Source organism: Tachyglossus aculeatus, chromosome 4, assembly GCF_015852505.1.
Source record: "Tachyglossus aculeatus isolate mTacAcu1 chromosome 4, mTacAcu1.pri, whole genome shotgun sequence".
Classification (NCBI taxonomy): Eukaryota; Metazoa; Chordata; class Mammalia; order Monotremata; family Tachyglossidae; genus Tachyglossus; species Tachyglossus aculeatus.
In genome coordinates this window covers 95,818,985-95,940,880 of record NC_052069.1, presented here as the reverse complement: position 1 = coordinate 95,940,880, position 121,896 = coordinate 95,818,985, and the positions used below count along the sequence as shown (strand labels likewise).

At 42.7% G+C, this 121,896-nt stretch overlaps 1 protein-coding gene and 1 non-coding gene across 2 annotated transcripts; one reads left to right on the top strand and one right to left on the bottom strand.

Moving 5' to 3' along the window:
* Positions 1–295: 295 nt before the first annotated feature.
* CNGB3 (cyclic nucleotide gated channel subunit beta 3) lies at positions 296–90,468 on the bottom strand. Its single transcript, XM_038745647.1, has 16 exons — positions 90,464–90,468; positions 79,866–80,020; positions 76,968–77,132; positions 74,021–74,229; positions 60,525–60,575; positions 57,999–58,085; positions 49,601–49,665; positions 48,441–48,563; positions 42,265–42,406; positions 38,444–38,603; positions 35,589–35,686; positions 23,596–23,679; positions 19,358–19,476; positions 5,587–5,733; positions 3,546–3,720; positions 296–553 (listed from the first exon to the last, which is right to left on the bottom strand). The coding sequence occupies exons 1-16, from the start codon at positions 90,466–90,468 to the stop codon at positions 311–313; spliced, it is 2,028 nt and encodes a 675-aa protein (XP_038601575.1). The 3' UTR covers positions 296–310.
* A 10,248-nt stretch (positions 90,469–100,716) lies between these two features.
* On the top strand, positions 100,717–100,854 carry LOC119927459. Its single transcript, XR_005450460.1, has one exon. It is a non-coding gene; the product is annotated as a small nucleolar RNA SNORA7 (small nucleolar RNA).
* The last annotated feature ends 21,042 nt before the right edge of the window (positions 100,855–121,896 follow it).

Here is a 121,896-nt window from a genome sequence, read left to right as displayed (position 1 = left end):
TCCATATTCATGGCCACAAAACAGCACTAAAACTCAAGAGAGAAGCCCAAGAGGAAACTATGTGCTAGAAACATGACAGAGGGGCAAGAGTAAGCCAAAACCCAACCAGGTAACAGGAAAGAAAGAAGCAAAGCAAAGAGGAAAATGATCATCTCTTCCTAACCCCTGAGGAAAACGCCACCTTCAAATCAAACTCCACAAATTGTGTTCTAGTGAATTAATGGTGATTTCTCAGGAGTAGATGCAATGCCCTTTGACTAACCGAATAATCTGGGGACAGTGCAACACTCCAACCCACAACATCAAGCACCTATTGCTTTGGCTTTTCTTTGACTTGAACAGTAAGTACCTCTCCTTCTCCTGCATTAGGGGAAGGGGTCATGGTAATGATTAGTGATTGATTGGTAGTTCCCCTGGGTAAGACTGCCTTGGATGGTGGCTGAGGGGATGGGTTTCCCTTTTTTGGGCTTGGTTGACATTTATGACTATCCAGTGGCTTCTCTTCAGGCTCTCTTCCTTTCTCCTCTTCTCCTTCAGGGTTTTCTGGCATTTTCTGGAAGAAGAAATTTAGACTTAAATCCAAGCCAAGAGTCAACTCCCTTCAGGTAGCATATATAAAAGAGTTCACAGGAGAAGCAGCATGGCTCAGTGGAAAGACCGTGGGCTTGGGGGTCAGAGGCCTTGGGTTCTAATTCTGTCTCTGCCACTTGCCTGCTATCTGATCTTCGGCAAGTCACTTAAATTCTCTGTGCCTCAGTTTCTTAAAATGGGGATTCAATCCCTATTCTCCCTCCTACTTAGATTGTGAGCCCTATGTGAGACAGGGACAGTGTCCAACCTGATTATTTTGTATCTACTCCAGCTCTTAGAATAGTGCTTAATGTATAGTAAGCACTTAGTAAATATCATAATTATACATTATGGCTGAGATCCTGAACCTCTGGATCAGTATAAATAGGACATGTTGTCTTTTGTGTTTTTGGAAAGTCAAAGTGGCACAGAGGAAACAGCACTGGATAGGAATCAGGAGACCTAGATCCCAGGTCTGTCACTGCCCTGCTGTGTGACTTTGGACAAGTCACAACCTCTCTGGGCCTCAGTTTCCTCATCTATAAAGTGAGGATAATTCTTATCTTCCTTTTTTAAAAAAACAGTAATGACATTTTTTTAAGTGCGTGTGATGTGTCAAGATTTTTCTAAACACCATGGTACATACAAGTCATTCCAAATGGGGCTCAGTCTAAGGATTGAATCTCCCTTTTATAGTTGAGGAAACTGAGGCACAAAGAATCAATCAATCAATGGTATATTTTGAGCACTATGTAGAGAGTACTGTGCTAAGCTCTTGGGAGAGTACAATACAACATGTTCCCTGTCCATAATGAGCTTATAGACTAGAGGATGAGTTTATAGTCTAGAGGAATTAAGTGACTTGTCAAAGGTCACACAGCAGGCAAGTGGCAGAGCCAGCATTAGAAGCCAAGTCCTCTGATTCCCAGGTCTGTGCTCTTTCCACTAGGCCATGCTTCTTCCCTATCTTATAGAGATATCGGGAGGATAAAGTAAGATAAGTGTTGAAAGTATCTGGAAAAATAGCAGCATTTTACTAGTTCAAAGTAAAATAATAGTAGTAGTATTGTTCTAATAAGAGTGCTTTTGTGTCAAGAAATGAGTAAGATTTGGGATTTGCAAAATAATAAGGAACCCTGGGGCTTCTAAGTTTTTGTCTGGGAAAGTCCTCATCTTACGTTCCTAAAATTAATCCAATATGATTTTCAATTTGTGAATCTAAGGTAAGTGAAAGATTCCTATCACTTAGCATTGAATTAATGTCTTTTTCTAGTCCTGGCCCCAGGTGGTTGGATCTGTGGATGCCACCCTCCAGCCTGGTTAAAGAGAAGATGAGGTTTGGGCTATATGACCCCCTGCTTTCCTGTCAGCCACCCAACTAATTGACTCCCCGAGCAAAGTGGGATTTTTATTTACTCACAGGGTCCTAGGCAAGGTTGAGCCCACCCATGCCTGCTGTAGAATCAAGAGGAAAAAGGGAATTTCCAATTTCCAAGATGGAGCACAGAGAAAAGAAAGGAACCTAGTAAACCAGGGATCTTGAGCTTTTATTGCATTTTCCCAAGTGTTTAATACAGTGTATTGCACTGTACATTCTCAGATACCATTATAACTACTATTATTATGGAAGTCACTTCAGCCCCAGTAGGAGCAGATAAACTGTCAGAAGCTGAGACAATTTTTAATGGTATTTGTTAAGCTCTTACTGTGTATCAAACATTATAATAAATGTGGGGCAGATACAAGTTAATCAGGTTGGATACAGTCCCTGTCCCAAATGGGCTTCAAAGTCTAAATAGGTGGGAGAACAGGTATTGCATCTCTGTTTTTCAGTTGACAAAACTGAGGCTCAGAGAAATTAAGTGACTTGCCCAAGATCACAGAGCAGACAAGTGACGAAGCTGGATTTAGAACCCATATCTTCTGGCTCCCAGGCTTTATCTACTAGGCCAATGTTGCTTCCCAAAGAGCAGGAGACAATAGTTCCTTTTCTTGCATGGTTTCCTTGTATTCATTCAGTCATATTTACTGAGCGCTTTCTGTGGGCAAAGCACTATATACTAAGTGCATATCACTCTAGGGTAGCAAGCAACAATGCTAGGGCATTCCCTTAACTTTAGTAATGTTTTTCCCTGCATCTCTAGGCATTTTTTTCATACTCTTTCACTTTTTCTTGTCTGTTCTTTATTTTAGTGTATGTCTCCCCAGCTACAGTGTACATTCCTTGAGGATAGGGATCACGCCTACCAATTCTTTTGTATTCTCCCACACACTTTAGAATAATCCTCTTCTGAGTTGACACTCAATATTATTAATTTGATCAATCCATCAGTGGTATTTATTGAGTGCTCACTGTGTACGTGGGAGAGTACAATGCAACAGAGTTGGTAGATATGTTCCCTGCCCGCAACGAGCTTCCAGTATGGAGATAACTCCCCTCAACCCTCCACAAATACTGCAAAGTAGATAGGGTAAGTTTTGCTCTTTGAAGATTTACTGAGACTGCAGCATGGCTTACTGAGAAGCAGCATGGTTTAGTGGATACAGCATGAGCCTGAGAGTCAGTAGGACCTGGGTTCTAATCCCTGCTCCCCCAACGCGTCTGCTGTGTGACCTTGGGCAAGTTACTTCACTTCTCTGGGCCTCAGTTACCTCATCTGTAAACTGGGGATTAAGAGTGTGAACCCTATGTGGGACAGGGACTGTGTCCAACCTGATTAAACTTGTATCTACCCCAACGCTTAGAATGGTGCTTGGCACATAGTAAGCGCTTAACAAGTACCATAATTATTATTATTAGTGGAGATGGGTCCCAACCCATCTGTGGCCTGCCAATTTACAGTGTGCCTAAATGAGCCTTAGTCAGGGTCCAGTTCATGTGCCGGAATCGGAACTTGAAGCTCTGGAACTGGAAGCTAGTGCCAGACTCTGTTTCAGCAGGCTGAACCAGAATGGTTCATTTCCTCCTTCGTTACCTGAGCTACTTGTTCCCGTTTCAGTTTGAGCAACCTTGCAAGGCCAGCTTTTCCCGAACCACCCAGCAGAGCTTTGAACATCTTGGGTGTCTCTTCTTTTGGTGGGAAGAGAAGAGCCAGTCCTTTTATTGGTGGAGGCTCATTTGCAGGCTTGGCCTTCTCTTTGAGGAGGACCCTGTGGGAAAGAGAACATGGAAGCCATTTAAGACACTTGATGAGACCTCTGGGGAGAATCCTGAAGGCAAGTTTAAATTCAGCTCAAAGAACTCAAACTTTGTTGCTTCTGCTCTGGACTGCAAGCTCCTTGTGGTCAGGGAATGTATTTAGCAATTCTGTCATGTGGTACTCTCCAAAGCATGGCCCTGGGAGGCAGATGACCAGAGTTCTAATCTTGGCTCTTTTACATACTTCCTGCGTGACCTTGGGCAAGTCACTTAACTTCTCTGTGCCTCAATTTCCTGAACTGTAAAATGGGGATTCAATACCTGTTCCCTCTACTACTTCAAACTTTGAACTCCATTCATTCATTCAATCGTATTTATTGAACGCTTTCAGACCTAATTTACTTGTACTTACCCCAGACCTTAGAACAGTTTTTGACATGTAATAAGTGCTTAACAAGTACTCTAAAACAAACAAATTCTTAGTGCAGTGCTCTGCACACAGAAAGCACTCAACCAATACCATTGATTGATTGATGCATTCTGTGTCACCTTTCCCAAGCCCCTGGCTCGGTCTTGTTTACATACATGTGTGCATTCCCACACCACTCCTATGATGGGGGATGGGCCCAACCAGTCCTCCCAAAGTCCTCCCGGGCTCTGGGAAGACAGCTCTGATCCTGCAGGATTTCTCTTTCCATTGCTTAATGTTCTGCAGGACCACAGGAGAACCTAAGCAACTAAAATGGTCAGTTGCATAGATTGGGGGAGAAGAATTAGGACTGTCCGTGGCTGCCCATTGGGCCGAGTCCCTGGATGGATGGACCACACTCATTCAGCAAACACCAGGCCCAGTTTACCCACTGGGGCCTCCATTCTATGTGGTTCCTACCTGAGAGGGATCTCAGTGGCCCCTGCTCAATGTGCTGCTCAGCCTAGGCTCTGTGGCAGCCATCAGTACATCAGCCCAGGATGGGCTGGTTCACCCAGAGTCGGTGCCATCATGCTGCCACCTTGGCCACTTCTCCACTGAGGCACTGGGCAGAAGCTACTGAGGAAGAGGTGGGTGTACAGGTAAGTTCTGCCGCTCTCTACTTCTCTTCCGTTTTGCCCCTCTCCCATAATTCCTTTTACTTTGCTCTCCTCTTACCTTTCTCTCTTTTCCCTTTCCCCCTTCAACTTTTCCATTCCTCCCCATTACCTTCTCACCCCGTCTTCCTTTCCTGTCTGCTCCGCGCACTCCACCACACACACACAGTTTGGCCTTGTCCTCCTCCTACCACCATGCCTCTTCCACATAAGGTAACCAGATTTCTGGGTTTTACTTAATAACAACAACAAAACCTTTACCGTATACCTAATTCTCAAACCTGGTAGCTCTCCAGCCTGTTTCTCAGTGGGTTCTACAAGAGTGGAATTCACAAGTTGGCGGGACCTGTGTGGTTATTGGCATTAGAATTCTTAGCTCAATTCCCCTCTTCCTTTTTTAATGATATTTGTTAAGTACTTCCTATGAGTCAAGCACTGTAAGTGCTAGGGTATATACAAGTTAGGCTGGAGGCAGTTCTGTCCCACATGGGGTACACAGCTTAAGCAGGAAGGAGAACAAGTATTGAATCCCCACTTGCAGGTGAGGAAACTGAGGCACAGAGAAGTGAAAGCACTTGCTCAAGGTCACAAAGCAGGCAAGTGGTGGAGCCAGGAGTAGAACCAAGGTCCTCTGGCTCCCAGGTCCATGCTCTTTCCACTAGGCCACACTGTTTCCCTCTCTTCAAGGAGGAGATTAATGTGAAATGCTGGCATTCACTGATTCCTAAAAGGGCAATTCTACAGTTATTTACAAGCCCAAATCCCAACACTCTTTGTCTAAATGGACATACTTTGCTTTCTTCATCAGGAGCTTTTCAGAGTCTGGGTAGTGCACCAGGATTTCATTGAGAGTCTTTTTGTCAAGAATAAAGAGATTGGCAAACCCATGTGCCACAACATTGGCTGTTCGACGGTTTCCTCCCCCAGAGGCTAGAAGGCTGCAAGACAAGAAAAAGGTTTACACCTGGAAGGTTCAGCCTTCTCATTCTGCTGTTATTACCTGTGGGAGAAGAAGTTTGCATATTGGAACATTACGGGAGACAGGCCAGTGATTCAAGACAATTGGTAGCCCTAGCCAGATCCGGCACACCATCAGTGAATAGGGTTTTAATAACATCAACTGTGTTCATAGCACAGTATTAGGCACTCAAGGAGCTAGGGAAACAGTATGCCCTAATGGAAAGAGCTCAGGCCTGGGAGTTAGAGGACGTGGGATCTAATCCCAATTCTGACACTTGTCTGCTGTGTGACCTTGGACAAGTTACTTCACTTTTCTGTGCCTCGGTTACCTCATCTGTAAAATGGGGATTAAGACTGTGAGCCCCATATGAGACATGTACTGTGTCCAAGCTGGTTAGCTTGCATCTACCCCAGAGCTTAATATAGTGCCTGGCACATAGTAAATGCTTAACAAAGATCACTAACAAAAAAAAAAAAGACAACTAAGGAAAGTAATGGAGGCAGATACTACAATGGTTTGAAGACAGAGGCAAAAAAGAAAAGGAGATTTTACATTCATTCATTCATTCAATTGTATTTACTGAGCACTTACTGTGTACAGAGCACTGTACTAAGCGCTTGGGAAGTACAATTCAGCAATAGAGACAATCCAATCCCTGCCCACACACACGTGCACTAGGCTTAAGTAATCGAGTATGTAAAATATGGTCCAGAAGTACTGCAAAAGGGAAGATACAACCTGAGCAGAGGAGAGATTAATTGGGGACTGGTTTTTGGAGGAGACATGATTTCAGAAGGGCTTTAGATGACAGGGAGAGCAGTGTAGTCTGTCAGATTTAAGTCCAAGCAGGGGGCAAAGGAGCAAACAGGTGATTGGCAGTGGAGAATAGAATGAGGCTTTGTGAACAGGTGTTCTTGAAAGGGATGATGAGGGCAAAGTGGGATGTGTTTAGAGAAGAGAGGGGAAAGGTAGGAAGGAGAGTTCCTTCAATCCTATGGTCAGGAATTTCTGCTTTTTCTATGGCATTTGTTAAGAACTTTCTAAGTGCCAGACACTCTACTATGCACTGGGGTAGATGCAAGATAACCAGCTTGGACACAGTCCATGTTCCACATGGGGCTCACAGTCTTAATCTCCATTTTACAGATGAGGTAAGTGAGGCACCTCTCCTGTGAATCAACACCTTGTTGTAGCAGGAGAGTTTGCGTATGATGATAAGGCTTACAACTACGCCATATAGGGCTATCCATAATGGAAAGGCCTAAGCTGAAGCGTCAGGCAAAGTTGATTCACCTGGTCTGGGGAGCAGTGGCATTGGAAAGAGTCAAAGGTGAATCATCAAATGATCAAAACAATGATCAAAGACAACAGCATAGTCTTAAGTTTTTACTTCACAGAAGAAGGCAATGGTAAACCATTTTCATAACCAAGAAAACTAAGGAGATACATACCAGAATGACCCTATGACAGAAGATGTGACATTCTGAAGAGGGTGTGTCAGTGGAGTTGCTACGGGTTGGAAACGCCTCAGTGGCATTTGAAGAAAAAACTGAGACACACAAAGTGAAGTTACTTGTCCAAGGTCACACAGCAGACAAGTGGCAGAGTTGGGATAAAGAATCCAGGCCCTTTGCCTACCAGGTCGATACTCTTTCCACTAGGCCATGCAGGTTCTCTGCTAGATGTGGAGAGAATTAAGCAACCGCTGGAGGTTTTGGTGAGCAGGAAGCCATGTACACTCGGCTCATGGCTTCTCAACCCTCTCTGAGAAGCAGTTGGCCTCAGGTGGTGGATCCCCCTTTCAGGGCATAATTTGGGGGAGTGGAAGGGCTTTATGAGCAGAACTCTTTATTGGATTTTGGATGGTTAAAACTCCCACCCACACTAAGTCCATGAAACATTGATTCCAGGGGTCTGGTATTGCCAATTGAAGATCCCTTTGGCTCGGCAGCTTGGGTGATTGCCTGGTTCACTCATGCCTAAACCAGGCTCCAACTTAGGGGAGGGAAACACTGGAGGTGTTCTTAATGTTTGAGACAGCCACACCTCTGGGTTTCCCAGAGCTTATCTCAGAAGTCAGGATGTTTTTTCTCTAGAATTCTCTGGAATTGCCGTTCCTTCTCTGATGATTGAGTCTTCCGTATTTCCCTAAGTGTTCAAAATTTATTGGAGTAATTCTAGGAGGAATTTTCTAGACAGAAACTGCAATTTAGGGAGTAGAGCTTTTGTTTCTGTTTATTCGTTTTATTTTCTCCCATAAAACGTTTTCGTGGTCATTTATGCTTCTTTCAGAAAACCTAGAGGAGGTTTGAACTCTGATAGCCAGCCTTTTGGTTTAAACCATAATTGTCTTCCCCTGACCACTGCAATGTTATCAACTAATCTTTCCTGATTGAGGATGGACCTATTATTGTCAACCTAAACATGGCTGCTTGCTTACCTACCTCCAGACTCTCTAATTCTCATAGGACCTCTCAGCTGTGACAAGTGACTGGCTCCTTATGAACTTGAAAATAAAGGGCTAGTACTTACCGCTGTTTTTTTAAAATTAGCATTTCAGTTCCTTTTAAAATTTTTATGGTATTTAATTTTTTTTCTGAGTATCAGTGTAAATGGAAAACGCAAGCAATCCTGCTACAACTTAACTAACCAAAGAGAAAGCTTGTTTCCTAATGATACCATCCTAATGATACCATTTCCTGGTGAGTTTTAAAGCACCTTATGGAGATTATTGTCTTGCTACACAAAATTTCTGGAAGGTAGATAGATAACAAGAAGTCTGGTATTCCCTTTCTTTACACAAGGACACTGAGGACCTGCCTCAAGCTAATCCCTGAGTCAGGGGCAGAGCCAAAAATTTGGCTCCCCATGGGTTTTATTCTCATCTCTCTACTAGTGACAATGTTTGAGATCTAGGCAGTCTGATAAACCCTTAAAGTGCCATTCCATCTGTTGAGAGGTTCATTTGACTTCTATTAGCCAGAGAGCTTTGAAGTTTGTTTTTAAAGTGACCTCTTCAATGTTACCCATCTCTTTCTCTCCTCTGGCCATAATGCTCTTTGATACATGCAGAAAAAAGAATAAACCATCACCAGTCATGGCTGTCTCCACGTCTAGAGGAATGCCCTTGAGATCTACCCAAGGATGGGGACATGGGTTGGAAGATGGGAAAGAGGTCAGATCCACAAATCTCTACATCCTAGGTAGGTATCCCAGCAGCTTCAGCTTCTTACCTCTTTCTGTTAGACATGTTTTTCTTTCTTTCCTGGTCTCCTTTCATTTACACTGGCCTCTCCAGTTTTGCTCTAAAGCTACATGTCTACCTGGCTTCTTTCCTGTATTTGCCTGTAGCTTTGGCTTTGGCTTCCAAATCTACAACCCCCAAGTGCTCATCCAGGGTGCTGTAAGGGCCAGGCTAAGCAGTGAAAGTAGATTTCCAGCTGCTACAGCCTCCTAGAGGTAGATGTGCTTCTGCAAGGTGCAAGAACTGGGAAGCAGCGTGGACTAGTGGGTAGAGCATGGGCCTGAGAGTCAGAAGGACCTGGGTACTAATCCCGGCTCTGCCACTTGTCTGCTGTGCTCTGTACACAGTAAGCGCTCAATAAATATGATTGAATGAATGAATGCTGTGTGACCGTGGGCAAGTCACTTCTCATCTCTGTGCCTCAGTTACCTCATCTGTAAAATGGGGATTAAGACTGTGAGCCCGATATGGGACATGGACTGTGTCCAGCCTCATTAATGTGAATCAACCCCAGAGCTTTAGAACAGTGCATTGTACTCGGTAAGTGTTTAACAAATACCATTTAAAAAAAAACAAAAAAACTCTGGCCAAGGTAAACTTTCCACAACTTTGGTTCATCTTGGACCTCATAAACCTTCTTTCAGCTTCATTCTCTGTGCCCAACCAGTGGGCCCTTCAGGGCCTCCTTCTCATCTATCCACCATGAGACTTCCCCAAGGAACTGGTCCTCAAGATTCTCTCTTATATTTGCCCACCACCTAGTTTCCCACTTCAACAACTCTCCAAAGGCAACTGAGGAGACAGCAAATTAGAGCAAATCATGACACACTTCAAGTGATGCAGGTTTGAGATATTATTTTCTCTAGAGATAATTGGTGCTCTTCCTTGCCATTAAACTATGAGACTGATGAGGATGTGAGTCCACTTCTTCTTGGCTGGACAAAAACTTGATTTCCATCTGGTGAGTTACCCTAGAGACTGTGAAAAGAGCAAGAAGGCAGACAATCATCAGGGTGATCTAACCCACCCAATGGCCACTGACAAGGAGAGCCTCTAACCTTTCTCCAAAGAATTCTATGATGGTAATTTTATTCATTCCTAAAATGAAAGAAGCATACCCTGAAATTCAATTTAATCATGTTTTATTGAGTGCTTACTGTGTGCAAAGCACTATACTAAGTGCTGAAATATTCCTGAAATCCTTTAACTTTCAACCATCTTTATACATCAGTGGAAAAACGCTACCCAATTCGACAGGATGCGTATGTGTTCCTGAAACCTCTTGAACTCAACAGGATTATTCAGGAAGGCTATGAAGAGTAAACAAAAGATCAATTCAAAATCACCTCATGTGACCCTGAACTGTACAGACAAAGCTCTTGTCTGGTCTATTTTCTGTTTACCATGCTGTCTCCATCATGTCCTTATAGTGGCTGCCTGCCTTTTTGTTTGTTTGCTTGTTTGCTTTTTTGTTTTTTGTTTTTCACAAAATCCCCATGCTGACCCCTCTCAGAAGAAAAATCTTTTGCCCCTTCATGGTCACAATCAAAGAGCTACAGAATATAATTTCCATCCGTGCCCTCGCCTCTTTTAGGGTGATATCAGAGTTCCTTCATGGCAGGAGACCATCTGATTATCTGTTGGGAACTTTTGTATGAAATTTTATGTGGAAGCCTTTTGAGACACCAATTGTTGGTCATTTAATTTGTTTGAGAATCTCTAGAGCTTCTTCATTCTAGGGTGATCTGGTTGTGTCTTTGGCGGAAGCAACATGGCTTAGCGGATAGAGACCAGGAGTCAGAAGGACCTGGGTTTTAACCCCGCTCTGCTACTTGTCTGCTGTGTAATCTTGGGCAAGTCACTTCATTTCTCTTTGCCTCAGTTACCATATCTGTAAAATAGGGATTAAGACCGTGAGACCCATGTGGGACAGGGACTGTAACTAATTAGTCTGTCTCTAACCTAGTGCTTAAAACAGTACTTAGCACATAGCACTGAACAAATAGCAGTATTATTATTCTTATTAAATGCATTCCACTGACCCTAGCCCTGGCTGGACGACAGTCACAAGCCCTGTGCCATTCAGTTTCTGGAATGGCAATATCCATATAGTTTGCTTGTCCTTTTTTTTTTTCACAATTGTCCTGGTCATAATTCTTGCTCCACTGTCTGCTACAGTCACTGTTGTAGAGGCCCCTGTTTTTAACCCAGCCCTTGTTTTGGGCGTTTGTTCTTTTTTGTTCCCCAAAAGTCAGGAAGCATGAGGGTCTTTCTTCATCCCAGAGTAATGAAGTTCCTACTAAAGACTACACTGAAAGCTCCTTGTGGGCAGGCAATGGACCCTCTCTATACTGTAAGATCACTGTGGGCAGGGAATATGTCTGCTTACTGTTATATTGTACTCTCCCAAGCTCTTGGGATAGTGCTCTACACACAGTAAGTGCTCAATAAATACAATCGACTGATTGATCTACCAACTCTGTTGTACTCTCCCAAACATTTAGTAAAGTGCTCTGCACACAGTAATCACTCAATAAATACCATTGATTGATTGAATGATTAAAGAAGGATAGGTACAAGGTGGTCTCACTATAGTCTTTCTCCTTGTTCAACCACAGGTGGGTTAAACCCTCAGGATTTCATAGCTCCCTATTATACATCTTCTCTTTGACTTCACTGAAAATGGTGCTGGATCCATTGAGGTTCTGCTCAGTTTAAGCCCTGAAAACTCAACCAAGCCCTGGGCCTTTTACCAGTAGGCATAAATGGACAGCAAGACTGAAGTTGGTGGGTTTTCACAGTGCTCTGTGACATTCACTTTTTATCTGAATATGAGTCTCGGGTGTGTGTAGAGATTTGAGACCACGATAATAATCCCAAAATAGCACATTTAAATGTCAGGCTATTTTGAGTTTTCTCCAGCTTCAACTAAACCTGCCTACAGGTCACAAGATCTGAAGAACTTGACAAACTTTTGAAAGGAAGTAATAGTCTGCCTACCAGAAGCAGAAGAGAAGCAGCGTGGCTCAGTGGAAAGAGCCTGGGCTTGGGAGTCAGAAGTCATGGGTTCTAATACCGGCTCCGCCACTTATCAGCTGTGTGACTTTGGGCAAGTCACTTAACTTCTCTGTGCCTCAGTTACCTCATCTGTAAAATGGGGATTAAGACTGTGAACCCCATGTGGGACAACCTGATTATGTTGTATCTCCCCCAGCACTTAGAACAGTGCTTGGCACATAGTAAGCACTTATCAAATACCACAATTATTATTATTATTAGCTTCCATCCAGATCATCAAAAATAGCACCATTTCCAATTAAGAGCCCTTCTGTATGAGTTAACCTCAATACCTTGGGTCTGCACTAAATTCATTCAATCGTATTTATTGAGTGCTTTCTGTGTGCAAAGCACTATACTAAATGCTTGAGCGCTGTACTAAGCTGTCTGGATACCTTAGTTATCAGGTTCTGGTGAGAGAAAGAGAGCTCATGTCTTTCTGAACCTGGATGATTAGTTATCAAGAACCAATTACAGCAAGGAGTGCAACACTGTACCTACTTCACCTGCTTTTTGAATCTTTGCAGTGGAGATCCTCATCTCCCCCTTTCATGGAAACTGGAATGGAAAGGTTCATTCTGCCTAGAGATCCCTGAGGAAGGGGGAAGGGTGGGTCTGAATCTCCTTGGCACACCAGCCTTGAAGTTCTTAATTGTAATTTTAATGATAATTTTAAAAATTGTGGTATTTGTGAAGGGTTTACAATGTGCCAAGCACTGTACTAAGCACTAGGGTAGATTCAAGATAGGCTCAGAGACTGCGTGGGGAGGGAAAACAGGTAATTAATCCCCACTTTAAGGATGAGGAGACTGAAGCATGCTGAAGTAAAGTGACATGCAGAAGGTCACATGGCAAGCAAATGGGAGAGCTGGGATTATGATGATGATGATGATGACAGTATTTGTGAAACACTCACTATGTATCAAGCACTGGGGTAGGCACAAGCTAATCAGGTTGGACACAGTCCCTGTCCCACATGGGGCTTACAGCCTCCCCATTTTACAGATGAGGTAACTGAGGCACAAAGAAGTGAAGTGATTTGCCCAAGGTCACACAGCAGACAAGTGGCAGAGTCAGGATTGGAACCCAGGTCCTCCTGACTCCCAGGCCTGTGCTCTATCCACTAAGCCATTCTCTGGCCTCCAGGCCCTTGGTTTTTGCAGTTGGACTTCCTCCAGTACCAGAGGACATACCAAATTGAGAAGCTGATAGGATCCCATACTGTCAGCAAACGAAGTTACAGCTCCAAGCCCTTGTTTGTCACCCATTTAGTCAGTATTTAAATGTCTGCTTGATAGACGCATAGACCTCTTCCCTTCCTGGTGACCTGACATAACGCACAGCGTCTTCTCTTTGACCTCACTGAAAATGCTGCTGGATCCATTGAGGTTCTGTCCAATTTAAGACCTGAAACCTCAATCAAGCCCTGGGCCTTTCACCAGTAGGCATAAATGGACAGCAAGACTGAAGTTGGTGGGTTTTCACAGTGCTCTGTGACATTCACTTTTTATCTGAGTCTGAGTCTTGGGTGTGTGTGGGGATATGAGACCATGAGAATAATCCCAAAATAGCACATTTAAATGTCAGGCTATTTTGAGTTTTCTCCAGCTTCAACTAAACCTGCCTACAGGTCACAAGATCTGAAGAACTTGACAAACTTTTGAAAGGAAGTAATAGTCTGCCTGCCAGATGGATTTTACCCAAACTTTCAAGAGCAGTTTAAAATAGCCTTTTTCTCTTGTCCACAAAATGCTTTTCCAGCACTTTCTCCCAGTAAGAGAGTTCTGTCTATCTCATCCAACAGAAAGATGCTCCCAATGTGCCTACCTTATGATGCTGCTCAAAGACAAGGAGGAGCAGTGACTTTTTCTAATTGTGGACTGACTTTGGACAATGTTGGTCCAGCGGGCCAAGCCCTAGACTCTATTTTTGAAGCTTTATCGAGGATGAAGCATGACCTAGTGGATAGAGCACGGGCCTGGGAGCCAGAAAGACCTGGGTTTTAATATTGCCTCCGCCACTTGTCTGTTGTGTGACCTTGGGTAAGTCACTTCACTTTGCCGCAGCTACCTCATCAATTAAAATGGGGATTAAGACTAAGTCCCAAGTGGAACAAGGCCTGTGTTCAGCCTGATTTGCATGTATCAACCCCAGAGTTTAGTACAGGGCCTGGCACATATTAAGCACTTAACAAATATCACAATTATTATTATTATTACCATTATTATTGTTATCCCTCCTACTTACACTGTGAGCCTCAGTGTGGGACAGGGACTGTATCTAACCTGATTACCTTGTATTTACCTTAGTGCTTAGCACAGTGCTTGGTACATAGTAGGCACTTAACAAATATTATTATTATTATTAGATTTTTTTTGCGGGGGGGGGGGGTCTATTCCCAACTCCAACTGAAACTTGTTGGTGTCATATTAGACAAGACTCAAAGCTAGTTATTCCCTGCAGCTGCTGTCCCTAATTGCTGACCTTCAGGTTGGGCATGGAGAGTGTGCTCAGAAGGGCTGGAAGAAGGGGAGAACAGAATCAATCAATGGTATTAAACACTTACTGACTGCAGAGCACTGTACTAAGTGCTTGGGAGAGTACCACACAATAGAGTTGGTAGATACATTCCTTCCCCACAATGAGCTTAATGTCTAGAGGGGAAGACAGACATTAGTATAAATAAATAATTTATAAAATAGAGGTTTCCTTATAAATTATTTACATGGAATGGAGGGAGAGGGCTAATGGTATGATTTCTCAGCTCTACGCAGACTAGTGGACAATCTCCATCTGAATGGCACTAATTTAGAGCAATAAATTGGTGTTTGGGAGGTAAGGGATGATGTTTGGGTATAAAGAGACATTTCTCTACTAAGATCCAAAGCTCTCAGATTTCCATCACCCAGGAGTTGACTTGTTTTACAGTAGATGGAAGTCCAGCTGTTCTCTACTACATACATCGAGAAATTAAGCTTCATTTTTTTTTTCCAGTCAGACACAAATTGCCTAATGGGGTTAAAATTTAATGGGATAGGGGCCAGTTCCTCCCACCACAGGTTGTCTTTGAGTTGCCTGGGACCCAGATCAACAGTATTGGAAAGCTCTGTCGCCTGTGACTTCTTACAAACCTCCCTCAGAAGAGTCAGAACAAAAGCTTTTCTACCTGGAGTGGCTTTTGAGGGCATTATAGGTCAAGTTCTACTCTGCTTCTCCACTCCTCATAGATGTTGTGGTGGTCATAAACTGATAAAGCAATGTGTGAAAGCCAAATTCTGGATAGGTTTTGTAATGGACTGAAAGAAAGAAGCTCTGGAATGATCCTCATGTATATCTTTTCATCATCCTCTTCCTCTTAATAATAATAATAAGAAGAAGATATTTAAAGATTCCTTATGAGCCAAACACTGGATTAAGCACAGGGGTAGATTCATGATAATTAGATTAGATACAGTCCCTGTCTCACAGGTGGTTCACAGTCTAAGGGGGAGGGAGAGCAGGTTAAAATTTAAGCTCCATTTTACAGAAGTGACATGCCCAAGGTCACATAACAGGCACATCTCTGAGTCATGATTAGAATGTAGGTCTCCTGAATCTGAGTTGTGTGCTCTTTCCCTTAGGACACAGTGATCGCAGTTTTACCCGGTAAAGCGAATGATTAGAGATCTTGGGTCTGAAACAATCTCAACCGATTCTCAAACTTTAAATGGGTAAGAAGCCTGGCTCACTGGCTTGGAGCCAGGCATAGAATGCCGGCTGCCTAGTGGACCACTTTTGGTAAGCAGAAACGGTGCTGTGGGATGAACTGCAGGACGATAGGAGAGCAACCTCTATCTTGATTTCTTGTCACCCAACTAGACTGCTGCCCTGGTCTCCAAATAGTCCATTGCTCTGTTGCTTTGCTTAAGACTATGCTTCACCATGCCTTTAATAATTTTTTTTTCTGCTCTCCTGGGTTGTGTGTGCCCCCTCCAGTTTCAATTTGGGTATCCTGCTGTCATCCATCCTCAATCAATCAATTAATGGTATTTATTGAGCACTTACTATGTGCAGAGCACTGTACTAAATGCTTGGGAGAGCACAATACAATGGAGTTGGCAGACCTCTTCCCTGCCCACAGTAAGCTTATTAGTCTAGAAATTACAGTTGTCCCAATGTTCTCCCCAGTAGAGAAGTGGGACAGTGCTGAGGCATAAGGCTCCATGTCAAATAGAAGGTTTACAAGCCTATTGTAGTAATCTTAACAATACTACTACTAATAATAATGGCATTTGTTAAGCGCTATGTACCAAGCACTGTTCTAAGTACTGGGGTAGATATAAGGTAATCAGGTTGTTTTACATGGGGCTCAAAGTCTTAATCCCAATTTTACAGATGAGGTAACCGAGCCACAGAAAAGTTAAGTGACTTGCCCAAGGGCACACATGAGACAAGTGGTGGAGCTGGGATTAGATCCCACGTCCTCTGACTCCCAAGCCTGCGTTCTTTTCACTATGCCATGCTGTTTCTCAGTGTGCGACACTTTACAAGGGAGTGAGAGCTGTACCTACTTCAGAAGAGTCACATAAGCAGTTTCACTAGCTCATTTGTTCTCATGGTTTCAATACCACCACCATGAGAAACAGCATGGTGTAGTAGATAGAGCATGAGCCTGGGAGTCAGAAGGTCATGGGTTCTAATCCCAGCTGAGCAATTTGTCTTCTGTGTGACCTTGGGCAACTCACTTCACTTCTCTGTACCTTAGTTACCTCATCTGTAAAATGGGGATTAAAACTGTGAGCCCCATGTGGGACATGGCTTGGGTCCAACCTGCTAAGCTTGTATCTACCCCAGCATGTAGTAGAGTTCCTGACACATCTTAAATGCTTAAAAACCAGCGCTTAGAACAATGGCTGGTACATAGTACGTGTGCAGTGTGGTTTAGTGGAAAGTGCACGGGCTTGGGAGTCAGAAGTCACGGGTCTAATCCCAGCTGTCTCATTTGCCAGTTGTATGACTGTGGGCAAGGCTATTAACTTTCCTGTGCCTCAGTTACCTCATCTGTTAAATGGGGATTAAGACTGTGAGCCCCATGTGGGACTACCTGATTACCTTGTAATAATAATAATAATAATGATTATGGTATTTGTTAAGCGCTTACTATGTGTCATGCACTGTTCTAAGTGCAGGAGTAGATACAAGGTAATCAGGTTGTCCCACATGGGGCTCACAGTCTTAATCCCCATTTTACAGATGAGGTAACTGAGGCACAGAGAAGTTAAGTGACTTGCCCAAAGTCACACAGCTGACAAGTGGCAGAGTGGGGATCAGAACCCACGATCTCTGACTCCCAAGACCATGCTCTTTCTGCTAAGCCATGCTGCTTCTCATAGTAACAATAATTGTAGTAGTTAAGTGCTTTTTATGTGTCAGGCACTGTACCAAGTGCTGGGGTGGATGCAAGCAAATCGGTTTGGACACATTAAGCCCCATTTTACAGATGAGGGACCTGAGGAACAGATAAGTTAAGTGACTTCCCCAAAGTCACCCAGCAGAAGAGTGGTGGAGTCAGAATTAGAACCCATGACCTTCTGGCTCCCAGGCCTGTGCTCTATTCACTACGCCATGCGGCTTCTATCTACCCCGGCATTTAGAATAGTGCTTGGCACATAGTAAGTGCTTAACAAATACCATCATTATTTCAGTGCTTAGAACAGTGCTTGGCACACAGTAAGCACTTAGCAAATACCATCATTATTATTAACAAATAGCATTATAATTATCATTATTATTTTTAATAATAATAATAAAATACCATTTAAAAATCTCCTTTTCCTGAGGACTTGGCTAATCCCACCCTGTTAAAGGTAAACATAAGCCCCCTACATATTTCCTTGCACACTGGGTCACTACTGCTTATCCTTAAAAATTGGGGAATGTGTATTTAAAATATAATAACAATAATAACCATGGTATTTGGTAAGCACTTACTGTGTGTCAGCCACTGTACTAAGCACTGGGTAGATAAAAGCAAATCGGGTTGTACCTAGTCCCTGTCCCATGTGAGGCTCAGTCTCAATCCCCATTTTATAGATGAGGTAACTGAGGCACAGAGACATGAAGTGGCTTGCCCAAGGTCACACAGCAGACAAGTGGCAGAGCAGGGATTAGAACCCATGACCTTCTGACTCCCAGCCCCGGGCTCTATCCACTATGCCATGCATAAAATAAATATCTTGCCGCAGAAGTGGCACCCCTGGATAATCATCTGAGTTCAATCGGTCCTCGCACCTGAATATTTCACAGCAACTACACAGATTCTGACCCAGATCTATCTATTGGTCGTGAAAAAGCAAATGAAGACTACATCCACAATCATAATAAAATGAAGGTTTGAGGAAGTAATCTGGGCAATTTGGGTCCTAAATCACTTTGCCTGAATTAGCTAGAAAATGGCCTCAGTTCTTGACTCAGCTTTGGTCATTGCAACCTGATGCCCACAGGAGAAATTAGTGTTGCAAACTGCGGGTCAAAAACCAGGTTTCCTCCCAGCAGCGCCTGGATTTGCTTCCCAAGACTAGTAATTCTTGGGAGGATATCAGCTGTGATGACAACAATAACTTGGATTTATAGAGGTCTTTTCTCCCAGAAGTTCCAAGCACTTTGCCAATGTGCTTCCATTCATTTTCACTGCCTTCTGGAGAGACAGGCATGTAATGCCTTATGGCTATTGTTAGGTTGTAAAATCTGGCAAGGATCTATCCACTAATCTGTCTCAAGTGCTTAGTATTGTGCTCTGCACACAATAGGTGCTCAGTAATTACTACTGAGTGATCATTAACAAAATCATGAAAGGTTTGGAGTAGATGCTTTTGTGTTTGGACCTAATGAAATGGGGAATGGGGCAAGGAGAAAGCACTAAGACAATACGTGGTGGGTCAGGATAAGCAAGATGAATGCAGACTTTGTTCTACATTAAGTGTTTGTGGACCCAGTGATTTGCTTATGGTATTTGTAAAGCTCTTACTATGTGCCAGCCACTGTACTAAGCCCTGGGGTAGATACAAGATACAAGGGTTGGACATGGTCATTTCCTATATAGGGCTCAAAGTCTTAATCCCCATTTTACAGAGAAGGGACCCGAGGCACAGAGAAATTAAGTGACTTGCCCAAGATCACCCAGCAGACAAGTGACAGAGCCGGGATTAGAACCCAGTCTTCTGATTCCTGGACCCAAACTCCTTCCACTAGGCCACACAGCTTCTCTGTGATTGTTACTAAAAACGATTTGAGTCTTGAGTCCTTGAGTCTTGGAAAATACCTGATCTCCCCAAAGACGGCCCCAGCCTTCAGAGTAACCAGAACTTTTGTGCTGTCTGGACCTCCAAGAACTTGAACTTCTCCTTGTTTGATGATATACATCTCTTTGCCAATCTCTCCCTGGAAGCAAACACGAAGAAGAAAATGGTAAACCATTCATTCTGTGTTCCAGGTAATATAAAGCACATTATCTGCACAGATTGAAGCTAGCTGACTTTATCATTTCAATAATATCTTGCTTAATGGCTCCATTGGAAGATGTGTTCGGGTTAAGAGGGGAGACAGTAAAGTGGGAGCCTCAGCTTTGGCAGGACTGATACTAATTGGTTAGAAACTTCGACTGCATTTTCAGAAGCTTCAGGTACCCAATCCACATTCTTGCTGCATCTACACAGCACTTACATACATATTTTCATTACATATTATATTATTTATAGTAATGTTTGTCTCCCCCCACAATACTCTAAGCTCCTAAGTGGGCAGGGAATGTGCCTACCTACTCTGTTGCATTGTAATCTCCCAAGCACTTAGTACAGTGCTCTGCCCATAAAAAGCTCTCAACAAATACCATTGAATGAATGAATGAGTCTGGTAGATATTATGATCAAGAAAATCTTATTGATGAATCCATCATAATAAACAAGTTATCTTAAATATACTAATAACTAATATTTGAAAAGCACTTACTGTTTGCCAATCAATCAATCATATTTATTGAGCACTTACTGTGTGCAGAGCACTGTACTAAGCACTTAGGAAGTACAAGTTGGCAACATATAGAGACGGTCCCTACCCAACAGTGGGCTCACAGTCTAGAAGGGGGAGACAGAGAACAAAACAAAACATATTAACAAAATAAAATAAATAGAATAGATATGTACAAGTAAAATAAATAGAGTAATAAATACGTACAAACATATATACAGGTGCTGTGGGGAAGGGAAGGAGGTAAGGCAGGGGGGAGAGGAAGGAAGGGGCTCAGTCTGGGAAGGCCTCCTGGAGGAGGTGAGCTCTCAGTAGGGCCCTGAAGAGAGGAAGAGAGCTAGCTTGGCAGATGTGCAGAGGGAGGGCATTCTAGGCCAGGGGGAGGACGTGGGCTGGGGGTTGATGGCGGGACAGGCGAGAGCGAGGCACGGTGAGGAGATTAGCAGCAGAGGAGCGGAGGGTGCGGGCTGGGCTGTAGAAGGAGAGAAGGGAGGTGAGGTAGGAGGGGTGAGGTGATGGAGAGCCTTGAAGCCGAGGGTGAGGAGTTTCTGCCTGATGCATAGGTTGATTGGTAGCCACTGGAGATTTTTGAGGAGGGTAGTAACATGCCCAGAGCATTTCTGGACAAAGACAATCCAGGCAGCGGAGTGAAGTATGGATTGAAGTGGGGAGAGACAAGAGGATGGGAGATCGGAGAGGAGGCTGATACAGTAGTCCACATGGGATAGGATGAGAGCTTGAATGAGCAGGGTAGCGGTTTGGATGGAGAGGAAAGGGCAGATCTTGGCAATGTTGCGGAGCTGAGACCGGCAAGTTTTGGTGACGGCTTGGATGTGCACTGTACTAAATTCTGGGGTAGATTAGAGAAACAGCGTGGCTTAGTGGAAAGAGCAAGGGCTTGGAAGTCAGAGGTCATGGGTTCAAAACCGACTGCCGCTTGTCAGCTGTGTGACTTTGGGCAAGTCACTTAACTTCTCTGTGCTTCAGTTACCTCATCTGTAAAATGGGGATTAAGACTGTGAGCCTCACGTGGGACCACCTGATCACCTTGTATCCTCCCCAGCACTTAGAATGCTGCTTTACCCATAGTAAGCGCTTAACAAATGTCATCTTTATTATACAAGAGCCTCACATGGGGCTCACAATATAGATAGGAGGGAGAACAGTCATTGAATCCCCATTTTACAGATGAGGGAACTGAGGCATAGAAAAGTTAAGTGACTAGCCCAAGGTCACACAGCAGGCGAGTGGTAAAGCAGGGATTAGACCCAGATCCTCTGACTTTCAAACCTGTGCTCTTTCCACCAGGCCATGCTGCTTCTTGACAGGCAATCCTTGAACCACTTGTGTTTTTAATTGAATTACAAGAAAATCCAATATAGTTGAGGCAAATGAAATGATTTGGCTGCAACCCTGGAGGTAGTGAAAGGTGAGCACAGAGTCTCAATTAGTGGTGTAGAACCGTCCCAGATAGTTGGAGGGACTTAGAATTCATTACTGCGGGTGCAAAAAGTACATCTTCGGGACACCAATGTAATTCTATCTTTCAAGCATTTTCTAATAATCATTATCATCATTTTCAAGATTATGATGGCTCAGTGGAAAGAGCCTGGGCTTGGGAGTCAGAGGTCATGGGTTCTAATCCCGGCTCAGCTACTTGTCAGCTGTGTGACTTTGGGCAAGTCACTTAACTTCTCTGGGTCTCAGTTACCTCATCTGTAAAATGGGAATTAAGAGTGTGAGCCTCATGTGGGACAACCTGATTACCTTGTATCCACCCAGCACTTAGAACAGTGCTTGGCACATAGTAAGTGCTTAACAACTGTCATTATTATTATTATTGTTGTTACTATTCTGCCACTATTTCTGAACTATTGCAAAGAAAATTTATGCTATGCTGTCATCGTGGGCAGGGAATGTACCAATCTGTTGTATTCTCCCAAGTGCTTAGTACAGTGCTCTGCACACAGTATGTGCTCAATAGATACCATTAATGATGATGATGATGATCCACTTTGCCATCAAATAAAGTCAACATAGCATGGAGTAAAGTGAGCACAGAATGAATCAGATAGAATCCAGTCCAATCAAGTCAATTTCAGGGGAACTTGGCATGTGGTCAGTTTCTAGGAGGTAGTGGGTTAGGTCAATTCAATATCTTCCACAAGTGTAAAGTGAAGAGGAGGATTGTAACTACCACTTGGCTAATTCATGTTAATAAAAATAAAAATTTTTTAAAAAAAGCCAAGGCAGAAGCACTGGGGAAAAGGTTAAATGATAAGACTGCCTAAATTCTTCAGTTCTCTTCGCTATCAATTGTATTTATTCCCAAGCACTTAGTACAATGCTCTGCACACAGTAGGCGCTCAGTAACTACGATTGAATGAATGGAGTGCTTACTGCATGCTGAGCACTATACTAAGCACTTGGGAGAGTACAAAAAAACAGAGTCGGTAGACACATTCCCTGCCCATAATGACTAGTGAAGGGCTGAGCTGTGGAGAGAGTTGACAGTTATGCAGTAGACCCAAATCAGCAGAAAAAATATCCTATGATTCAGGACAAAAAAGAACCTGAGTTTCCCCTCACTCTCTGGGTGATGAAGTTAAATGTGGTTGGTGGGCCAGGCTCATCTAGGAAGCAAGACTCAGTCCACTAAAGGTCTGACAAGCTACATTCCTTAATGTTCTGGGCAGTGAGGGAGAGGTTGACACTAGAACAGGGTCCACAACTGACAGAAAGTCACCACAACTCCAAAGAGAAACCCACAGTAGCCAATAGGTCATTTGACAGGCCAAAAATTGTAAACTGTTGGCTATCGGGTTTGTTTCAGAAAGTGGGTGTCTTGGAGTCTTTTCTCCTGCTGATCAGTTCAGAATATCCTTAGCCATTAGGAAACTGGCAACTGAAAGTTGTGGAGTTTATCCTGGAGAGACTGTCAGAAAATTCCCCAGCTTTTAGAGAGGTTAAGCAGATATTGTACCCTAAAGCAATGGGCACTGGTATACTTAAGCAGTTTTCTGGGTCATACTTTAGATTTTTAATTAAAATTCTTATTTGCCCTCAGCCTGATTTCTTTTAGCCTCAGATTGATTTATTAAAAACTATGATCCTGCAGGCCTGTTTTAATTAGCATAGCTTCTTTAATTTGCAATTTTGCACCTTTACATATGAAATTGGAATTCTTGGCCCAAGTTTATTAATATACTATAAGTATGTGAAGAAGGGAACCTATACTTGAAACATATTCTCCTTTTTACGTTTAAATTTTAAAATAACGATGTGTGCCAGTAGAGCACTTGCATGTCTAAAAAGGAGTTTCAGATTCTCAAACCATCATTTTTTACCAATAATGAAATTCTTCTATTTTGAAATCTGTGATCGTTATTATTGCATAATCAGTCACAATTATTTTTATACTCTGTACTTCACCCAGTATGAGTTTTGTTTAAAATATTCTCTTGACCCCTGTCTGAACCTCTCATCTAAAATATTCAATGATCTTGAAACAGGAACATAAAATAGTTCGCTCACCTTTTTGCACACAAAATCACCAGGTAAATACACAATGGATTTCATCCTCAGCAACATGTCATAAACCATCTGTGTATCACAACCCTGTTAATAAAGAAAAAGAGTGTGGGAAATCCCTGTCAGAAAGAACAGAAAACAGAACAGACTGCATCATGCTATGGAAATAAGTAGCCTTATCCAAGACTTATACTCAAAGACACAATGTTGGCACTCCGGAGCCATAAAGTTAAATCTAGTTCATTGTAGCCTAACAGCAATAATCTAAAAAATCAATTATCTTCAGTTAGTGAGTTTTACCACCATGAAAACTTCTCTGCTGAAGTTGCTTTGTTTATGCATATGATCAGTGAATCCAGGGATAGTGGATGATAGGGATCATCTGAATGACTGAAATCCAATGATAAGCCAGAAGTTACCTCTTAGCCTTCGGGTTCCATTCCTTTCCTTTCTAAACTTTCTAATCAAACTGCCAGATCCTCTCATCTACCTATCGCCTTCCATTCTGTGTGCAACCTGAAAACTTGGTTGAGAATTCCTTTGGGCCAAAAAATCAAGAATATGAAAATCCCCAGATGATAACTAAGCATTATTATTTTGCACTTATAAATTTATTAGTTTCATATCCATTGTGCAAAGACTGAAACCAACATGCTGAAACAGACTGAAACCATTCAATCAATCAATGGCATGTACAATAGTTACTGCATGCAGAACACTGTATTAAGTGGAAGAGTACAATGCAATACAGTTGCTAGACAGGATTCCACAGTGAGTTTACAGCCTAGATGGGAAGACAGAGAAGCAGTGTGGCCTTGTGGATAGAGCACAGGCCTGAAAGTCAGAAGGACGTGGGCTGTAACCCTGGCTCTGCCACTTGTCTCCTGTGTGACCTTGAGCAAATCAATCAATCAATCAATTGTATTTATTGAGCGCTTACTGTGTGCAAATCACACTTCTCTGGGCCTTATTTACCTCATCTATAAAATTGGACTGACTGTGAGCCCCATGTGGGACATGGACTATGTCCAACCTGAGTAACCTGTATCTATTCTTCTTCTTCTTCTTCTCATTATGGTATTTTTTAAGTGCTTACTATGTGCCAAGCACTGTTCTAAGTGCTGGAGTAGGTAAAAGGTAATCAGGTTGTTCCACGTGGGGCTCACAGCCTTAATTCCCATTTTACAGATGCGGTAACTGAGGCACAGAGAAGATAAGTGGCTTGCCCAAGGTCACACAGCAGACAAGTGGCAGAGCCACTGTCCTCTGACTCCCAAGCCCAGGCTCTTTCCACTAAGCCACTCTGCTTCTCATCTACCCCAGGACTTAGTACAGTGCCTGGCAAGTATCAAGTGCTTAAATACTATTAAAAAAAAGACAGCCATTAAAATCAATTACAGATGGGGAAATGGGAGAGAATAGGATATGTACATAAGTGCTGTAGGGCTGAGGGTAGGATGAATATCAAGTGCTTGGAGGGTGGGGTGAATATCTAAGGTTTAGTGATAAAGAGCCAAGTGCCTATGCATTTCGTGGCCATCTAAACTACTACCACTTAATCCAAGCATTTATCCTATTCTGCTGTAATTACTGTAACAGCCTCTCCCTACTTCAGGACCATACTTCACTCTGCTGCCTGGATCATTTTTCTACAGAAATGTTCAGTCCATATTTCCCCACTCCTCAAGAGCCCATCCACCTCTGCATCAAACAGAAACTCCTTATCATCCCTTAAGCATTCAGTCACCTTGCCCCCTCCTATCTTACCTCACTGCTCTCCGACTACAAGCCAGCCTGCACACTTTGCTCCTCTAATGCCAACCTACTCCCTGTACCTCGAGCTCGTCTATCTCTTCTCTGACCACTCGGCCACATCCTACCCTTGGCTTGGACCTCCCTCCCTCTTCATATCTGACAGTCACGCTCCCTACCTCCACAGTCTACCAACTCTATTCTATTGTACTCTATCAAGTGCTTACTAAGTGCTCTGCACAAAATCAGCACTTACTAAATATGATTGGTTGACAAGACAACACAGAAAGGAAGATGAGCGGAGGGCTTGTTTTCTGATAAGATGCCATGAGAGAAGTCACGAGGATCAGCACCTGGCATGGGAGCCTTGTTGGCTGTTGGGGGTGACTGGATGGATCACTGCAACTCCTCAGTGCCAGCTTGCCAGGGCTGCAGCATCCTGCGACTATAATGGGTGCTGAGACTGGCAGTCTCTTGGGTCCTGCCCACAGGAGGCGGCTGCTGTACAGGTCAAAGTCGGGGGGAGATGAGCTCTGGGATGAAGAAAGTTTCTCCTCTCCTCTTTTAATGGGTCTCTCCTCTCCGTTAGGTGCCCATCCATAGGCAACTTCCCGCTAGATTGTAAACTCCCTGAGTGTGGGGTTCATGCCTTCCTTCTCTACAGAACTCTCTCAACTGCTTAGTACAGTACTCTGTGTACAGTAAGCACTCAGTAAATGCCACTGATTGATTCCTGCCTGGACACAGCACAGAAGAATCAACCATTAGGATTTCCCAGCAATAACATGCCGCAGGTGGCCAGAGTAGCAGGAAGGTGACAACTCTAGATTGTAACATCATTGTGGGCAGGTGGTGTTCTGTTTTATTGTTATAGTGTACTCTCCCAAGTGCTTAGTACAGTGCTCTGAACATGGTAAGCACTCAATATGAATGACTGAAAGAATGACTAGACTGAATAGACTAGAATAGAGTAGCAGTGTGGCTCAGTGGAAAGAGCATGGGCTTTGGAGTCAGTGGTCATGGGTTCAAATCCCAGCTCTGCCACTTGTCACTGTGTGACTTTGGGAAAGTCACTTAACTTCTCTGTGCCTCAGTTACCTCATCTGTAAAATGGGGATTAAGACTGTGAGCCCCACGTGGGACAATCTGATCACCCTGTAACCTCACCAGCGCTTAGAACAGTGCTTTGCCCATAGCAAGCACTTAATAAATGCCATTATTATTATTAAACTGTGAGCTCATTGTGGGCAGGGAATGTGTTTGTTGTTGTATTCATTCATTCAACATATTTATTGAGCGCTTACTGTGTGTGCAAAGTACTGTACTAAGCCCTTGGTAGAGCACAATACAACAACAAACAGACATATTCCTGCCCACAGTGAGCTCCCTTTCGCAAGGGCTTAGTACAGTGCTTTGGACACAGTAAACGCTCAATAAATATAATCTAATGAATGAATGACTAACTCTAGCACCTTAGCCAGATTCTTGCAGAACGTGAACTCTGAAGCCTTCTGGGAAGCCAGGCTTACTCAGACGGGAACCTGCATTAGCTCCCCTCTAGGCATGCCGTGATCATTTTGCCACACCACGATTTGGATTCAGCTAATGTCCAAGCCTAGATCCAGATGCAGGAGGCGATTAAGCCAATATAAAACCTAAAATGCTTTGAATTCACAGTGCTATATGACAAATGAGACTCTAAGATAGTAAACTGTAACCTTAAAGATGGGAATCAATCAATGGTATATGTTGAGTGCTTATGTTTTTCTCCTGTTAATAGCTCCACTGTGGGTTGTTTGCTGTTTAGTATCACAGAATTAATGCTGGTAGGAAAAGTTAAAGAGTGCTCCTTAGATGCTAGTAAATATAGCAGTGCTGTAATCAACAATAGGAAATACCACACAAGGACTTGGAGACTTAGAGATTAGTGATAGTTTTGGGCTTGTATAAACCTCAAAAAGAAGTTCGCTTTTCCTCTAAATGCAATGTCTGTTGGAATGGTGATGCTCAGTAATTAGAAGTAGAAAAGATTCCCTTTGATAATGAGCTTTCCAAATTCTAAATTATCATAAATTGTCGGCCTAATCCTCCCTTCCAGCTTTGTAAGAGTGGAAGCAGCTCTCCCTCCGGGCTCTTTCCAAATTCTGAAAGCCTATCAAGTTTTGGAGAATTACTCATTTGAGGAAGCAGACAAAATCAATCCTATTCAGACTCAGGACTGCTTTACCAGAACCAGAGAGATCAAGAACAACATCATTCTCAAGATTTTCTCCAGTTCTACTCTTCCCTGCCTTTTCCCCATCTATTTAATCAATGGTATTTAGCCTGGTGTGGGCAGGGATTGTCTCTCTTTATTGCTGAATTGTACTTTCCAAGTGCTTAGTACAGTGCTCTGCACAAAGTAAGCACTCAATAAACATGACTGAATGAATGAACAGTTACTATGTGCAGAACACTGTATTAAATGCTTAGGAGAGTACAAAACAATAGACTTAGCAGACACGATCCTTGCCCATAATGAGTTTACAGTGTAGAGCGGGAGACAGACATTAATATGAATAAATAATTTATAATATGTATTTTAAAGATATGTACATAAGTATTGTGGGGTTAGGGGTGGGGTGAATGTCAAATGTCTAAAGGTCACAGATGGATGTAAATAGACCCCTGGCCATCCTGCTCACATCAGCTCTCTCCCTGCTCCTAATCTTCACTCCTCTCTTGCTACAACCTAGCCTGCACACTTCACTTGTCTAATTGAGAAGCAGCGTGGCTCAGTGGAAAGAGCACGGTCTTGGGAGTCAGAGGTCATGGGTTCGAATTTCGGCTCTGCCACTTGTCAGCTATGTGACTTTGGGCAAGTCATTTCACTTCTCTGGGCCTCAGTTCCCTCATCTGTAAAATGGGGATTAAGACTGTGAGCCCCACAAGGGACAACCTATTAATCTGTATATACCCCAGCGCTTAGAACAGTGCTTGGCATATAGTAAGCACTTAACAAATACCATCGTTATTATTATTACTATTAATACCAACCTACTCACTGGGCCTCACTCTCATGTCTCTCTCTCCCTTGATCACTTATCCATGTTCTCCCTCTGGCCCGGCACTCCCTCCCACTTGGGGAAGGTGCGGGGCCTAGTGGATAGAGCATAGACCTGGGAGTCAGAAGGACCTGGGTTCTAATCCTGAGCTCTGCCGCTTGTCGGCTCTGTGACCTTGTGCAAGTCACTTCGCTTCTCTGTGCCTCAATCACCTCATGTAAAATGGGATTAAGACTGTGAGCCCTACGTAGAACAGGGAATGTGTCCAACCTGATTGTGTGTATCCACCGCACAGCTTAGTACAGTGCCCAGCACACAGGAAGTATTAAAAAATACCACAATTGTTATTTTTTTAATTTATTATTCAGATCTGACAGACCACCTCTCTCCCCATCTTCAAAGCCCAACTAAAAGTACATTTCCTCCAGGAAGCTTTTCCATAACTAATTTCTCACCTCCCCATCCTATTTTCCCTCCTAACTTGAGTCCATACATACTAAGCACCTAACTACTCAACCCACCCCCTATTCTCATAGTATTTGTGTATTTATCTTTATACTCAATTGTTTCTCTGACCTATAATAATAATAATAATGATGGTATTTGTTAAGCGCTTACTATGTGCAAAGCACTGTTCTAAGGACTGGGGGAATACAAGGTGATCAGGTTGTCCCACCTGGGGCTCACAATCTTAATCCCCATTTTACAGATGAGGGAACTGAGGCCCAGAGAAGTTAAGTGACTTGCCCAAAGTCACACAACAGACATGTGGGGGAGCCGGGATTAGAACCCATGACCTCTGACTCCCAAACCCGGGCTCTTTCCACTGAGCCACGCTGCTTCTCTAAAATGTACAACTATATGATTATAGCTATAATAACTATACATTATAACTATAATTATAATAGAATTATAATTCTATAATTTACAACTATAATTTATTTCAGTGTCCCCCTTGCTACTTACTCTACTTATTCTATTGTTCTAAGTGCTTAGTACAGTGCTCTGAATGCAATAAGTACTCCACAGAAGCAGCATGGCCTAACGGAAAGAGCACAGGCCTAGGAAGCAAACGACCTAGGTTCTAATACCAGCTCCACCACTTGTCTGTTGAATGACTTTGGAAAGTCACTTAACTTCTCAGTGCCTTAGTTACCTCATCTGTAAAATGGAGATTAAGCCTCTGAGCCTTACATGGGACAGGGACTGTGCCCAACCTGGTTGTTTTGTATCTGGCCCAGCATTTGATACAGTGCATGGAACATAGTAAACACTTAACAAATACCATTAAAAATAGATATAATTGATTGCTAAGGAAAAATATCTCTACAGGTAGGAATTGGGTCTACTAACTTTATTGTACTCTCCTAAGTGATCTGAACAGAGTGAGTGCTCAATTTATGCTACTGGTTGAATTGGGAGGCGTGGGTCAGGTGAGGAGAGAAGATCATTTTTTTCTCCATTCCCTTGGAAAACTATTGATGGGGACATAGGATCTGCCCTCTCCTTATTCCAGTCCAGTTTGACCTTTTGTTAGGGGAGAGGGAAAGGGGAAACTCTGTTTTATTGTACTCCCCCAAGCACTTAGTACAGTGCCCTGCACACAGTAAGTGCTCAATAAATACCTCTGATTAACGAGAAAATGGAAAGAACTAGGACTCATATTATTAAGGATATCATAGTGACAAGTGAATCCAAAATAGCACTTCATTGCTTAGTTTGCATATGCAAATACTGATTTCATCAGAAAAAAAAATTACAGATCACCTACTTATATGAATGGTTGTGTTCCACTCTCACAACTGTATTTAATAGCCACCTAGTCAGAGAGTCAGGACTGGCATGATTAGGTCAGAAGGTCAACAGTGAATTATCTACTTCAATCTCTGTCCTTCAGAAAGGGACACATTTAATGAGTCTGTTGCTTTCCTTAAGTAAGATATATCTTGGAAATTTACTACAATATTTTCAGTTTTCAGTGAATAAGTGATAAACCCAGCCTTCCAGGACACAACTCGTCTCTGTAAGTGTCAGCAGTATCTCAAGAGAAATCTCTTCTCTCAGAATCCAACCCCTCCTTCTGGACATCCAACCCCATCCCTTCACGCCTCATCGAAGCACTTACCCCCTTCCCATCTTCCCTCCCTGACCACAATCTTCCATTGTTCAGTCTCCAATGGCTTTTCACCCCACTGCCTTCACACAAGCTCATGGCACACCTATCCTAAAAAAAAACCTTCCCTTGAGGCCCCAACCCCCAAATTATCACCCCATCTCCCTCCGACCATTCCTCTCCAAACTCCTTAACTGAGTTGTTTACACCCACTGTCTCCAGTTCCTCCCCTCCAATTCTCTCCTTGACCCCCTCAAATCAGGCTTCTGCCCCCTTAACACAACAGAAACCTCCCTCTCAAAGTTCACAAATGATTTTCTTCTTGCCAAATCCAACAGCCTCTATTCCATCCTAATCCTCCTCGACCTCTTGGTTTCCTTTAAAACCGTGTACCACCCCCTTCTCCTGGAAATATTATTCAACCTTGGCTTCACTGACACTGTTCTCTCCTGCTTCTCCTATCTCTCTGGCCTCTCATTCCCAGTTTCTTTCATGGGATCCTCCTTTTCCTTTCACTCCCTAACTGCGGGAGTCCCTCAGGGTTCAGTTCTTGGTCCCCTTCTATTCTCCATTTATACCCATTCCCTTGGAAAACTTATTTGCTCTCATTCATTCATTCAATTGTATTTATTAAGCACTTACTGTGTGCAGAGCACTGTACTAAGCGCTTGGGAAAGAACAATACAACAATAAACAGTGACAATGACAATCCCTGCCCACAACGAGCTCACAGTCTAGAATACGGGAGACAGACATCAATACAAATAAACAAAATTACAGATATATACATAAGTGCTGTGGGGCTGGGAGGAGTGTGAAGAGCAAAGGGAGCAAGTTAGGGTGACACAGAAGGGAGTGGGAGATGGGGAAAAGTGGAGCTTAGTGTGGGAAGGCCTCTTGGAAGAGATGTGCCTTCAATAAGGCTTTGAAGGTGAGGAGAGTAATTATCTATTGGATATGAAGAGGGGGGGCATTCCAGGCTGGAGGCAGGATGTGGATGAGAGGTCGGCAGTGAAATAGATGAGATTGACGTACAGTGAATAGGTTGGCACTAGAGGAGTGAAGCTTGTGGTCTGGGTTGTAGTAACAGAGCAGCAAAGTAAGGTAGGAGGGGGCAAGGTGTTGGAGAGCTTTAAAGCTGACGGTAAGGAGCGCTGTTCAGTGTGCAGGTGGATGAGCAACCATTGGAGGTTCTTGAGGAGCAGAGAAACATTGACTGAATGTTTCTGTAGAAAAATGATCCAGGCAGCAGAGTGAAGTATGTCCTAGAGTTGAGAGAGACAGAACACTGGGAGGTCAGCGAGGAGGCTGATACGGTAATCAAGGCGGGGTAGGAGAAGTGATTGGATAAACATGGTAGCAGTTCGGCTGGAGAAGACAGGGTGGATTTTAGCGATGCTGTGAATTTAACATGTTCAAAGCAGAATTTCTTATCTTCCCACCCAAACCCTATCTTCCCCCTGACTTTCCCATCACTACAGACAGCATCACCATCCTTTCTGTCTCAAAGGCCTGTAACCTTGGCGTTATTATCTCTCATTTGACTCCCAAATTTAATGTCACTAAATACCGTTGGTTCAATCTTCACAACATTACTAAAATCCACCCTTTCCTATGCATCCAAACTTCTACGACATTAATCCAAGCACTTATCCTAAAAATTGCCTGATTATTGTATCAGCCTCCTCACTGACCTCTGTCTCCTGTCTCTCCCCACTCCAGTCCACTTGATGTTGTGAACTTAACGTGAATTTAACATGTACAAAACAGAACTCCTTATATTTCCACCAAAACCCTGTCCTCCCCTTGACTTTCCTGTCACTGTAGACAGCACCACCATCCTTCCTGTCTCATGAGCCTGCAACCTTGGCATTATCCACAATTCATCTCTCATTCGATTCACAAATTCAATCTATCACTAAATCCTGTCAGTTCAATATTAACAACATTGCTAAAATCTACCTCTTTGTCTCCATCCTAACTGCTACCACATTAATCCAAACATTTATCCTATCCTGCCTTGGCTACTGTTTCAGCCTCCTTGTTGACTTCCCTGCCTCCTGACTTTCCCCAGTCCAATCCAATCCATACTTCACTCTGCTGCCTGGATCATTTTTCTACAAAAATGTTCAGGCCATGTTTTGCCACTCGTCAAGAACCTCCAGTGTTTGCCTATCCACCTTTGCATTAAACAGAAACTCCTTGTTATCAGCTTCAAAGCACTCAATCACTTCCCTCCAACTTTTACTGCACTGCTCTCCTTCTACAACCCAGACCATTAATTCATTTGTATTTATTGAGCACTTACTGTGTGCAGAGCGCTGCACTAAGCTCTTGGGAAGTACAAGTTGGCAACATATAGAGATGGTCCCTACCCAACAACAGGCTCACAGTCTAGAAAGGTTCACAGTCTAGACCATATACTTCACTCTTCTAATGTTAACCTATTCACTGTACTTCTATCTTGCTGCCGACCTTTCATCCATGTTCTGTCTCTGGCCTGGAATGCCCTCCCTCTTCATATCCAACAGACAGTTACTCTACCCATCTTCAAAGTCTTATGGAAGGCACATCTCCTTCAAGCTGCCTTCCCCGACTAGGCCCTCATTTTCTCTCTCTTTTTTTTTTTTTAATGGTGTTTGTTAAACAGTTACTATGTTCCAGGCACTGTATTTAGTGCTGGGGGTAGATACATGCTAATCACTTGTCCCACATTTTACAGCTGAGGTAACTGAAACACAGAGAAGTGAAGTGACTTGCCCACAGTCACACAGCAGACATGTGACAGAGCTGGAATTAGAACCCAGGTCCTTCTAACTCCCAGGTCTGTGTTCTATTCACTAGACTCTTCTCCCACTCCCTCTGTGTCACCCTTGCACTTGAATTTGTTCACTTTATTCACCCCTCCTTCAGCCTCAAAGCACTTATGTATATATCTGTAATTCATTTATATTAATGTCTGTTTCCCCATCTAGACTGTAAACTCACTGTGGGTAGGGAACATGTCTACTGACTCTATCATTCATTCATTCAATTGCATTTATTGAGTGCTTACTGTGTGCAGAGCACTGTACTAAGTGCTTGGGAAGTACAAATCGGCAACATATAGAGACGGTCCCTACCCAACAACAGGTTCACAGTCTACATTCATTCATTCATTCAATCATATTTATTGAGCGCTTACTGTGTGCAGAGCACTATATTAAGCGCTTGGGAAGTACAAGTTGGCAACATATAGAGACGGTACCTACCCAACAACGGGCTCACAGTCTAGAAAGGACTACGTGCTTAGTACAGTGCTCTGCATACAGTAAGCACTCAACAAATACAGATGATTGATGGTCAAACGCAAGTAACAACACAGCAGCAGTGTGAGAAGCAATGGGGCCTAGCGGATAAAGCAAGGGTTTTGGAGCCAGAGGACTTAGGTTCTATTCCCACCTCCATCACTTCATATCCCCAGATGGCCACTTCAACATTTGGGTCATCTAAACACTAGGGTATCCAGATCACTTACTCATGTCTTTATATTCAATTTCTTCCTCATACCTGTAATTTATTGTGGTGTCGGTCACCCCTGCTAGATTGAAAAATATATGAAGGTAGGTTATCTCTATTAATTCTATTGTACTCTCCCTAGCACTTACTACAGTACTCTGCATACAGCAAGCTCTCCATAAATTATTTTAATTGATCTAAATGTCTGTCCCTCCTTACTAAGACTGTGAGGCCTTTTGTGACATAGGAACCAGGTGTAAAATCATTTATTTTGTAACCACTACAACTCCTCCTTCTATGTGGAGCCCCCTTCCCCTTCATATCCCTCTAGACCATAAGCTCATCATGGGCAGGGAATGTGTCTATCAATGCCGTTATTTTGTACTCTCCCAAGCGCTTAGGACAGTGCCCTGCACGCAGTAAGTGCTCAATAAATACGATCGATTGATTGAAATAGCAGGAACTCAGTAAATATGATTATTTCTGTTCTTCATTCTGGTTAGCCACCGCTGTGACTTAGATTTAGCCACCAGATGGCCAGCTAACTCCGCTTACATTTTCCCGGTTGGGTTTTGAAATTTTAGCCTCAGAAGTTGAAAAGCGTGATTCCTCATATTGGGTGAAATATAGTTTTGTAGAACACACTTCAAATCCTATCCAATTTAAAATCCTAAGTCAAAACAAACCCTCAGAAAGGTCATGTAAAACATTCTTAATCCTTTCATACCAGTCCAAGGATTTGGAACAGAGCTTTAAAAATGTAATGTCAGTAGGAAGCACAGTCATTTTCTTATTTCTCAGGCAGTGTCTCTACACCATGAGTATAGAAATCTGTCCCATCATGAGTCTGGGCTGCTTTCTTTGCCTGTGCAATGCACTTCAGTGCATCAGGGGTTGGGAGATGAGAAGGGCATGGGGGGGAACAATGATATTAAACCTGTGTTAAATTGGGGTGTAGCTGCCCCATTAAGAGAGCAGCTACATTAGAATCAAAGAGGAAAGGCACCTTGGGTCTGCCCAATATCAGAGTTTTCACTTAAAGTTGTGGATTAGATATATGTAGGAGATGTATAGCCTATCTTTCAATAGCACACTGGATAACCTAGTGTTAGCACTCATTTGCTAAAATATGCACCTAGAATAAATACTGGGAGGTTTTATTCCCCAGAACATCACAAATTGGTCTCGAGAGTATGCTAGAAACACAGAGGTTGAAGGCAAGCTAGACTTAACTGAAGATTTAAGTAGATTTGCCTCACTAATATCCAGCAGGAGAAACAGAAATTCACAACATATATTTGAAAAAGGAAACAAGCAATAGGATGTTAGTTAACTAATGCAAGGCTAGTGAGAAGAACAATGCTCTTTCTAGTCTCTAATTGGTACAGAGGCTAGAAACTAGCCATCTTTTCTCAAGATGGCTGTCCAATTTTATTGATTTTCACCCCTCACAGAAACTCCTGACCTTATTTTGTTGTGAACATAATTTAACATAGTGTGAATTCTCTTAGGGCTGCTAAGGCAGTAACCAGATTTCACCAACTATATAGAAAGGATGCATCCCGCCTGCCTCTTCTGAAAACACTTGCTTTAAACAAGTCGATGTTATTGACGATGGCGAAGTTCACATCAATGGCGATGGCTAGTTGCATCTTGGTAGGTAGCTGTTCCAGTAACTCAGATTCATCTTCAAAAGGAAGAAAGGGAGCTAATTAATACTAAGGATCACAGGAAAATAAAATAAGGGATCTGAACATTTAGAAAAATCTTTTTCTAAAAATTAAAGAATACTGCCTTCTTTTCTACAAATATATTCATTTCTGTAACCAAATCCATAAATACTAATTAGATCAACCCTATTCAATGGTAGGGTCAGAGGAAGGGGACAAAAAGGTTGTAATGACCCCAAACTTCTCTTCCCATAGTGTGATTGAATGAGATAGTAGATACAAAGAAGCAATACACACAAAGATTTGCCTCATAAAACATGTCAAATGTAATCTAAGGGAAGATTTGGTTGTTAGGAAACAGAACAAGTAAGAGTTGAGCATTTAAGGGATAGACCATGCAATTTTAGTCAGCATCCATATTAAATCCAAAGAACAAAAAAATTAAGTCCTATTACATACTACTGTTCTTTTGCTAAGACTTTATCCCCAGCTAAAGTTCTACAGTCTCTGGACCCCACATATCCAATCCATCAACAAATCCTGCCAGTTTCACCTTCACTACATTGCCAAGATCCGCCCTTTCCTCTCCATCCAAACCACTACCACATTAGTATAATCACTCATTCTGTCTTGACTAGATTACTGTGTCAGCCTCCTTTCTGCCCGCCCAACCTCCTGCCTCTCCCCACTTCAGTCCATATTTTGCTCTTCTGCCTGGATTATCTTTCTACAGAATCTCCAGAGGTTGCCTATGAACCTCCATATCAAACAAAAACTCCTCACTATTGCCTTTAAAACTCTCCTTCACCTTGCCCCATGTTACCTCACCTCCCTTCTCTCCTTCTACATCCCAGCCTGCACTGTCTGCTCATCTGGTGCTAACCTTCTCACTATACCTTGATCTTGCCTCTCCCGCCATCGACCCCAGCCCACATCCTACTTCTGGCCTGGAACGCCCTCCGTCCTCAAATCTGCCAAACAATCACTCTTCCCCCTTCAAAGCCCTACTAAAGTCTCTCCTCCTCCAAGGGGCCTTCCCAGACTAAGTTCCCCTTTTCCTCAGCTCCCCCTCCCTTCCCAAGTCACTTTACTCTCTCCCTTTGCTCTTCCCCCTTCTCCCTACCCCACGGCATTTATGTATATATGCATATATCTATAATTCTCTTTATTTGTATTGATGCCTGTTTATTTGTTTTGATATGTATAGATCTATAATTCTATTTATTTATATTGATGCCAGTTTACTTGTTTTGTTGTCTGTCTTCCCCGTTCTAGACTGTAAACCCAGTGTGGGTAGGGATTTCCTCTGTTTATTGCTGAATTGTACTTTCCAAGCGTTTAGTACAGTGCTCTGCATTCAGTAAGCATTCAATAAATATGACTGACAATGAATGAATGATTTTAGGAAGGTTTACTAAGGCCATCTGGGTGTGGGATTGGCCAGCTCTCTGGTACTTTGACTGTGAGCCCCGTATGGGGGAGGGATTGTATCCAACCTGATTATCTTGTGTCTACCTCAGTGCTTAGAATAATAATTATGGCATTTGTTGAGTTCTTACTATGTGCCAGGCACCATGCTGGAGCAGATACCAGAAAATCAGGTTGGACATAGTCCCCGTCCCATTTGGGGTCACAGTCTCAATCACCATTTTACAGATGACATAACTGAGGCAAAGAGAAGTGAAATGATTTGCCCAAGGTCACATAACAGACAAGTGGCAGAGCCAGGATTAGAACCCATGACCTTCTGACTCCCAGGCCTGTGTTCTAATCCACTATGCCACGCTGCTTCCCACAAAAGTGCTTAACACATAGAAGAGTTTAACAAATATAATAATAATAATGATTAACTGAATCTTCTTTCTGGTCCCAATCTCAGAACCAAATCCTAATCCAATTATGGTTCAGTCTCCAGGTATGCTATTCAAGTTGAAGAAGCCCCCTGTGGCCATCTTGGATAGTGGAAAGAACACAGGACCAGAAATCAGGAAACCTGGGTTCTAATCCCAGCTCCACACTTGCCTGCTTTGTGATCTTGAGCAAATCACTTAACTTCTCAGTGTTTCAGTTTCTTCATCTGTAAAATGGAGATTAAATACCCGCTCCCCTTCCCCCTTATACTGCGAATTCCTGTCCCATCTAGGTCAGGGACTGTGTCTGACCTGATTATTGTGTCTCTGTCAGCACTTAGTACAGTGTTTAGCACTTGGTAATGCTAAGCAAATATCAAAATTATTATCGCTTCACTTCTCTGTGCTTTGGTTTCCTCATGCACATAATGGGGACTAAATACCTGTCTTCCCTCCTTTTTAGACTGTGAGCCCTAAGTGGGAGGGGTACCATGTCTGATATGATTGTATTACCTCTTCCCCAACAATTAGCACATTGTTTGACACATGGCAAGAATTAATTACGCATCACCTATTATCATTACGATGACAACACTTGTCCATCAGTCCTCCCTTGGCCAAGAAATCTATGGCTCATGGTGCCTCCTTGGCCTCACAAAAGCATTGTCTCAGCTCTGGGCTATTGTTGATCTTGCCAAACAAGCTAAATATTTAGAGAAAATTCCTTCATATGGACTTGGCTTTTCTATTTAATAAATGCATAGAATTAAAGACCTTATAAATGCTGGAACTGGTTGGTTTACAGACTACTTTCTCTCAAACAAAAATAACGCCTTTCACCAACCCAGAAGAAAAGCTTTTGTGCTTCTTGGCTATCCAAAGAGAATGTTTTCAGAATGAGTAATTTCTGTTAGCTATACCTACCCAGCATTCTTTGAGAGTCCCATGTATATTCATACCACGTCCGAACCCGATTTTGCACAATCCTGGGAATTGAATGTGTGTTCATATAAGCGACAGTGTCATCCATGCAAGCACGAAAGTAGTTCTGACCAGCAGTAGCGGCTCCAATTACATCTCGCATCTGTAAATACAAATATCACCATTAGCTTCTTTTCATTCATTCATTCATTCAATCATATTTATTGAGCACTTACTGTGTGCAGAGCACTGTACTAAGCGCTTGGGAAGTACAAGTTGGCAATATATAGAGATGACTCCTACCCAACAGTGGGCTCACAGTCTAGAAGGGGGAGACAGAGAACAAAACAGAACATATTAACAAAATAAAATAAGTAGAATAAATATATACAAGTAAAATAAATAAATAGAGTAATAAATACGTACAAACATATATACATATATACAGGTGCTGTGGGGAAGGGAAGGAGGTAAGGCGGGGGGGATGGAGAGGGGGAGCCGGAATTCTCTTTGGGCAGGATTCAATCATTTATCAATTCTTTTGGTTTTCAAATCTAATCATGAATTTGGCCAGAGTTGGTAGCCAGCCCAACTAAATCAAAACAGAGTTGTCTCACAGTGGAGAAAGCAACTCTACTTTGAGTGTCTTGCTTAGTTGGACTGGTCAGATTCAATATATGATTGGAAAACACAAAAAATTTTGCATCATCCAGTTGGACAGTTTCTAAAGGTGAAATGCACTGGATCATTGTTGATTCTCCATTTCTTTGCACTGCATAGAAGGCTAATATCTCCCTTTACCTACAGTGTCCCTTCCAAAGTTGAGATGGGGCAAATGTCAGGAAGTCTTTACTGGTCTTGTGGAACCCTGGCACATCATTGCCCGGGTGGTGGCAACCTTAACTGATCACTGGTTGGCAGAAGATTTGGTGAGCGAGTGGACTGTGGTTATTCTTGGGATTTTCATTAAATTTCAAGTGGCTTCTCAGGGATTTTCCCTGTTAAACACCATCTCCAGAGAAAACCCACAGGGAATTTCAAGTAGAAACTTGAAATTGACCCCAAACTCCGAGGAGGCCTTATCTCCATCTCTCCTGGATAAGCAGCTACACCTAGTTGTTTCATACTTAAAAGTCTGTCAGGATTTTCACCAGAAGGTGTTTCTAACACAATCATAAAAATGTACTCAAAGAGACAGTTGCTCAGTAAGAGCCCTCATGGTCAGGCTCAGACCCAGAAATTGACAGATCTTATGACTTTTTTTTTAACTGCATTTGTTCAAGTTTCTTGATTTAGATGCAAAATATTTCACCTTGATACTCACTATATCCCTGTGAGGAAGGGTATATGTCATGACAGATGTATGTCTAAAACGTAAAGAGGTAAACAACCTAAATCATCTATGGAGACTTTGCTGTAGTCTGGCATTTACTCCTGCCTTCAGGATATTTCTACTTGGATGTCCCTTAACATGTCCAAAACAGAACTTCTCATTTTTCCACCTTAACCCTGATCTCTCTGTTTTGTTTTGTTGTCTGTCTCCCCTTTCTAGACTGTGAGTCCGTTGTTGGGTAGGGACCATCTCTATATGTTACCGACCTGTACTTCCCAAGCGCTTAGTCCAGTGCTGTGCACACAGTAAGCACTCAATAAATACGTTTGAATGAATGTTATTGAGCGCTTACTGTGTGCACAATGAATGAATGAATGAATGAATCTCTCCATGACTTTCCCATTACTGTGTACATCACCACCATCTTCCCTTTCTCACAAACTTGTAAGCTTGGCATTATCCTTGACTCATCCCTCTCATTCAACTCTCATATTCAATCTGTCACCAAATCCTTTTGGTTCTACCTACACAGCATTGCTAAAATCCACCCTTTCCTCTGTAGCCAAACTGCTACTATGCTGCTCCATGCACTTGTCACATCCCTTCTTGACTACTGCATCGGTCTTCTTGTTGAACCTTCCTGCTTCCTATCTCCCCCAATCTCTAGGTCATAGTTCATTCTGCTGCCTGGATCATTTTTCTAAAAGAAGTTCAGATTTGTCTCCCCATTCTTCAGGAACCTCCAGTGGTTGCCCTTTCACCTTTGCATCAAACAGAAACTCTTTACCATTGGTTTTAATCTCTCAAATATCTTTGCCCCTCCTATCTTAATCAATCAATCAATGTTATATATTGAGTGCTTACTATATTCAGAGTAATGTACTAAGCACTTGGGAGAGTACATTACAACAGAATTGGGAGACACATTCCCTGCCCACAATAAGCTCACAATATAAACAGTCTACGGTCTTCTACCTTAATTCACTAATTTCCTATTACAACCAGCCCATTCATTTAGGTCCTCTAACACTGACCTACTCAATGTACTTCAATCCCATCAATCTCACTGCTGACCCCTTGCCCAAGTCCTCCTTCTGGCCTGGAACTCCCTCCCCATTCATATCCTACAGATCACCACTCTCCCCAGCTCTAGACCTTCCCCGATTAAGCCCTCTTTTCTCTGACTTCCTCTCCCTTCCATTTATCTATGCACTTGAATCTTTATCCTTTGGGTACTAGGTATTCATCCCATTCTTGGCCTCACAGCACTCGTGCACACATTCATAATTTACTTATTTATATCAATGTCTGTTTTCCCCTCTGGGCTATAAGCTCACGGGCAGGGAATATATCTACCAATTCTGTTGCACTGTACTCTCCCAAATGCTTAGTACAGAGTTCTGAAAACAGTAAGCACTCAATAAATGCCATTGGTTAATTGATTGATTGAAGACCACACAGCAAGTCAGGAGCTGTGCCTGCTTAGGTATATTGTACTCTCCCAAGCGCTTAGTATAGTGCTTTGCCCACAGTAAGCACTCAATAAATACAATTGAATGAATGAATGAATGAATGACAAGGATGTTTTGTGAAGGTACAGCTTTGGTTAAAAAAAAAAAGCTCTTTGGGGTCTGAATCTTCCTGGGCAAATTTAAGATGAAGTGGTTCTAACACTAGCTAGGATTGTGCCATACTGACAAGATTAATATTTCAGAGTCATGTATCACTAATCCCGTCTCTTAGGTTGCTCCGGGAACTCAGACCTCAGCACATCTGTCTGGATGACAGATAGCATTTCAAACTTTTCCAACTTCCCCTGCCTTACCAACCAGGTCTTTGCTTCACTTTATCTCTGCCCAGAGGAGCTGGAAGGTGGGGAGGGGGTGAAGGGGAAGAGTGCAGAGAGTCAAAAGGCTGGTGGGATGGGGTGGAGGAGGGGAGATGGCAGAGATAACAGATGACTACAGAGAAACCAAGCCAATGAAGAATCACACTTGAGCATGTTTGATCTAGGGAAAAGAAAAAGCTGTCTCCACAAATTACTAATACTTCTAGTCCTGCCTGCAATGCTGAAATGGGACAAAGAGTATGCATAACCAATCTCTTCATTGTTATCTGACAAAGAATCAGGGCTGGTAGTATTCTGGCAAAAAATTTTTTCAACCTATTAGGTTTGTTCAGGGGAGACATGTAACCCCAAATTCTATTTTAGGGCTTCAAACATGAGAACCTGCTGCCTCTCCAGGAGGTGCTGGTGAATACTAATAAGTTCTATTTGTTAAGCAAGAATTTTTAACAATACTTAAGAATTTTAAATAAAACAAGAATTTCCAGGCATTTCCTGTAGCTGAAAGTTTGGATTGAACAGGAAATCCATGAAATTCTAATTTCAAAGCAGAGAAGAACTACAGAGATTTGGATTTTCTTACCTACAGTTTAGGTTTTTTAAAGTGAATGCACCCCATATCCGGTGATTCTTTTCTCAATTTACCTGACCGATTAAACTGGAGAAGACGAAGACCCCGGAGAAAAAATTTAAGAGCTGAAAGATAATCTCAAACATAGTCTGTGGTTCGGGAAGGCCTCCAATGGTAATTAATGTTCGAACTGCCCAGTAGTAACATCTCAGATACCTGTGAATAGATGTCACATGGCAGATGGAGTCATTTGTGGACTTGGTACAAGAATAGCAAAACAAACGTATTCATTATTTAGGACAAGAGGGATATCATGAAAATGAAAAATGATTCATGTTTGTTCATAATATCACTACTGTCATCTTTATCAAAGTTATTGATGGAGTGCTTTCATTGTGTAGAACACTGGGCTAAGCTCTTTGGATACTGAGGTAGAATTATGGGACATTGTGACATCAAGGAACTCATAATCTAGGGGGAAAAGAAAACATAGAAACAATTAACAACTCAACATGGCAATTATAATTATCAGCCATAAAGCAAGTATAAGAAATAAATAATGTCTGTCTAGGTCTCTCTCCCACTGATCCCCACCTCCATGGTTCAGAATATTTATGTCAACAGCCTAAAAATGCCTGGATCTGTACCCTTTGGGCACTTGGTATCCACCCTACCCTCAGCCCCACAGGAATTATGTCTAGATCCGTAATTTATTTATTTATAATAATGTTTTTCTCCCTCTCTAGACTGTAAGCTCATTGTGGGCAGGGAGCATGTCTACCAACTCTGTTGTGTTGTACTCTACCAAGCACTTATAGTACAGTGCTCTGCACCCAATAAGTGTTCAATACATACCACTGATAGATGGATTGATTGATGAATGTACGTATCCTTCTGTTGGTAGATTCTAGTTCTGCAAATATTTCAATCCCTATGGTACTGTGACTAAAAGAGGACTGAAGGGAAGCAGCAGTGGGGTCTAGTGGGTAGAGCATGGGGCTGTGAGACAGAAGGACCTGGGTTCTAATCCTGGCTCCACCACTTGTCTGCTGTGTGACCTCAGGGAAGTCACTTAGTTTCTCTGGACCTCAGTTTCCTTATCTGCAAAATGAGGATTGAGATTGTGAGCTCCATGTGGAACATGGACTTTGTCCAACCTGATTACTTTGTATCTACCCCAACACAGAACAGTGCTTGGCACATAGTAAGTGCTTAACAAATACCATAAAAATTCAGCAGTGGAAAGAGTATGGACCTGGGAGTCGGAGGACCTGAGTTCTAATCTTGGCTCCACCACTTTCTGTGTGACCTCGAGCAAGACACTTAACTACTTCGTGCCTCAGTTCCCTCATCTGCAAAATGGAGGTTCAATACCTGGGCTCCCTCTTATTTAGGCTATGAGTCCCTTGTAGGACCTCATTATTGTGTATCTACCCCAGGGCTTAGTACAGTGCTAGGCATATAGCAGGCACTTATCAAATACCACAATTATTGTTGAAGGAGATGCCTGAAGCCTGTTCCAGTAATGCCCTCTCCTTCCTGGGGAGTACACAGCACAGAATTCTAGAGGACTGTGATTCCCAGAATCCTTTGGAAAATGGGAGCTTTTTCAGAGGAAATGGATTTGGTCATCCAGATGTCATTTCACACAGGATGCTATAGTAGACACAGGACATGACATCCTTTTACCTAATTTTGCATATTCTGATATTCTCCAAACAGCTAGGAGAAACTTATAGCATATATTCTCAGGTTTCCTGAGTTGTTCTAATTAATCTGAAATACTCCAAGCTCTATTATAGTGTGGGAGTTAAGGAAGACTCACATTATAGTATTCTCTGTATCTGACACTGTGTGCTTGAATGATGCCATTTCTTCTGACAACACTGTGCTCAGACAAATGCACACTATCAGAATAATTCTGCTGCCAAATTCTAGTCAAAACGCCTATTGAAAACACATGTTCTGGCAGAAGTATTTATTCCCTGCTGCACCTGTAAAGCTGGTTGTGAGAAAAGCTAGCTGAGTATGACATAAGAGATCTAGAGAAGATACAGAAAAGGGTTAAGAAAATTTCCAAGGGGGTGGGGAACCTTCTGTAAGAGGGTAGTTGAAAGTTTAGGACTCTTTAGTGTGGAAGGACAAAGGTAGAGAGAAGCTATGATTGGTGCTGTCTTCACTCTCCATCCCCCAGTGTGCTCCCTTCATTTTATCTTAAATAACTTTCTAACTGAGCCTTGCCCTCAACTGGCCTGTCCCCATCTCTTTTCTCAAACTGTTGGGGTTTTTTTAACCTGGAACTCTCTCTTTCCCCAAATCTGACAGATCAAAGCCCTCCCAAAAAAATCCCACTTCACCAATAAGCCTTTCCCAATGAATTCCCAACACTCCAAGTTGCACGTTGGGTAGGGACTGTCTCTATATGTTGCCAACTTGTACTTCCCAAGTGCTCAGTACAGTGCTCTGCGCACAGTAAGCGCTCAATAAATACTATTGATTGATCAACCCACTTGCCATCTTTTGCATTTATGCCCTGATGGTATTTATTAAGCACTTACTATGTGCCAGGCACTGTACTAAGCACTGGGGTGGATATAAGCAAATAGGGCTGGACATGGTCCCACATGGGGCTCACAGTCTCAATCTTCATTTTACAGAAAAGGGAACTGAGGCACAGAGAAGTGAAGTGACTTAACCAAGATCACCCAGCAGACAAGTGGCAAAGCTGGGCATACACACAGTCAATTGGGCATTGAATTATCCTGATTTCTCTATTTAAAAGTAGTTTTGTGGATGTCTCCCCATTATAGCAAAAACTCTGTGTGGGCAGAGATTAAGTTTCTTCTTTTTGTTGTACATTCCCAAACTCTTAGTATAATGCATTGCACCCAATGGACACTCAATAAAAGCTACTACTACTTCTATTACAACTACTACTTTTACTATTACTACAACTCCTCCTCTTCCTCCTCCTTATGCCATCACTACTGTTGAAATTACTACTACTTCTACTACTACATCCACAAAGTTATGAAGGGTGTGGAAAGCAGGAGCATGAAATAGTTGTTTCCCAAGTCTCACACCAATGTGAAAGACACTCACTGAATTTTAGATAGTGGTTCAAAACAAACCAAAGGAAACATGTTTTTTTTTTCCACCCAGTAGGTGACAAACATAAGGAATTCATGACCACAAGTGCTTGTGAAGGCTGACATTATCAGTGGATTCAAGAAGGGTTGGTTGAAAAGTCTACCGGAACTTTTCCAGTAACTGGAAGAGCCAGTTAAGGATGTTAGAGGGAAAAAGTTAGACATGTTAGAATTGAGAAGAGTTTTGATAGTTTCTTGATTGGTAGGACACCAAAAAGTTAGAAGGAAAAGGGTAGGAGTGCTAGCCTGGATATCCAGAATCATGACTGTTGGGGGATCAACTCCTGGGGAGCACTGGGTGGGGGGTGATTTTTTAAAATGGCATTTGTTAAGCACATACTTTGTGCCAGGCACTGTACTAAGCACTAGGGTAGACATAAGCTAATCAGGTTGGTCGCAGCCCTGTCCCACATAGGGGTCACAGTCTTAATCCCAGTTTTACAGATGAGGTAACTGAGGCCCAGAGAAGTGAGGTGACTTGCCCAAGGTCACAGAGCAGACAAGTAGGGAAGCTGGGATCAGAACCCAGGTCCTCTGACTCCTAGGCCCATGCTCTATCCACTAGGACATGATGCTTCTCTACCTCTTTGCTTGTCTACTTTGTGCAGAGCACTGTTCTAAGCCCTTGAGAGAGTACAGTGATGTTAGTAGAGATGTTCTCCTAAAGCTTAAAGTCTAGCAGGGGAGGTAGGCACTAAAGTAAATTCCAGCTAGGAGAAAGTAATGATGTATGAAAGAAATGTACAGAAGTGCAGTAGGAGGGTGAGAATACTTAAGAACTGAGGCTATAATTTATTCATGCATTCACTCAATTGTATTTATTGAGTGCTTATTATGTGCAGAGCACTGTACTAAGTGCTTGGGAGATCATAATATGAGAAGAAGCAGACACATTAAACAGATATATTCCCTGCCCACAAGGAGCTTACAGTCTAGAGGGGGAGATGGACAATATAAATAAATAAAATACAGATATGTACATATGTGCTATGAGGCTGGGAGGTGGGGGATGAATAAAGGGAGCCAGTCAGGGTGCTGCAGAAGAGAGTGGGAGAAGAGGAAAGGAAGGCTTAGTCAGAGAAAGCCTCTTGGAGGAGATGTGCCTTCAATAAGGCTTTGAAGCGGGGAGAGTAATTGTCTGTTGGATTTGAGCAGGGAGGGCATTCCAGGTCAGAGGGAGGCTGAGGGTGAGGGGTCGATGACAAGATAGACAAGATTAAGGTACTGTGAGAAGGTTAGCATTAGAGCAGCAAGTGTGAGGGCTGGGTTGTAATAGGAGAGTAGTGAGGTGATGTAGGAGGGAGCAAGGTGATTGCATGTTTTAAAGACAATTGTGAGGAGTTTTTGTTTGATTCAGAGGTGGATGGCAACCACTGGAGTTTCTTGAGGAGTGGGGAAACATGTCCTGAACGTTTTTGCCAAAAAATGATCCAGGAAGCAGAGTGAAGTATTTATTGGAGAAAGGAGGCTGGGAGGTCAACAAGAAGGCTGATACAGTAATCAAGTCGGGATAGGATAACCGCATCTGTAAAATGGGGATGAAAACTGTGAGCCCCCTGTGGGACAACCTGATCACCCTGTAACCTCCCCAGCGCTTAGAACTGTGCTTTGCACATAGTAAGTGCTTAATAAATGCCATTATTATTATTATTATTATTATTATAGGATAAGTGATTGTATTAACATGGTAGCAGCTTGGATGGAGAGAAAAGGGCGGATTTTAGCTATGTTGTGAAGGTGGAAACATCAGGATTTAGTGATGAACTAAATGAACTATAACTGAACTATAAATAATCATGGCCTAGTGGGAAGAGTGTGGCACTGGGATTCAGAGGACCTGAGTTCTAACCCCCCTCAACCACTTATCTACTCTGTAATCTTGGGCAGTCACCTAACTTCTCTGTGCCTCTATTCCCTCATCTGTAAAATGCAGATTAAGACTGTGAGCCTCATGTAGCACATGGACTATGTCCACCCTGATTATCTTGTATCTACCCCAGCACTTAGTACAGTGGCTGATGCCTAGTGAGCACTTAAATACTATTAAAAGAATTATGTTATCTCCAAATTGTGTAATTCAAGCATGTATTCTAGCAGGCCTGAGTGCAGACCTCAGCCATTCCAGACAGGACCATCTATGTGTTTATTCATTCAGTCGTATTTATTGAATGCTTATTGTGTGCAAGGCACTGTACTAAGCTCTTATGAGAATAGAGTATAACAATAAACAGGGACATTCCCTGACCACAACTAATTTACAGCTGTCTACATATTCCAGCCAAGCTGGTGGAAGGGGCTAAGACCCTTCCTTTGGCTGGGAACTGTGTCTGCTCTTAGCCTTCCTCTGTGCTATTAGTGAAAGGCGAGGAAAATCCAGAATGGCATCTTCTTGGCCTAAGGTTCTTATGGGAATCACGTGGAATCACAGCATGGGGAAGAATACTTCCTCAAATAGCAAGCAAGCACTGCTTAATGTTGTCCGGTGATTACCTTCTTTCATCACTGGATAATTACCATTCTCCCTGCAATTGCCGGGCTCAGCGCATGTCAATGCTTGCACTTAACTCGATAATTGCCATCCTCTCTGCAGCTACTGGACTGCCCAGGATACTGCATGTCAATACTTGCACTTCCCCTTCGGAGATCTGCCTTGAAATAGACTTGCTGTGGTCCTTCACTGGAGTGGAAAGCAAGCAGAGCCTTTTGAAAGTCTGCTACCCTTATGCTTCAATAAGGTAAAAAATCTCTCTTCAACAATCCAGTGGCATCCTACTAGAGACTACTTAGGCCCTGTTCTTCTTCACAGATCTTTTCCAGTGAGCCTCTAAGCCTTGAGCAAACAGGCCTAATTGGCAAGCTTAATTTATGACCCTTGTTCCTTTCTAAATGTTTAATTAAGTCAGTGGTTATAGCTGAGTCATAAACCCATAAAACTGAGAGTAGTGAGCTAATTACTCATGCACCTGCCTTCCAAATAATTAGCATCATTCATTACTAACTATCAGCAGTAGAGCTGCTAAAAGTTAGCTATCCAAACAGTAGTAAAAAGGAAGAGAAGCTGAGAAAACCAATTAAGGCCAGTCTCTGAAATATAGACTTACCTGTTCCCTTCACCACTATACACCCACTTGGAACTGCCAATACCTACATAGTCTGAAGCCCAGTAATAGATACACGCATTAATGTGCAGAGTGAACAGAAGGTATCCGGTCGTCCGAATGACTCTGTGAAGAACCACAATTTCCACAATTTCAGTACTTGTGTTAGAATTGAAAACTTGCATATCTGGTATTTTTTTCTCCAGTGGGGTTTTCAGTGGAGCTCCTTTCTTTGGTGCCACTGCCTATTTCCTGGCTTTAAACTTTTTTCAGACTGACACTCCTCCTGCTTGCAGATGGCAGGAGTCACCTCCTTGAAAGGCTTGATCTTTAGAGTCGCTGCTATTTCATGGATGGGTGGACAGAGCGCATACCTGAGAGTCAGGAGACCTGGGTTCTAATCCCAGCTCTGCGGCTTACCTGCTGTGTGACCTTGAGGAAGTAACAACTTCTCTGTGCCTCAGTTTCCTCACCTGTAAAATGGGGATTCGATTCCTGTCCTTCCTCTCCCTTAGGCTATGAGCCCCTTATAAGACAGGGACTGTATCCAATCGAATTATTTTCTGTCTCCCTCAGTGCTTAGTACCATGGTTAGCACACAATAAGTGCTGAACACACACCATTATTATTCTCTGTCTCAGAAATCATGATTGTTGACCTGGAGACCTGAGAAAAAGTGGTAGGGTACTTGTGGGTGCTCAGGTACTATTCAGTGTGACTGGAGACCCCTTTTGTTGTGCGCAGGAAATGTCTACAACTCAGTTGCACTGTACTCTCCCAAGAGCTTACTACATGCTTTGCACTCAGTAGTGCTCCATAAATACTGTTGATGTTTCAAGACCCATTCAAATCTGGGACAGAATATATTTGAGGTTATGGTTGTCATGAGGTGGTAGAGCCACCAGGATAATCTTGCAAAAGGGTTCTCTTTGTATCAGCAGGTGAGATCAGTTAACTCTTCAGAACGCAACACAGTCCCCAGATGGGACATTTTTTGACTTACATTTCATTTAAAAATGAATAAGCCCATGAAGGAAAGTGAGGCAAACCCAGTGTCATTGCATCCATCCCTCCAACATCTTTTTGCTTGTCTTGGGGAGACTGACAGATAGGGTGGACCACTCTATTCTTTTCCCAAGAATCTCAGTTACACTATATTTTACCTGTAGATATATGCTTTATCCATTATGGCATCCAGGCGATCGTTGAATTCAAAAAATGTGTTGTACTGAACAGAAAGGAAACAAAAAGAAATCCAATCATGAACTAGTTATATATACAGGTCCTTATATTTAAAATGGAATTTGCTTTTCTTGTTATATGCTTCAAAAATGATGGATTTTTCATTTTTTCATTTTTTATTAGCATGTCTTCTTAAACGTTTGGTTCAAATGTTCGACATGATTATGTTCCAAAGCGGTTTTCTTCCAGCACTACCTGCGACCTGACTCCTGAATCCTAAAACTTCTCTCCATCTGATTTCTACCCTGTGGCTAGAAATATGAAATGATGCTAGAAAATAAGAATGAATAAACACACCCTTCAAGGTTCCCTGATTATATAGAGCTACGCAAGTGGCTTGAAATTGTACCAACAGCTAGGTACCCGAAATTTCTTGCCAGTCAGCTGTGGAGAAGCAGCATGGCCTAGTGGCAAGAGCACAGGCTTGGGAGTCAGAGGAAGTGGGTTCTAATCTCTGCTCTGCCGCTTTTCTGCTGTGAAACCTTGGGCAAGTCACTTAACCTCTCTGGCTTCAGTTCCCTCATCTGTAAAATGGGGATTAAGACGGTGAGCCCCGTCTGGGACAGGGGTCTGCCATATGGGGTAGGAACTATGTATGACCTGATTATCTGGTATACACCCCAGCACTTAGTACAGTGCTTGGCATACATAGAAAATGCTTAACAAATATCACAATTATTATTATATGTATTGTTAATATTATTATCCAAAGTTGCTTTCTGTGACATTTTTTTTGGCATTTGTTAAGTGCTTACTCCATACCGGGCGCTCTACTAAGCACTACGGTAGATAGAAGTTGATCAGGTTGGACACAATCCATTTCCCACAAGGGGCTCATTTTCTTAATTCTCATTTTCCAGATGAGGTAACTGAGGCACAGAGACGTGAAGTGACTTGCTCAAGGTCACAGAGTAGAGAAGTGGCATATCTGGGACTAGAACCCTGGTCTTTCTGACTTCCAGACCTCTGCTCTATCCACTAGACCATGGAGCTTCTCAGAATTGTCCAGGGCTGGGTTTTAACCTGAGTCCATTTTATGAAATGATTTTAACTTTGTCTTTAACAGGTAAAATATAAGAGATGGAGAGAAATCGAGAAAGAGGGAGGGAGAAAGAAAAGAGAACAGAACAGAACTAGGGAACAAATCACTGGGAGTGGCCTACTATCCACTCCAACACTTAGTTATATTGCCTGGCACATAGTAAGCACTTAACAAATACCATTATTATTATTATTATTATTATTGTTATTATTATTATTATTGTTAGGGGCAATGGCAGGAGCAGCTCTTGCTGGTTACAGTCTGTTTCTTGCTGGGTTCCCTGATGATCTGAGAACCTGGGGAACCTATTCATTTATTCATTGTCATTTACTGAGAGCTTATGTGTGCAAAGCACTGTACTAAGCACTTGAGAGAGTACAATATAACAATAAACAGACACATTCCCTGCTCACAATGAGCTTACAATCTAGAGGGTAGCAAGAAACAGTGCAGAAGCAGCAGCCAGAGTAAGAGGGGCCAGAAACTACCCCTGCTCCTTCAAACCACCATTAGCTCCATAGAGTTTGAACTACACTCAGCAAGGAGGGGCCCTGCAGCCCTGAAACATGAGCTCTGGAAACCGGTGAGGACAGTGGCACCAGGAAGAGCTGTTTCTCTTCACCCCTGCTCCTGCTGCTTCAGGCCCTTGGGTCTCTGTGAGAGTCAAAGGGGGAGTAAGTGTGCTGAGTGCAACCCTGAAATCACAGCAGTTGCTTTCCTAACAAAAGAGAAAAAAATATGATGATGGTATTTGTTAAGCGCTTACTATGTGCGAAGCACTTTTCTTGTGCCAGGCATTGTTCTAAGTTCTATGGTGGATACAAGCAAGTAGGGTTGGCCATAGTCCCTGTTCCATATGAGGCCCACAGTCTCAATCCTCATTTTAGAGATGAGGTAACTGAGGCCCAGAGAACTGAAATGATTTCCCCAAGGTCATGCAGCAGACAAATGGAGGAGCTGGGATTAGAATGCATGATTTTATGACACCCAGACCTGTGTTCTATCCTCTAGGCTATGCTGCAGGAATGGGAAGCAGCAGGAGGAAACAACCAGTTCAGTAGATTTATGAACAATCAGCATGCAGACCCTGTGGAGAGACGGGGTTGCCCTCTCCTTCTTCCCACCCCCAGTGAGAGGTTACAGTTGCAAGGAGAGCAAGGGCCACCACAAGCAGCCCAGGGTAGGCATGATGCGGGCTGATTGGGGCCATCTCCCCCAGCTTTCCCGCCCCCATTTTCAGGTGGACATCCCCACCCAACCCATCAGCTCGAGAATGTTATTTCTGGATCTACAGCTATGCTAATGTACCATCTGCCCATTCATTCAATAAGTTCAGCAAGGAGGTGGGGGTATTGTTCACCTGCTTTAAAGAATTTCTGATGAATCAACATCCATGCTTCTGGCCTCTCTAAGGATGAGCAAGCAGGGCCATGAGTGGATGGCCCTGAGGAAGCTCAGGGAAGTAGAGGGGATTTGGGAGACATGAAGGGATGCAGGGAGTCAGGGAGAACCCTAAAAACCTGGGCTTCCCACTGAGCCTATCTCTGTCTCCTGCCCCAAGGACCCCTGGATGACTCTCTTCCGGACCACTCTTCTCTCTTTCCCATCCCCATTGATCGTTGCAGTCCTTGATCATTAACATAGAGTCTCTAGACTAGCTCTAATGATTCTGTTTTGGTTTGGTTTAGGAGACTTTAGGCAAATAATAATGATTTTTGTCTTTACAACATCTCTCTCCTTTGGGTGTGTTTCTATGCACAGCGACAATCTGATGTGTGCTGAGAGAATGTTTGTACCTAGGGGTTTCTCAGTAAATATTAATCGATTATGAGGGCAACAGCCAATAATGGAAACCTCCATGGGTTTATGTTGGGGGAGTGACTCAGAAACCTTGATCAAAGATCTATTCTCTTGTGGGGAAAACACCCATGATTGAGATTTAGAATGTTAAAATTATTGTGATGGGGAACATGTCTACCAACTCTGTTGTATTGTGCTCTCCTAAGTGCTTAGTATAAGGGCTCTGCACACAGTAAACACTCAATAAATACCATTGATTGACTGATTGATTGATCCTATTGGATAGGAGATCTGGGAGCACTCTCAAGACAGTCTTTTCCAACAGTATTATTTGGATTTTGTTTTTGAAATAGCTCAAATAACTGGTGACCAACTTAAAATATTTCCTGTACCACATTTTCCGATTGTTTAAAAATAATCAAACCTTCAACAAAAACAACAGCAAAAACAACAGGAAATATAAAGCAGACAAAAATGGCATGATTTTAATTCTATGGATGTGATGAGAATGCCTCTGAAAATAACTCGAAGCAGCATGGTTTAATGGCAAGAGCCTGGCCTGGGAGTCATAGGTCATGAGTTCTAATACCACCTCTGCCACTTGTCAGCTGTGTGACTTTGGGCAAGCCACTTAATTTCTCTGTGCCTCAGTTACTTCATCTGTAAAACTGGGGATTAAGATGATGAGCCCCATGTTGGACAACCTGATAACCTTGCATTTACCCCAGTGCTTAGAACAGTGCTTGGCACATATTAAGTGGCTTAACAAATACCATCATCATCATCATGATTTTGATGTGGAGAAAAAAGGAAAAAAATTTCAATTCATAGAAAAAGGTGATTGAAATTTGGGGTACTTTAGGATGCATGTTTAAAGAAGGGTTTTTGAACCTTAACTCCCACTTCTGTTATTTGGCAATGAGTGACTGTTTTCTGAGCCTCTGCAGTCCTCAATTTCCTTTAGGATAATAATAATAATATTGTAATTAATATTAATAATAATGGCATTTGTTAAGTGCTTACCATGTTCCAGACACTGTACTATACACTGGGGCGGATACAAGCAAATCGGGTTGGACAAAGTCCCTGTCCTACTCAATCTCACAATCTCAATCCCCATTTTACAGATGAGGTAAATGAGGCCCAGAGAGGTGAAGTAATTTGCCCAAGGTCACAAAGCAGACAAGTGGCTGTTAGGAATTCTTAGCCTAGATTACTCCATTATTCTCAAGGACTTAGCCTAAGTGACTCCATTTTGACCAAGGACTACATCTTATCAGTATTGAGCAAGAAGTTCCTGTAAACAAGACAGTTTATCAGGAGTTCCTGCTCAAGCAAACCGAGTAAACAAATAAACAGGACATTGCTGTTAAACTGTTACATTCCCTGTGAGTCTGATTGTTTGAAGCTGAAATAAAGGCTGCAGTGGGAGATGGGATGGGGCTGTTCATACCCCACTGGCAGGAACGGGTGGACAGCCACTTTCCTGCCTTTCTGCTCTGGTGACTTGTCCCTTTCGAGTCCTTCTTCCTTTGACCCTACCAGGGTATTGCAATACCCCTGCTCACAACTCTGTCCTCTGTCCTCCGACTAGTCACTCATACCCCACTGGGGTGAACGAACTGGGTTGGACAAAGTCCCTGTCCTACTCAATCTCACAATCTCAATCCCCATTTTACAGATGAGGTAATTGAGGCCCAGAGAGGTGAAGTGACTTGCCCAAGGTCACACAGCAGAGAAGTGGCGAAGACGGGATTAAAACTCATGACCTTCTGACTCCCAGGCCCGTGCTCTATCCACTATACCATGCTCCTTCTCCTAACCCGGCACTTAGAGGGAGGTTCCCTAAAATGGTACCCTTGGCTGTGACAAAATGACCATGCACTTTTGGATTTGGGATTGCTCTAGGCCCTGCACATTATGGAATAAATGGTGACTTGCATCACAGATTTGCAACCCATTCTGTCCTGTCCCTCCTTCTAGCTTTCTCCCAGAGCTTCACATTATAGTTCACTGGGCCCCAGTTACCCTGATATTACACATCCAGATGAGGTGGATCCCAGGAACTGTTGTTTTGGGGCTGCCTGGGGAGAGAGGAAGGGGAGAGTCTCCTCAAGCCCATCATGCATCTCTAGTATTTATGTTCCTATCTATACTCATCCTCTGCACTTAACTATACGCATTTCTTCAATTAGACATTCAATTTTTTTGACTGATGATAATAATAATTATAATTATGGTATTTGTTAAGCACTCACTCTGTGCCAGGCACTGTACTAAGTGCTGGGGTAGATACAAGCAAATTGGATTGGACACAGTCCCTGTCCCACATGGGGCTCCCACTCTTGATCCCCATTTTACAGATGAGGTAACTGAGGTACAGAAAAGTGAAGTGACTTGTCCAAAGTCACACAGCAGACAAGTGGCAGAGCCAGAATTTAAACTCATAATTTTCTGACTCTCATGCCCTTCTCCAACTACTACGCTATTTTTCTCACCCCATGAGAGAATAGATTGCTTTTGCACAGGGAATGTGCCACTGCTTGTTTTGTACTTTTCATTCATTCATTCAATCGTATTTATTGAGCGCTTACTGTGTGCAGAGTACTGTACTAAGTGCTTGGAAAGTACAATTCGGCAACAGATAGAGACAATCCTTACCCAACAACGGGCTCACAGTCTAGAAGGGGGTGACAGCCAAATATCGAAACAAGTAGACAGGCATCAATAGCATCAAAATAAATAGAATTATGGATATATGCACCTCATTAATAAAATAAATAGAATAATAAATATGAAAATATATACACAAGTGCTGTGAGGCAGGGGGGTAGAGCAGAAGGAGGAAGGAGGGGCGATGGGGAGGGGAGGAGGAGCAGAGGAAAATGGGCACTCAGGCTGGAAAGCCCTTCTGGAGGAGGTGAGCTTTCAGTAAGGCTTTCAAGGGGGGAAGTGAGCTAGTTTGGCAGTTGAGAGGAGGGAGGATATTCCAGGCCAGAGGTAGGATGTGGGCCAGGGGTCAAAGGCGGGACAGGTGAGAACAAGGCACAGTGAGGAGGTTAGCAACAGAGGAGCGGAGTGTGTGGACTGGGCTGTAGAAGGAGAGAAGGGAGGTGAGGTAGGAGGGGTCAAGGTGATGGAGAGCTTTGAAGCCAATAGTGAGGAGTTTTTGCTTCATGCTAGGTGACCGCTGGAGATTTTTGAGGAGGGGAGTGACATGCCCAGAGCGCTTCTGTAGAAAGATAATCTGGGCAGCATAGTGAAGTATAGACTGAAGCAGGGAGAGACAGCAGGTTGGGAGATCAGAAAGGATGCTGATGCAGTAATTCAGTTGGGATATGATGAGTGATTGTACTAACAAGGTAGAGGTTTGGATGGAGAGAAAAGGGCAGATCTTGGCAATGTTGTGAAGGTGAAACCGGTAGGTTTTGGTGGGTTTTGGTGATGGATTGGATGTGTGGGGTGAATGAGAGAGCAGAGTCAAGGATGACACCAAGGTTGTGGGCTTGTGAGACAAGGGTGGTAGTGCTGTCCCCAGTGATGGGAAAGTCAGGAAGAGGACAGGGCTTGGGAAGGAAGATAAAGGAGCTCAATCTAAGACATGTCGAGTTTTAGGTGCAGGTGGACGTCCAGGTGGAGATATCCTGAAGGCAGGAGGAGATATGAGCCTGGAGGGAGGGAGAGAAAACAGGAGAGGAGATGTAGATTTGGGTATCATCCACATAGAGATGATAGTAGAAGCCTTGGGAGTGAATGAGTTCACCAAGGGAGTGAGTTTAGATGGAGAGCAGAAGGGGACCAAGAACTGACACTTGAGGGACCCCTACAGTTAGGGGATGGGAGGAGGAGGAGCCCGCGAAGGAGATTGAGAATGAAAGGCCAGAGAGACAAGAGGAGAACCAAGAGAGGACAGAGTCCATGTAGCCAAGGTTGGACAATGTGCTGAGGAGAAGAGGATGGTCGACAGTGGCAAAGGTAGCTGAGAGGTTGAGGAGGAATAGGACAGAGTAGGAGCCATTGGATTTGGTGAGAAGGATGTCATTGGTGACCTCTGAGAAGGCAGTTTAGGTCCCAAGTGTTTCATAGGGTTGTACTGCACCAAGAAGGCACTCAATAAATACTACCACTGCTGCTACTACTACTACTAGGACTACTACTGTTAAATAGGACTTCACCTGACTTATGAAGTAAACTTTAAGCCTTAACATCCAACCAACCCATAGCTATCTAATGCCTCAGTTTTCTTAGAACAGCATAAGAAGGCAGTGATGCCTAGTGGAAAGAGAACTGGATTTGTAATCAGGAGACTTGGGTTTTTTTTTTGTTTTTTGTTTTTAAATGGCATTTGTTAAGTGCTGGGGTAGGTACAAGATTGTCAGGATGGACACAGTCCCTGTCCTGCATTGGGCTAACAGTCTAAATCCCCATTTTCCAGATGAGGTAACTGAGGTACAGAGAAGTGAAGTGACTTGTCCAAGGCAGACAAGTGGAGGAGCTGGGATTAGAACCCAGGCCCTTCTGACTCCCAGTGCTCTATCCACTAAGTCTGCTGTTTGACTTTGGGCAAGTGACAGAACCTCAGAACCTCTGGGCCTCAGTTTTCTCACCTGTAAAATGGTGATAGGATAGATTGTGAGCTCTGTGTGGGACAGGGACTGGGTCTGATCTGAAAATCTTGTGCCTCACCCAGCCTTTAGAAAATAGGAAGTGCTTAGTAAATGCCACAAATATTTATTTATTATTTTTCCATGGCCCTTGGATTTGGGAATGTGGTGAGGAAGGTCCCTGAGCTGGCAGCATTGATTGGTAGGAATGCCATACAAACTCACTCAAGCCACAGCTCCCTCCCCTGAATCCTGATTGATGGGCACTTTGGAGTTTCTCAGTGCCCCTAGGCAGCTTTTCAATGTTTCACAACCTCCCAGGGATGGCAGGAGGGTTAATGAGCTCATTTTTGCACCAAACCTTGGCTTCATCAGGAAAAAGGTGCTAACAATGATCCAAAGTCGTGTGGCTACAGCCACTGTTTCCTTTTAAGGGGTCTCTGTAGGATTATCAGTTAATGAAATTATTTATTTCTTGGGGCCTTCTCTGGAAGGCATTTTACAGGCAAATGCAAAAGGAATTGATCTTTTCTTTAAACAGGCCAGTAGGCGAGGACAAACATAAGCAATTATGCCTTAAAAAGGGTCAAATATTAATGACTGTAGTTGGACATTCGGAAAGCACTCTAACCTGTAATACTAAAATTGCCCATCCAAAATGAAGAATAAACACCATGGGCAGAAATGTAATCACATCAGTGGAACCAAGGTAGTTTTTCTATGACTTTTTCTTGACTTTCATGGAGAGCTGGAGGTAGGTGAGAATTTTTAGAACAGCGAGTTGAATTAGAATGTCTAATTAGATCTCTACGGTGTTCCAAAATATTTTCTTGTAGGGAAGCAGAAATAACAATGAACCATTGGCTGCCTTACCTTTAATAGCCTATTTGCTCTAAACATTGGGTTAAATCCAAAGAAGAGGTAAAGAACATCGAATGGTATTACTGATGCCAGATCAAGCTGTTGGAAGAACACAGTTTGGTTGGTAAAACAGTTCATTAACATGGATTCGCGTGCTTTTGTGTTTGTAAGTGAATTTAATATTCACTGGGCAGTTATCTACTGCCTAAAGATTCTTCCTCCCAACATCTCTCAGTACAATGTTTTGAGTCACTGACAAGTTGCATTATCACTATGAAAACAAGAACCCCTCTTTGTATCATGTCCTGCTCACACAAACATTTTGTGCATCAAAAACTGAGGGATTTTCTACTTTTTAGGCCCTAAATTCAATGGGAATTGGCTCACCAAAAGACTATGGGGTTGAATCGTCATAGGTCCTTAACTTATGGCATAACATGTATTGACAACACATTTTATCAGTACAGGCATGCCCCAGGCTACAGTTACTCCTTGATTCTTAAGACATATAGCCACAGACATTATGGTTTAATGCCTTAACCCAGGCTAAAGCCTCCCCTCAAATCTCACAACCTGGAGATATGGCCATTATTGTTCTACACCTCCAAAATCCAATGCATTATTGCTAGAAGTCAAAGCAGATGATGAAATGATGGTCTTCCCACTGCCAGCTAAACTTCATAAAAAATGATTGAAGAAGATAAGATAGAAAGAAAGGAGTTGAAAGGTATGAAGAAGTGATCAGAAAGAGTTGGTCCGCTTTAAGACTGTGAGCCCACTGTTGGGTAGGGACTGTCTCTATGTGATGCCAATTTGTACTTCCCAAGCGCTTAGTACAGTGCTCTGCACATAGTAAGCGCTCAATAAATACGATTGATTGATTGATTGATTGATTTAAGGCATGTTGTGAAGACAATAAGAAGGCTGTTGTTTAATATTACTTGGATAAATTTTTCCCTAAAGTTGCAGCCTCCTGTAAAGATTCCTAATAATAACTGCTCCTTCAGTTGAAGTTGTGGTGTTTTGCTCTGGATTATTTTAACAAAGACCAAATGGCAGCTTATTAATGAATTATGTAACAGTATATAGAACATAAAGGAATGCCATATTATTTTTACAGAGGTTTTGGAACATATTCCGAAGCTACAACATGTAATGGGAAAAGCATGCTTCACAATAAAGCTGTTCAAAATTCAGCCACATTTCCAAGGAATACTTCATGGCTGTATCTTGGGGTACACTTGGTATTTTCAAAATATTGGCTAGCAAAAATAAAATCCATTTTGAAGTCCCTGAGGGACCCCCTCAGGCCCACGAGGCCCTGATATTTTAGTTTTGGGTTATATTTTCATTTCACAGTCAGCTTTCATTCAATCAATCAATGTATTGCTTTTATTGAGCAGTTATTGTGTGCAGAGCATTGTACTAAGTGCTGGGGAGAATGCGATATAACAGATTTGGTAGACACATTCACTGCCCACACGGAATTTATTTGGGCATTGATTGTCCAATTTGAAGATTACACAGATTTATTTCTTAATGACTTTTTAAAATGAATTTAAACTAGAGCTGTTAGGATGACAATCATCTCTGAATGAAGAGTGTATACACATTTAGCAATATTTTCAGTAGAGAGATGTGAAAATTTGGACTAGATCTCTGGTCAACTCATCATTACTGACATAGAGTCATTTATTTTTGAAGATGAAGCCACTGCTGGGGACATTAATTAATATGGGTGTGACTCATTGATACAGGATTAACAATCTCTACTCTTCTAGGCTGGGTGAACTTGTGAGGAGAATGAATGACAAAAAAAATACCCAAGCAGCAGCCATATTCTGGACTGAAACATGGACCATGCAATCCAGTTGGGTGGAATAAATTACTTATAGGTATAGTGAAACATAATCTCAAACATACCGAGATAGCAGTGGATAATTAGGAGATCAATGTAGCAGGCAGGCTTATGTAGGGGGCAGCAATCAGGAAAGAGGGTACTTTCCACCGCCAAAGACTTTTTAGAAGTTGGGATTCCAAGAAGCAAGCTTGAAAACAGTTGAGATCTGAATGGGACCAGCCGCTTTAGTGTGGTAAAGATTTGTTTTTATGTGCAGTCTTCAGTCACATTTACATGCAAGGATTGGATCTCACTGTTTTCAGCTCTGGAAACAACTGGTTGAAATAACGCCTCTATATGTTGCCGACTTGTACTTCCCAAGTGCTTAGTACAGTGCTCTGCACACAGTAAGTGCTCAATTAATATGACTGAATGAATGAAAAAGCCACCCTTTTTTTGACTGCAGTCCATGAGACTGGTCTGTGCCCCTCAGTCATTTCTCAACATTCAGCTGTGTTGCTGCATTAATCCCTAACTCATTTTCATTAAACCAATCTTGGTGGCATCCACTTATTGAGTTCCTAGCCTTGTTGACTCTGTGAACAGACAGCATCCTGGAGAAATGCCTATTCATCATTCACCCTGGAAAGGGTAATAAACTACTCAGGTGAGTAATTTGGGAATAACATGCATGTTACCTGAAATTTTACTGAACTTCGATAATGTTTCTTCATTTCCTCTGAATCTGTCTAAAAATGATTAGAATAAGTCTGAGAATTAAATAAGAACAAACGGCATTTTTACTATGTTAGATGCCCCATAAATTACTGGGGAGCAGCAGTGTCAGTGGTGGTAGTTTTGGAAAAGCTTTTGGTGGGAGCTGCTGCGAATAATAGTAATAATAATAATTGTGGTACTTTTTAAGTGCTTACTATGTGCCAGGTACTGTTCTAAGCACTGGAGTAAATACAAGCAAATCAGGTTGGACACAGTCCCTGTCCCAAATGGGACTCACAATACTAATCCCCATTTTACAGATGAAGTAACTGAGGCACAGAGACATTAAGTGACATGCCTAAGGTCACACAGCAGACATGTGGCAGAACTGGGATTAAAACCTGGATTCTTCTGACTCCCAGGACCGTGCTGTATTCATTAAGCAATACTGCTTCTCTGACAGCTGCTGTGAATCTGACAGCAGCTACAGAAGGGACAACCAGAGGTTAGGAGAGGAAAGCCCAGGAAAACCTGGGAGAAGAGAGGCAGGAACATTCATGAAAGACTTGGCTAAGGGAGCCCCACACCCCCAGAGGATTACCAGGCCCCCTGCAGAGCTGGGGTGACACTCAACTTTTCTTCCCACCACTAGTTATCTCCTAGTCTTGTTGGCTGCTACTCAAATGTTGCTGCACAATGGTTGTTGACTGGTCAGAAGTTCCCGATGCATGTGCGGGAGTTTCAAATAGCTAATTGCCATCACTAAGGTGATAGTCGAGCTAAAGAGTCTAGAAGTAGATGATCACAGGATTGCCTCATTTTTAAATAGTGCTATTGAAATGACAAATTCTAACACTTTGCTAAATCAGGTGCTGATTTTTCTTTGGACTCAGTGCTCTGTGAGGGCAGGGCAGAGATGGCTTCATATATCCTGTGTGGGTTCTAGTACGTGGTCGATCAATTTTTTCACAGGAAGAAAATAATAGCCAAAATACAATGAGTGTTTTGGAGGTTAATTATTTTTGGGTGGGTAGCTTATACTTTCTGGCTGCTCCTTCTCAATCTTTTTGCAGGCTCCTCTGAGTCCCTCAAGGCTTAACTCTGCCCCACCACCTCACTTCTATTCTCCATCTATGCCCACTCCATTGGACGACTCATCCCCTCCCGTGGCTTCAACTACCATCTCTATGTGGATGATTCCCAGATCTACCTCTTCGGCCCGGACCTCTCTCCTTCACTGCAATCTCACATTTCCTCCTGCCTTCAGGGCACCTTTACTTGGATATCCCACCAATAACTCTAACTCACCTTGTCCAAAAGAGAATTCCTCATTTTCCTTGTCATTCTTGTCCTCCCTCTGTCTTTCCCATCACTATCTCTCAAGCCCATAACCTTGACATTACCCTAGACTTATCTCCTTCATTCAATCCACATATTAAATCTGTCACCAAATCCTGTCAGTTCTATCTTTACAACATCACTAAAATCTATCCTTTCCTCTCCATCCATACTGCTACTATGTGGATCCAAGCACTTATTACATCCTGCATTGACTACTGAATCAGCCTCCTTACTAGCCTCACTGGTTTCTGTCTCTTCCTATTCAAGTCCTTACCCCTCTAGACTATACGCTCACTATGGGCAGGGAACGTACCTGCTAATTCTGTTGTACTCTCCCATATGCTTAATACAGTGTTCTGCACAGAGTGAGTGCTCGATATATAAGATTGATTGATTCTCTCTACTCCTCGGATCATTTTTCTAAAAAAAGGTGAAGTCCACATCTTCCCATTCCTTAATAACTTCCAGTGATTGCCCATCCATCTCCACATCAAACAGAAATTCCTTATCATTGCCCTTAAAGCATTCAACCAGCTTCTCAATCTCACTGCTGACCCCTTTCCCAGGTAATAATAATGGTCTTGCCTTGTCTTATGCCATCTAGTCATCTCTCACCCATAGCAAGGCCATGGACACATCTCTCCAAGAATGCCCCACCTCCATCAGCAATTGTTCTGGTAGTGTGTCCATAGAGTTTCATTGGTTAAAATATGTAAGTGGTTTACCATTGCCTCCTTCCACGCAGTAACTTGAGTCTTTGCCCTCGACTCTCTCCCATGACACTGCTACCCAGCACAGGCGAGTTTTGACTTGTAGACTGTCTTCCACTTACTAGCCAATAGACAAGTTAGGAATGGAATGGGTGTGCCTCTGCTTGACTCTCCCTACCATAGTTGAGGCTGGTAGAGTACTGGAAACTCTCCAGGTGCAACCCTGAGAGGGGAATGATAATGATGCTTGCTATAATACAACACATAACATATAACCTAACATATATAATAATATTGTACTTTGTACCAAGCACTTTGTACAGTGCTCTGCACGCAGTAAGTACTCAATAAATGGCATCGATTGGTTGGTTGATTGATGAATAATACCCCTCAGGACCAGTGATGGTACACAAGAGAGATATTCACTTCCAGGAGAATGATTAGAGAGGGCATTTACCAGGCAGCCGCATAGGTAGGAAAAGAACTTGCCCAGCCTCAGTCTCCCCATTGGAAGAGACACTCATGTTAGCAGAGACCTGTATAGGGAGCACTATGGCTCTGGAACAAGGGCCAGGGATCCAGAGTACTGACAGAAAAACACTCTAGCTTCAGCCATACTCAAGTGGCTACTTGCTGTACTGGATGCTGTTTCAGTTCTGCCCCTTGAGAAACGTTTCTTCTCTAAATGGGTCATTCTTTTCCTGATGCTTAGCTGTTAACAGTTATGCACAATACTTATTTTTCAATCATGTTCCTACTTCCACCTTTTGTTTCAATCATTGAACTTCTGCAAAATGGGGAGTATGATGTCCATACGTAACACTGCTGAGAGTGCAGCAAAGTGTAACAGCATCATATTGAACAGCAAGGGATAGGGCAAATTTTTGCCTGCCTCAGAATGGCCAAATTTCTGAAGCTGTTCTTGGTATCCTCCTATCCAAAAGAGTCAGTGCATCACAAAATTGGCTGAATTGAGAATGTTTCTGTTTATTGTTGAATTGTCCTATTTCAAGCACTTAGTACAGTACTCTGCATACAGTAAGTGCTCAATAAATACAAGTGAATGAACTGATGGTCAGGGAGAAACCTGTGAAGTGGAAACATCTGGTGAAGAAGCACAATTCTCCCAATGGCCTATGTTTGGTAGTCCTGGGATACACCTCTCAAGGCATCAGAATGGGAGGAAACTCATTTGTGTTGATTTGAAGAGAAACAATGCATCTGTTTCTCTACTTTTGGAAGGAGGAGGGAAGTTGGATTATGCAGGATTGCATAAAGACATAGGAGGATCACACAGATGACTGCTATTGTTTAGAATACAACTGATGTATGCATTCCATGTACCTGCATTGACGAGACCTGCCTCATGTGAAGAATATAATTTTCTGTCAAGTAACTAGAAGTCAAAATTCTTCTTAATTGCTATTCTGGTGTCTTGAAGGATTTACAGCAGCTCAACAGAGCATCTAACACACTCCATGCATGGAGAGAATCTAACTCAGAAAGTCTTACAAAGTAATTATTCAAGGTCAGTGAAATAGCAATATATCGTTTGTATAACTTATTTTAAAAGTTATGGAGACAAATGTATGCCAGTGTTTCAGAAATGTGTTTCTTGACCCCAGTAGTCTATAGAGGACAGATCAGATAAAAAAGCTAAAGTAAAATGAAAATATAATTTGCACTCATTTGGAAAACAAAATAAATTCACCACCATTAATCATACAATGAACTGCTTATCAGATGTGCAGTGAACTGCTGTTTGTTTAAAGATGACACTACTCAAGGTGAGATTTTTTTTTTCCTGTGTGTGGGAGTGGCTGAAAAAGACCAATGTACACCTTCCATCTTTTGCTCACAAAAAAAATCTTCCTTTGTGGTGCTGATCCATTGGCTACTTGCTGTGTCAGATGTTGTTTCGATTCTGCCTCTTTCTAAAAGTTTCTTCTCTAAATGTGTCGCTTTCCCTGATGGTTAGCTGGTAACAATTATGTACAATACTTATTTTTCAAATATCTTCCGCCTTCCATCTTTTGTTCCAATTATTGGGCAAGCTAGACTTCCACTAACAGATGTTTGGCTCAAGTAAAGGTGGTAGTCTGTGAGATGTCCACCCAGTGGAGACTGATATGTCTTGGGCAAAGTGTATATTGTGACAGGGAAGCAATGTGGCCTAGTGGAAAAAGCACGGGCCTAGGAATAAGAGGCAGGTCCTAATCCTCACTCTATCATTGTCTGCTGTGTGACCTTGGGCAAGTCACTTAACTTCCCCATGTCTCAGTTTCCTCATCCATAAAATGGGACTTCAATGCCAGTTCTACCCTCTTCTTAGATTGTAAGCCCCAGGTGGGACAGGGACAGTGTCCAAACTGATTACTTTGCTTCCAAGATCATGGAAAATATAGTCGAGGTTGAGAAAATAACAGAACTAACTGCTTAAAATTTAGCAATCTGAATAGAATGACTGTGGCAATCAAAAATACAGGTGAATTCAAACCCGAGAGAGAAAACAGCAGTGCTCTATTGGTCCCCAAAGCAGGGCCTGTGATGGAAGCATAAAGTCATTATCATCAAGTCATAAACCTCTGTCTGCTTGATGTCTCATCGACTTTAACCCAAATATATTGTACTCACTCAGGCATTTAGTACAGTACTCTGCACAAAGAAAGCATTCAGTAAATACCACTGATAGATTGAATCTCAAAACTGCTGAAGGACACAGGTTTGTCTTCCAGAGTGCATAGACATAACTATCGAAATCTCAGATTGGGCCCAAGCCTTCCTACCACAAAATAATTACCTTTTAGAAGACAAAAATACTTATTTGAAAGCAAATAAGCTATTACATTGTTTCTGAGCACCAAAAATAAGCAGTGCATGCATTCATAGTCTCGGATAGGGCCTTTTAAATAGACCCAATCAAGTGTGCTTTTTTTAGGTTTATATTTATTTGTTGGACTCCATTGTGTGCCAAGGCATTGAAATTGAGAATAAAAGTCCCTTTTTACTGATTTTGTCATTTTCCATTTGTCAGCAATTGATTTCCCCTCCCCCCAGCATGGGTATCTAATGGAGGTTGAAATTAACATTCTTTTTTTGTTTACCTCTTATTTGCGTACCATCATCACCATTCATCAATATGCCAATGGAGCTCTTGGGATAGTATTGGCAAGTTAATTAATGCTCTTGAACCAGAGAAAGAGCATTTCAAATAGATTCTACCTCAACGATGGCTCTTGTATTTTAGAATTTCCCCAGGAGATATTTCAAGCCTAAAGGACATTGCCTAGCACATGAAAACTTCAGAAAGAGAAAATGGACACCTCCAATTCCTGATGCTAGTCCCATAAAAAAAAAAAAAAAGGATGTGAGTCTTTTTTTTCTGGGAGAGATAGCTCAGTCCCAGTGTTTAACATTCAAACACTTGGTCAGTTAGTCAATCGTATTTATGGAGCACTTACTATGTGCAGAGCACTGTACTAAAAGCTTGGAATAGTGCAATAAAAAAGTAAACAGATACATTCTCTGTGCACAGCGAACAAGCAGGGGCGTAAACGGATACATTCTCTGCACACAGTGAACAAGCAGGGGCTTCCGATGGTGTCCTACTCTGCTCAGAATCTTGAACTGGCTACCCTAATAGTTAAGATATCTGTTAAGAGCTTAAGTACTAAGAGCTGGGGTAGATACAAGATAACCAGATCCCACATGAGGCTCATAGTCCAAGTAGGAGAGAGCTGGTACTGAATCCCCATTTTGCAGATGAGGGAGCTGAGGCCCAAGGTCACACAATAGACAAGTGGCAGAGCAGGATTAGAACCCGGGTCCTCTGATTCCCAGGCCCATGCTCTTTCCACCGGGCCACACTGCTTTTCTACCCTAGCAGTCCAGAATCTTAGTGCCCCTTCCATGGATAGCCTACTGACGAATAATTGATTTTAGGCTATTTTTATTTTGCTCACCTAACTAAACTGCACTCTTTTTTGAAGTTTAATTTTTGGATTTTCCAAGTACTGTTGGTGGAAATGCAGGTACCAGTCAGCCATTTCATAACTCTGACCTTTTTTCACCTCAGCAACATTATTTCTCCTCCTTCATCAACTCCCATGCCCATTCCCCCCTGCCAATTATTCAAGGCCTTTAACATTCTCCTTAAATTCCTAGTGCACTCACCTCCATCCCCTCTTGCCCCTGATGACTTTGTCAATTTCTTTGTTAGCAAAACTGAAACCCTTAGGTACCAGCTCCTCAAAGGTGCCACAACATCTTTTCAACGCTCTCTCACTCTTGTTCCCTCTGCTTGGGCTTCTGACCCCATTTCTTTTCACCTCCTAGAAACACTTGCTCTCATCCTTCCTCTTTCCTTAACCATCACCTTCAAAAGCTCACTTATCTGATAGCACCCTTCCACTGATTTTAAACATGCCCACATTTTCCCCATACTATGAAATGCCTTGCCTTGAGCCCACTGCCTATAATAATAATAATAATAATAATAATAATAATTATGGAATTTGTTAAGTGCTTACTATGTGCCAAGCACTGTTCTAAGCGTTGGGGAGGTTACAAAGTGATCAGGTTGTCCCACGTGGGGGCTCAGTCTTAATCCCCATTTTGCAGATGAGGTAACTGAGGCACAGAGAAGTTAAGTGACTTTCCCAAAGTCACAGCTGACAATTGGCGGAGCTGGGATTTGAACACATGACCTCTGATTCCAAAGCCCGGGCTCTTTCCACTGAGCCTCGCTGTATATATGTTTGTACAGGTTTATTACTCTATTTATTTTACTTGTACATGTTTACTATTCTATTTATTTTGTTAATGATGTGCATCTAGCTTTATTTCTATTTTGATGACTTGACACCCATCCACATGTTTTGTTTTGTTGTCTGTCTCCCCGTTCTAGACTGTGAGCCCGTTGTTGGGTAGGGATTATCTCTATATGTTGCCAACTTGTACTTCCCAAGCGCTTAGTACAGTGCTGTGCACACAGTAAGCGCTCAATAAATATGATTGAATGAATGAATGAATGTTCTAAGTGCTGGGGTAGATACAAGGTAATCAGGTTGTCCCACGTAGGGCTCACGGTCTTAATCCCCATTTTACAGATGAGGTAACTGAGGCCCAGAGAAGTGAAGTGACTTGCCCAAAGTCACACAGCAGACAAGTGGCAGAGCTGGGAGTAGAATGCTCAGATCGTGTTTTCCCATTCCTCAAGAACCTTCAGTAGTTGCCCATCCACTTCCTCATCAACAAAAACTCCTCACCATTGGCTTTAAAGCACTGAATCACCTTTCCCCTTCTTACCTTACCTTTCTACTCTCCTACTACAACAAAGCCCATTCATTTTACTCCTCTAATGCCAACTTTCTCACTGTATCTTGATTTCATCTATTTTGCTGCTGACCCCTCGCCCACATCCTGCCTCTGGTCTGGATTGCCCTCCCTCCTCAAATCTGACAGGCAATTACTCTCCCGACCTTCAAAGCCTTATTGAAGGCACATCTCCTCCTAGAGGCCCTCCCTGATTAAGCCTTCCTTTCCTATTTTCCCACTCCCTTCTGCCCTGACTTGTTCCCTTTATTTATCCCTGCCTTGGCCCCACAGTACATATGTACATATTTGTAATTAGTTTATTTCTATTGATGTTTGTCTCTTCCTCTGGACTGTAAGCTCATTATGGGCAGGAAAAGTGTCTGTTATACTGTTATAGTGTACTCTCCCAAACTATTAATACAAGAGTTTGCACACAGTAAGGACTCAATAAATATGATTGAATGAATGAATGAACAAATGAATTTCCCTACTCCCACGGTACTCAAAAATCTCCAGTGGCTACCAGTCAACCTACGCATCAGGCAAAAACTCCTCACTCTCGGCTTCAAGGCTCTCCATCATCTCACCCCCTCCTACCTCAGCTCCCTTCTTTCCTTCTACAGCCCAGCCCGCACCCTCTGCTCCTCTGCCACTAACCTCCTCACTGCGCCTCGTTCTCACCTGTCCTGCTGTCGACCCCCAGCCCACATCCTCCCCATGGCCTGGAATGGCCTCCCTCTGCACATCTGCCAAGCTAGCTCTCTTCCTCCCTTCAAAGCCCTACTGAGAGCTCACCTCCTCCAGGAGGCCTTCCCAGACTGAGCCACCTCCTTCCTCTCCCCCTCCCCATCCCCCCCGCCCTACCTCCTTCCCCTCCCCAGAGCACCTGTATATGTGTTTGTACAGATTTATTACTCTATTTTACTTGTACGTATTTACTATTCTATTTTATTTTGTTAATATGTTTTGTTTTGTTGTCTGTCTCCCCCTTCTAGACTGTGAGCCTGTTGTTGGGTAGTGACCGTCTCTATATGTTGCCAACTTGTACTTCCCAAGCACTTAGTACAGTGCTCTGCACACAGTAAGTGCTCAATAAATACGATTGAATGAATGAATGAATGAATATTTGTTTATTAATTCTTTTAATCAATCTAGATGTAAATATTGCATTTCCTTTGGCCAGCAAAGAATCTCCAGACAGATGGCTTGGTAGCACCTCAAGCTGAATAAGTCAAAAACTCTACTCACTACCCTCTTGCCCCAAATTACTCTTCTCCACTTTATCACAATCAGCAACATCACCAATCTTCCAGTTTTTGAAGCCTGCAACCTCAGCATTATCCTTCATCCCTTGTTCTTACTTTCAGTCTGCTGCTAAGTGCTGTTGATTTTGTCCCCTCAACATTTCCCCTGTCTGCCACCCTGGGTCAAGAACTCATCATATCCCAGATTGACTACTGTAACAGACTCCTCACTGACTTCCCTGCCTCCAGCCTCTCCCCTCTCCAGTCCATCTTCACTCTGCTGCTTGAATTCACTTTCTAAAACATCTCTCCATGCCTCAAACACCTGCCATTCATCTTCATATTAAACATAAACCTCTGTCCATTGGCTTTAAGGCACTTTATCAGCATTCTCCCGCTTACCAATCCACACCTTTTTACTAAACCCAACTCGCACTCTCCATTTTTGCAAAATCCACTTTCCCACAGTGCCTCACCTTCACACTCCTGACCCCACTCTCAGATCAAACCCTTCCTCCTGCTTTGAACTTCCTTCCCCTCTGTGGCCTAGTGGATAGAGCATGGGCCTGAGAATCAAAAGGACCTGAGTTCCAATCCCAGCTCTGCCACTTGTCTGCTGTGAGGCCTTGGGCAAATCACTTAGCTTTTCTGTGCCTCAGTTACCTTATCTGTAAAATGGGGATTAAGACTGTGAGCCCCATGTGGGACAGGGACTGTGTCCAACCCAATTTGCTTGTATCCACTGCAGCACTTAGTACTCTGCCTGCCACATAGTAAGCATTTAACAAATGCTACAATTATTCTTACTATTATTTATACCTGCCAGACCTCAACTCTCCTTTACAGTCCTTCTGAAATCCTACCTCTACCAAGAAGTTTCCCACAATTGATTTTACTTCCCCCCAGAAGTCATCATCATCATCATCATCATCAATAGTATTTATTTAGTGCTTACTGTGTGCAGAGCAACATACTTAGCACTTTGGAGAGTACAATACAACAGACTTGGTAGACATGTTCCCTGCCCTCATGAGCTTACAGTCTAGAGGGGGAGAGTGACATTAATATACATATATCCTCCCTATCATCTCAGCAGTTTTGCAGTGCCTCAAGACTTTAGCACTTACAACTTCTTCTCATGCCACCGCATATACTGATTCACAAATCTGGTTGAGCAGCTCTTCCTTGTATCTGGAAATTATTTTATTATCTCCACTGTTAGATTGTAAGCTTCTTGTGGGCAGGGATTTTGTCTTCTTCCTCTATTAAATTCTCCCAAGCGATTTGTAAAATACTCTACAAAGGGTAATAATAATAATAATGATAATAATAATGGCATTTATTAAGCAAAGCACCGTTCTAAGCACTGGGGCGGTTACAAGGTGATCAGGTAGTCCCACGGGGGTCTCACAGTCTTAATCCCCATTTTACAGATGAGGTAACAGGCCCAGAGAAGTGAATTGACTTGCCCAAAGTCACACAGCAGACAAGTGGCAGAGCCAGAATTAGAACCCATGACCTCTGATTCCCCAGCCCGGGCTCTTGCCACTGAGCCACGCTGCTTGGGTACACACAATAAAATCTACTAAGTGATTGATATTTAACAATCTTGGTTTCAAATGAAAGTCTTGTTAGATCCTACACATTGTCAGTGTACAGAACTGAGCACATAGACCAGGACTTGAAAATAATTTAAAATGAAATTTAGGGACATGATGTGTACTGTAGTACACATAAGGACTTTGGAGAAGAGAATAGGGCTCAGTGGCTCTTTCCTGTCTTTCTGAAAAAGGTCAAATATAAACAGTTGACACATACAAATTCCCTTGTGATGGAAGACTGGAAAGCTGAACTAGAACAGGAAAATAAATAGAGAATGCATGAAAAGCAAACCTAGATGTATCAACTCATCAGGGCTTGATGACATTCAACCTGAGAGGTCTAAGGAATGGTTAAATGTGATTAGGGCTCGGTTAGTCATTCCTTATGAGAAATCAAGGGTGCAAGAAAGTCTCTGAAATTCAAAAAGTGAAAATGTTGTTTACATTTTTAAAAAGGCAAAAAAAGTTAGGCCTCAGAAATGACTGAATCATCACTTTAAAAATATCTGTAAAGACATTAGGGCAAGTCACCAACCAAAATAAAGAAATAAACAATAAACCAAAAGATAATTGGAAGTCACCAACTGGGTTTGTGAAAAGCAAACTGTGCCAGTCCAACATAATTTTATTCTGTCATAGGGTTGGGTAATGGACAGAGGGATTCATGCTGTTGAAAAGGAGAGTGGCCTAGTGAAAGGCATACAAGAGTAAGGAGACCTGAGTTGTAATCCTGGCTCTCTGCCATTTGCTCACTATTTGACCATGTGGGCAAGTTACTTAACTTTTCCGTACCTGTCTTCTCATCTGAGTAATAGAGATTAAAAACCTGTCGTCCCTCTCCCTTAGACTGTGAGCCTCATTTGGGACAGAGTCTGTATTGGATCTGATGGTCTTTACCCAAATGCTTGATGCCTAGTAATTACTTAACAAATAGTCTAATTATTATTATTATTATTATAATCATTATTATATTTTTCATTTTGCAATGTAGGGACAAGAATGAAAGACAGGTACTCGAGTGGGAACAGGGAAAGGGCAAAACACAAGCACACATGGAGAGGAGGGAGAAATGCAGACCCACTCAGAGGCAGGGGCCTCAGGAACACAAGAACAGAGTGAGGTGAGGAGGGGATCCACGCTGACAGGAAGGAGAACCACAGATGCAGATGGGGAATGGCAGGGAAACTGAGAAAGGGATCAGACCCAGAAAGGGCCCTACAGAGGCTGGAGCCGATGAACTTGTTCACTGCTCAGGCTGTGGACAGGAGTGGGCTTCGGCCTGCTGCACCCTGGATCCCTGTTGGTTCTACTGCCCAGCTAGGCCCTAGCTTGCTGTGAGGTGATAAGGAGCCTGGCTGCAGACTAGTAGCCAGGCTCCCTGACTTGATCAAAAAGCTGTTGGGGCAAAGTCAATGGGTTCATCTCAATGTGGCTACAGTTATTGGGGCTTGTGATGGTGCTCCATCACTGTTCCTCCCTGGGGTCAATTCCCTGGCTTTGGAAACAAATGGAAAGCAGTAGACTGTTAGCTCATTTTGGGCCAGGACATTATTTGTTATATTATTGTATTGCACTCTCCCAAGCACTTAGTTCAGTGCTCTGCACACTATAATTGCTCAATAAATATGATTGATTGACTGACTGATAGACATTCAGCACTTTGCAGTACATGACAGGTTGAGGTTACCAACAAGGTGGTCTGAGATTGCAATGAGTTTTAAACTAAGTATTAAAAAAAATTAGTGTACATGCAGTGTGGGGTAAGAATGGCCAATCAATCAATAGTATTTGATACAAAACATAGTATCAACTCATTAATGCTATTATTAATTGTATTATTATTATTAATAATGACAATAACAATAATAACAGTATTGGTTAAACACTTCCTATGTCCCAAACACTGCACTTAGTGCTGGAGTAGACACAGGATAATCAGGTTGGGTACAGTACCTGTCCTGCATGGAGTTCACAATCTACATAGGAGGGAGAACACATTGAATCCTCATTTTACAGATGAGGAAACTGAGGCACAGAGAAGTTAAGTAACTTGCCCAAGTTCACACTGATTCTGTATGCAGAGCACTTTACTAAGCACTTGGGAGAGTAATAATAATAATAATAATAATAATAATAATAATAATAATAATAATAATAGTATTTGTTAAGCACTTACTATGTGCCGAGCACTGTTCTAAGTGCTGGGGTAGATACAAGGTGGTCAGGTTGTCCCACGTTGGGCTCACGGTCTTAATCCCCATTTTACAGATGAGATAACTGAGGCCCAGAGAAGTGAAGTTACTTGCCCAAGGTCAAACAGCAAACAAGTGGTGGAACTGGGATTAGAACCCATAACCTTCTGACTCCCAGTCCCATGCTGTATCCACTTGGCCATGCCACTTCTAACTATATAGTTGGTAGACATAATTTCTGCCCTGAAAGAGTTTACAGTCTAGTGAGGAGTTTATAGTCTAGTGAGGAGCTTCCAATCTTGCTAAGCACTTGGGAGAATACAGTAGAGTTAGTAGAAGTGATCTTTGTCCTAGATGAGCACAAGTATAGTAGAAAGAGAGCCAGACATGCAGTACTGTTATGTAGAGAGCTAAAGTGCCAAGGTTTTTGGGCACAATAGATGGTTGAAAGTTTCTCTGCAAGACTGTTTTCCAGTATTTACTTTTATTCTGCACTAGCCCTAACCATTCCACATCATTTAGATCTGATGCTAAAGTGGCAGAAAGTAAAAACCTGGAAGGAAAATGGAGAGAAATGCTAAGAGGCCTTTGCTTCTCCAACCTATAAATCTGGTAACAGAGAGTGTTGGGTGAATCTTCATGAGGTTAAACCACAAATCTGCATTTATCAGGGGCTGTATCCAACCCAGTTTGCTTGTATCCACCCCAGTGCTTAGTACAGAGCCTGGCACAAAGTAAGCGCTTAACAAATACTATTATTATTATTATTATTATCATAATCATCTTTTCTGACCTCCCAAACCTAAAATCTCCAGCCACCACTGGAGGTTTCAAGAAAAAGGTTTCAAGCTTTTACAGGTAGAACACCTGGGTAAAGGTGACTGATTACCTAGAGAATCTGCTACATTTTCATACAGTGTTGGGTCTTTGAGAGACTAGAGAACCTGAAACGAAGCACACAACTGCTGATTCCCTGAGATGACAGTTAATCCCACCCAAACTCTTAGCTATAACTCCACTAATTCCCACCTTTCATACTGCAGCAATTCTATTTCCCACCATGCCTTACTCACGATTATGTCTCCTCCTCTTATGAACTGCACTCTGGGTTGGAATATCAGCATATCACAAAGGTATATGATATCACAGATGATGTCTATTACAAGCCAATAAGTAAAGTTTTCTGGAGTTTGGTAGGGAAAGACAAAACGCAGAGGAATAAACCAGCAGTTCCAGTTATAGGCAAGAGTCACGAACAGAAGCCAAAGTACAAATGAATGGTCTGGAAAAGAAGGAAAACGATATAAAGTGAGCATCCTTTGAAAGTCACAAAAGAGGCAAGTGGTGGAACTGGGATTAGAACCCAGTCCCTCTGGTAAAAAAAAAAGTCATAATTATTATTATGGTACTTGATAAGTGCTTACTATGTGTCAAGAACTGTTCTAAGAGCTGGGGTATATACCAATTAATCATGTTAGATACAGTCCCTGTCCCACATGGGGTTCACACTCTTAACCCCATTTTACAGATGAGGTAACTGAACCCCAGAGAAGTGAAGTGACTTGCCCAAGGTCACAAAGCAGTCATGTAGCAGAGTTGGGATTAGAACCCATGACCTTCTGACTCCCAGGCCCGTGCCCTATCCACTAAGCCACGTGGCTCAGTGGAAAGAGCACGGGCTTGGGAGTCAGAAGTCGTGGGTTCTAATCCCGACTCCGCTACTTGTCTGCTGTGTGACCTTGGGCAAGTCACTTAACTTCTCTGTGCCTCAGTTACTTCATCTGTAAAATGGGGATTAAGACTGTGAGCCCCACGTGGGACAACCTGATTACCTTGTATCTATCCCAGCACTTAGAACAGTGCTTGGCACATATTAAGTGCTTAACAAATAACCACCATTATTATTATTATCCACTTGGTCATGTTGCTTTACTACTTTGGGCAGGGAGACCTCCAGTCTAACCCTTGCCTTATCCCTGCTACCCATAACGAGGGTCCATTTTGGTCCTGGTGAGAGGGGGAGATGCCAACAGGAAAACAGCAGAGGAGCCTCTGTGTTTCTCATGGCCCCTCTAATACCCAGCCAGAATTTCGGAGGGGTTGAATTAGTGCCTTTCAAAGCCCGAAGGAGAAAAGAGAGGCCCCTATGATGTTTTACATTTTTTTTACAAGTTGTTTTGTGGAAGTAGAGCCAGTCACAAAAGTGAGAACAATAAAGGAGGGAGCGATTTTAGGTTGGAATCAAATTGCCATTGTATTATCAAATAGGTTGATATATTAATTTTGTTTGGAAAGCAGGAGCTGGGAACACTCTTCCCAGGCTGTGCATTTTCTTCTTTCCCCCAGAGGACCATGGCAGCAGCGTGTGAGAGGCAGTGTGGGATTGAAGTCTCCAGCATTTTGGGATAGCCATACTATAATCAATCAATAGGATTTACTGACCACCTATTGAACAGTGCTCAGCACTTAGAACAGGGCTCTGCACATAGTAAGTGCTTAACAAATGCCATCATTATTATTATTATTGTTATTATTGAGTGCCTGGGACTGTACTAAGCATTTGGGACAGTATAACAGAATAATCAGATATGAACCCTGCCCTCAAGGATCTTACAGTCTGGTGGATCTAGGTCCACTATAGGTCTATAGGCTTCAGCATGCTATGGGGCCCAAATCCCACTGTGGTCAGGGATTGTCTCTGTTGCTGAATTGTACTTTCCAACGGCTTAGTACAGTGCTGTGCACACAGTAAATGCTTAATAAATATGACTGAATGAATGAACACAAACTGAACATGCTCCAGTCCAGAGATGGTAGCCCACACTTTTAAACTGAACAAAAGTACTTGGGAGTCAATGCAAAACAGTTTGACCAATTGAGCTGAGACAGTCTCATTTCTGGGAATCTATAGGCTTTTATATAATTGTTCAAGACAGCTTACATATATACATAATTTCCAAGCTAAAGTGGAGCATACTACAACCCCCCCCGCCCCCCCCCAAAAAAACCCACGAAAACCAGACAAAACAACAACTGGATATTCCTTTTCAAGTGCTAGTACCTAAAACTGCAACAGGTTTGTTCAGAAAGGTGGGCCATTTCCTCTGAAAACTTAAGCACTGCTTCACAGATAGTGGAAAACTGTGAGTCAGGGGAAGAAACAAAATACAATTGAATGAACAGAGTGGCCTAGTGGAGGGAGAATGGTCTTAAGAGTCAGAAGGACCTGGGTTCTAATCCCAGATCTGCCAATTGCTTGCTGTGAGACCTTGAGCAAGTTACTTCACTTCTCTTTGCCTCACTTTCCTCAATTGTAAAGTGAGGATCCCTGTTCTCCCTCCTTAGACTGTACCCCTCCTTGCTTCTTTCCTCTACAAACCAGCCCACATACTTTGCTCCTGACCTTCTCACTGTGCCTTCATCTCTCCTGTCTCGCCACCAACCCCTAGCCCATGTCCTGCCTCTGGCCTGGAACACCCTCCCTCCTCATATCCACCAGACCATTACTCTCCCCTCCTTCAAAGCCTTTTTGAAGGCACATCTCCTCCAAGAGACCTTCCCAAACTAAGTTCCACTTTTCCTCATTGACCACTCCCTTCCGCATCACCCTGACTTGCTCCATTTGCTATTTGCCCCTCCTAGTCCCCCAACACTTATGTACATCTGTAATTTTATTTATTCATATTGATGTCTATCTCCCCCCATATAGACTGTGAGCTCGTTGTGGGCAGGGAATGTGACTGTTTATTGTTTTATTGTACTCACCCAAGTGCTTAGTACAGTGCTCTGCAAACAGTAAGCACTCAATAAATGACTGAATGAATGAATGAATGAACTGTGAGTCCTGTGCAGGATAGGGACTGTGTCCGACCTAATTAACTTGTACCTACCCCGGCTCTTAGAACAGTGTTTGACCCATAGTAAGTGCTTAACAAATACTATTAAAAAAGTTTGATGGCCATTAGGTGGACATAATTTGGTCACTCTACGGTAAGCTGATGTTGGGCTGACTCATTTTACCTGTGTATGCGTCGATAGACCTTGGTAGTTTTATTTGCTTCAGGTATACTTTCAATAAGGCCTTCTGGAATTTACAGCAGAGCATTCCACAGTAGTTCTCTTCTTCTGGTTTCACTGCATCTTCTTTCTCCCCCTCAGCTGGTGGAGGTGGAGCTGCAGGCTTTGCTTCCGGGGCTACAAAAGAGGAGAATTTCCAGTGATTATTATTGAGCCTGTATTTTCTATGATTTTAAGTGTGTTGCATATGTTCTTGCATCCCAAACCCAATCTTTCTTCCTAAACCCATTCCTCTTCCTAACTTTCCCATCTCCATTGATTACACCATCCAATCCCAGAAGCCCACAACCTTGGTGTCATCCTTGACTCCTGTCTTCCAATATGCACATTCACTTTACAACCAAACGAGCAGGATTTGATTTTTCAGATTGATTCCTTGTTCTCCACCTGGCTATCATGCTGACACAAACCAGTCATGATTTCATCAGTTTCTTTGCCGATATTCATGGTAACCTCTGTCTTTCCTCTCATTACCATCGCTTTCTGCTCCTGGCATGTTCCATGCACATGGCTCCCACACACACCCAGAGCATGAAATCTCCATAAAACTCCAGGGAGATTAGTGGCTGCAGGTGGGCGGAACTCTGAGGAGCCTGAAATTCTGCAGTTCTAGCTATAGCTCCCTATGGATTTTGTTTTCATTTTGTCCATTTGTCTGTGTTGTGTTTTAATGATTCACCATTCCTGTGTCCTGATTCATACTTATAGATTGTGAGCCCGCTTAGGGACAAGAACAGTGTCTAGTTTCCACTTGCGTATTCTTTCCTTAGTGCTTAGTATAGTGCTTTGCACATAGTAAGCTTTAATAAATAGTATAACCACTACTCCAGTCTTCTGCATAGATCATTTTCACTACTCAAATCCCTCCCCTGGCTCTGTCCCAACAAATGAAGGAAAAACTTCTTACATTTGACTTCGTGCAATAAATACAATTCCTACTATTTCAAACAGAGTGCAATGTCTGATATACACCTTGCCATTGATGAGAAGCAGAATTTAGAAGTGGAAATGGCCTTCTTTCAGGTATTTTTTTCATGGTATTTGTTAAGTGCTTTCTGTGTGCCAGGCACTGACCTAAGTGCCAGAATAGATACAAGCTAATCAGTTTGCACACATTCCCTTTCCCACACTGGGCTTCTGGACCCTTCCCCCCCCCCACCCCCGACTCACCCCCTGCCTCCATCCCCTCCCCACAACACTTTTTATATTTGTACAGATTTATTACTCTATTTATCTTACTTGCACATATTTACTACTCTATTTTGTTAATGATGTGCATATAGCTGTAATTCTATTTATTCTGATGGTTTTGACATGTGTCTACATGTTTTGTTTTGTTGTCTGTCGCTCCCTTCTAGACTGCGAGCCCGTTGTTGGGTAGGGACCATCTCTATATGTTGCCTACTTGTACTTCCCAAGTGCTTAGTACGGTGCTCTGCACACAGTAAGCGCTCAGTAAATACGATTGAATGAATCCCATTTTACAGATGAAGTAACTGAGGCACAGAGAAGATAAGGGACTTGCCCAAGGTCACACAGCAGAGGAGTGGTGGAGCTGGGATTAGAACCCTGGTTCTTCTGACTCCCAGGCCTATGCTCTATCCACTAAGTCACATTTCTTCTATTTGAAACCACTGTGCTGTTACTAGCTCAGTGTTGAGAAAGTACATTCATTCAGTCATATTTATTGAGTGCTTGCTGTGTGCAGAGCACTGTACTAAGCACTTCATACATATTCTCTAGATTGGTCCCTGGAGAAAAGGGCAGAGCTCACACTGATGGTCTATCCCAGGAATGCAATCCTGGATTTACACTTAGAGCAAAGTTGAACAATTAAGACATTGGAGTACGTGAATTTTACCAGCTTTAGCTTTACCAGCTTTAGGTGGTTCAAGAGATAAAGAAGACTGATACTTCAGATTTTATTTTTAATATTTTCAGCCAAATACTGGATTTCCTCAGATGTGATGAGCAGTTTTCAAGTAATCCATTTTGTATTGAACACATTTAAGTGCCTCAGCCTGGGACTAATGGGTTATGAATTCAGAATCTGAAGTAGACATATAAACAAATCTTGTCTGGCCCTTCTCTCTAAAACTATGTTGGTTCCCCGGTAATTCAATCAATCAATGGCTTGTATTGAGCATTTACTGAGTGAAGAGCACTGTACTAAGTGCTTGGGAAAGTACAATAGAACAGAGTTGTTAGACATGATCCCTGTCCACAGGGAACTTACAGTTTAGAGGGGGAGGCAGACATTAATCAATTCATTGTATTTATTGAGCGTTTTCTGTACAATACAAAACAACAGAATTGGTAGGCATTCCCTGCCCGTAATGACCTTAACAGCTTTCTTTTCTTAAAAGGTTTTTACTAAGCACTTACTATGTGATAGGCACAGTACTAAGCTCTGGGATAAATACAAGATAATCAGGTTGGACACAGTTCCTCTTCCACATATAAGTACAATGTAATAGAGTTAATAATTAATAATTGTGGTATTTGTTAAGTGTTTACTATGTACCAGGCACTGCACTAAGTGCTGGAGTGGACACAAGCAAATTAGATTGGACATAGTCCCTGTCCCATGTGGGGCTCACAATCTCAATTCTCGTTTTACAGAAGAGGTGACTGAGGCTGAGAGAAGTGAAGTGACTTGCCTAAGGTCACACAGCAGACAAGTGGCAGAGCCAGGATTAGAACCCATGAACCCTTTGCCTGATCTACTAAGCAGAGTTGCTTCCTAGAGTTGATAGATGTGCAAGGAGCCTAGCGTCTACAAGAGGTCAAATACCCTGCTTAGTTAATCCCTTTTTCTTTGCTCTCGACCCAATGACATACCAGCTTTAGGGCTAGCTTCCGGAGAGAATAAATCACCCTCAATCAAATTTTTCTTGTAGTACGCAGTTCTCTGCCGCAGCCTTTTGACGAGATCATGGATCTGGGCCTCTGTATATTCACTGATCTGGGAGAATTGAGGTAATTCACTTTCCTGGCTGGGTAAAGGAAACACAATGTGAAACGTATTCAGGGACACACAGTATAGGCAAGAAGACCTCTGCTGGAGTTGGAAAATTCACTTCTCTGCGACTGAACAGATTACTGAAGCTTATGTAACCAGATTTCTCCTGATCCAAGGTGGAATAGTTGGAGTGGGAGGGGGGATTTCCAGATGGCAGGACCAGAAGGAGAGAAATAGGGATAAAAAGAGATGGTAAGAGAGAGAGGAAGAGACTGGCAGAGGAAGGCCTGTCGGGGGAAAAAAAACACAGAGAGGAAAGGAGAAAAGGGAAAAAAGGAGAAATGGAAAGGGACAAAAGAGAGGGATAGGGTAAATAATGAAAGGAGAAGACAAGAGAAAGGGAAAAAGGAAAGAAACGGGAAAATAATAATAGTAATAATAATCTCTCAACTGTAAGTTCTATGTGGGCAGAGAATATATCTACCAACTCTATTATACTACCTTTTCTAAGCACTTAGTACAGTGCTCTGCATGTAGTAAGCACTCAATAAATACCACAGATTGATTTATAAATAATAACAATAATAACATTAATAGTGCTGGAAATTATTAAGCATTTACTTCATGTCAAGCACTAGGGGAAATACAAGATAAACAGATTGGGCACAGTCCCTGCCCCACATTAGGGTTTAAGAGGAAGGGAGAACAGACACTTTATCCCCAATTTGTGGATGAGAAAATTGAGGCACAGAAAAGTTCTGACTTGCTCAAGTTTACACAGCAGGAAAGTGGGGAAAGAAGAATTAGAACCCAGATCTCTGGAGTTCGAGTCCCTTGTTCCTTCCCTTAGGCCATGCTTCTCGTGGAAGGGAATGTTTCAGTTTGTTATTCTATGCTTCCCACCTTCCTAGTACAGTGCACCACACCAAGTGGAAACTGAAAAAAATGCTACTAGTGTTGCCTAGTGGATAGAGCAAGGGCCTTGGAGTCAGAAGGACCTGCATTCGAATCCTAGCTCTGCCACTTGTCTGCTTTTGACCTTGACCAAGTCACTTCACTTATCAGTGGCTTAACTGTAAAATGGGGGTTACGACTGTGAGACAGAGATTGTGTCCAACCCAATTCACATCTATCCACCCCGGTGCTTAGTACAGTGCCTGGCACATAGTAAGCACTTAACAAATACCATGATTACTATGATCATTTCTGAAAGGAAGAGGAAAGCAGGGGAAATAAGAGGGGGAAACTAACTAATTGCCTTTGTTACTTCCAGTACCGGGGGAAGAAATACTATCTCCAGGAATAGCAGCTTTGGTGAACTGACTCAGTTCAGCTATGGCCACTGCTACTTCTTCCCTACTTCTGCTTGGATGGCAGTGGGGTTTACCTGAACTGGCCAATCCCACCTTGTTCTACCCACTCATCCCTCCTGATGACACATTAGCTTTAAGGCACTTCATCAATACTCTTCCTCCTCAATAATAATAATAAAAACAATAATGGTATTTGTTAAGCGCCTACTATGTGCCAAGCACTACTGGGGTAGATAACAATGTAATCAAGCTGTCCCATGTGGGACTCACAGTCTTAATCCCCTTTTTACAGATAAGGTAACTGAGATACAGAGAAGTTAACTGACTTGGCCAAGGTCTCATAGACTGTGAGCCAGTTGTTGGGTAGGGACTGTCTCTATATGTTGCCAACTTGTACTTCCCAAGTGCTTAGTACAGTGCTCTGCACACAGTAAGTGCTCAATAAATACGATTGAATGAATGAATGAATGACAAGTGCTGGAGCCGGAATTAGAATCCCTGACCTCTGAATCTGAAGCCCATGCTCTTGCCACTAGGCATTGCTGCTTCTCTAAATTTCTTAATAATAATTATGGAACTTATGCGTCATGTGCACTGTGCTAATTGCTGGGGTAGATACCAGATAATCAATTAATTAATCTTATTTATTGAGTACAAACTGCGTGCAGAGCACTGTACTAAGAGCTTGGGTAGTAAGCGCTCAATAAATACGATTGATTGATTGATTGATTGATTGAGAGTACAATACAATGGAGTTTTTTTATGATATTAAGTACTTACTGTGTGCCAGGCACTGCTTTAAGCACTGGGATAGATTCAAGCTAATAAATTTGGACACAGTCCACGTCCCACTTGGGATATGCAGAGAAGCAGCATGGCTCAGTGGAAAGAGCATGGGCTTTGGAGTCATTGGTCATGGGTTCAAATCCTGACTCCACCAATTGTCAGCTGTGTGACTTTGGGCAAGTCACTTAACTTCTCTGTGCCTCATTTAGTTCCCTCATCTGTAAAATGGGGATTAAGACTGTGAGCCCCATGTGGGACAACCTGATCACCTTGTATCCCCCCAGTGCCTAGAACAGTGCTCTGCACATAGTAAGCGCTTAACAAATACCATCATTATTATCATTTTTCAGTCTTAATCCCCATTCTGCAGATTGAGGTAATTGAGGCACAGAGAAGTGAAGTGACTTGTTCAAGGTCAGACAGCAGACCTGGCCGAGTTGGAATTAGAACCCAGGTCCTTCTGACCACCCAGGCCTGTGTTCTATCCATTAAGCCACATTGCTTCCCTAGACTTGGTAGACATATTGCCTGGCCACAAGAAGCTTACAGTCTAGAGAGGGAGCCAGACATTTATTTAAATGGCATTTTTTAAGTGCTTACCATGTGCCAGGCACAATACTAAGCACTGGTTATGTACAAGATCAGGTTTTTGATTTTTAAAAATGGCATTTATTAAGCACTTACTATGTGCCAGGCACTGTTCTAAGCACTGGGATAGACAGATACAAGGTAATTGTTCCTGTCCTATATGGGTCTCACTTTCTTAATTTTAATTTTACAAATGAGGTAACTGAGGCACAGAGAAGTTAAATGATTTGCCCAAAGTCACACAACAGATAAGTGAAGGAGCCAGAATTAGAATCCAGGTCCTCTGACTCCGAAGACCATGGTCTTTTCACTAAACCATGCTGCTTCCCACGCTTCTTATGTACAAAAGTGATGTGAGGCTGAGGGTCTGGTGAACAAAGGATAAAAATCCAAGTGCAAAGGCAATGGAGAAGAGAGAGGGAGTAGGAGAAATGATGGTTTAGTTGAGGAAGGCATCTTGGAAGAAATGCAATTTTAATAAGACTTTTAAGGTGGAGAGAGTGTTGGTCTGGTATATATGGAGGGGAAGGGAGTTCCCGGCCAGAGACAGGATGTTGGTGAGGGACTGGCAGCAGATGGAAAAGACTGAGGTACAAGTGAGTAGATAGGCATTGGAAGAGTGAAGTGCGCATTTCAGTTGTTGAAGGAAATCATTGTGGTAAGGTAGGAAAGGGCAAGGAGATTGCTTTAAAGTTAGTGGTAAAGAGTTTCTGTTTGATGTGGGGGTGTATAGACAACCACTGGAGGTTCTGGAGGAGTGGAGAAACATGGACTAAATGGTTTTATAGGAAAATGATCTGGGACTGAGGAGGCAGGGGAAGTCAGCAAGGAGGACGATGCAGTAATCAAGGCCTGGATAGGATAAATTTTTAGATTAACACGGTAGCAGTTTGGATGGAGAGGAAAGTGTGTCTTTTGCCTGATGTTGTGAAGGCAGAACCGACAGGATTTGGTGACAGATTGAATATGTGCGTTGAATGAGAGAGATGAATCTATGAAATGATTTGGGGCTTATGTGTTAGGGAGGATGGTGGTGAAGTCTACAGTGTTGGGAAAGTCATGGGGAGGATAGGGTTTCGGTGGGAAGATGAGGAATTCTGCTTTGGACATTTTAACTTGAGGTGTCAGCAAGTCACCCACATAGAGATGTCCTGAAGGCAGGAGGAGATTGTGAGACTGCCGAGAATGAGAGAGATCATAGTTGGAGATGTAGATTTGAGAATCATCCACATAGAGGTGGTAGTTGAAATGGAAGCATATGGATTCTCCAAGGCAGTGGGTGCGGATGGAGAATAGAAAGGGACCAAGAACTGATGCCCACATCTTTTTTAAAAATGTACGGTCTTTGTTAAGTGCTTAATAAGTCTGAGACACTAAAATAAATGCTGGGGTAGATACAAGCTAATCAGGTTGGATGCAGTCCATGTCTCACAAGGGACTCACAGTTCCCATTTTGCAGATGAAGTAACTGAGGCACAGAGAAGTTAAGTGACTTGCCCAAGGTCACATAGCAGGCAAATGACAGAGCTAGGATTAGAACCCAGGTCCTTCTGACTTCCAGGGTCATGCTCTATTCACTAGGCAACACTGCTTCTTGCAGAAGGTTAATCTAAATTAGGTGGTGGCAGGCAGAAGAAGAGTCTGCAAAGGATACTGGGAATGAGAGGCTGGAGAAATAGGAGGAGAACTAGGAGAGGACTGTGTCAGTGAAGCTAAAGTGGATAATGTTTCCAGGAGAAGGGAGTGGTCTATAGTATCTAAGGAAGCTGAGAGGTTGAGGAGGATTAGGATTAGGCAAAGGTGATTGCATTTGGCAAGAAGGAGATCAATGGCAACTTTTCAGAGGGCATTGTTTAGTGGAGTGAAGGGGGAAGAAGCCAGATTGGAGAGAGTCAAGGGAGAGGAATTGGAGGCCGTGGGTGTAAACAAAGAGCAGAGGAATGGTAGGAGCAAGATAGGATGAAAACTGGAAGGTGTTGTGTGGTTAGGGGTGGGTTTTTTGGGAATAGGGGAGACATGAGCATTTTTGAAAATAATGGGGAAGAAGTCATTGGAGAGTGAACCATTGAAGATGGTGGTCAGGGAGAGAAGAGAGGGAACAAGAGCTTTGATAAGGTGTGAAGAGATAGAGTCAGAGGCATGGGAGGAGAGAAGGATTTTGAGAGGAGGTTTTGAGATATTGCTGAGAAAGATGGGAGAGTCAAAGAAAGGGCAGGAGGAGAGAGGGACCAGAGAGAAGCAGGGGAGACAGAACTAAATCTGAGTGGTAGGGAGGGCAGGGATAGTATTTACACTTTATAATCAGGAAACTGAGGCCCAGAGAGATTAAGTGCTTCAGATCTCACAGCAGGCCAGTGAATGAGCTGAGATTAGCCCTCAGCTCTCCTGACCCCCAGTCCTGCACTTGAATAATGCCTCTCAGCTTACTCTCCATTCTTTCTAACCTCACCTTCTTACTGGGCTTCACTGCTGAACAAAATAAAGCACTATGGTTTAAGGTACACTTTTCAAATCCATTTTTGACTTTTTGGAGTCTGAAATATTTTTCCTAACTTATTTTTCCATATTTTCATTTCTGGTTTCTGAAAAAAGTTATACTAAAAATAATTGAATAACATCAATATGCACTTGGAGGAAAAATGATTTCTGCAAGGAATATGGTCACGGAATATCAACAGCCAGCTTCTGTAGAGAGATAACAAGACTGTTACAGAGAGTAAGTATTTCTGCTCTAGAATAGAGTAACTAGAATTCCTCTTGACTTGGATGTAGTGTGGCCTAGTAAAAAGAACACAGGCCTAGGAGTCAGAGGACCTGACTTCTAATCCCAGCTCCACCACTTACCTTCTGTGTGACCTTGGACAAGCCACTTAACTTCTCTGTGCCTTTGTTTTCTCATCTACAAAATGGGGATTCAATATCAGTTCTCCCTCCTAATTAGATTGTGAGCTCCATATGGGACTGGTTAACTTGTATCTACTCCAGTGCTAAGTACAGTGCTTGGCACATAGTAAATACTTAACAAATACCACAATTATTCTTATTATTCTTATCTTAATTATTAATACAAACAGTCTGCCCAGTACTAAGAGTAGTGGAAAGGTAGCAGTTTCTCAGCCTGTTAAGCCCACGTTTAGGTAATTTGGCACAGGACAATGGAGCTGAGATCATCAGGTATGGCTTCCTCACCACCTAAATTCCTTTGAAAATGGCCAATAGAACTGATCTGACTTTCTGGGAGAATCTCTTCATCTCGTAAGCCACTAGTGCCAGAACAATGCTCGCCCAAATGATAAGGGACTAGAAAAGACTTACTACAATACTTGCATGGATAAAATTGGACAAGTAATTCTCACTCAAAGGCACTCACACTTACAGAGATCAGAAGCAGTGTAGTCTAATAGATAGAGCACAGTCATGGAGTCAGAAAGACATAGGTTCTAATCCTTGTTCCATCATTTGTCCACTGTGTGACCTTGGACAAGTCACTTATCTTCTCTGTGCCTCAGGTACCTCATCTGTAAAAGGGGTATTAAGACCATGAGCCCCATGTGGGACATGGACTGTGTCCAACCTGATAAGACTGTATCTACCCCAGTGCTTAGTACAGTGCCTGGCAGTCTTCTAGGCTGTGAGCCCACTGTTGGGTAGGGACCGTCTCTATATGTTGCCAACTTGTACTTCCCAAGCGCTTAGTACAGTGCTCTGCACACAGTAAGCGCTCATTAAATATGATTGAATGAATGAATGAAGTGTTTAACAAGTACTATTTTTTTTAAAAGATGCAATCTCATTGCCAGTAGTTCTGTCTTTGAACTGAAAGGCAACTCTACTTCCTTTCCAATGAGGCTCAACAAGAAGTGTTCAACCTTCACGACAATGCTAAAATCCACCCATTCGTCTCCATCCAAATTACTACCATGCTAATCCAAGCATTTATCCTATTTCGCCTTGACTACTGTATCAGCCTCCTTGCTGACCTCCTTGACTCCTGTCTCTCCCCACTTCAGTCCATACTTCATCATCATCAATCGTATTTATTGAGCGCTTACTATGTGCAGAACACTGTACTAAGCGCTTGGGAAGTACAAATTGGCAACATATAGAGACAGTCCCTACCCAACAGTGGGCTCACAGTCTAAAAGGGGGAGACAGAGAACAAAACCAAACATACTAACAAAATAAAATAAATAGGATAGATATGTACAAGTAAAATAAATAAATAAATAAATAAATAAATAGAGTAATAAATATGTACAAACATATATCATATATACAGGTGCTGTAGGGAAGGGAAGGAGGTAAGAAGGGGGGGATGGAGAGGGGGACGAGGGGGAGAGGAAGGAAGAGGCTCAGTCTGGGAAGGCCTCCTGGAGGAGGTGAGCTCTCAGCAGGGCCTTGAAGGGAGGAAGAGAGCTAGCTTGGCGGATGGGCAGAGGGCATTCCAGGCCCGGGGTATGACGTGGGCTGGGGGTCAATGGCGGGACAGGCGAGAACGAGGTACGGTGAGGAGATTAGCGGCGGAGGAGCGGAGGGTACGGGCTGGGCTGTAGAAGGAGAGAAGGGAGGTGAGGTAGGAGGGGGCGAGGTGATGGAGAGCCTTGAAGCCCAGGGTGAGGAGTTTCTGCCTGATGCGCAGATTGATTGGTAGCCACTGGAGATTTTTGAGGAGGGGAGTAACATGCCCAGAGCGTTTCTGGACAAAGATAATCCGGGCAGCAGCATGAAGTATGGATTGAAGTGGAGAGAGACACGAGGATGGGAGATCAGAGAGAAGGCTGGTGCAGTAGTCTAGACGGGATAGGATGAGAGCTTGAATGAGCAGGGTAGCGGTATGGATGGAGAGGAAAGGGCGGATCTTGGCGGATCTTCACTCTACTGCCTGGATCATTTTTCTACAAAAATGTTCAGTCCCTGTTTCCCCACTCCTCAAGAACCACGGGAGCCCTCCCCTCTGAGTTAAGTATACACTTGACTGCTTACTCCTTAAGCACGTTGATATTTATTCATTCATTCATTCAATCATTTATTGCTTACTGTGTGCAAAGCACTGTATAAGTGCTTAGGAAAGTACAATATAACTGACACATTCTTGCAGGAAAGTACAATTTAACTGACACATTCTTGCCCACAACGAGCTCACAATCTAGAGGGGGAGACAACATTAATATAAATGATAGCTAAATAAACAAATAATTACAGAAATATACAGATATATACATATGTGCTGTGGGGATGGGAGGGAGGATGAATGAAGGAGCAAACAAGAGCAGCACAGAACAGAGTGGGAGAGAGGAGAGGAGGACTTAGGGAAGGCTTCTTGGAGGAGATATGCCTTCATTAAGTTTTTGAAGTCGGGGAGAGAAATTATCTCTCTTACATGAGGAGAGAGGGGGTCAGGCCAGAGGAAGGATGTAGGCAAGAGGTTGGCAGAGAGATAGACGAGATCGAGGTACAGTGAGAAGGTTAGCATTAGAGGAATTAATTATGTGGGCTGGGTTGTAGTAGGAGAGTAATAATGATAATAATAATTTTGGTACTTGTTAAGTACTTACTATGTACCAGGCACTGTACTAAACGCTGGGGTGGATACAAGCAAATATGGTTGGACACAGTTATTGTCCCATGTAGGGCTCCCAGTATCAATCCCTGTTTTACAGGTGAGGTAACTGAGGCCCAGAGAAGTGAAGTGATTTGCCCAAGGTCACACAGCAGACAAGTGGCAGAGCCAGAATTAGAATCTATGATCTTCTGACTTCCAGGCCCCTGCTCTATCCATTATGCCATGCTGCTTAAGAGTAGTGAGGTGAGGTAGGAGGGGCCAAGATGATTAAGTGTGGGGAAGATATGGACTGAACGGTTTTTCAGAAAAAATGATCTGGGCAGCAGAGTGAAGTATGGACTGGAGAAGGAAGAAACAGGAGGCAGGGATGCAGATGCGTTTTTAGGTAAATCTGAAGAAGCAATCTACACATAAGATTGTATTTGAAGTCTGAGACTTATTCACGAAAGGGATAACACTCTCTTCACCCCACTCCATCCTACAGGTAAATTGCTCAAGCTGTGAAAAAATATTTTGATCTTGATAGTACTGTTGTACCATATAGCTGCCTATTTAGTTCTCTGAAACAGTAGTGATTGTTGACATAAACACACAAGCATGCATAGAGCTGGGACATTTCTGTAGCATAAACTTTCCAGCTGACTTTTAGGGATTACCTGGAGCTAATTACGGTTTTATAAGAGCCTGGATCTAGGTCAACTCTGCTGCTGCCACTACAAAGCCATTTTCAGTGCCTCACTCTTGATTCTGCCAACTCCAGCCTTTTGCTTATGTCCTTCCTCCAGCCCAGAACTCCCCTCCCTTTCAAATCTTTCAGATCTCAGCTCTCCCCATCTCCAAAATCCTCTTGAAAACTCACCACCTCCAGGAGGCATTCCTAGATTGATTTATTTCACTTCCAGGTGGGTTTTCCCTACAGCTGCATATATTCATTTACGCACAGCATTCCCTTTTTTCATTCATAGAGAAGCAGCATGGCTCAGTGGAAAGAGCATGGTCTTGGGAGTCAGAGGTCATGGGTTCTAATTCCGCTCTGCCACTTGTCAGCTGTGTGACTTTGGGCAAGTCACTTAACTTCTTTGTGCCTCAGTTTCCTCATCTGTAAAATGGGGATTAAGACTGTGAACCCCACGTGGGACAACCTTGATTACCTTGTATTTCCCCCCCCCCCAAGTGCTTAGAACAGTGCTTGGCACATAGTAAGCACTTAACAAATACCAACATTATTGTTATTATTATTCATTTCATTCATGATCTTCTTATTTTTAGCTGTATCCTCATTTTCCCTCCAGTTTCCATTTTTTGTTAACAATTTATGCCTACCTGTCTCCCCCATTTGACTGTAAGTTCCTTGAAGGCATGGACAATGTTTTCTTCTTTTATTCTCTCCCAAATTCCTAGTATCAACCAATCAATTGTGTTTATTGAGTGCTTACTGTGTTCAACAGTATACTGGTCTTCATGCAATAGGTGCTCAATAAACACTATTAACTATTAATTGAGAAGCAGTGTGGCCTAATGGAAAGAACACAGGTCTGGGAGTTAGAAAGGCCTGGGTTCTAATCCCAGCTCTGCCACTTATTTTTCTAGTAGGTGACCTTGGGCAACTCACTTAACTTCCCTGTGCCTCAGTTACCTCATCTGTAAAATGGGGATTAAGACTGTGAGCCCTATGTGGGACAAGGACTGTGTCCAAACCAATTATCTTGTATCTACCCCAGCACTTAGTACAGTGCCTGGAACATAATTAACACTTTTAAAAAGCCTAAAAAAAATAATTTTTTGTACACCCCCAGTTCTGGGATCCTGGCTTCCTAGTTCCATTAGGAAAGCCTACATTGTCCAGCAGTTGTCTTCTTGAGATTCCCATGTGCTCTCTAAGAGGCTGGTAGCCGGGGAATCAGAGGCAGAAAGTGCAGAGAAGGGGCCAGGAATGGATATCTTTCTGTAATCCTGGACCCTCTCCTTGAACTCAGATCAGCATTAAGGAGGTTGCCAAGGACAAGGTTATGCTGCTTCCAGCACTCCTCCAATGAAACGTTTGCCCTGGTTGCACATTCACGGTAAAATGCATGGAAATTAAAATGCCTTAAGGGAGGAACCAATGACTAATCAAGCCAATGAATCTCCCGACTGGAAAACGAGTGGAGCTCAACAGTCTCCCAAGGTCAGTAGAGTTTTTGTTTTCATTTTTCAGCATGAGATTCCACAGTGCAATCTGCCTTACTTCATCGTGTTCAAACCATCTGGGAATGAGGTTTTTCAAGGCCTAGAGGGCACCTTGGGATTCCTAAACCCTTTATGCATCTTGAGATGCAGCCTCTTCTTCCTTTTAACAGAATGGGATTTCAATTCAGACAGAGCCCCACTAATCCATGACAACTCAGAAATGGCAACAGTGACTGAATCAGCATCCGATGGCAAATTCTGCCAGTACGTGCTAAACCTGGAAAGTCTGTGACAGATTTTGTGAGAAGCAGTGTGGTCTAGTGGAAAGAGCATGGGACTGGGAGACAGAGGACCTGTCTTCTAATCCCGGCTCGGCCACGTCTGCTGTGTGACCTTGGGCAAGTTACTTGACTTGGAGCCTCAGTGACCTCATCTGTAAAATGGGGATTAAGATTGTGAGCCCCACGTGGATCACGGGCTGTTCAACCTATTAGCTTGTATCTACCCCAGTGCTTATTACAAGTGCCTGACACATAGTAAGTGCTTTACAAGTACCATTTTAAAAAAAAGGTTGGATCAGGTTCAACTCAGGTTTAAGGGAATTGATTGAAGGAAACAGAACTGATTCACTACAATCAAGTCTTCTCTCCTTCCTCCATTTCCCCATTCCCTCCTATCTCTGCACCTCCTCTCACCTCTCCTGGAAGGTTGGATAATTTCCAATCTACAGGGTTGTGTGGGGTCATGGAGTTATAGAACTAACTATGCAATCCCACGCAGTCCCAGTGAATTGGATGAACCCAGTTTTCAGAATGCAGGCGATTCAGCTGAGGAGAGCCTGTTATTCTATAGTGTGGAGCTCATTTCCTGCTTCATTAATGGCATCTCACTGCCAAAGAGGAACATTGAATATAGATTGATGGCACTCCATGCTATTATCCCTAGTCTAGACAGTAGAATGAATTCTAGTATTAACATAATGATTAATAACTTAATAGCTAGTTAAATGTTTCTAATTAAACAAATAGCAATAATATTAAGGCTCTTGAGTATCAGTTTGTTGCTTGTGTGGAACCATTCATCATAATTAGGGTTTCTTTTTATTTATTTCATTCACCAGAGAGCTATGAAGAAAGGGTGACTCTACTACTAGCATCTGACATCAAAAGTACTCCTCTAAGCAGGGGACAAGTCATTTTTTTTTCTTCTCTTACTTTTTTGAACCTAAGAAAGAAAAAAATAAAGAGGAAAGATTTGGAAACCACCAAACAAGAATTTACTAACCTCCATCATCAGCCTATTTGTCAGGCAAGGAAACTGGTGTTTCTAGAAATTCCAATTCCTAGCTAATCATCTGGGTTATATTAGATCCCTTCTGTTAAGTTCAAAGGTTTGTCCCAGTAGCTTCTTTGACAATCCTCTTAATCACTCAATCCCAACAGGTGGTGAATCCTCTAATCTTCTTTCCCTCCTTCCCTAAGGAGATAGGCGCTCAGAGATAATCACATGGTGTTCAGATATATTTGTATCTGATTTTTTTTAAAAAATTTAGTTTTGATTGCTAATTTTAAAGCATGAGCCACATTAAGGAGAGTGGGAAGAACCTTCCAAGTACCCAAATTTGCTTAATTTCCTGCCTTAATAATTTTAAGAGATATAATTGCAGTGAATTTTTGCTGCAAGTTAGACTAAAACATTTCTAAAACTAATTATCATTGAACAACCACAATATCCTAGGAGAAACAACATTTCATAAGATTGTCTCATTCAATTTATTCATACAGCAGGTACCACTATGCCATGCGGTTTTCTTACTTGGAGCAATTAACTTTGCTCTGTCTAGGGCACCTTCACAATTTAGCTCAGGAATTATTAAAGCATGCTGCCTGTTATTTTCAAACACTTAAAAACCTCCAGTGGCTTACTTATACACGTGGTAATTTATGACTAGGGCATTTCCAGGAATGAATATTCTCAACCAATTGTGTTAAAAATAATAACTTTCAGAGAGAAAAAAAATCTGCTAAAAGAAAACAGATTTTTTTAAGAGTTTATGCAGTTTTTCTCCTGTTTATTTTCGATATTCACAAGACCACCTTAGAGGGTCAGTCCTACAAATACAAATTCCAATTACTGTTAGAAATAAGGGTCAGGGAGAATATTTGCAATTTTGAGGTAACTCAAATTTCCAGATTTAGGAATTTCAAATGATTCCTAACTGCCTCTACCAGTACTTTCCAGGAACTAGACGAGATTTATGAAATAATAATAATAATAATGACATTTGTTAAGTGCTTACTATGTACAAAGCACTGTTCTAAGTGCTGGGGTGGGGCGGGGGGGAATACAAGGTGATCAGGTTGTCCCATGTGGGGCTCAAAGTCTTAATCCCCATTTTGCAGATGAGGTAACTGAGGCTCAGAAAAGTTAAGTGACTTGCCCAAGGTCACACAGCAGACTTGTAGTGGAGCCGGGATTAGAACCCGTGAACTCTGACCCCCAAGCCCGTGCTCTTTCCACTGAGCCACACTGCTTCTCAAAAGATCACCAAAATGCCCCAAGGATGAACAATTAGAGGGAGAAGCAACCATAGGCTGCATGAGAGTTCCCTACAGCAATAGAACTTATTGAGCACCCACTGGGTGTCATGCACTGAATTAAACTCTCAAAGAAGTGACATGTTCCTGCTCACAAGGACTATGTGGAGGAACAATCTAGAACAGGAAAAAAGGCACAAGACTGTTTTCCCACAGAGGACTCCCTGAGAATAAAGAAACACTAAAAAATAGGAAAAGAGGACCTTTCACAATTTCTTAATGGTTAATTGAATAAGGTTAATTTCTTCAATCCTGTACCTATGTTTTTTGAATGTTAGCTCTAGGGACAATTTGATCTCAAATGAGTGATCACTAGATCATTACATTAATTAGACTGTGAGCTCCATGTGGGATAGGGACCATGTCCAAACCATTTAATTTTGCATCATCTACCCCAGACCTTAGTGCAGTTCTCAGCATATAATAAGCATTTAAAATGCTACAGTTACTTTTATTATTCATAAATTTTAACTTCAGTCTCATCTGCTTAGCTTTCTATCTTCACTGGCCAAGGAGAACTCCCAATTTTGTTTAGGTAGAGGATGATGGAAAGGCCTGACTTCTGTGACACAAAACTCTTGAAATTAGAGGTGTTACAGATACAGATAAGAAGCAGCGTGGTTCAGTGGAAAGAGCACAGGCTTTGGAGTCGGAGTTCATGGGTTTAAATCCTGGCTCTGCCAATTGCCAGCTGTGTGACTTTGGGCAAGTCACTTAACTTCTCTGTGCCTCAGTTACCTCATCTGTAAAATGGGGATTAGGATTGTGAGCCCCTCGTGGGACAACCTGATCACCTTGTAACCTCCCCAATGCTTAGAACAGTGCTTTGCAATCAATCAATCAATCAATAGATTTATTGAGCACTTACTGTGTGCAGAGCACTGTACTAAGCACTTGGGAAGTACAAGTTGGCAACATAACATAACTTTGCACATAGTAAGCACTTAATAAATGCCATTATTATTATTATAATTAAAGCACATGGACTTACTTCCTCATCAATGTCTTCCTTACAGGTATACTGACTTTATTTTAGGACTTGGTTGAGAAAACTGGAGGTATACACTTTTTTTGCTTGTTTCTACATTGACTTGATGTGGAGACACATCAATCAATCAATTAATCAATCATTTATTGAGCACTTACAGTGTGCAGGGAACTGTACTAAGCACTGGGAGAGTACAATATAATAGAGCTGATAGGCTTAAGTCAATGTGGAAACCAGCAAAAAAATGTATACCTCCAGTTTTCTCAATCAAGTCATTAAATAAAGTCAATATAGCTGTAAGGAAGACATTGATAAGGAAGTAAGTCCATGTGCTTTAATTATCTCATAATAAGCTTACAGTCTAGAGGATCACATTAAGCAAACGGGTATTTCTGCATGAGGCTGTATTCCAGGCAGTTTGTCAGGACCCTGGGCACAGCCAAAAGAAGTCTGTTTATCACAAATGATTCAGAGAGAGAAAGTCTCCTTGCTGTGAAATGTTTACTGCACCAGCAGCACCTCGGGACCCCAAAGAACTCAGGCAGGAGTGAGGCTTTTGGAAACCTGTATCAGGACATGAAAATCAAGTTAAGGAAGCAGGGTGCCTATGTAGGAGAAATCTGGGATCCTGAAGTTATTGACATGGGTAGATCAGCATGGCACACTGCACTGAAGAAAGGAGGGGCTCTTTTTGAGCAGATGTTTCATAAAGATCAAGAGACAAGGAGGCAAAAGCAAAAATAGCCCTGGGCTCTGCCAACATCAAACGGGACAGGCAATTTTGAGTGCACAATGTGGCTGGGTCTCTGGGTCCCACATTGACTTTTCAGTCACACATGCACTCATAGGTGAATTTTCCCATCAGTGGCATTTTCTCTGAGTGGGAAGAAAACTACTGAATCTAGTTGTAGGCATCTGTGCCATGTGTATCAAACATTGTACTCGAACAGTTTTCCTTTATGTTTAGCCAGAAATTAATTTCTCTTCCTATTTTATATCCTATTATTTCCTATTCAGTACTACACGAGGCGATGCTCTTTTGCAACTGCAAGTACTTTATATATTTGTTTCGTTTGAGGGCACACTTAATCAAATATCAGTTCTGACATCGCCTTGATTACAGCTTCTCTTCTCTGACAATGCTCCAGTTGGCCAAAGACATTTTGGTTACGGTGCACTACCAGCCTGCAGTACTGTTTGTAGGCAGCAGAGGGCACTGTTGGCATGAGCAGTCGTCTATCACTCTAAAAGCAAACTGAGCCCCTGGGAAATTGTAGTAAGTTCTCCTCAGAGTTCATTATTTGTTATGATTGTTCTGACTGCCACTAATAACCACCTTTCCTTTTCAACTGGGTGACTCTATTAGTGATTCTCCTTAGCCTTCAGTCACATGACGGAAGCTCAGAACAAAACGGAAGATTGGTAATTTCACTAGAAGCAAACAGGATGCGATGACAATCACCTTTCATAATTAAAACCCCCCTCAGATTTACAATGCCTCCTACTTTTCTAGGGGATGAATTATCTACCTCTCCAAGAGAGGATGAGGAGGAAAGTCAGTAGGTCAGTAATTCAGTCGGTCATTCAAATGTATTATGTGCTTACTGTGCGCAGAGCACTGTACAACAATAAACGGACATATTCCCGGCAAACAGCAAGCTTACAATTTAGAGGGGGAGACAGACATTAATATAAATAAATAAATTACAGATATGTACATAAGTGCTCTGGGCCTGGAAGGGGGGACTGAATAGAGGGAGCAAGTCATGGCAACACATAAGGGTGTGGGAGAAGAGGAATGGAGGGCTTAGTCAGGGAAGGCTTCTTGGAGGAGATTTTCCTTCAATAAGGCTTTGGGCGGGGGGAGAGTAATATTCTATCCTACTTAGGAAAGAAATCTGAATTTTCCCAGCACTTTGCTAGTTGGACTTGATTTTATCAGGGAGGGCTGGCTGACTGAGGAAATGGAGGCCCCTAAGATTACTCCTAAATTTGAAAGTGGGCTCAGAGGTTAAGATGATGCTGGGGCTGGAACAAACAGGCATGGGACAGATCGATCCACTCTTTCCTCCTGGTCCCTCAAACCCTCCTCTCTTGTTGAGATCTGGAGAGTTGTAACCACTCTCGGCTCACTTCATACTCTCAGGAACTGCCTTCTAAACTCCCAGATCCTCCTGAAGCCAGCTGCTCTGGGACTTTTCTGTTGATCAAGGGACAATGTGGAGAAATGCTGGCAATCCTGGAGGTCCTCAGGGAGACCACCAATCAATCAATCAGTGGCATTTACTGAGCATTATTTCATACAGTGCACTGTACTGTTTGGAAGCAGCCTGGGAGTCAGAAGGACCTAGGTTATAGTCAGTGCCCCCTTTTCCTCTCCCCCTCCCAATTCCCCCCACCCTACCTCCTTCCCCTCCCCACAGCACCTGTATATATGTTTGTACAGATTTATTACTCTATTTTACTTGTACATATTTACTATTCTATTAATTTTGTTGATGATGTGCATATAGCTATAATTCTATTTGTTCTGATGATTTTGACACCTGTCTACATGCTTTGTTTTGTTATCTGTCTCCCCCTTCTAGACTGTCAGCCCGTTGTTAGGTAGGAACCGTCTCTATATGTTGCCAACTTGTACTTCCCAAGCGCTCAGTACAGTGCTCTGCACACAGTAAGCGCTCAATAAATATGATTGAATGAATGAATGAATAGTCCTGGCTCTGCCACTTACTTGCTGTGTGCCCTTGGGAAAGTCACTTCATGTTTTTGTTGTCTGTTACCTCGTCTGTAAAATGGGGATTAAGACTGTGAGCCCAATGTGGGACATGGACTGTGTCCAACCTGATTAACTTGTATCTAGGCCAGTGGTTAGAATGGTGCCTGGCAAATAGTAAGCACTTAATTACTCTACTTCATTCATTCAATCTTATTTATTGTACACTTACTGTGTGCAAAACACTATACTAAGCGGTTGGGAAACAAAAGCCGTGCAATAGTGTTGGTTACATGCAAAAAGCTCAAGATGATCAGCTTGTCCCACATGGAGCTCACAATCTTAATCCACATTTTACAGATGAGGTAACTGAGGCACAGAGAAATTAAGTGACTTGCCCAAAGTCACAGAGCTGACAAGTGGCAGAGCCGGGATTAGAACCTATGACCTCTGACTCCCAAGCTTGTGCTCTTTCCACTGAGCCATGCTGCTGTAAGCATGGATGTTTGTATAGCAACATTGATATCAGTAGACCACAGTGGTTTTTAATGATTGGGAGTACCCTTAGCTTTGAAATTATTGCAACTTGCAAAATATAAAATGACTAAAAACATGCACAGACACACACTCATACACATAACCTTCTCTTCCACACACACCCAATATGCCCCACCACTCCTATCCAGTGGTCTAATCAACTTCCTCAGCCCAATCTGAAGGTTACCAACCCTTTGGGTTCTAATCTCATCTTTGCCACTTGTCTGCTGTGTGACCTTGGGCAAGTCACTTCACTTCTCTGTGCCTCAGTTACATCATCTGTAAAAATGGGGATTAAATCTTCTTCCGTACGCATCGGACTGTGAGCCTTAGGTGATTACCTTGTATCTACTCCAGCATTCAGTACAGTGCCTAGCACATAGTAAGCATTTAACAAATACCGTTAAAAAGAAAGCAACCAAACAAAGAAAAAATGGTGTCAATGGAGGCCTCTTCTCACCCCTTGGAGCTGTAGGCATAAGTTACTCCTGCCCTTTGCCTAGTGATTCGGTGGACATTTTTTTCCTCCCCTAATCACTAAGATGTTCTTTTGCCCAGGCTGGCCGATGGCAGTGGAATCTGGAAGACACTTATCCTTCCTGAAGGGTTGGTAACCTTCAGTTTGGGCTGAGGAAGTTGATTAGACCACTGGATAGGAGTGGCGGGGCATATGGGGTGTGTGTGAAAGAGACGGTTGTGTGTATGAGTGTGTGTCTGTGCATGTTTAAAGAAGTCATTTTATATTTTGCAAGTTGCAATAATTTCACAGCTAAGGGTACTCCCAATTATTAAAAACCACTGTGGTCTACTGATATCAATGTTGCTATACAAACATCCATGCTTACAGCAGCATGGCTCAGTGGAAAGAGCACAAGCTTGGGAGTCAGAGGTCATGGGTTCTAATCCCGGCTCTGCCACTTGTCAGTTCTGTGACTTTGGGCAAGCCACTTAATTTCTCTGTACCTGTTACCTCATCTGTAAAATGTGGATTAAGATTGTGAGCTCCATGTGGGACAACCTGATCATCTTGAATCCCACCCAGCGCTTAGAACAGTACTTCCCACATAGAAAACTCTTAACAAATACTATCATTATTATTATTATCCCCACCCATATACATTTGTCCACTTACATATCCTAGCTCTGCCACTTATTTGTTATGTCACCTTGGGCAAGTCACTGTGCCTCAGTTGTACTTCCCAAGTGCTTAGTACAGTGCTCTGCACACAGTAAGCGCTCAATAAATATGACTGAATGACTGAATGAATGAATCTGTCAAATGGGGATTGAGACTATGAGACCCATATTGGATAGGGTCTGTGTCCAACTCAATTTGCTTGTTTCCACCATGGTGCCTGGCACATAGCACTTGACAAATATTATTATTATCTGATGACTTCTATGTCCTAAACTGGTACTTTGATTCTTTTTTCAGTTTGATTCTTTTTTCATTTCAGGCATCCCATAAAAAGTAGAGATTTGGGATTTTCTTTTCAAAGCCATTCCAGAACTGCACCCCACAACATGCAGCTTCACCTCAAATTTCAATTAAACTCCTTATTTTTAACATCTTATACATATGACTGGTGTTATATGGTATATAGATTTTAGGGAGATAATGCTATTGAAAGTAGGCCCAGAACTAGGTTCAAACTCAGCTCATGCCACCTTTTCGTGTGTCTTCCTTCGCTTTGAGTAGGAGGAGACAAATCAGGATTCTATAAATTACCAGGAAGAGCTACCAACCATAGTAACAAGAATATTTCTGTCCAATTCACAGGCCACATTGCTATAGTGGAAGCAGAATATGAAGTGCTTTTAGAAGAATAAATTCTGCTTCTAATTGAAAAAGGGACTGGCTACAGAGAATTACTTATAACAGAGGGGAAGCCCTCCGATCTCTCTCCTTCCAGGTAAAGTGCTTAAAGCTGCTTAGGGAATCCTTTCACCAAGTCAGAGAAATAAACCATAGTCCTTGGCTCTAACACTGCTATTTAACAACAAGACTTACCCACAGGATGCACCCTAATTGCGTTTTGCAGTGTGGTGCAGTTGTTAAATGGTTTAAGGTTTACTCAGGTAGTAATAATGGTTGATATGATGATGTTCATTGAGCACAGTGCATTGATCTAAGTGTTCAAGAGATACCACAGAAACACAAGACTCACTCCCCATCCACAAGGAGCTTACAATCTAATGGGGGGGGGGGGAAATCAGACCTAAAAATATCAAATACAATAATTATAATGGTTTGTGACACACTTACTATATGGCAGGCACTGTCGTAAGCTGTGGGGTAGATACAAATAACCAAGTTGGCCACAGTCCCTGTCCCACATAGAGGTTCACAATCTAATAGGGAGGGAGAACAGAAATTTCATCCCCATTTGACAGATGAAGAAACTGAGGCACAGAGAAGTTAAGTGACTTGCCCATGGTCACACAGTAGGTCAGTGGCAGTTCAAGGTTTATAACTTAGGTCCTCTGATGCCCCGGCCTGGCCTTTTTCCACTAGGCCACGTTGCTTCTCTAGTATGTAATATATAAATTCTACTCTGGTAGAATATATAGTATACAATATATACATATATGCATAATCAAACTACATAACTTCCTTTCTTTCAGCATTTAAGTCTTAACATGGAGGAGCAGTGTGGTCTAGTGGATAGGGCATGGACTGGGGAGCCATAAGGCTGTGCATTCTAATCCAAGTTCCTCCTTTTGTCTGCAGTTTGACCTTGGGCAAGTTACTTCAATTCTCTGTGCCTTAGTTCCCTCATTTGAAAAATATGGATTAATACTGAGAGCCCCATATGGGACATGGACTGTGTCTAATCTGATTGGATTATACCTACCCCAGCGTTTAGTACGGTGTATGGTATACAGTAAGTGCTTATTAAATGTTGTTGTTGTTTTAATGCTGTCGAGTCATGCCCGACCCATAGCGTTTAACAAGTACCATTTTTAAAAATGTCATTTTCCTCATCCCCTTTAGAGACTAAGTAGATTCACTCTAGACCCACACCTGCCTAGTGTATACCATCTTCTCTCACCTGTATTCCCTCCCATCCCTAAGTGCAAAAGTACACACCCACAACTACACCCTATTAATCTTCACTCCCTTGTCCCCTATCTCTTCATCGCTCGCACACCTCCAACCCCGAGCTGTGGATCAATGCCGAAGCCCACTTTCTTCTCTCCTGTTCTTGTGTGGCTGAACACAGCTGGAGGAGATCCGGGCTCTGGTCCATCTTCTCGCACTACAAATTCACACTCTGATGCTTTAACTCGGCTCTCTTTTCTATTAGACTGTAAGCTCCTCCAGGGAGGGGATCTCATGCACACTGACTCTGTTGTATAGTTGGCAAATTGTTGATAAAATCAAAGCCATCAGTAGTGAACTTCCCAAAGTTTCTCTATCACACATGTCAACATTCTACCCATTCTTCATTATTCACAACTTCCTCCCAAGACCCCTCTCAGGGTCGCACCTGGGGAGTTTCCAGTACTCTTACAGTCTTGGTTATGGGAGAGGGAGTCAAGCAGAGGACTACCCATTCCATTCCTAGCTTGGGCAGCGGCTAGCAAGTGGAAGGCAATCTGCTACAAATCAAAACTCACCCATGCTGGAAAGCAGCAGCATGGGAATCGAGGGCAGAGACTCAAGTTTACTGGGTGGAAGGTGGCAATGGTAAACCACTTCCATATTTTTACCAAGAAAACTCTATGGATCCCACTACTGGAACGATTGCAGATAGAGAGCAGGGTATTCTGGGAGAGTTGCTATGGGTTGGAGAAAACTCGATGACATAATACAAGACAAGCCTCCCAAGAGAAGACTCCCATTTGCTGTATAAATCCACCCCCTGGAGCTGAGCCTCTGACCCTATCTCCCCCTCACCTAGAAAAACCACTTTTTTCTACTCTCCCCTCTCTCGCATCCATCTTCAGCATCTCATTATCCAACAATTCCTTCCTTTCCGCCTTCAAACACATGTAAACTTCCTTCATTTTTTTTTTAAAAGCCCTCTCTGCTGTAAGGGTCCCCACCAGCTCTTGCTCCGTCTTCCTGCTCCTATTCTATATAATCTCCCAAAATGCATTCTATATACCTACTGCCTTCATTTCCTCTTCACCACCCCTCTTCTCAGCCCTTTTCAGTACAGTTTTCAAACACTTCACTCCACTGAGATTCTCAAAGGTCACTAATGTCCTCTTTATAGTTAAGTACAAAGGGCTATCATACTCTACCCTGATACTCTTCAGTTTTTTGGCCCTTTTTGAAACCACAGATCCTCGCTCCCCTTGAAACACTCTCAGAACTCAGTTTTGCTGACACTGTACTCACCTGGTTCTCCCTCTATCTCTCTGATTGCAGATTCTCAGTTTCCTTCTTTGGCTTCTCCTCTGGTTCTCAACCTCTTACTGTGGGCATCCCCTGATGCTCTGTTCTGCCTTCTACTCTTTTCACTCTCCACTGTGCTGGGAGCTAATCCACATACATGACTTCAGCTTCTATCTCTAGACTTTGAGCTCATTGTGGGTAGGAAACATGCCTACCAACTCTGCTGTATTGTACACTCCCAGTTGCCTAGTAAAGTGCTCTGCTCAAGGTAGGCACTCGGTCAGTACTATTGATTGATGTGGATGACTGCTAAATCTGTCTCTCTAGCCCAGATCTTTCTCTTCACCTGCAATCCTGCATCTTCTCTTACCTCCAGTACATTTCAATCAAACAATCAATCATTAGCATTTACTGAGCACTTACTGTGTACTACTTCCTCACCATCACTGAAAACTGGCTCTCCCCAGATGACCCAATCTCCCCTACTGCTCTCTCCAGAGTGAGCCTGATTTTCACCCACTCCACAAGACTCACTGGGAAAGTAGGAGATGTTGGCTTCCTTCTCGCACCCACTGCTGCTTTCACACCATTCCACCTCCCCCATCCCTTTCTTTCCTTTCCTTAGAAGCCCATATCATCTGCCTCTACTACCCACTCCAGATTCCAGACTCCATTATCCAACCTTGGCTTTACTGACACTGTCCTCCCCTGGTGCTTCTCCTACCGCTCTGATGACTCATTCTTATTTGTGGACTCCTCTGCCTCCCATCCTCTCACTGTGGGTGTCCCTCAAGGTTCAGTTCTGGATCCACTTCTATTCTCTATCTACATCTCCTCCCGAGAGAACTCATTTTCTCCCATGGCTTCAACTACCACCTCCCTGAGGATGATTCCCAAATCTGCACCTCCATCCCTGATCTCTCTCTCTCTCTCTCTCTCTCTCTCTCTCTCTCTCTCTCTCTCTCTCTCTCTCTCTCTCTCCCTCCCCGCCCCCCTCTCTCCCTCCCTCCCATTTCCTCCTGCCTTCCTGCCTTGGGTGGGGGAAGCAGCATGCCTTAGTGGGAAAAAGCACGGGCTTGGGAGTCAGAGGTCATGGGTTCTAATCCCAACTCTGCCACTTGTCTGCTGTGTGACCTTGGGCAAGCGACTTAACTTCTCCGTGCCTCAGCTACCTCATCTATAAAATGGGGATTGAGACTGTGAGCCCCACGTGGGACAACCTGATTACCTTGTATCCACCCCAGTGCTTAGAACAGTGCTTGGCACATAGTAAGTGCTTCACAAATGCCATTATTATTGTTATTAAGTCCTTCCATCACCTCAAACCTAACATGTCAAAAACAGAACTCCTTATCTTTCCACCTGTCCTGTCCTGTTTTCCCCATCACTGAAGACAGTACTAACCTTTCTATCTTACAAGCCTGTAACTTTGGCATTATCCTTTACTCCTCTCTCTCATTCAACCCACACATTGATTCTATCACTAAACCCTGTCGGTCTAACCATCACAATACCATTAAAATCCACCCTTTTCTCTTCATCCAAACTGTTACCACGTTAATACACTCACTCCCTTGGTGACCTCATTCACTCCCACGGCTTCAACTATCATCTCTACGCTGATGACACCCAAATCTACATCTCTGCCCCTGGTCTCTCTCCCTCCCTCCAGGCTCGCATCTCCTCCTGCCTTCAGGACATCTCCATCTGGATGTTTGCCCGCCACCTAAAACTCAACATGTCCAAGACTGAACTCCTTGTCTTCCCTCCCAAACCCTGCCCTCTCCCTGACTTTCCCATCACTGTTGACAGCACTACCATCCTTCCCATCTCACAAGCTCGCAACCTTGGTGTCATCCTCGACTCTGCTCTCTTGTTCACCCCTCACATCCAAGCCATCACCAAAACCTGCCGGTCTCAGCTCCGCAACATTGCCAAGATCCATCCTTTCCTCTCCATCCAAACTGCTACCCTGCTCGTTCAAGCTCTCATCCTATCCCGTCTGGACTACTGTATCAGCCTCCTCTCCGATCTCTCATCCTTCTGTCTCTCCCCACTTCAATCCATACTTCACGCCGCTGCCCGGATTGTCTTTGTCCAGAAATGCTCTCCCCTCCTCAAAAATCTCCAGTGGCTACAAAGCAATCTATGCATCAGGCAGAAACCTCTCACCCTCGGCTTCAAGGCTCTCCATCACCTTGCCCCCTCCTACCTCACCTTCCTTCTCTCCTTCTACAGCCCAGCCCACACCCTCCGCTCCTCTGCCTCTAATCTCCTCACCGTGCCTCGTTCTCGCCTGTCCTGCCGTCGACCCCCGGCCCACATCATCCCCCTGGCCCAGAATGCCCTCCCTCCACACATCTGCAAAGCTACTCTTCCTCCCTTCAAAGTTGTACTGAGAGCTCACCTCCTTCAGGAGGCCTTCCCAGACTGAGCCCCCTCCTTCCTCTCCCCCTCCTCCCCCTCTCCATCCCCCCTGCCTTACCTCCTTCCCTTCCCCACAGCACCTGTATATATGTATATATGTTTGTACGTATTTATTACTCTATTTATTTTTCTTGTACATATTTATTCTACTTATTTTATTTTGTTAATATGTTTTGTTTTGTTCTCTGTCTCCCTCTTCTAGACTGTGAGCCCACTGTTGGGTAGGGACTGTCTTTATATGTTGCCAACTTGTACTTCCCAAGCACTTAGTACAGTGCTCTGCACACAGTAAGTGCTCAATAAATACGATTGATTGATTGATTAATACAAGCACTTATTCTATCCTGCCTTGATTACTGTATCAGCCTCCTCGTTGACCTCCCAGCCTCTTGTCTCTCTCCACTCCAGTCCATACTTCACTCTGCTGCCCAGATCATCTTTCTACAAAAATGTTTGGTCCATGTTTCCCCACTCTCCTAGAACCTCCAATGGCCATCTACCTCCTAATCAAACAGAAACTCCTTAACAGTGGGTTTAAAGCACTCAATCATTTTGCCCCCTCCTACCTCATCTCAATATACTCCTACTACAACTCAGACCACACACTTTGCTCCTCTAATAATAATGATGGCATTTGCTAGTGCTTACTATGTGCCAGGCACTGTTCTAAGCACTGGATGCCAACCTACTCACTGTACCTCAATCTCATCTGTATCACCACCGACCTCTCACCCACGTCTTGCCTCTGGCCTGGAAAGTCCTCCCTCTTTATATCTGAAAATTACTCTTTCTACCTTCAAAGCCCTATAAATACTATATAAATATTCATTTGTGTATATTATAAATAATTTATTTCTTTATATTAATGCCTGTCCACCCCTCTAGATCTTACATTTATTGTGGGCAGAGAATGTGTGTGTTATATGGTTGTGCTGTATTCTCCCAAGCACTCAGTACACTGCTCTGCACACAGTAGTGCTTAATAAGTACAATTGATTGGTTGACTCATATTAGTGTCTGTCTCCCCTTCTAGATTGTAAGCTTATTTTGGGTAGGGAAAGTGTCTGCCTACTCCAGCGGCAAGAGCACAAGCTTGGGAGTCAGAGATCATGGGTTCTAATCCCGGCTCCGCCACATGTCTGCTGTGTGACCTTAACTTCTTTGAGCCTCAGTTACCTCATCTGTAAAATGGGGATTAAGACTGTGAGCCCCACGTGGGACAATCTGATCACCTTGTATTCCCCCCAGTACTTAGAACAGTGCTTCGCACATAGTAAGCGCTTAACAAATGCCACCATCATTAATTATTACTCTTTTAATGCACTGTTAAGTACAGTTCTTTGCACAGAGTAAGTGCTCAATAAGTAACATTCACCATGATGACGACAATCTTAGATTAGCTGAAAACACATTTATGTATGTGGTTCATCCTCAGAGTTTATGTGTGTTCTATTAAGACATGTGATCAGGGGTCAGGGAAATTATAAACCAGCTCAATATTATCAGGCATGAAGTTTCCTTATGAGTTGGTATCAAATCCATCTTTTGCACTCAAACTCTCATGAATCCAATAAGCTGGTCAAAAACTAATGATAAAAAGAAGAAAAGGCAGGAAAATATTAATTGCATTGATATTTGAACAGCCAACAGCTGAGAGACCACAAAGTTCTCCTTTTATGCCCTGGGGAAACTATTTGGTGTGTCCATCATGAAAATAGAAGGGTAATTTACATTAGGAATGAGTAGGAACATTTTCTTATAATGTGACTGATATTGTTGAAATTAAAGATGCATTTCTAACTACAGAGGGAAGTTTTCAATTAAGACCCAAAGCAAAAGGCCACATTTTTAGCACAAAAAGAATGAAGGTGACAAAAGTTGCTGTTACTGTTTTTCTACAAACTTAAATAGTTTATTTTTACTAGCTTGAGAACCTATATTTCTTTTTTATTTCTATGAAGTCAAACACTGATTCTTAAACATCATTACTGTAGTGATTCTTACTTTGCTATAGCTCCAAGTAAATAAAACTTCACTCTTGTATGAGGGCTGATAAGATTTTGAATTCTATTCAGTTCTTATTGTTCCTGCTGTGAATTGATTGCATATTTTAAACCCACCAAAATAGAGACTGATTGCTATTGTAGAGAGAGAGACTCTTCATAGAAATAACCTATTTTCCGGGTACTTTGGGAAAAAGATGGGGATGAAAAGCCTGATACCACACTGGTTAAGTCAGCCTAGCTGGGCAGCCAAATCAGATAATCTGAAAATTTTGCTCTCTCGTTTTTTCACCATTTCAAAATCAGCCATTCAAGTGTGTCACCCTTTGTAAAAACCCAGCTCTTTGATGTTTCCCAGCAAAACAGATTTCCTTCAATCTTCTATTCATTAATGCCCATCAGAGTGCATTTTTATATTTAAAAATGAGAAAATGTTGAGATGGAAAGGCAGAAACAGGTAGTTTTTCTTGGTAATGGCTAAACTGCATCTTTGGGACTTTTCAGGGGTGAACCCTAAGTCTATCAGCTGCTAAGTGATTCAAATCACAGGATAATGAGTTCGTTCTTCTTTTAGAGATGATTCCTCCCCTCCCCTCCAAAAAAAATATATATTTTTCAGTACGGACCCTTTGGGGAGCGTTGGCATCGAGCAAGGACCTGGTCTGCCACGGAAGAGTTCTAATCAGAGATGGTGTGTATGGCGAGACATCTTGAAAAATCCCTTCTGGCTATTCTGACTTTTTGAGAAGTGTTACAACACCCTACTTGGGAACTTAGCTGGAAAGCAGGGGCAGACTTTAAAAAGAAGTTTGCTTGTGTAGAAGAGGTCTAGGATCAACTCAATTACTAGATGGATCATAAGTTTTAAAAAAAATTAACAGAGCCTGAAATAATCAGTGCCAGCAATTGCTGAAAAGCCTTCAGAACGGAAACTGTCCAAGATAGAATCCAAGCAACTAAGTCACCAAACAAATTCTCAGACGATCAGATAGAAGGGTTTTCTTGAAGTACAATATTAAAGAGTAAACCTCCAAGCCACCCAAAAGTAACATATGAATTGTTAATAAGTGATCCAAAATACAGGAGAAGGAAAACTAAAATGGACAGGCAAATGGATAGATTTGACAGAGCCTATCCCAGTAAAAAGGAGTAAATTTAGGAGGCAACTTAAAAGGTTAAAAATTTAAAGGGCTTTTTGATTTGTAAAATGCCAGGAGCTAGAAATTGCAAGGGAGCAGAGAAGCTGAACAGGTATTGGCAATGCTCAGCAATCTCTTTGCAAAAAAGTCTTTGAATGTTTCTCTGCTGATTTTTTATGCATTGTTTTAAAGTGATCAGGCATCCTGCTTTCAGCAGGACATCCCAAAATTTGAAGTCCTTCCCACTGACTTCATCAACCTCCTCACCCAAAACATTCCTTCCTCCAGTCTCTCCGATCACCGGGCCAGACTATACCCTGCTGCCAGATTATTTTTCTCAAGCATCTTTTGGTAAATGTCACCCCAGGCCTCAAAACCCTCCAAAGGTTGAACATTCACACCTCAATTAGAGACTCCTGATCACTGGTTTTAAAGCCCTGAATCAGCTCTCTTCCCACTACCTATTCTTGCTTCTTTCCTAATGCACCCTAGCTCACGCTCCTCATTCTTCTCAAGCCAACCTAGTCATTGTACCTTCTAGTCTTGCTTGCCACTGATCAAGACTCAAGCCCTCCCTTGTGCCTGAAAATCCTTCCCCTTTCATATCTGGCAGACCCACTGCTCTCTCAATCTTCAAGACCTTTCTGATATAATTTCTCCTCCAGGAGGTACTCACCAATGAATCTTCAATGTACCCACCATATTTCCCCATATACTGCCACTTCAGAAGGTCCAAATCACCTATGAAATTGGGTACTTTCACACCCCACCTACCCTCCCTCCCCTCCGCTAGCATTTATGTACGTGTCTTTAAACTCCAATCCATACTTCACTCTGCTGCCCGGATCACGTTTATACAAAAACATTCAGGAAATTTTTACCCACAACTCAAGAAACTCCAATGGTTGCCCATCAACCTCCACATCAAAGAAAAACTCCTCACCATTGACTTTGAAATACTCAATCACTTTGACCCTTCCTACCTCACCTTAACAAATACCAAAGCTCTAAACAAATACCAACATTATTATTATTATCTTGTAAAAACAAATAGTCTTTTGGAGTTAAAATTAGTTACCAGACAATAATAATAATAATGGCATTTATTAAGCACTTACTATATGCAAAGCACTGTTCTAAGTGCTGGAGAGGTTACAAGGTGATCAGGTTGTCCCAAAGGGGGCTCACAGTCTTCACCCTCACTTTACAGATGAGGGGACTGAGGCCCAGAGAAGTAAAGGGACTTGCCCAAAGTCACACAGCTAAGTGGCAGAGCCTAAATTCGAACCCATGACCTCTTACTCCAAAGCCCGTACTCTTTCCACTGAGCCATGAGACAAGTTTAGTCTAACACATTGTCTAGAGATACTGAGCCTTTGTCTAGACTCTAAGCTCCTTGTGGGCAAGGAACAACGTGTGTACCAACTGTGTTGAATTGTTTTCTCCTTAGCACTTAATACAGTGCTCCTCACCTAGTAAGCACTCAATAAATACCACTGATTGATTGATTGATTTCCAGGTCTAGTACAAGCCCAAGTAGGCCCAAAGGGATGGAACCAGAATGAGGGGAAGTGAAGGGCCTCAAGTCCTCCTATGGTGCTGTGTGGAGACTTTGACCAAACCACACTCCCTGGGAAGCCACTGCCAAGCCTGCTACTCTCCTGCTTTGAATGGTGGTGGCACTGGCCAGACAGAAGGCTGGAGGTGCTTGGAATGGTGCCCAAGACCAAAAGGAAGTGCCCAATATCTCCTGAGGTAAGCTCACTGTGGGCAGGGAATATGTAGGTTATGTTGTTGCATTATAATAAAAATAATAAAATAATAATGGTATTTGTTAAACACTTACTATATGTCAAGCACTGTTCTAAGTGCTGGGGTAGATACAAGGTAATCAGGTTGTCCCACGTGGGGCTCACACTCTTGATCCCCATTTTACAGATGAGGTAACTGAGACAGAGAGAAATTAAGTGGCTTGCCCAAGGTCACACAGCAGACAAGTGGCGGAACCAGGATTAGAACCTATGCCCTCTGACTCCCAAGCTTCCAATAAGCCATGCTGCTTCCAAGCATTTAGAACAATTCGCTGCATACAGTAAGTGCTCAATAAATACAGTTAACTGACTGACTGACTAACTGATGATAGAGGTGTAGTGAAAGAACTGAGGCTCTGGAAGTTCGAGGCCCTGGGTTCTAATCCCAGCTCTGCCACTTGTCTACTCTGTGACCTTGTGCAAGCCACTTAACTTCCCCATGCCTCAGTTTCCCCATCTATAAAACAGGGATAATAATACCTGACCCTACCTCACACAGATGTTGTGAGGGCTAAATGAGAATTCATAAAGTAAGGTGCTTTTGTAATCAAAATACTAAACAGAACCCAGGAATCAGAGTTGACCTGGGTACCACTAACCACTCTTTCTGGGGACAAGGACCTTCTGCCCAAGCTACACTCAAATACATAGCATAACACAAGCTACGTAAATTCTTTCTCCTGTATCTTTTGAATAGCTAAGGTCTGTCGGGTATAGCCCAAAAGCCTAGGAAATGATGGGCTTTGAGGCAGCGAGACATGTCCTTAGAGTCTGACTCCGGAAATGTTTCTCAGGTAACTTAGTGTCCCTTCCCTTTTTTGATAATTCATCTTCATAATCTACTACTACTTCCTGAGCACTTGCCCTGTTGTGCACATTTCCACTTAATAATAATTATAGTACTTGTTAGCGCTTACCATGTGCCAAGCACTGTTCTAAGCACTGGGATAGATACAAGTTAATCAGGTTGGACATAGTCCCTGTCCCACATGGGGCTCACACTCTTATCCCTGTTTTACAGATGAGGTAACTGAGGCACAGAGAAGTGAAGTGATTTGCCAAGATCACCCAGCAGACATGTGGTGGAGACGGGCTTAGAACCCAGGCCCTCTGACTCCCAGGCCGGTGGTCTAAACACTAAGCCATGCTACTGATTCTCCAGCTGTTTCTCCATCTTCCCTTGGACCGTGCTGGGGGTCGCACCCAACCTGCAAGGCTGTTGCAGTGAGATTCAGTGACTGTAAAACGCTTCCTATTTCTATCAGCTCAGCTCAGGTGGCAATCAAGAAGCAGCGAGGAGAGGCAGAGGTTGGCATGCCAGTAAAGAAAGACCGGCAGCGACATAGTCCTCTGTTTGGTCTTATTCATTTGAGTCTGAATCATGTGGGGCTGAGTGCCTCGCAAGACAGAAGGAAGGGCCAAGATGGAGATTTAGAGAATCAATGATAATAATTAAGTGCTTACTGCATGCAGAGCACTGTACAAAGCACTTTGTTTTGATGGTATTTGTAAAATTCTTACTATGTGCCAGGCACTGTACTAAGCTCTGGGCTGGATACAAGCTAATCAGGTTGGGACACAGTCCATGTCCAACTTGTGGTTCATGGTTTTAATCCCCATTATACAGATTAGATAACGGAGGCACAGAGAATTTAAGTGACTGAATGGAGGAACCCAGATTAGACTCTTGACTCTGACTTCCAAGTCATTGTGCTTCTTTTGGGAGAATATAATGAAACAGAATTGGTAGATATGTTCTCTGTCCACAAGGAGCTTTCAGTCTATTTTACTTCAAACTCATCTATCTTGCTGCCAACCTCTCACCCACATCCTACTTCTGGCCTGGTATGCCCTCCCTCCTCATATCAGACAGATAATTGCTCTCCCCCCCTTCAAAGCCTTATTGAAGGCACATCTCCTCCAAGAAGTCTTCCCTGACTGAGCCCTCCACTCCACTTCTCCTCCTCTCTTCTGTGCCTCTCATACTTGCTCCTTCATTCAGCCTCCCTCCCTTCCTCACAGCGCATATGTATATTTCTTTAATTAATGTATTTATCTATTCATTTACATTTATGTCTGTCTCCCCCTCCAGACTGTGAACTCATTGTGGACAGGGAATGTGTCTGACGTTATACTGTACTCTCCCAAGCACGTGGCACAGTGCTTTGCACATGGTAGGTGCTCAATAAATACAATGGATTGAATGGAGGGGGAAACATTTATTAATATAAATTACTTATATAATAATAATAATAATAATAGCATTTATTAAGTGCTTACTATGTGCAAAGCATTGTTCTAAGCGCTGGAGAGGTTACAAGGTGGTCAGGTTGTCCCTCAGGGGGCTCACAGTCTTAATCCCCATTTTACAGATGAGGTAACTGAGGCACAGAGAAGTTAAGTGACTTGCCCAAAGTCACACAGCTGACAATTGGCGGAGCCAGGGTTTGAACCCATGACCTCTGACTCCAAAGTCCGTGCTCTTTCCACTGAGCCACGCTGCTTCTCTCTATATACGTAAGAGCTGTGGGACTGAAGGTGGGTGAATATCAAGTGCTTAAAGAGTACAGATCCAAGTGCATAGGTAACATGGAAGGGGGAGGGAGCTGGGGAAAACAGGGCTTAATCAGAGAATGAACCAAATTCTTCATTTTCTGGCCTCAGGGAAGATGCAGAGAGTCAGCGTCAGTCAGTCAGTCAGACTTACTGTGTGTACTGTGCTAAGTGCTTGAGAGAGTACAATATAACAGTACAACATTCACATTTCCTGCCCACAACGAGCTTACAGTCTAGAGGGTCAGAGTGTAAGGGTTGGGTCAGGAGCCAGGTCCTCGGAGTGGCAGTTATTGGGTTGAAATAAGGGAGTCAGGGCTGCTGAGTTCCAGGGCCTAGAAGACATGCTGCCAGAAAGTTGGTCTTGGGCTCAAACTGTGGAATAGGGTGGAGAAGCAGCATGGCCTAGTGGATAGAGCACAGGCTGGGAGTAAGAAGGGCCTAGGTTCTAATCCCAACTACGCCACTTGTCTGTTGTGTGACCCTGGTCAAGTCACTTCACTTCTCTGTGCCTCAGTTACCTCATCTGTAAAATGGAGATTAAGACTGTGAGCCCCATGTAGGACAGGGTCAGTGTTGAACCTGATTAGCTTGGAACTACCCCAGGCTTAGTACAGTGCCTGGCACATAGTAAGTACTTAATAAAAATGTCATTGGATATTTGTCACCCATTCTCTGGGTAGTTTTATCTTCCCACTGCCTCTCCCATCTGCTCCTAGCCCCAGGGCTCCTGCCTCCTCATAATCCACTCAATAATAATAATGGTATTTGTTAAGCACTTACTATGTGCCAAACACTGTTACCACAGAGAAACCTCACTGGCTGGCAGCCGTTTTGGAGAAGCATCCTCTTATATGAGAAGAGAACTGGCTATCCACTCCTTTTCAGGTAGTTCTGAGTTTCTTTGATAACAAGGACCCCAGTTAACTCTGTATGATACTTGGCAACCAAGTAAGACAAATATGAATACAATCAATCAATGGCATTTACTAAGCATTTACTGTTTGCAGAGCACTATGCTGAACACTTAGAAGAGTACAATATTTGAATTCTGATCAGATATCTCAAATTTGTAGGTATATTGGCTCACAGAGTTAAAGTTGAGGTTTGTCGAGGGAGTAGGAATTCAGAAGTTTCTCTAACTTGGCTGAGTCTCTGACTATAGACTCTCCAGACATCAGGTTTCATTTTCCATATGAGATTCCAATTCTGATTCACTTCAGAGATGTGTTTAGTTGAGTAATAAACAAACATATCTGAAAACTATTCTGCAGATGTGAAATGCCCTACAGATGATTTCTGGAGCCAAAAAGGAATACTTAAACCACACTTACGGGTTTAATCATTTTTTTCAATCAATCAATCAATGGAATTTACTGAGCACTTACTTTGTGTAGAGCACTGTATTAAGCACTCAGGAAAATCCAATACAACAGTGTTGTTAGACTCAATCGATGTCCACAGGGAACTAGTCTAATGGGGCAGACAAGCATTAAAATAAATCACAGGTTGGGGAAATTGTAGAGTATAGGGATATTTACTTAAATATGGCTCCTCATTCTCTCCTCCTTGCCCTCCCCTTCCTCCCCTGCTTGTCTCTTCATTGTGTCTTTTTTCTTTTTTCTTCCTTCTTTTTCTTTCACCTCTCTCTCCCCACAGAATATGACAAATTGTATTTTTGTCAAATTGCATTTTTCATTGGCCAAGCAAGCCTATATTTATTTTCCTGTATGTACAAATTTATGTTTATCAAAAATGTACCCTCCTTTTGTGAAATCTATTGTTCCATCAGAAATACACCGAGTCCTAGATATTCAGCAAAACTCCTATTGACAAGCACAAATTATAACAAATTAGAACAGCTGCTAGAAGAGAAGAAAAAAATGGTATTTTTAACTTCTTTTCAGACTGGAAACTTTTCTTGCCTGTTGAATAAGAAGTACATGCCTTTATTGTTCTGTGAGCATATTGCAATTATATTAACCATGGTTAAGCAATTCAAAATTGGATCAGCAGGCCCATAATAACATACCAAGAAATGGCACAATGAAGGAGCTTTTTGTTGCGTTTTATTGTGGATCCGCTGATTCATATTTAAATTGCCATTCCTTCTTTATGACATTTCCAGTAGCTAGTGGGATTTATTTATATAAATGTATTCCTCGGGTGGTATAAAAGATTACTGGTTCTCTTAATTATTCCTGTTGGTTATGCCACAGTTTCTAGAACAGATGAAAGGAAATAACTGATTTTTAACAATGAAATATTTACTGAGGAGGAAAAACTGCTTCTTTGTGTCCAAGACAGATTTATACATTAAGGAGGCATAAATTGTAAAAGAAGAAATAAGTTGAGAAATTGAAGTCTAACACAGAAAATGAGATGGACTGATTTTAGGTAAGGGGGAAAGAGGAGTGGGCCCCTCCTGTGAAGGTTTGAGGCCTTAATGAAATGTCAAGGTGAGCATGTGTTAGAAACTCAAGTTTGGAATGAGGGACCATTGAGTTTGGGAACAAATCCTTGAGGGTGGTGATCATGTCTACCAACTCTATTGTATGGCACTCTCCCAACCTCTTAATACAGTACTCTTTACATGTAAGCACTCAATCAATCAATAAGTGGTATTTGTTAGGCACTTACTGTGTGCAGAGCATTGTAGTAAGTGCTTGGGAAAGTACAATACAATTGCAGTTGGTAGATATGATCCCTGCCAACAAGGAACTTACAGTCTGGAGGAGGAGATGGCCATTAAATGGGAAATAGCAGAGAGTAAGGATATGTGCATGTTACATATGTGTATATTAGAGAAGAAGTGTGGCTTAGTGGAAAGAACATGGGCTTGGGAGTCGGGGACACGGGTTCTAATACTGGCACCGCCACTTGTCTGTTGTGTGACCTTGGGCAAGCCACTTAAATTCTCTGTGCCTCAGTTATTCATCTGCAAAATGGGGATTAAGCCTGTGAGCCCCACATGGGACAACCAGATTACCTTGTATCTACCCCAGTGCTTAGAATAGTGTTTGGCACATAGTAAGCACTTAACAAATACCATAATCATCATCATTATTATTATTATTATATTAGTGCCATGGGGCTGTGGGTGTGGTGAAAATTAAGTGCTTATGATCCAAGTGCATAGATGGCACAGAGGGAAGGATGGGTAGGGGAAATATGATTTATTGATTGATTGAATGAATGAATGAATGAATGAAATAGGGGCATAGTCAGGAAGGCCTCTTGGAGGAGATGTGATTTTAGGATGGCTTTGAGGGTGGGGAGAGCGATGGTCTGCGATATATGAAGGGGGAGGGAGTTCCAGGTCAGAGGAAGGATGTGGGCAAGGGACTGTTGATGGAATAGATATATAGAGAGAGTAGGTTAACCTCAGAGGAGTGAAATGTATGGGTTTGGTCATAGTTGGAGATCATCAGAGGAGATCATCAAGGTAAGGAAGGAGGGGATGAGCTGATCGAGTGCCTTAAATTGATACAGGAATTTTTACCAACTTTTTATTATTGTATTCACCAAAATGATTAGTACTGTGTTTTGCACACAACAAGCACTCAATTAAGGAGGTGAACCTCCTTGCTGACCTCCTAACCTTTTGTTTCTCCCAACTCCAGTCCATACTTTACTCCACTGCCTGGATCATCTTTCTACAAAAGCATTCAGGACATGCCACCCCTTCCTCAAAAATCTCCAGTGGTTGCCTATCCACTTCCATATCAAAGACTCCTCACTATTGGCTTTAAAGCTCTCCAGCACCTTGCCCCTCCCACCTCACCTCGCTTTTCACCTTCTACAACACAGCCCACATACTTCACTTCTCTAACGCTAACCTTCTCGCTGCACCTCAATCTCATTGTCTAAGTCCTGCCTTTGGCCTGGAATGTCCTCGTTCTTCAAATACGACAGTCAGCCTCCCTCCTCTCCTTCAAAGCCTTACTGAAGACACACCTCTTCCAAGAGGCCTTCCCAGACTAAGCCCCACTTTTCCTCATTTCCCATTCCCTTCTGCATCACCCTGACTTGCTCCCTTTGTTATTCCCTGCCATCGTTCCAGCTCCACTGCACTTATGTATATATCTGTAATTTTATTTATTTGTATTGATGTCTTGTCTCCCCTGTTCTAGACGACTATGAGCTTGTTGTGGGCAGGGAATGCCACTGTTTATTGTTGTAGTGTACTTTCCTAAGAGCTTAGTACAGTGCTCTGCACACAGTAAGTGCTTAATAAATATGATTGAATGAATGATTGATTGACTGATTGGTGTGTTTACTGCAGAATAATGGCTTCCATGCTGGTGGAGTTGGTCCTAAGTTGTCCCACTTCATGCCCATCTCAACTTTTACAGCAAGTTTCCTGGATCAATAGGGGCAACATATTACCAGGATAAAAGTAGTAATAATAAAAGGATTGTACCCATAGGAAGGTACAGGGATTATAACAGTACACCAGAAAGTTTGCCAACTGCATGTTTGATTCCTTGTACACACTGTTTGCAAAGTCTCTGGTCTGTATTGCAATCCTTATATCATCCTCTATGACTGTGATCAAATTCCACTCACTCATTTTTATTATTACTGCTGCTATTATTACATCCACTAATCACTTGCTATGTGCTAAGCTCTGGGGGAAGATACAAGGTTCTCCCCTTATACTTGAACCATGAGGCCAGTGTGGGATAGGGACCAGGTCCGACCTGATTAACTTATATTTTTCCCGGCACTTAGTATGGTGCTTGGCATGTAGTAAGCATTTAACAAATACCACCATTACTATTATATCAGACCCAGCCTCTGTCCCACACTGAGCTATCTATTTTACTTCCATTTCACAGATGATGAAATTAAGGCCCAGAGAGTGATTTGCCCAAGGCCACACAGCAAAACCAGGGGCAGAGCTGGGGCTCCTGTCTCCCAATCATAAGCTCTTTTCACCAGATCACACTGCCTCCCATGAATTCCTCTTGAAATTCTGGCCTCATTTAGCTTTTATGCAATTAGAGCATACTGTTCACTAGGGTTGAAGACTACTGCATTCCCTATTACCTCCCCAATATCAAAGGGGCAAGTGTGGAAGTAATATGTTAGTTCACAAAGTAAATTGCTTATTTAGAGTTACATTAGCCTTTAGAGCAATAAGGTCTCAGTGCAACCCATGAATCTTTTCTGTTTCCCATTCATAAGGATTCCCCCAGAAAAACAAACCAAAAAAACCCCCAAAACCAAAAACTAGGTCAGTCCTGAGAGAAATTAGCTATCAGGTTAACCCACCCCCCAAAAAAACCACCTTTGACCAAACTTCAAACATCAGACTCGAGCCTCGTTGTGGTGGGAGGGAATGTGCTTATTTATTGTTGTATGTACTCTTCCAAGCACACAGTAAGCGCTGAAGCAATATGAATTACTGACTGATGGCTGCTGCTCACTACTATCAGATCCATCATTGCTGTGGGATTGCTTCATGTGGGTGGGGATCACAACATTTTCAGGGAGCTGATTGATTTATGGAAAGGTGACCTGGGGAGCCAGCATTTCAGTGAGATCAGAGATGGAAAATGCAACTCCAAAAGACATACTGGGTGAAATCAAGGGTCCTATCGGATTGATCCAAATGGCTATTGAGACATTTGCTACCAAATGAGAAGCAGCATGGCTCAGTGGAAAGATCACTGGTTTGGGAGCCAGAGGTCATGGATTCTAATCCCATCTCTGCCATTTGTCAGCTGTGTGACTTTGGGCAAGTCACTTAACTTCTCTGTGCCTCAGTTCCCTCATCAATAAAATGGGGATTAAGACTGTGAGCTCCACGTGGGACAACCTGATTACCTTGTATTCCCCCCCGCCCCAGTGTTTAGAACAGTGCTTGGCACATAGTAAGCACTTAACAAATACCATTATTATTGTTATTATTATTATAAATACAATACAGCTACTGATAGTAGGGACTAAGGCATGAAGAACTTAGCAGAGAAAACTTAAAAAAGTGTACTCTATATTGGGTTAAATTCTTACTTTGCTGAAGTCTCCGTCCCATTATAGGTCAGTTCCTGTGTTTTTGCCGACTCAGATGGGTCTGCCCGATCAGGATTTTTGTTCAGATCCTCAAGCAAATTTTGTCCACAAATTGAATCTAATAAAAGAGGATAGTATGTGGAGAATTGTAATTGAAACATCACAATATTCTAGAAACAACTACATTTGGAAATACACAAAATGGACACACATTTCTCTTTCTGAGATGCATGTTACAGCAGTGAAGAAACGAAACTTTAATGTCTCAGGACATTATTTGCTGAAAAGCAAGCCTGAGTACCCAATAATTATTGGCAAGTGATAATCAGGAACAGCATGGACTCTGTGCTGTGTTCAAAAGGGTATGTCAGAGACAAGTTTATTACAACTAGCACTTCTAATACTGGTAGGAGGGTGGTTGATGGGCAGAGTTTCCTCTACTAGTCAATGCCAGCTCAACTTCAAGGAATACAGAGTTTCTTTATATAAAGTTTATACATCATCCTTGCTTCATGCATAATTAAAGAGCACAATACATGATACATACCTTAAGACAGACAGCAGTAAATATATACTCAGCTAATTGGTCAGCCCTGCCTGTTTCTCCTCATTATAGAGGTCTGGTGGGAAAATTCCACTGATAAGCCAGTCAGGGGTCTTGACCTTGTTAAGGGAGCAACAGCTCCATCCTGTCTCAAGACCCTGGCATACCAAGCTCCCCGACTACGGCAGACATCTGGACAGGGGAAACAAAGGAGCGGAGGATATGTGATGTACCTGATTTGAGTAAAAGGTGGATTGGCAAGACAAAATGGAGTTTGGGCCTAAGGGCCTATCACATTCCATCCCTTGGCATTTTGCCACTCCTAGAAATTCTAGTCACAGGATTTACCCTTGTTCCCTTAAACAAGATGGTTAGGTGAAAATAAAGCTGGCCTAGAGACAAAACAGCTCAGAGGGAATGGTTGGAAGAGAAGGGGCTAATGCAAACCTAGACCACTGTGCTTCCACAGAGTTGAAGTTTTAGGCAGAAACTAAAAACTCAGATTGGAAAACAGACCACAAATTGCAAACAGGAGCCATAGCCACAAACTAAGGGGCAGTAATGATGGGGTAGATTGACAGGAACAAGTCAGAGGCATTTTTTTTTCCCAATTATACTTTTGTACAATGTGAGTGATCTCTTAGGTAAGAGAGAGATGTCCAAACTGCAGTGAGATCTGTAATATCTTTGTACAGACTGTATGGTGAGACAGCCAGATGGTCTGTTGTGGAATAGAGGCTCTAACTCCATATTTTATCAATATTTGAATTTCCATTTTTTCCTCCTCTTCTCTTTAAGTAGTAGTAGTATAGTAGTAGCTGTTATCCTCATCGTAGCATTTACTGAGTGCCCCTGGGTGCAAGGCACTGAAGTAACCACAAAACAAGTGAGTGCCACATTCCCCGCGCACAAACAGCTTACAGTCTAATGGGAAAGGTTGACAAACATATTCAACAAAGGGAGTAATCAAAATAAACAGTTTAATTCACAATTAAATAAAAAAATAAGCATAAGTGGTGAGGATGAGTATAAGTATATAAGTGATAGAAACAGCTAAGGGGTTAATATGACAGGTTGCTGGAAATTAATCAGGGAAGGCATATTGGAAGACATGGGCTTTTAGGGGGCTGTAATCTATTGAGTTTTGTTATTGATTGAGAAGGAAAGTTAAGAGGAGGAGTAAATCGAGCAGAGAGGAGTAATTCAGATTTTGTTTTGCCATATTAAGGTTGTGGTTCTGGTTAGAGATCTCAGTGGAACAGGCCTGTAGGCAAGAGGAGATGCAAGATTCCTCTTGACTGCTAAGTGCTTCATGGGCAGGGAATGAGTCTACCAACTCCGCTATATTGTACTCTTTCATTCATTCAATTGTATTTATTGAACGCTTACTGTGTGCAGAGCACTGTACTAAGCGCTTGGGAAGTACAAGTTGGCAACATATAGAGACGGTCCCTACCCAACAGTTGGCTCATAGTCTATAAGGGGGAGACAGAGAACAAAACAAAACATATTAACAAAATAAAATAAAGAGAATAAATATGTACAAATAAAATAAATAGAGTAATAAATACATACAAACAAATATACATATATACAGGTGCTGTGGGGAGGGGAAGGAGGTAAGGTGGGCGGATGGAGAGGGGGAGGAGGGGGAGAGGAAGGAGGGGGCTCAGTCTGGGAAGGCCTCCTGGAGGAGGTGAGCTTTCAGTAGGGCCTTGAAGGGAGGAAGAGAGCTAGCTTGGCAGATGTGCAGAGGAAGCGCATTCCAGGCCAGGGGGTTGACGTGGGCCGGGGGTTGACGGCGGGACAGGCGAGAACAAGGCACGGTGCGGAGATTAGCGGCAGAGGAGTGGAGGGTGCGGGCTGGGCTGTAGAAGGAGAGAGGTAGGAGGGGGCGAGGTGATGGAGAGCCTTGAAGCTGAGGGTGAGGAGTTTCTGCCTGATGCGTAGGTTGATTGGTAGCCACTGGAGATTTTTGAGGAGGGGAGTAACATGCCCAGAGCATTTCTGGACAAAGACAATTCGGGCAGCGGCGTGAAGTATGGGTTGAAGAGGGGAGAGACAGGAGAATGGGAGATAGGAGAGGAGGCTGATACAGTAATCCAGACGGGATAGGATGAGAGCTTGAACGAGCAGGGTAGTGGTTTGGATGGAGAGGAAAGGGCGGATCTTGGCAATGTTGCGGAGGTGAGACCGGCAGATTTTGGTGACGGCTTGGATGTGAGGGGTGAACAAGAGAGTGGAGTCGAGGATGACACCAAGGTTGAGGGTTTGTGAGATGGGAAGGATGGTAGTGCCGTCAACAGTGATGGGAAAGTCAGGGAGAGGGCAGGGTTTGGGAGGGAAGACAAGGAGTTCAGTCTTGGACATGTTGAGTTTTAGGTGGCGGGCAGACATCCAGATGGAGATGTCCTGAAGGCAGGAGGAGATGTGAGCCTGGAGGGAGGGAGAGAGAGCAGGGGCAGAGCAGGGGCTTCCAAACATTTCGTATGGTGCCCTGCCCACAGTAAGCACTAAATAAATATGATTGAATAGATAGATGAGAGGTCAGAGTTAGTTGAGGTAGCATTGAGCATCATCCATATAGAGGTGGTAACTGAAGCCAGGTGGTAGCTGAAGCCATCTTTCTCCTTTCTTTTCCTCCCCTTCTCCAGAATGAACAACAGTAGAAGAATTGCAGTAGGAGAGTAGGGAGGTGAGGTAGAAGGGGGCAAGGTAATTGTGGGCTTTAAAGCCAACTGTAAGGAGTTTCTGTTTGATGCAGAGATGGAAGGGCAACTACTGGAAGTTCTTGAGGAGTGGGGAAACATGGACTGTGTGTTTCTGTAGAAAATTGATCCAGGCAGCAGGGTGGAGTTTGAACTGGAGTGGGGAGGGACAGAAAGCAGGGAGGTTAGTGAGGAGGCTGATACAGTAATCAAGGTGGGGTAGGATAAATGCTTGGATTAACGTGGTAGCACTTTGGATGGAGGAGGATGGATTTTAGAGATGTTCTGGAGGTTTTACCAACAGGATTTAGTAATAGATTGAATATGTGGGTTGAATGAGTTAGAGAAGTCAAGGGTAATGCCAAGGTAACAGGCTTGTGAGACAGGAAGGATAGTGGTGCTATCTAAAAAAATGGGAAACAGTGAGAGGACAGAGTTTTGGTGGGAAGATAAGGAGTTCTGTTTTTGGTATATTAAGTTTGAAGTGACAGCAGGACATGCATGTAGAGATGTGTTGAAGGCAGGAGAAAATGTGAGACTGCAGAGACATGCCCAAGAATACACAGGAGGCAAGTTGCTGAGCCAGGAGTAGAACCCAAGTCTGTGCTCTTTCTCCTAGGCCATGCTGCTTCCCCCACACGATTTCCAGGACTATACCATTGATGATGATGACGATAATTATGATCCATTCCTCTCCATCTAAACAGCCAGCATTGTTAAAGTCATTCTGAAATCACATCTCCTGCAGGAACTCTTACCAATTTCATTTTTAATCTCCCCACTTTATGCCTTCCAAGGGCCGCTTCATAACTTCTGTACCACTTAAGCACTTATATACCTACTAACAGCATGGAAGCAGCATGGTCTAGTAGATGAAACATGGGCCTGAGAGCCAGAGGACCTGGGTTCTAATCCCAACTCTACCACTTACCAGCTTTGAGACATTGAGGGCAAGTCACTTAACTTCTCTTTGCCTCAGTTTCCTCAACTGCAAAATGGGGATTCAATACCTGTTCTTCCTCCTACTTGACTGTGAGCCTCAGGTGGGACAAGTACCATATCTTGGCCTGATTAATTTGTATCCACCCCAGTGCTAAGAACAGTG

Excerpts from the sequence above, each read along its gene's own strand:
- CNGB3 (XM_038745647.1), bottom strand. Across the intron at positions 74,230-76,967 it reads GTCTATCGACGCATACACAG|ACCATTCATTTGTACTTTGG; the intron begins GTAAAATGAGTC and ends CTTCTTTTCCAG. Across the intron at positions 19,477-23,595 it reads GTGATTTTGTGTGCAAAAAG|GGAGAGATTGGCAAAGAGAT; the intron begins GTGAGCGAACTA and ends GTTTGCTTCCAG.